Raw genomic sequence first — 144179 nt, 5'->3', positions numbered from 1 at the left:
AGCCCACAGATGATAATTTTGGAAGAAGCATTGGATATAGGCAATAGTTGTGGGCTACAAGTTTTGCAGCATTGGGTATCTGGATTATGTGTCCATTCCAGTTGGTTCAATTTGCTGCCCCTTGCTTGGATGGAAGTGGGCCAATGTAATCAATCTGCCACTAGGTAGCAGGCTGATCACTTTTGGGAATGGTGCCATATCAGGGACTGAGTGTGGGTCTCTGACACTGGGAGCTTGTGCATTTGCGGAGTGGCTGTAGCCAGTTCAGCCTTGGTAAGGGGAAGTCCATATTGCTGACTCCATACATAACCTGCTGAATAATATTCCATTATCACTTTTGGGAATGGTGCCATATCAGGGACTGAGTGTGGGTCTCTGACACTGGGAGCTTGTGCATTTGCAGAGTGGCTGTAGCCAGTTCAGCCTTGGTAAGGGGAAGTCCATATTGCTGACTCCATACATAACCTGCTGAATAATATTCCATTATATGGATATATCACTTTTTCTTTTTTTAATATATTTAAATATAAGATTACTTTTCTTTATTTTTTTTTAATGTTGCATATAAAAAAAATGAGGTCCCATATGTCCCCTGCCCCCTCATCCCCCTCCTCCCATAACAACAACCTCCTCCATCATCATGGGACATTCATTGCACTTGGTGAATACATCTCGAGCTCTTTTCATAAGTTGATGAGCTCATTTGGCAATGACAGGAGTGGCTGGGGAAAGAGGCTAACTGCTAAATACATAATGGATCAACTTACCCACTTGATTGTTAAAATCATCCTCTGCTTAAGTCACTTCTTGATAAGCATTCATGTGGGACATAATATTTTCATAGTTTTTGCCCACTTAGAAAGTTTTGTCCACATACCTCTTCCCAAGACCTCTCTGTCGCCAATTTTCAAATCATGTTCCTTCCAAGTCCCTAACCATCCAGCCAAACCATTAGCAATAGCCCATGAATCAGTGTACAAATGCACTTCTGGTCATTTCTCCTTCTAAGCAAAATGAACAACCAGGTGCACTGCTTAAAGTTCTGTTAAGTTTGCAAGGGTCCTGTTAAGTTTGAAGTTTTTAAAAATAAACAGTAAAGAAAATATGTAACCACAATTAGGTATTACTTCAAATCAATGAGATTTAAAATTAAAAATACAGATAAATATTAAAAGACTACCATGAAACTAAAACCCTAATGGAGTGCTAGTGGGAATATAAAATGGTAGAGTCACTTTGGAAAACAGCCTGGCAGCTTCTCAAATAGTGAAATATAGCTACTATTGACCCATCAATCTCATTCCACATATACACCTAAGAAAAATTAAAACAAATTATCCATGCAAAAACATATATATTAATGTTCAGAGCAACACTATACATATGCAAAAATAAGTAAACACCTGAAAAATCCATCAACTTATGAAAAGAAAAAGTGATATACCCATATAATGGAATATTATTCAGCAACACAAAAGAATGAAGTACTGATGTATTCCATTGTTTGAATGAACCTTAAAACATTTTCCTAACAGACTTCTAGGTAGATGGAGGGTGAGAGAGACCCAGGAAAATAGTTAGTATACAGGCAGCAATGGCCTGAAAAAAAGTCTTAGGATTTAGGGTGCCAGGGAAAGACTGGACACCACCTAGAAGAGAGAGGGGCAGTGGAAAAGAATCTCAACAGGAAAATTCTGTCAGTAAAACCTGCAGCAGTAGCTGCTGATGCCCATTCTCTCCACCCTCCAAGCAGTCAGTTTTGAATTATCTGGCCTCTGGCTGATGGCCGTGGACAGAAAAGGCTGCAGGGACCCACTTTCCCAGGAAATGGGAGAAAGAGGGACACAGCCGAAGGCAGATGCAGCATTTGGTCAACACACTTGGTCTGCTGTGTATCACAAGCCCTTCCATGCCAGGAAGGTATTGAAGAAATCTGATCCTCTCAATCAACCTCCAAACTGACCAGGACTGGTGAGAATGCAGAGGAGAGTGGAATTATGTCCTAAGTGGGAAAAGGGAGGGGGCTGCCAGAAAACACTGGAGAAAGTTCTATTTGCCAGACTCTGAATAGCCTAGAGGCAGAATTCTCTGTCACATTGTTGTATTTGGTGGTTCAGCAAACACATTTCCAACCAGGATTTGAAATGAGAGAGCTATGAAAGCCGCGACAACAGAGGCGGACAGGGAGGCAAGACACAACAGATAGACACCAAGAACAGACAGCCAGGGGAGGGGGGGAAATTAAATAAATAAATAAATCTTTTAAAAAAAACAAATAAGAGTTGAAAGATTATGACTAAAGAGATACAGGATATCAAGAAGACATTGGGAAAAAAAACAAAGAATTTGAAAACCTGAATGGAAAAACAATAGAACCTATAGAAAAGTAAGAAACTGTAGATGAGAAATAAAATATATTAGAGGCATACAAAAGCAGACTAACTGATAGCAGAAAGAATAGGTGATGCAGAAGTTGGAAGAGCTTAAATTGAAGAGAGAGAAGAGCAAAAGAGAAAAAATATGTAAAAAAAAATAGCAAGCATTCAGGGAGTTCAATGATAGACATGAAGAACAAGATACACGCCATGGGAGTTCCAAGAGAAGAGAGGGGAAAGGGAGCAGAAAAAGTATTTCAGAAAATAACGAATGAGGGAAACGGACTTTGGCCCAGTGGTTAGGGCGTCCGTCTACCATATGGGAGGTCCGCGGTTCAAGCCCCGGGCCTCCTTGACCCGACCCGTGTGGAGATGGCCCATGCGCAGTGCTGATGCACGCAAGGAGTGCCGTGCCACGCAAGGGTGTCCCCCGCGTGGGGGAGCCCCACGCGCAAGGAGTGCGCCTGTGAGGAAAGCCGCCCAGCGTGAAAAGAAAGAGCAGCCTGCCGAGGAATGGTGCTGCCCACACTTCCCGTGCCGCTGACGACAACAGAAGCGGACAAAGAAACAAGACGCAGCAAATAGACACAGAGAACAGACAACCAGGGGAGGGGGGGAAATTAAATAAATAAATAAATCTTTAAATAATAATAATAACAAATGAAAATTTCCCAATTTTCATGAAAGAAATTAATTTACAGGTATGTAGCAGTTTGATATTGATGAATTCTAAAAAGAAATATTGGATTCAGAGGTTTTACTTTTACTTGACTAAGTAATGATTAAGGCTTTGATTGGACCATGTCAGTAGGATACTGAGACCCCACCCCTTGGTGGGTGGGGACTCAGAAAAACCCCACCAGAGAGAAGGGAGGTTAGAATTTTGATATTGAAGTTTTGATGTTGGAATTTTGAGCTGGAGCCTGGGGAGGAAGCTCACAGAGGAGCAGAGCAGCTCAGTCCAGAGAGAATCAAGCCCTGGGAGAGAGACAGAGATAGTCATCTGATAGTCTACAGCTGGCTTTGTGGAGAAAGCAGAACTGCTGAGTCCAGAGAGATATGAACCCTGGGAAGAGGGGAACCCAGGAAGCCTGAACCTTGGCAGATGATGGAAATGATCTTGTTCCAACACATGGCAACAAACATGAGTGAGGGAAGTACTTATGCTTTATGGCCTGGTAACTGTAAGCTTCTACCCCAAATAAATATTCTTTATAAAACCAACCAATTTCTGGTATTGTGCATCAGCACCCCTTTGAATGACTAATATACAGGTAAGCACAGTATACCCCATTTATACTACTCAGAATGTTAAATGCCAATGATAAAGAGAATTTTCTCACAGCATCAAGGGAGAAGCAAACCATCACATACAAAGGATTGCCAGTTAGACTTATTGTGGATTTCTCATTAGAATCCATGCAGGTGAAAAGATAGTGACATGATATAATTAGGTAAATGAAAGAGAAAAGTTGCCAGCCAAGAAGTCTTTATCCATAAAAATTGTCCTTTAAGGAACAGAAAAGAAAAACAAAAGAGTAACACAGATGAAAATAAGATATGACATAAGAAAGTCAAGAATAAAATGGTTGAAGTAATTAAGGCATTTACAGTAAAATCACTGAATTAAACTTCCAAATCAAAAGATAGCCTTTGGCCCCAGAAATTCAAAACAGGCCTCATGATTGGCCCCCACCATTGGTGGGGTAACCAATAACAACTGGGGCCCATCCCCTTATCATTAGGAAAGGGGAGGAATAATAAACAGTTTAAAAGGTAACTACATGAGGCAGAGCTTGCTCTCTCTACCTAGCAAAGCCCACACCAAATCTTGGTGTGTATTTCTATCTTTCTCTCCCATTTCTCAGCAAGCTTTCTTCTTTCCCCCATTTCCCAAATTCTTTTTACTTCCCCCACCCCCCTACCCCCGCAGAAAATATAGACTGACAGAATGTGCTTTAAAAAAAAAAGCTATTCATGTGCTGTTCACAACAGACTCACTTTAAATACAGGGATAAAAATAAGATGAAAGTGAAAGGTTAGAAAAAGAAATTCCATGCAAACAGTAACAAAAACAAAATAAAACAAAAGCAGGAGTAGCTATACTAGTATCAGACAATATAGACTTTACATGCAAAAAAGTTACAAGAAACACAGAAGGTCATTATATACTAATAACAGGGACAATTGACCAGGAAGAAGTAAAGGTCAGAAATATCTATACACCTAAGCAGATCTATTAGTCCACCAAAGAGGTGCCAGTGCGAAATCTCAGAAAGGTTTCTGGCTTCTATAATCGGGATTTATTTGAGAATAAAAGCTTTCAGTTCAAAGGCCAAATTAAGTCATCAGCAGAGATGATTTTCACCAAAGTCAGCCGCTGTTGATTCTGGTGTGTTGCCAGATCATGAAGTAGGATGACTGCCAATCTCTGTGAAGTTCAGCCTCTCCCTCTGGGGCTTCCTTTCTCCCATTGGGTCACTCTGAGGCTTTGTGCTTGAGTTATCCTTTAGTCCTCTCTCTCCTGGCATAAGGCTTGTTTCTTTCCAGGCCTTCTGTATTTCTGTCTCTCCCTGATTGCAGCTGTAAGCTATTAGACAACATGGCTCTTGATAGTCAGGGCCACAGCTCTTACAGCCTTCTCCTTTCTGTCATGTGGCAGGATAAAATATGACAGGGCTCTATCTTCCTGGGATTTGTCTGAGTCAGGCCCAGCAAGGTGGTGGCGACTCAGCCTGATTCATGTCCACTGACTCAGTCAAATAAAAAGCTCTAGTCTTAACAGGTAATCTAATGAAAGACATACCAGTGAATTTAATGCAATCAAATATCTCTAAAGAATATAAATGCAAAATCCTCAGCAAATTATGTGCAAACCAAATCCAAAAGCACACTAGAGGAAATATATACATGATGAAGTGGGTTTCACCCCAGGTGTGCAAGGGTGGTTCAACACAAGAAAGGCAATTAGTGTAATAAACCATTTTAATAAATTGAAAAGAAAAATCATATGAACCTCTTGAATGATGCAGAAAAGGAATTTGACAAAAGACAGCATCCATTCTGCTAATGAAAGTGTTTCTGCTAAGATCAGAAACTAGAAAAGAATGCCCATTGTCACCATCGTTGTTCAACATTGTGGTAAAAGTTCTAGGTAGAGCAATTAGGCTACAAAATAAAAGACACCTATAGGAAGGGAAGAAATAAAACTTTCCAGATTTATTTGGAAGGGGCCTAGAATAGTAAAAAATTATAAATTTTTATAAAATTCTTATAAAAGAAAAACGAAGTTGAAATTCTCGCACTTCCAGGTTTTAAAGCATAGTACATAGCTACAGTTGTAAAGCGAACAAACCAAAAAAAACCCAACAAAAAAACCCAGCATAGTATTGGCATATAGATTACCAACAGAACTGAATCAAGAACTCAGAAATAAATCCTCACATCTACAGACAAATGACCTTTGACAAGACTGTAAAGTCCTCTCAGCTGGGTCAGAAGGATTTATTCAACAAATGGTGTTGGGAGAACTTTTCCCAAAGGAAAGAAATGGAACACTTATGTCACCTCATACAAAAATTAACTCAAATTGGATTAAGGACCTAAATATAAAAGCAACAACCATAAAACTCTCAGAAGGAAATGTAGGAAAACATCATCAAGATCTTGGGGTAGGTAGTAGTTTCATAAACCCTATACACACCAAAGCACAAGCAATAAAACAAGCAAAAAAAAATGACAAATGAGACCTCAAAATTAAACAGTTCTGCACTTCAATGGCCTTTGTCAAAAGTGTGAAAAGGCAGCCATTTCAATGGGAGAAAATATTTGGAAATCATATATCTAATAAGGGTCTAATATTCATGATATACAAAAAGATATTATAACTCAGCCATAAAAAGATAAACTGCCTGAATACAAAATGAGCAAAAACTAGAATAAGTATTTTTTCCATATAAAAAATACAAATGATGAAAAAACATGAAAAAATGTTCAACACCACTAATGATTAGGGAATTGCAAATCAAAACGTCGAGATTTCATCTCATACCTATTAATAAGTGCTGTAGAGGATATGAGAGAGATAGGAAAGCTTATTCCCTGTTGGTGGGAATGAAGAAAGTTACAGTCACTGTGGAGGACTCTTTGGCTGTTCCAAAGGAAGTTGAATATAGACTTCTCATGTGACTTGGCAATACCATTACTAGGTATATACCCAGAAGAACTGAGAGCAGTGACACGCATATATATCTGCACACTAATGTTCAAAGCAATGTTGTTCACAATTGCCAAAAGATTGAAATAACCTACGTGTTCACCAACCGATGAATTAATAAATAAATTGTAGAATGTATATACAATGGAATATTATGCAGCTATAAGAAATGAAGCAGTGAAGCATGAAAACATGGATGAACCTGGAGGACATTATGTTAAGTGAAAGACAAATAGTGAATGCACGATTATGACCTAAATAAATTGTGTAAACTCAGAGCTGATAACAAGAATCTAGGTTACCAGAAAGTAGAATGAAGTTAGAGAATGGAAAGTTGAGGGTTAATCTGAGTAGAATTGGTAAAAAATGTTGTTTGTAAATCTTTGGCAATGAGTGAAAATAGTGAAAGCATATCATAGTGTAGTGAGCAGAGCTATGATATGGGTATGATAGTGGTTGAAAGGCAAAGTCTAAGGTCATGTATATTTTTAGAAGGAAAGCTAAAAAATGTAACATGGATCTGAACAGTACAGTGAAACCTCATGTGAAATATACATGTGTAATATTTCTTTTCTTTGAAACTGAATAAATGTATGTTAATATTCTGAGGTGTTAGCATCAGGTAAAAATATAACCAAAGCAAAATAGGAACAGTAGTGAATAGTAATATATAAATAACCTTCCATTAAAGGTAAAAAAAAATCATACTAAGTAAAAGAAACTACACAAAAGGTACTACATATTGTTTGACTCCATCCATACAAAATATAAATACAAATAAATTAGAGAGATAAAAACAGAATAGCGTTATGTAAGGTGGGGAAAGTATAGAGATTGAGAAGCAATTATTAAGGAGCAGATCTTTTTTTTGCCTGTATTTTTCTTGTTGTTTATTATTATTGAAGAATAAAAATACATTAATAATGACTAAAGTAATATGTGCACAAATATATGATACCAAATACTACTGATGCTACATATTGGCTGAATTGTGTGCTTTATTAATATGTATCAATTAAATTAATTAAATTAAAAACCATTATCCTGATTTTTTTAAAGAAGAGGTTCATAAAAGACCACATATTGTATGACCACATTGGCATGAAATTTGTAGAATCAACACATCCATAGGAAGAAAGTTTACTGGTTGCCTTGCGCTCAGGAGTTTGGGTTGATGATGTTGTTTATTACTGAACTCTACAAATAGAATGAATTATACATTTTAAGTGGACTAACTGCATGGTACGTATAGTATACCACAATAAGGTTACCTTCTGCCCCACCCAAAAAGAGACATTAAAAATATCCCAGTAAGAATGGACTGGAGGAGAGTGTAAATTATAATGTAAACTACTACCCATGCCGTGCAGCAGTGCTCCCAAATGTATTCATCAAATGCAAGGAAGGTGCCACAATGATGAAAGAGGTTATTGATGTGGGAGGAGTGGGGGTGGGGTGGGTGGGGCATGTGGGAACCTCTTATATTTTTTAATATAACATTTTTTCTAATCTATGTAACTTTTAAAAAACGACAATAAAAACTATTTTTTTAAAATTCCAGTAAGTATTAAGATTCTGCACCAAACTTTAAAAGAAATGACATATGAGACAACTAGAAATTGAACATGGTTGTTTAATGATATTGAGGAATTATTCATTGTTGATGTGTGAATAGTATATTATGCATAATGTTTAAAGTCATTTTAGCAACACATATGGACACATTCATAAATAAAATTATATTGTGCATAGGATTTTCTTCCAAACACAGGAAAAGGAAGTGGATGGAGGTATAGCCTGAAAAAAAGACTGGCCATGACTGATCATGTTGAAACTGGATCACAGACAGAATGATGGGTCTCCATTGCACTTTTCCTATTTTTATACATTTACAATCTCCATAACTTAATTTTTTTTTTAATCCACTATTCTCCTCCATTCTTAAGGCAGGTTAGTTTAACAGTATAGATGAGATACTTTCAAATAATATAAAAGGAAAATTTTTTGAATGATAACAAAAACCAAGAAATGAATACTGATTGTAACTTATTCCTTTAACTTATTTCAGAGGATATTGACCGAAGCTTGACAATTCAATGACTGGAGGAAATGAAAACCAAATCCCCTTCCATTTGTAATTTTGTTTTTAAATAAGTTTGGTGGCAGAATTCTGATCATTTCTTGAAAAGGGATGTCAGGATTAGCAATCCTGATTCTGACTCACTTGATTAGAACTGTTGATGGATGGCAAATTTTCCTTCATTAGAAAGCATTGCATATGAAAAAATTATAGTATACTGCATTAAGTTATGATGTACCCATAAAGAGAGGGATTTATCTACAGTGCCTACAACAGTGCTGGTATAAAACACTCCCTAAGTATTTACTTTATTAATAAATGAATGAATAAATGAAAAAATGTATAAATAAATGAGTTCTAAATCATAACTGAAGGAAGGTAGGATATTTTATGCTGTTCACATAAAAACTGAGTGACTAAACATAAGATAAAATCACCCCTTAATATGATAGAATTTCAACTTTCTGGTTGTGGGATATTCTCAGGAGTGTGATAGTCTTAACTAGTCAGAAGCTGTAAAAATCAAGTCAAGAATAATCACAAATTATGGTATCCTCCTACTTGCTCTGCCCCAACCTTAAGACTGTCTACCTCTCCTTTTCAGCATATACAGCAAACAAAGGAGGATGGCTCTCCATTGGAAAACAAGAATTTAGCACGTCTCTCTTCTTCATTTCTCTTAATTTTCTTTCCTTACCATGTAGAATCTTGTTCAGTTGTAAAAATAAAACAAGTAAAGCAAAGCAGGAAGAGGTAAAACAGGTGCAAACATAAACCTGTCAGAATCACAGATATTAGGGCTGCATTTGAGTTTTTTGGTAAGGGCCAGGTAAGATAACAAAAAACTCCAAAACAAACAAAAAATCCTGGACTATGGAGGGAGAAATATGTATATCTGGAGCATTAAGTTTATTTAAAAGACTTCTTTTGAGATTTTCTGTATTGGCATAGAGATTACTCACCATTCTATTTAATATATGGAGGCAGCAAAATTGCCTAAACCCACGCAGCGACAACTATGTGCAGTTGCTGCTGTAAAGGAGTGTACTGGCAATATATTCCAGCAACTCTCCATTCATTAAGTGAGTCATGTGACTCAGACCCAAATAATTTCCTCTCCACACCTCCTAGAATCTGGAGACATACATTTCTTCATTGATGTTTAAGTATCTAGAGGCTGGGTGTAGAAAGAACAACTGATATTGTTATTACCTGCTCAGTGATGCTACCTGTTGACTAGCAGTTTGATAAGAATGTATGTCTCTATGCCTCTTGTGACTAAGTATACAAAAAAAATTTACCAAAATAATAAACACATAAAAAAGCAAGAATAGACCAGAAATACAAAGCAAAAGGTGACAAGTGTGAAATAAAATTTTCAGTTTTACTTCAACTGGTAAATTCCAATGTCTGTGATAGGTTATATGAAATGCTTTTACAAAACGTATTTTTAGCAAACTTAATAAGGAAGGCTGGTAACACAAGGTGGGAAGGTTTCAGACCAATGACGAAAAAAGAGATCCTGATTAAATGGGACATTTTGAAGGAAGTGGAAGAAAGACACATGAAGAGGAAGTTGTATTTTCTTTTACAGTTTGTTTGACTCACCTTGATGTCTCAGTGTGGATCTCATGAAAGAGACTGCATTTTATATGTAGTAAACACAAATTAGGCAACATTTTTATGTCATTATATATCTAAAAAAAAATTGTATACTTTTATTACATAAAAAATGTTTTCCTCATGTACTAATTTCCTGAGGAACACTGGGTAAGTTCCAATAAAGGGGAGATGGCATTCTGATTTAAATAAAAATATTCTCCTAAAAATAGCCAACAGGATAATTCTAGTTACCCATACACTCTTTCCTTCACAAAAAAGCATTTTCAAAGTTTGTCATGTCAATGTTTTAACTATGGTATTTATCAGAAACATGCATTCTTAGTTCCTTTTTTGTTATACTTCATGAAATAATTATAAAGAAGAAGTTCCACTATTATCTTCTGTTATAATAAGATGGAACAGATGTAAATGATAGGGTTTGGGCATTCACTGTCTGATGAAGATGGGCAATGTGGACAACCAGTACAAATAGTACATCTAAAAAAACCCAGATACTTAAAAACTCTCACTTGTTTCAGACTCACAGCAAGCATTTGAAAGTTGCATTATAAGGCAACACAGTAATGAAAAGTTCTTAATGCACAATTTAAACATAAGACACTGCAATATATATGTGGCATATTAATTGTGGCTACAATATTTCAGCTTCTATTTAAAAATAAAACAAAAAGCATAGTAATGTGCACACCTGAGAAAATGATCAAGTAATGGATTGAGTTGCATGACAAATACTGAAGAAAAACACTTCAGTCTTAAAATACATATGGTGGGGTGGAGACAAGATGGTCGCTGAGTAAACTTGCCTTTGTGGTCTGTCCCGGGAAGAGACGGCTGGGCGCGGCGGCAGGTTCTCCAAGGCGAGGCTTTTTCGGGATTTTTGCAGGGCAGAAGTGTCGGGACATCGATTGGGTGAAAAGGTAACAGAGAGGATTGGTCTAGTAGATATAATTTGGGTTCTATTGCCCGCAGGTGAGACCCGCGCACGGGCTCCTCCCTGTTGGGGGTGGGGGGAACCGTGGTCCAGCCCAGTGGCACCGCTTTTAGATGACTCTGAAGGGCTAAGGAGTTCGGGAGCTCTGGGTGAGCTGTTGACAGGTTGATTTGACAGATCGCCTTTGTGGATCGATTTTGGAAGATAGACGGTGTTTTGTTGTGAAGCGGGAGAAACTTTTGAGTATGAATATAAACAATAGGCTTCCGCCTGAAGCCCCACCCCCTAAAGCCCGGTAACCGTTCTCCAACCCAAATAGGCTGTAGGCAATAAAGAGAAGTAATTGGAAAATTGATCTAGGCTGCGGCAAGGCAGGGGGACACGTCTGGAAGCAGATTAGGGAATATTTTGCGAAGTTTGAGAATTCTGGTATTGGAATCTGTTTTCCGCGTCACTGGCCGGGCTTCGGATCTGTACAAGTAAAGTGGCTGCGGTGTGGAGGCACCCTCTAGTGGCAGTGGTTTGGAATCACAGGACGGGAGCTGTCCAAAAGCTCAAATGAAAGATAACTACTAATGAGCCCAGCAAAGTGAATTGCAGGGTTCAGTCACAATATAGAGTTTGCGGATCTGACTTCCCCCATAGGGTTGGCACCCAGCTGTGGGGATCCCTGAGGGCTGTGTTATACTGCGGGGCTCCCAGGCTTCCTGTTGACGAGATTGGAGGCTGCCAGGTCTGAATTCCCTAAATTCTGATGGCCCACACTACAGAGACTCACACCTCTTGAGTCCTCAATATCTCAGACTTTTCATCCCTGAATCCATCACGCACTGAGGTCCATCTGAGGTCCTTAAATGCCCTAGCCTTCAACGTTGGCGTTTTTTTCTTTATCGTTTCATTTTGTTTTGTTTTTATTTTCATTTTGACTTATTCTTTACTTTTTTCAATTTCCTGATTGCTAACACCGCATTATCCCCTAGTCGTTTCTCACAGCATATCCCCCAAAGTCTTTTTTTACTCAGTTTTTTTTTTTTTCTTTCCCCTACCTGTTCCCCACCCCTGGCCACACTCTTTTCCTTTCTTCCTCTCGTCCCTTCCACCCCCCCTTTTTCTTTTCTTTTTTTTTTTTCCCTTTTTATTATGTTGTCTCTCTCCCTCTTGTCCCTCATATTCTACTTAGTTTATTTTAACTCAATTATACAATAGGTGCGGCAGGAAACACCTCACATTCGCTGGGTTTTCTCATCCTTCACTGTCTCATTTCTGTGTGAACTGATTAGGCTACCTACACTATCCTCTTTCCCCTACATCTTGATATCCGCCACCATCTACTGGCTCTCCTAAATTCCACCTCCCACCTCCCTTTCTTTGATCCACAAAGGGTCTAAGTCTTAATTTCTAATACCTATGTTTTGTTTTCTGTCTGTTATCCACTCTTGAAACTATTACCTTTCTTTTCTCTTTCCCTCTCTCACGAAATCAATAGCTTTTTAGCTCATACCATATTCCTCCTATATTCAATCATCTACCTCATAATAGGTACTCTACCTACTGCTATAATTCTACACAATTTACATGAATCTAACCTCCATCCTCCCAGATCTCATATTCTTGCTTTGTTAACATATATCACCAATACTACTTTATACTATTCCCTTGCTTACACAATTGCCTTTCCCCAACACTAATACTTTCCTTTAAAGTGAACCTAACCAACAACAAGTAACTAGAATAAGAAGAAAAAAGTGACAAAGAGAAGATATAACACCTATGCAAAAATAACAGCTAATTAACCTCCAAGAGCAGACAAAGAAGCTAAGGAACTGATTAAATCCGTCAAAATAAAGAGATGACCAGAAAGCAACAAAAATCTACAAACCAAACCAGTAATCAGGAAAACATGGCTGAATCCAATCAACAAACCAATAATCACGAAGGGGAGCAAAACTTGGCACAAGCAATGAAAGATCTCAGAACATTTATCACCGACAAATTTGACGAAGTAATGAAAGAGGTTAACAACATGAAAACATCACTTGGAGGGGAAATTGCAGACATACGCAAAAACATAACAGATATGATGGGAATGAACACCACAGTTCAAGAAATCAAAAATACACTTGCAGCAAATATCAGCAGACTAGAAGAGACAGAGCAGAGAATTAGTGATGTGGAAGACAGTACATCAGAAATCAAACAGATAGTAGAAGGGGTCAATAAGAAGATAGAAAAAATCCAGTTAGGATTTAGGGACCTGAATGACAATGCAAAATGCTCAAACATACGTATTATAGGCATTCCAGAAGGTGAAGAGAAGGGAAAGGGGTCAGAAGGAGTGTTGCAGGAAATAATGGCTGAAAACTTCCCAAATCTACTGAAAGAGACAGATGTACATATCCAAGAAGCACAGCGCACTCCACTAGTCATAAACCCCAACAGGCCCACCCCAAGACATATACTTGTCAAATTATCCAATGCTCAAGACAAAGAGAAAATCCTAAAAGCAGCAAGAGAAAAGAAAACCATCACATACAAGGGAAGCTCAATTAGATTAAGTGCTGATTTCTCTTCTGAAACCATGGAGGCAAGAAGGCAGTGGTATGATATAGTCAAGGTACTAAAGGAAAAACATTTCCAACCAAGAATACTCTATCCAGCTAAACTAGCATTCAAACATGATGGAGAGTTCAAAATATTCACAGACAAACAGAAACTGAAAGAGTATATCAACAAGAAACCTCCCCTTCAAGAAATTCTAAAGGGAGTTCTGCAGGAAGAAAGGAAAAAACAGGAAAAGCAGAGTTGGAGGAGAGTATAAGACCAACAACAACAAAAAACACAAAAAATATATATATACAAACAAAATATGACAAACACAAATCCAATCAAAATATGGCTAACACAAATAAATCCTTGATAGTAATAACACTGAATGTCAACGGATTAAACTCACCTATCAAAAGATTCAGACTGGGACATTGGATAAGGAAATATGACCCATCCATATGCTGTCTACAAGAGACACATCTTAGACCCAGAGATGCATGGAGATTGAAAGTGAATGGCTGGAAAACAATCATACAAGCTAACAATAACCAAAAAAAGGCAGGAGTAGCTATATTAATATCAGACAAAATAGACTTTAAATGTGAAGCAATTGTGAGAGACAAAGAAGGATACTACATTTTAGTCAAAGGGAAAATCTGTCAAGAAGATCGAACAATCATAAATATCTATGCCCCTAACAAGGGTGCCTCTAAATACGTCAGGCAAACGCTGGAAACACTAAGTGAAAGAATAGATACATCTACAATTATAGTGGGGGATTTTAATACACCACTATCAACTCTGGACAGAACATCTCAAAAGAGAATCACCAAAGAAACAAAACATCTGAATAGTATATTAGAGGAGCTGGATCTAATAGATATATATAGATCGCTACACCCAAACACAGCAGGATATACATTTTTCTCAAGTGCACATGGATCATTCTCCAAGATAGATTATATGCTAGGCCACAAAGAAAGGCTGAACGAATTCAGAAAGATTGAAATCATACAAAACATTATCTCTGACCACAGTGGAGTCAAGCTGGAGATTTGCAAGGGACAGAAGCCCAGATTTCACACCAGGATTTGGAAATTAAACAGCACACTCTTAGAAAAACAGTGGGTCAAAGAGGAAATCTCAAAAGAAATCAATGACTACCTTGAAACAAATGATAATGATAACACAACATACCAAAATTTATGGGATGCAGCAAAAGCAGTACTGAGAGGGAAGTTTATAGCCATAAATTCATATATCAAAAAAGAAGAAAGAGCAAAAATTGAAGAACTAACTGCACATTTGAAGGAATTAGAAAAACAACAACAAAGTAACCCAACAGGAAGAAGAAGGAAGGAAATAACAAAGATAAGAGCAGAACTAAATGAAATAGAAAATAAGAAAGCACTTGAACCGATAAACAAGACCAAGAGCTGGTTTTTTGAGAAGATTAACAGAATTGACAAACCTTTAGCAACACTAACAAAGAAAAAAAGAGAGAAGATGCAAATACACAAAATAAGAAATGAGAAAGGCGATATCACCACTGACCCCACAGAAATAAAGACTATCATAAGAGGATATTTTGAAAAACTATATTCCAACAAAAATGACAATCTAGAGGAAATGGACAAATTCCTAGAAACACATAAGCAGCCCATATTGACGAAAGAAGAAATTGATGATCTTAACAAACCAATCACAAGCAGAGAGATAGAATCAGTTATTAAAAATCTCCCAACTAAGAAGAGCCCAGGGCCAGATGGCTTCACAGGTGAATTCTACAAAACATTCCGGAAAGAACTGACACCAATCCTGCTGAAACTATTCCAAAAAATTGAAACAGAAAGAACATTACCCAACTCCTTCTATGATGCCAACATTACCCTAGTACCAAAGCCAAACAAAGACATCACAAGAAAGGAAAATTACAGACCAATTTCTCTAATGAACCTAGACGCAAAAATACTTAACAAAATACTTGCTAATCGTATTCAACAACACATAAAACGTATTATACACCACGACCAAGTGGGATTCATCCCAGGTATGCAAGGATGGTTCAACATAAGAAAATCAATCAACGTAATACACCATATAAACAGATTGAAGGAAAAAAATCACATGATTATATCTATTGATGCAGAAAAAGCATTTGACAAAATACAGCACCCTTTCTTGATAAAAACACTCCAAAAGATTGGAATACAAGGAAATTTTTTGAACATGATAAAGAGTATATATGAAAAACCTAAAGCCAATATTGTTTACAATGGAGAAATCCTAGACTCCTTCCCTCTAAACTCAGGAACAAGACAAGGATGCCCACTGTCTCCGCTCCTATTTAACATTGTCTTAGAAGTACTTACTCGAGCACTGAGGCAAGAACCAGAAATAAAAGGCATTCAAATTGGAAAGGAAGAAGTCAAAATTTCATTATTTGTAGATGACATGATCCTATACATAGAAAACCCTGAGAGATCTACAATGAAGATTCTAGAACTCATAAATGAGTTTAGTAAAGTCGCAGGTTATAAGATCAATGCGCAAAAATCAGTAGCATTTCTGTACACCAATAAGGAGCAAGATCAGGAGGAAATCAAGAAACAAATACCATTCACAATAGTAAATAAAAAAATCAAATACTTAGGAATAAATTTAACTAAAGAGGTAAAGAACTTATACACCGAGAACTATACAAGATTGTTCAAGGAAATCAAAGAAGACTTGAATAAATGGAAGACTATTCCTTGTTCATGGATAGGAAGACTGAACATTATTAAGATGTCTATCCTACCAAAACTGATCTACACATTCAATGCAATCCCAATAAAAATCAACGCAACCTTCTTTAAGGAACTAGAAAAACTAACTATGAAATTTATTTGGAAAGGAAAGAGACCCCGAATAGCCAAAGACATACTGAAAAAGAAAAACGAAATTGGAGGAATCACACTACCTGACTTCAAAACATACTACAAAGCTATGGTGGTGAAAACAGCATGGTATTGGCATAAGGAGAGACACATAGACCAATGGAATCGAATTGAAAGCTCTGATATAGAACCTCACATATACAGCCACATAATATTCGATAAAGCCACCAAACCCTCTCAACTGGGAGAGAGTGGCCTATTCAACAAATGGTGTCTGGAGAACTGGATAGCCATATGTAGAAGAATGAAAGAGGATTACCATCTCACACCTTATACAAAGATCAACTCAAGATGGATCAAAGACCTAAATATAAGAGCCAAGACCATAAAAACCTTAGAAAGCAGTGTAGGGAAACATCTACAGGACCTTGTAATAGGAAATGGATTTATGAATATCTCACCAAAAGCACGAGCAGCAAAAGAACTAATAGATAAATGGGACTTCCTCATTTTAAAGCCTTCTGCACCTCTAAGGAGTTTGTCAAGAAAGTAAAAAGGGAGCCCACACAGTGGGAGAAAATATTTGGCAATCATATATCTGATAAGAAACTTATAACTTGCATATATAAAGAACTTCTATATCTTGAAAATAAAAAGATAAACAACCCATTTAAAAAATGGGAAAAAGACTTAAACAGACACTTCTCCGAAGAAGAAATACAAATGGCAAAAAAGCACATGAAAAAATGTTCCAAATCTCTAGCTATCAGGGAAATGCAAATCAAAACTACAATGAGATACCATCTTACACCCATAAGATTGGCAGCTATGAAAAAAACAGAAGAATACAAGTGCTGGAGAGGATGTGAAGGAAGGGGAACACTCATTCACTGCTGGTGGGAATGCAGAAGGATCCAACCATTCTGGAGGACAGTATGGCGGTTTCTCAAAAAACTAGCCATAGATTTGCCATATGACCCAGCAATACCACTGCTGGGTATATACCCAGCAGAACTGAAAACAAGGACACAAACCGATATATGTACACCAATGTTCATAGCAGCATTGTTCACTATTGCCAAAAGTTGGAATCAACCCAAATGCCCATCAACAGATGAGTGGATCAATAAAATGTGGTATATACACACAATGGAATACTACTCGGCTGTAAGAACAAACACACTACAAACACATGTGATAACATGGATGAATCTTGAGAACCTTATGTTGAGTGAAGCAACCCAGACATTGAAGGACAAATACTACATGACCTCAATGATATGAAATAAACAAGCTGCCCTAGATAGCAAGAGACTGAACGATAGGCTTACAGGAAATCGGAGGGTGGAGGAAGGATATGAGCCGATGTCTGCAGGGGTGGAATTTAAGACGAGATGGTGGTAAGTATGAACACAAAGAAGAGATAAAAGGGGGGCTACGGGTTGCCTTTTGTTGGGGCTTTGCGGGTTTGAGGGTGGCTGGGGAGGGACGGATAGGTAACATTGCCCAAAAGTGGGGGGAAGGAGGGGTAGCATACGAACACAGGAGAGGGTCAGGTGTTGGTGGAGAGTAAAATGCTGAGAAAATCATATCAAAATATAATAAAGAGGGTTACCTGTTTAGAATGCTCGGAGGGGAGGGTCTGATGCAGGAAGGGCTCCTGGGGAATGTCTAAATGTTCATTCTGCCAGAGTGGGTGACACCATGGGGTAGAAACCCAAGTAGTGAGAGTGGGGGTGGACCCACATCCTGGGGAGGACTAATGCCATCAAATAGAGGGAACTGTATCCCTCGAGAGAAAGGGTGGCTCCCGGGGCATTGGGGCAGTTGAGCAAGTTAGGCCCTGAACACTATTCCATCTATCTCTGGAAGTGGCTCCTCAGGAAACGGAGGTTGGCTGTCACTGTGGGCACCAAGGTGGAAGGGAAAATGGACGTTAAATGTGTGGAACCAAGGTAAATGGGGGGTAAGAGAGGAGTTTCTTGAGAGTACACAAGGATGGATATAAAACATGTAATATTACACCATAACATATAGGAGATGACAGACTGATAATGTAAACCATAATGTAAAACATGGGATAACTAAGAATGTAAAGAACTGTGTATCCTAAAGTATGCACCATAATGTAAGCACAGATGTCACCTTGTTAGAAAGCTAATGTCTCAGACTCTGTACATCACGTTAAGTAAATATGATGTGAATAGGGTGTAAAAGTATCGCTGTGGAAGGAAAAAGGTTTTGTGGTGGATGTATGGGAGTGCTGTATATTATATATATGCATTGCTGTGGTCTAGGACTCATGTGAAGATAAGCTGAATAATTAGGGGGAAAAAAAAAAAAGAAAAAGATAGGATGTAGAATTTTTTCAAGTCAACATTCTTTATCTAAGTTCTTTATCTACCTTTATCCAAGTTCTTTATCTAACCTTTAAACCCATCGCTATATGCCATTCCCTAGTAAGGGACCATGACATTATATTGGGCTTCAAATTTCGGGGAGTTCTGGATCACAGAGTGTTTCTTCAACAATGGCAATGGAGGGATACTGGTATGGGATGCCAATGACAGGTGATATATGGCTGACAGGGAGCTGTACAGAACATATGTCCAGGGTGCATGGTAATGTTTGGATATACTCATAGTGGCAACAATTAAAAACCACAGCAGGGGGGGTACTGGGTTCCTGGCCAGTGGTGCCCTGTCGTGGTCCCTAGGGGAGCAGCGACAGTCTCCCAGGTACAGCGGCGGGGACCGGGAGGGAGTGAGGGTTCAACAGTGAGCCCCTGATGCTAATGACTATGCTTGTGAGCTGATAAGCCTAAAATAAGAACAAGGCCTAGAGCAACATTGTGCCTGGGAATTTCCTCCTGTCAGCCTTCATGTTACTCAAATGTGGCCAGTCTCGAAGCCAAACTCACCATGTAAATGCAATGCCTTCCCCCCAGCGTGGGACATGACACCCGGGGATGAGCCTCCCTGGCACCGAGGGACCACTATCAACTACCAACTGATGATGCAACTGGAAAATGACCTTAAATGGAAGGTTCAATGCGGATCAGCAGAATATCCCTGTCTACATAAAATAACATGACTTTAAAATGCTGTTTGACCTAAAGTAAGGGGGAAATGGAAAGGAGAAATGAGTTTATATGGCTACGAGTTTCTAAAAAAGAGTCTGGAGGCTGGCAGAAGGATTGCCCTCATGCACAACTGAGCAGAGTCAGAGAGACAGATAAAGCAGATGCAACCCCCAGATATTGATTCCTTTGAGGGCTAAAGAGACCCATGGGAGTTATGGTCATGGCCGATGGGGTTAACTACCAGGTCAGATGGCCCCTCTTTGGAAATGGTGTTTATGTGTGATGAATCTGGACTCAGATGGGATCTTCCTTCATAAGACTTTCACGCTAATGTGCTGGAGGTGCAGTTAATGTTGGGGCTTAAGATATATTTAGGGGATTTGAATCTCTGGACTGACAATGTGATAGCCAGGTCCTGAGCCTCAACAGACTCCAGCACCTACAATCTGATTTATTGGACTTACCACACTCAGCTAAGATGGAGTTGAAGAAGGACAACCCCCACACCATGGAGCCTAGAGTGATTACAACTGAAAGTGGGAGGATTGCATCCAGCATCCATGTGGAATCTGAGCCTCCTCTTGACATAGAGGTGCAATGGACACAACCAATCCAATGTCCACATAGAAGAGGTGGCATTGGATTGGGAAAAGTGGACATGGTGGCTGATGGGTATGGGGAAAGGCAGGAAGAGATGAGAGGTGGAGGCGTCTTTGGGACATGGAGCTGCCCTGGATGGTGCTTCAGAGGCAATCACCGGACATTGTAAATCCTCACAGGGCCTACTGGATGGAATGGAGGAGAGTATGGGCCATGATGTGGACCATTGACTATGAGGTGCAGAGGTGCCCAAAGATGTACTTACCAAATCCAATGGATGTGTCATGATGATGGGAATGAGTGTTGCTGAGGGGGGGAAAGGCGGGGTGGGGGGGTGGGGTTGAATGGGACCTCACATATATATTTTTAATGTAATATTATTACAAAGTCAATAAAAAAAATAATATAAAAAATAAATAAATAAATTAAAAAAAATTAAAATACATATTAAAACCAGTATTTCCTCCCATAATACTGTAAATAGATTACAATACTGTGAATTTGCCTGAACTCATTTTGTCTCCCAGTCTTTAATTTTTTTTTTAAAAGGCATAAAAACTATACACTTTTAACATGATAGCTGATTTTCTGCAACAAAACTTGTTTTCAAAGATGTCAGTTTCACATTAAGGAAAAAACAGGCCCTGGCTGTTGTCATTTTTATAAAATATATATGTAGAGATATATGTTTTATTTTTAATAAAATATGCATATTAATATCTTTGCACAAACATTTCAAAAATAAATTAATTTCATGAAGGCAAAGCAGGCAGATAAATACTTCATGTACATAACACAGCACATCAAACATCCTCAGCTGGCAGAGAAGGTATGTTAATCCTTGGTCTTGTGAAAAAGGCCATCTTCTTCCTGGGATAGGAAAGGTAACGAAAATTGGCAGAAAAGTCTCATCTCAGTGATAGCTATTTTTATGTAAAAAGACAAAATACATCTATTTTTAAATAGATTCTCAAAATTTTAATATAAGTTTTGAAGTCCCATGAGGCCAAGGATTTGTTTATCTACAGAGTCTTGAACAGTATATAGTTACAATATATTAATAGTATGTATAACTAGCATATAATATTTATTCAATAAATATTTGTTTGATTGGTAAATGAAAGAATGAATGAAAAAAAATTTTAATGAATGAGTTGTAAATTATAACCAAGGGAAGTTAGTTACATATTTTATGATAGAGACATAAAAGAGTAAAGCTAAAAATGTCAGGATATAACTGTGCAATTTCCCTTAAATAAAAACAAAAGCAGGCAAAACTGATCTATGCGGTTAGGACTCAAGAGAACAGTTAATTTTGTACAAGGAATCTGGAATGCTGATGTTTTATTCTTGCAATGTTCAGTTTGTGACAATTCATCAAATTATATTTATGTAACATTTTCTATATGTTAATAAAAAAGCAAATGTTACACATGTGGATATATATGTAAGTTACTGCATTATTTATAATAGCAAACACCTGGAAAGAAGTAGCACATTATAAAATAAATTGTATTAACTAGATAAAATATTACAGACATGAAAAGACAGATTATGAAGAAAAGAGATATTTTAATTTTTGAAAAGCTAAATATAAAATTAAACACAGTGGCATGAAAAGATAAAGCATTGAAAAAGAGATCAGAGGAAAGTATAAAAATGCTTATTGTTTATGGTTATAGGTCACAGGTTATTCTTTTTTCCCCCCAACTTACCAAATTTTTAAAAAGATTTATTTTATCTTTCACAATAACAAATTTCTAGAACTGCACAAAACACCTACACTGACTCTAGAGGAGAGAGAAGACCTCAACAAACAAATCACAAGTGAAGAGATTGAAAGAGTCATCAAAAATCTCCCAAAGATAAAAAGCCAAGGACATAATGGCTTCACAAGTGAATTCTACCAGTCCATCAAAGATGAACTAATACCAATTTTGCTCAAGCACTTCCAAAAAATTGAGCAGAAAAAAGTGCTACCAAACTCAATCTATGAAGCCAATATCACCCTTCTACCCAAACTAGATAAAGATATTATTTTTTAAAAATTACAGGCCTATATCTCTAAGAAATATAGTTGCAAAATTCCTCAACAAAATATTTCCAAACTGAATCAAAAAATCACATTAACAGAATTATATACCATGATCAAATGAGTTTTATTCCAGGTTATGTACATGTGTTTCAACACAAGAAAATCAATTAGTGTAATAAATCACTATCCCAGGTATGTACATGTGTTTCAACACAAGAAAATCAATTAGTGTAATAAATCACATTGATAAAGTGAGGAAGAGAAAATCACATGATCCTCTCAATTGATGCAGGAAAGGCATTTGACAAAATACAGAAGCCTTTTTTTATAAAAACACTCCAAAATATAGGAATATAAAAGGAAGCTTCTCAATATATATGTTAAAGTGGATATATGAGAAATCTACAATTGGAATAATAAAAAGATAATAGTAAAAATATAAAAAATTTTAAAAAAATTTTTGACATTATGTCTTTTATCACTATAAGATCAGTTGTCTCATACACACAGTGATCATCAGTTAGCCCAGTGTCTTACCTTCTCCATCCTGTCCCCAAAGAAGTTCTAGGTCAGAGAAAAATGACATACAGTATAGGAAGTTCCCATATACCCAACATCCTCCCCCTTTTACCCTTTCCCCTAATAACAACATTTTACATCTGGAAGGTACTTTGTTACAATTAATGTGCAAATATTGAAACAAATCTACTAACCATAGTCAGTGATCCACATCATGGTTTACATTTTTGACAGTACACTTCTGTCTAAAATGTCTGGTCTGAAAATTGAAGAACTTTATCACTGATATGGAGGCAGTGGCCACTGAAGATAGGAGGGCAAGAAGAGGGAAATCAGGTGTGGTATGGGAGCATTTTTGGAACTTGGGAATTGTCCTGAATGGCACTGCAGTGATGGATGCAGGCCACTGTGTGCCTTGTCATAACTTGCAGGATTGTGTAGATATGGTGCTGACTGTAGCCCACACTTAGTGGCAATGCTCCAAAATATGTTCATCAATTGTGGCGGACGTGCTGCACGTGAAGGATACTGTTGGTGTAGGATGTGTGGGAGGGGTGGGGAGGTGGGCATTTGGGAATCTCCTGTATTTTTTATGTAATATTTATATAATCTAATTATCTTTTTTAGAAAAATTAAAAAGTGTATTTTTTAAAAAGCAAGTCAGGAAACTTTGGGAACATTGGAATTGTCCTGCACAGCACAATGCAGTGATGGATACAGGTCATACATTTTGTCAAAACCTATAAAATTGTGTGGTGCAGAGTGTCAATTATGGTGGAAACTATAGTCCGTTGTTAATAGCAATGCTTCAGTATGTATTCATCAATTGTAAGAAATGTAGCACACTAAAGAAGGATGTCATTGATGGGGGGAAGTGTGGGAGGGGGAGCGAAGGGGGTATCTGGGAATACCATATGCATTTTTTAATCAAATCAATTTTATTGATATATAATAATAAAGCATACAATTTTAAAAATCCAAAAACTATCCATGTGGAATCTGAGCCTCCTCTTGACATAGAGGTACAATGGACACAACCAATCCAATATCCACATAGAAGAGGTGGCATTGGATTGGGAAAAGTGGACATGGTGGCTGATGGGTATGGGGAGAGGCAGGAAGAGATGAGAGGTGGGGGCATCTTTGGGACATGGAGATGCCCTGGATGGTGCTTCAGGGGCAATCACCGGACATTGTAAATCCTCAAAGGGCCCACTGGATGGAATGGAGGAGAGTGTGGGCCATGATGTGGACTGTTGAACATGAGGTGCAGAGGTGCCCAGAGATGTACTTACCAAACGCAATGGATATGTCATGATGATGGGAACGAGTGTTGCTGGGGGGCTGGGGAGAGGTGGGGTGGGGGGGGTGGGGTTGAATGGGACATCATATATATATTTTTTTAATGTAATATTATTACAAAGTCAATAAAAAATAAAATAAAATAAATAAAATAAAAAATAAAAAAAAATTAAAAAAATCCAAAAACTTACAGCTACCATTTTACTCAATGGTGAAAGACAGAAGGTTTTCTGCAGAGATCAGAAACAAAACAAGGATGCCCACTGTCACCATTTTATTCGATATTGTGCTTGAAGTTCAAGTTAGGGCAAATAAGCTAGAAACAGTAATAACAGGCACTAAAATAGGAAAGGAAGAAGTAAACCTCCCTAATCATTGATAATAAGATCCTAACATCTAGAAAATCCTGAAAAATCCATAGTAAACTACTAGAATTATTAATAATAGACAAGTTCAGAAATGTGGTAGGATACAAGATTAATACACAAAAGTAAATAGTTTTTATAACCCACTGATGTGCAATCTGAGGAGAAAATCAGAAAAAAAAACCCATTTATAATAGACAGAAAACAACTAAATAATTAGGAATAAACTACACCAACTCCATAAAGCATCTGTATTAAAAAAATGACAAAACATTGCTAGAAGAAACCAAAGAAGACATAAATAAATGGGAGGGCATTCTGTGTTCAAGGGTTGGGAGACTAAATATCATTAACATTCTACCCAAACTGATTTACAGATTCAATGCAATGCCAATAAGAATCTCAAGACTTATTTTTTAAATTTTTTTAAACTTGATAGCTCACAAGGAATGTTACCCTGGAAAACACAAAAAAACAAAAAACATAAGATGTTCCCATATAACCCACTTCCCATCCCCTACCTCATCATTTTTGTAAATTGTATTTTTTTTAAGATAAATACATCACACAAAAAATTACATTAAAAAATATAAGACCCTTTTTTTGTAGAAATAGAAAAGCTAATAGTCAAATTTATTTAGCCAAAACTGTCTAAAACTGTCAAATAGCCAAAACTGTCTTAAAAAAGAAGAATGAAGTTGGAGGACTCTCACTTTAAAGCATATTACTTACCTACAGTGGTAAAAACAGATTGGTAGCAGCATAAAGACAGACAGATTGACCAATGAAACTGCAACAGGAACTAAGAAATAGACCCTCACATCAAGAGTCAAGTGAGTTTTCACAAGGCTGGTAAGCCCTCCCAGCTGTCCCAGAAGGCTTTTTAACAAATGGTGCTGGGAGAACTGAATAGCCATATCCAAAAGAAAGAAAGAAGACCCTTATCTCACACCTTATAAACAATTAGCTCAAACTGGATCAAAAAACCTAAATATAAAAGCTAAAACCACAAAACTCCTAAAAGAAAATGTAGTTAGGCAGTAGTTTCTTAAACGTTACACAGAAAGCAAAAGCAACAAAATAAAAACAGGTAGCCTTCAGAAAGAAAGTATCACCTCGATGATGACTTGATTTGGAATTTTTCCTGGTCTCAAACTATAATGAGCTAATCAAAAAAAAACCCAAAAAACAGAAAAATAGGTAAATGGGACTTCCTCAAAATCAAACAATTTTGCATCTCAGAGGACTTTGTCAAAAGGGTGAATAGGCAGCTGATTCTATGGGAGAAAATATTTGATAAGGGTTCAATAGCCATGATATATAAAGAGATTATCAAATCAACAATAAAAAGACAAATTACCCAAATAAAAAGGGTCAAAAACTTGAAAAGACAACTGTCCAAAGAAGAAATATTAATGGCAAAGAAACACAAGAAAAAATGTTCAACATCACTAGTGACTAGGGAAATGCAAATCAAAACTATAATGAGATATTATTTCACATCTATTAGCCTGGCCATTTATGTCGGAGAGGAAATGGAGAGATAGGAATACTTATTCATTGTTGGTGGGAATGCAGACTAGTACACCTGCTGTGTTCTGGAGGACTGTTTGGCAGTTCCTAAGGAATGTGGGTATAGACTTGCCATGGAACCCAACAATACTACTGCTAAGTATATACTGAAAGTACAGAGTAACACAAATAAGACTTTTGCACACTGTTGTTCATAGCAACATTATTCATGATTGCCAAAAGTTGGAAACAAACTGTAGTGTACATACATGATGGAATATTATGCAACTGTAAGAATACATGAAGTGATGAAGCAAATGACAACATGATGAACCTGGAGGATATTATGTTGAGTGAAGGAAGCCAGACATTAAAGGACAAACACTGTATGACTGCACTATATGAATTAAATATATTAGGTAAATTCATGGAAACGATAATTAGAACATAGGTCACCAGAAATTAGAATGAGGGTAGGGAATGGAAAGTTGATGGTAAAACTGTGCAAAATTGGTTAAAATATTCTTGTAAGTCTTTGGAAATGAATGGAAATGGTGAAATCAAATCATGGGTGTTAGTGACTTACAGAGCTGCTATATGGGTATTAGAGTAGTTGAAACAGAAAGCCTAAGGTCATATATATTTCTAGAAGGAAAGCTAAAAAAGGTAACAGGAACAAAGGTAGGGCAAGATGTCTTCAGTGTAAGTGTACCTACATCATCTCTCCTACAAAATAATGGCTGAGTAGGGACAAAATCCTGCCTGAGTGAGCTGTTTGGGGAACCCACAAAACAGGAGGCTTCTGGACATTGATCTGGAGAAAACGCGACAAAAAGAGTGATTGCTCAAGGTAAAACCATGGATTTCTGGTGCTTGTGGAATTGAGAGAAAACCAAGCTCCTCCCTTAGGGCAGGCAGCCATGGCATTCCCCAAACTTCACCAGCCATTTGCCAGCATTCCCCAAACTCCACATTTGCTGAACCCACAATACCTGACCCTGCATTCCCCAAGCCCCATGTTCCCTGAACCCATGATCCCTGAACCCCGCATTCCCTGAACCAATGACCCCAAACCCACAACCCCTGAACCTGCTGTAGCAGTGTGATATTTTTGATGAATTCCAGAAAGATACATTAGATTATGTTTGTAAACTGATATTCTCCTCTGGGCATATTAGATTATATTGGATTCAAAGCTTCACTTGATTAAGTAATCAGGTAGACCTTTTGTGCTAATAAGGCATTGATAAAAGGCATGGCACAGATAAAAGGCTTGGCAGAGGACAAAGTTGGAGGGCTGTTGATGGTGGAGTTTTGATGTTGATGGTTGATGCTGAAGCGGAGCTCAGAGAGACAGAGCTGTTTGCCTGATAGTCTACAGCTGAACTTGTGGAGAGAGACACACCCTAAAGAGCCTCATAGACTCAAATTCTATAGCCAACCTTGTGGAGAAACAGAGCAGCTGAGCCCAGAGGAACCCAGGAAGCCTGAACCCTGGCAGACATCGGCAGACATCTTGCTCCAACATGTGAAAATAGACTTTGGTGAGGGAAGTAACTTATGCTTTATGGCCTGGTCTCTGTAAGCTCCTACCCCAAATAAATACCCTTTATAAAGAGCCAACCAATTTGTAGTATTTTGCATCAGCACCCCTTTGGCTGACTAATACACTGCGTTCCCCAAACCTGCGATCCCCGAACCTGCAACCCACAATCCCAGAACTTGTGGTTCCTGAACCTAAGATTCTCAAAGCCATGTACCCCGAAATCCCTGAACCCCATGGTCCCTGAACCCAATCCTGATGTTCCCCAAACCCTACCAGTCTCAGACAATCTTCGAGAGTGGGAGAGTTCTGGTGAAGGAAACAGAGAGGGCTGACGAGTGCAGGTTCAATTGTCTAGACTCCCCTTTTTGAGCTTTGAGGAGCATACCAGCTGGCTTGAGCACAAACCAGGAAGAGGGAAGAGGCAAATCTGTGGAGGTAGGCTGGTTTACCTAAGTGCCCAGGAACACAGAAAATTGATTAGGAGACTGTGTAGTCAGACAAGTAACTAGTCCTGTGCAACACACCTAAGGGAGGGGTAGAGTAGGAAGTGCTAGGTAGGCTCTAAGAGCATATTTAGGATTCCCAGGAAGGTGTGGGTACTCTCTCTCAAAGAGACTGAGAGTCATTATTTTTGGTGTTGATTTGGTTCACCAGGGTCCCATTTGAGTCTCAAAAGGGAGCTTTCACACATGCTTCATGCTGCCCCGGGAAAGAAGGAAGCGAGGAAAGGAGAAAGTGGTAGGACAGATTCCTAATCAGATTGTTCAGTTGTAAAGAATCAATCCTACCCTGGGAAGGGGACTCTTCTTGTGGAAGGAGGGTTTGACTTAGTGGAGGAGTTTAAGCCTTAAATGTGCAAGGTCTCTGGTTCAGTTCTCAGCTCCTCATAGTGACCCAGTGGGATATAAGCTGATATTTTGAAACAGGGAAAGCAAAGACATTATCCTTGTATTAACTTCCCTTGAGTCTCTTATTTTTCCTAAATAAAAAAAAAAGATAGATTACTTTTTTACAAAATTTGGCTTGGTTCACTTACTAAAACCACTTCAAGGTCTGCAGCAAAAAAGCTGCAGGGAAACTGGTGAATACAGCAGCCTGACAAGCTCCACAGGAGCATGGGAGGGAAGTCTGATTTTTCTTATTGTATGGTTGACTCCTTGCTTGAGGGCTTCTCTGGTTGTGTTTTGTTGTTGTTGTTGTTGTTGTTCTCCTTGTGCTTCCTTCATCTTTATTCTCCCACCCCTTTTTTCTTCTTTTTTTCTATAGAGTTCTGCTGGCTTATTTCTTGTTTGCTGTGCTTTCTCATACTCAATTTCCTCTTTCCTCTGTACTAACTTTGGCTACCAACACTATCTCTTTACCTTCCTACATCTTTCTATATTCCACCTTCTGTTGTTGCTCTTACATTCCACCTCTCTTTATATATTTATTTTTTAAAGATTTATTTATTTATTTATTTCTCTCCCCTTCTCCCCTCACCCCGGTTGTCTGTTCCTTGTGTCCACCTGCTGCGTCTTCTTTGTCCGCTTCTGTTGCTGTCAGCAGCATGGGAACCTGTGTTTCCCTTTGTGTGTCATCTTGCTGTGTCAGCTCTCCTTGTGTGTGGCACCACTCCTGGGCAGGCTGCACACTCCCTCGCACTGGGCAGCTCTCCCTATGGAGCACAATCCCCACATGTGGGGCCTCCCTACACGGGGACACCCCTGTGTGGCAGGGCACTCCCTGTGTGCATCAGCACTGCACATGGGCCAGCTCCACATGGGCCAAAGAGGCCCGGGGTTTGAACCACGGACCTCCCATGTGGCAGACGGATGCCCCAACCACTGGGCCAAGTCCGCCACCCCACCTCTCTTTATACACCCCCCCCCCAATGTTTCTGGCTTTTGATTTCTGACACTTCTATTCCGTTTTCTATTTTTTATTAACTCCTCTTATTGTCCTTTCTTTTCTCTTTCTCTCCCTCCTCATCATGCTGGCCTTTTAATTCATACCATATTCTTCTCCATTTTCAGTTTCCCATCTCATTGTAGGTATTCCACTTTTTTATTCTTATAACTTTACACAGCTTACATAACTTTAATATTCATTCTCCTAGGTCTTATATGGTTCTTCTGCTAACATTTACTATCAATACTACTATTATACTTTTTCTTTTCTTACCTTTTTTGCTTTCCCTGGTCCTAATATTTTCCTTTCAAGGAAAATTAGACAACAACAAGGAAAAAGAATAAGAAGAACAAAGTGTCAAAGAGAAAACTTAACACACACACAAAAATAGCACCTAAATAAAACCCAGGGCTTGATGGAGATGATAATCAACTGAATAAACCCATCAAGATAAAATGATGACCAGACAACAAAAAAACTACAGACCATACAAATAGTCAGGAAGACATGGCCCAGTCACATGAACAAACTAAAAGTCAGGAAGAGGAGCAGAACATCAAACAACTAATCAATGCTTGGCAAACAAATATCATGGCCCAACTTACTGAAATGAAGAAAGAGATTACAGACATTAAGTAAACACTTGCAGAGCATATTGAAGAAATTGTAAACATACACAAAATGGTAAAAGACATGATGGTGATGAAAGGCATAATCAAGGAAATGAAAAATACACTCTCAGCAAATAACAGCAGACTTGAAGGGGCAGAGGAAAGAATTAGTGATGTGGAAGACAGTATATCTGAAATCAAAGAGACAGTAGGATTGATAGATAAAAATATGTAAAAATTCCAGCAGTGACTTAGAGATCTGAATGACAACATGAAATGGACAAACATATGCATTATAGCCATCCCAGAAGGAGGAGAGAAGGAAAAGGGGACAGAAGGGGTTTTGTAGGAAATAATGGCTGAAAACTTTCCAAATCAATTGAGGGAGATGGATGCATATGTCCTGGAAGTGCAATGTACCCCAAACAGCATAAATCCCAATAGGTCTACCCAAAGACATATACTTGTCATATTAGCCAAGGCTAAAGACAAAGAGAAAATACTGAAGGCAGCAAGAGAAAAGAGAACCATCATATACAAAGGAAGCTCAATAAGATTAAGTGTTGATTTCACATCTGAAATCTTGGAGGCAAGAAGGCAGTGGTATGACATAGTCAAGGGACTAAAAGAAAAAACATTTCCAGCCAAGAATACTCTACCCAACAAAGCTGGCATTCAAAACTGATGGAGAATTCAAAATATTCACAGATAAACAGAAACTAAGAAAGTATGCCAATGAGAAAACTGCCCTTCAAGAAATACTAACATGAGTTTTACAGGAGAAAAGAAAAAAACAGGAGAGATGGAGTTGGAGGAGAGTGTAAGAACAACTAAAAGACAGAAAGAGAAATAAAAACAATATATGACAAACCCAAATCCTAAGAAACTATGACTAATGTAAGTCCTTGAGAGTAACAACACTGAACATTAATAGATTAAACTCACTAGTCAAGAGATACAGATTGGTAGAATGGATAAAGAAATATGACCCATCTCTATGCTGTCTACAAGAAGCCCACCTTAGACCCAGGGATTCAAGGAGGTTGAAAGTCAATGGCTGGAAAACAATCTTACTACCAAACAATAACCAAAAAAGGGCAGGAATAGGTATGTTAGTATTGGACAAAATAGACTTTAAATACAAAACTATTGTGAGAGACAAAGATGAACACTAAATATTAGTAAAAGGGATAATCTTTCAAGAAGAAAGAACAATCATAAACATTTATGCTCCTATCCAGGACGGCTCAAAATATATGAGGCAGATACTGGAAAAACTAAAGGGAAGAATAAATGCCTCTACAGTTATAATGGGGGATTTTAATACAGCATTATCACTATTATAAGAACATCTCAACAGAGAATCAATAAAGAAACCAAGACTTTGGATAATATATTAGAGGATCTGGACCTAATAGACATATACAGAACACTACACCCAAATACAGCAGGATGTACATTCTTTTCAAGGGCATATGGATCATTCTCCAAGACAGTCCACATTTTAGGTCACAGAGAAAGTCTGATTGAATTCAGAAAGATTGAAATCATACAAAATAATTTCCTTGACTGCAGTGGAATGAAGCTCAAAATCTGCAAGGGCCAGAGAATCAGATTAGGCACAAGGATAATGAAGTTAAGGAAGACTCTTAGGCAAACAGTGGGTCAAGAAGGAAATCACAAAAGAAACGAGTGACTACCTTAAAACTAATGAAAATGACAACAAAACATGTCAAAACTTATGTGATGCAGCAAAAGCTGTACTGGGAGGGAAATTCATACCCATAAATTCATACATCAAAAAAGAAGAAAGCACTAAAATTGAAGACCTAAATGCACCCTTGAAGGAGTTAGTAAAAAAAAAACAAACTTATCCCAAAGGAAGAAGGAAGAAAGAAATAACAATGATCAGAGCAGAACTAAATGAAAAAGAATATAAGAAAACACTAGAAAAAATTAAAAAAAGAGCTGTTTATTTGAGATCAATAAAATTGACAAACCCTTAGTGAGATTAACAAAAGAAAAAAGAAAGAAGATGCAAAAATACACAAAATAAAAACAAGAAAGAGGGTATCACCACTGACCCTACAGAAATAAAGACTATCATCAGGGGATATTTTGAAAAACTATATGCCAACAAGAAGGACAACTTAGAGGAAATGGACATATTTCTAGAAACACACAGCAGCCTACATTGATGAAGAAGAAATTAATGATCTCAACAAACAAAGCACAAATAAAGAGATAGAATCCTTCACTAAAAACCTCCCAACTAAGAAGAGGCCTGGGCCAGAGAGTTTCACAGCTGAATCCTTACAAACATTCTGGAAAGAATTAACACCAATCTTCCTTAAAATCTTCCAAAAACTGAAATAGAAGGAATATTGCCTAACTCATTCTATGATGCCAATATTACCCTAATATCAAAGACAAAGACACCACAAGAAATGAAAATTACAGACCAATCTCTCTAATGAACCTATGTGCTAAAATCCACAACAAAATTTTTGCTAATAATATTCAACAATACATGAAATGAATTATACACCATGACCAAGTGCGTTTCATCCTTGTTATGCAAGGATGGTTCAACATAAGAAAATGAGTCTAATACATCATATAAACAGATTGAAGAAAAAAAAATCACCTGATCATATCTATAGGATGTAAAAAATGCATTTGACAAAAAACAGCACCCTTTCCTGATCAAAGCACTGCAAAAGATACAAAAGCTAAAATCTTTCCCTCTAAGATCAGAAACAAGACAAGGATGTGCACTATCACCCCTCGTATTTAACACTGTGTTAGAAGTTACTTGCTCAAGCACTGAGGCAAGAACCAGATATAAAAGGCATCCAAAATCAGCACCGTTTCTATACACCAATAATGAGCAACGTGAGAAGGAAATCAAGAAAAAAATACTCTTTATAATAGTAAATAAAAAAAGAAAATACCGAGAAATAAACTTAAGATGTAAATGAGTTATACACAGAAAACTATATAACACTGTTAAAAGAAATCAAAGAAGGCTTAAATAAAGGGAAGACTATTCCCTGTTCATGGATAGGAAGACTAAATGTCACTGAGATGACAAACCTACCCAAACTGATCTACAGATTCATGCAATCCCAATAAAAATCAACACAGCATTTTATAATGAACTAGGAAAACTAATGATGAAATTTTTTTTTAAAGGGAAAGAGGCCCCCAATATCCAAAGACATTGAAAAAGAAAAAGGACATCACAGGAATCATACCACCTGACTTTAAAGCATACTACAAAGCTATAGTGGTCAAAACAGCATGGTATTGGCACAAGGACAGACATACAGACCAATGGAACTGAATTGAGAGTTTACAGTCACCTGATATTCAACACAGCCACCAAGGCCACTCAGAAGGGAGAAAATGGCCTCTTCCACAAATGGTGCTTGGAGAATAGGATATCCATATCCAAAAGAAAGACAGGAATACCATCTCACACCTTATACAAAAATCAACTCAAGTTGGATCAAAGATCTAAATATAAGAGCCAAGACCATAAAGACTTTGGAAGACAATGTAGACAACAGCTCCTTTTAATAGGAAATGGCTTCATAAACTTCACATCCAAAGCATGAGCAGTGAAAGAAAAAGTAGATAAATGGGACCTACTCAAAAGTAAAGCCTTTTGCATCTCAAAGGAGTTTATCAAGAAAATGAAAAGACAGCCTACCCAGTGGGAGAAAATATTTGGTAACTATATATCTGATAGGAGATAAATACCCAGCACATATAAAGAAATCCTATATGTTGAAAATAAAAAGACAGCCCATTTTAAAAATGGGCAAGAGATTTGAACACATGAATCTCCAAAGAAGAAATCTATATGGCTTAAAAGAACAAGAAAAGATGCTCAACATTACTATTAGGGAAATGCAAATCAAAACAACAATGAGATACCTTCTTACACCCATAGACTAGTGGCTATTAAAAAAAAACAAACAGAGGACTACAAGTGTTGGAGGGATATGGGGGAAGGGGAACCCTCCATATCCTATTCACTATCCATATTCACTATTGCCAAAATTTGGAATCAACCCAAATGCCCAACAACAGATGAATGGAAAAACAAAATGTGGTATATACATACAATGAAATACTACTCAGCTGTAAGAAGGAATACAGTACTGACAAATGGGATAACAAGGATGAATCTTGAGGACTTTATGTTAAGTGAAGCAAGCCAGGCATTGAAGGACAATGACCTCTCTGATACGAATTAAGCAAATCAAGCTGTCTCAGAGAGCTGAAGACTGAAAGATAAGCTTACAGGAAATAGGAGGGAGATGAAGGTTATGAGCCAATGCCCACAAAGGCAATATCTATAATAAAGTGGAGGTAAGAAGTTGTGCAGTGAAGGGATAAGACAGGGATATAGGGATACTATTGGGTGGGGTTTAGCTGGCTTGAAGGGGGCTAGGGTTGGGAGGATAGGTCAGATGGTCCAAGGAAATGGGGGAATATTTGGAGGGAAACAGGTGAATTGGGAGATTGTCAGGTATGTGGTTCAAACTATAATGTTGAGATAACTCTTTAGAAAATATAAAAAGGAAGGATTACCTGTTTAAGATGTTTGAAGGGGGCATCTGGCATAAGATGCACCTGGGGCAGCCTTCTAGGGAGTGTGTGAGTACTCACTGTGTCATAGTGTATAATATCAGTGGGTAGAGATACATGCAATGAGCAGGAAGTACTGTACCCCCATCCTGAGGAGGTATGAAGTTCTCAAACAGAGGGAGGGTGTCTCTCAAGAGCATGGGTGGCTCCCAATGGGAGAAGACTGTCTAATGTGTCAAGTCCTCAGCCTTCTTGAAAGTGTCTATAAATCTAGTCCTTCAAGCAGTGAAGCTTGGTTGTGACTGTGGCACCAAGGGGAGGGAGAGAGAGGAAAAGAATAGTTGGAAAAGGGGTTAACTGGGGGGCAGTGAAAATGTTCTGCATAATCCTGCAATGATAGATACAGGCCATGTTAAATATCACCAAAAATTTATAAAGGTGTATAGTCTAAAATGTAAACCATAATGTAAACCATAATGTAACCCAAAAATTTATACAAGTGCACAATCTAAAATGTAAACCATAATGTAAACCATAATGGAACCATGGCTGGTAGCTGTAGCAGTTTGATTTTATTCATCCAAAGAAATCCAAAGAAATATTGGATTATGTTTGTAAACTGATCTCCTCTGAGCATATTAGATTATATTGGATTCAGAGGTTTATCTGATTAAGTAATCAGTAGGGCATTGAGTACCCGCCCCTTAGTGAGTAGGGACTCAAAGATAAAACACATGGCAAAGGACAGAGTTAAGGGTTTTTGATGTTGCGGTTTTGACGTTGGGATTTGATGCTGAAGCCTTAAGCTGGAGTCCTGGGAAGTAAGCCTACAGAGGAAAGAGAAGCAAGCCCCAAGAAGAGAGGAACCCAGGAAGCCTGAAACCTCACAGACATCAGCAGCCATCTTGCTCCAACATGGTAAAATAGATTTTGGTGAGGGAAGTAACATACCTTATGGCCTGGTATCTGTAAGCTCCTAACCCAAATAAATACCCTTTATAAAACCCAACAAATTTCTGGTATTTTGCATCAGCACCCTTTTGGCCAACTAATACAGTAGTTACATTTCAATATCTGTACATCAGTAGCAACAAATGTAACATTCACATGTGAAAAGATCATTGCTGGAGAATGGGGGAAAGGGTTTGATGTTGGGTATATGGGAGTTCTCTGTATTCTCTACATGACTTTACTGTAACTTAAAACTTTTTTGGGGAAACGGACTTTGGCCCAGTGGTTAGGGCGTCCGTCTACCACATGGGAGGCCCGCGGTTCAAGCCCCGGGCCTCCTTGACCCGTGTGGAGCTGGCCCATGCGCAGTGCTGATGCGCGCAAGGAGTGCCGCGCCATGCAGGGTGTCCAGGAGTGCACCCATAAGGAGAGCCGCCCAGCGCGAAGGAGGGAGCAGCCTGCCGAGGAATGGTGCCGCCCACACTTCCAGTGCCGCTGACGACAACAGAAGCGGACAAAGAAACAAGACGCAGCAAAAAGACACAGAAAACAGACAACCGGGGGAGGGGAGGGGAATTAAATAAATAAAAATAAATAAATCTTTAAAAAAAAAAAAAAACTTTTTTGAAGACATATAAAAATAAATTAATAAAAAAGATGTAGACACTGAGAAAGAAATGGAAGAGACTGCCTTGCCACTGTACAGACAAGGCAACACCTATTACAGCGATGAAAGACAAAACATCAAAAAATTTTTAAAACATTTTTCATTTTTTAAAATACCCCAATTTATTTTTTACTTTATATCAGTCTTTCTAAATTACTATAAATTTTATTTCTAATCTTTAAACCTATCATTACTATTTCATTTTCCCCTTAATTGACTTTGGCAATATATTTTACTTCATTTTTTAAGAAGTTATGGACCACAGAGGGGTTCAATTATTGCAGAGGAGGAGCATTGGTATGAGGTGACACTGATGGAGGATGCATGGGTGGAAGTACTCCAGGGCATGCTTACAGGGTGTACAGGTATGTATGTATGTTCACTGGGTACTGACATAGCAGGTAGAGTTTCACAGGACAACTAAGGGAGTGCTGAGTTCCCATTCTAGGAAACTCTGTCGCACTCCCCAAAGAAGCAACAACAATTCCCCAAGAGCAAGGGCGGCAAAGACCAATAAAGAAGGATGATCCAATGAGGGGCTATTGATACCATTGACTATGCTTATAAGCCTGTGTGCTTGAAATTTCAAGTAGGCCTAGAGCTGCAGGGTGCCTAAGAGTTACCTCCTGAGATCCTCCAGGTTGCTAAAGTGTGGCCACTCTTTAAGCCAAACTCAGGTAATAAATGTATTACCTTCCCCATAGGTTGGAACATGACTCCTGGGGATGAGCCTCCCTGGCACTGAGGAATTACTACCAAGCACAAGCTGGTGATGCAATTATAAAAAGACCTTGAATAAAAGGGGGAAATGGTAAAGACAAATAAGCTTATATGGCCAAGAGACTTCAAAATGAGTCTGGAGGACATCAGAGGGATTGCACTTATGCACATCTCAGCAGAATCTCAGAGAAACCCAAATTTGACACAAACCCAGGTAGCGGAGCTCTTGAGGGATATGGAGATACTCAGGTCCTATGGTTATGGCAGATGTGTCTGGAGCTCAGTGCCTTGCCATGGACCCTACTTTGGAATTTGTGCTCTTGAGTATGAGGGAGTTGGACTCAGATGTGACCTCTCTACACATGGTTCTTCTGTCACTTTTACTGAACCTGAGGTTGGCACTGGGGTTACTGTATGCTCAGGAGACTTGAATCTCTGGAATGTCTATGCACCAGTTGGTCCTTGCACCTCGGCAGAGTTGCAACACCTACACTCCATTTTGTTGGACTTACCCAGGTCAGCTAACAGGGAGGTGAGGATGATCAACCACCACATCAGGGAGTGAAGAGTCTACATCTGTAAGCAGAATTCCATCCATCAGCCATATGTGATCTAAGTCCCCAGTCAATTTAGAAGTGGAGTGGACATCACCATCCCATGGTCCTCAGGATGGAGGAATAAAATATGGATTATAGTGGACTTACTGGTATTCTGCTATAGAATATTGTGACTCTAGCAATGGAAGAAATTATATCATTGATGTGGAGACAGTGGCCATGGGAGTTGCTAAAGGCAGGGAGAGGGAAAAGGAGGTGTGATATTGGGGCATTTTTGGCATTGTCCTGAATGATATTGCAGGGACAGATGGAGGTTATTATATACCCTGCCATAACCCACTGACTGGACTTGGAGAGAGTGTAAACTACAACATAAAATATAACCCATGTTGTGTAGCAATGCTCCAAAATGTTCTCATTAAATGCAATGAATGTACCACACTAATGAAAGAATTTGTCTATGTGAGAAGAGTGAGGGGTGTGGGGAATGGAGTATATGGGAACCTCCTATATTTTTTAATTTAACATTTTGTACGATCTATGTATCTTTAAAAAAAAGATTAAAAACTAACATGGAATAGTATAACATAGTGAAACATCATGTGAAATATGAATATGGGTGATATTCCATTTATATAACTATTTTTTGAAAATATAAATAAACTAGAGAGATGGAAACATAATAGCAGCTATATATGGCAGGGGAGTCACAGAGAGATTGAGAAACGATTAGTTTTGTTTATTAGTATTATTATTGGAATAATGAATATGCTCTAAAAATGACTGAGGTGATAAATACACAGCTGTGCGATTGTACCAAATGCCATTGATTGTACACTTTGCTTTAATAATACATATCAATAAAATTGATTTGTTTAAAAAGAGTAATATTGTAATATTTTTTAGGAATAGCAAAGAAGATATACCAGTTTTAAAGCGGGGATATAAGGAATATGGGATTTTTTCTCTTGGAGTAAAGATAGCATTCTAAAATTGACTAAGGTGATGACAGCACAACTCTGTGATGAAAATGAGAGCCACTCAATATACAGTTAGAATAGACTGTACAAAGCATGAGATTGTAGAACTCAGGGAACCCAGTGGTGGAAGATGGACTGCAGTTAACAGAATAACTATCAGCATGTTTACTCATGAATTGTAACAAATATAAAATACCATGATAAGGTGTTAATAATTGGGTAGATTGGGGGAAAATATAACATGTAAAAGATGGGCTACAAATAGCAGTAATATTTTAACAAAACTGTTTCATAGTTTATAAATATATTTTATAACTGCAAGGTGTCAGTGTTGGGGTGATGTATGGGAACCTTGTTTTTTAAGTTCACATATTCTACTATACATTTATCGTTTATGTATGAATGTTTGCTCATGTGTGAATGATGTACTTCAATAAAGTTTAATTTATAAAATGGAAAAAAAACATAGATTTTAGCAAAAACTATTTAAATCTCCAGTTCAATATGAAAGAGAGTGAGAGCAAATTGTCTTCTTTAAGAGTGACCTATGTGTTTGCAAATATCTGGAGAAGTAGGCCTTCTTGCATGTGGCAGGCAATACCAAAATCTTTCTAAGTCCAATTTGTCTTCATTAAATGTATTAAAAACCTAAAATTCTGCATTTAGATTCTGGAATTTCAGTTTTAGTTTGCATCAGAAAGACACAACTATGGATATGCATAAATTGTCTCATTAAGGTTTAAACTGGAGAGGTTTAAATATATAGCAACAGGAAATTGATGAATTATAAGTCCAGAAAAAATTTAGCCAGTGTAAAAAATTGAAAAAAGAAATACTGATATGGAAAGATCTTCATGGAAGGAAGGAAGGAAAAGTTATACTACAAATCACCTGAGTGCTTTTTTGATTTAAAAAATTATACTCAAACACACAGTACAAATATGAGCTCACATACATACAGAAGCAGGGCATCAGAAACTTTCCTCCACAGTTGAATAGATATGCTGAATTACAAAAAGTCATTAAGATGAGAAAAGACCTCTGCACATGGACTTCAGACCAGTAGTTTCGATCCAATGGGAAACACACCCCTGGAGATTGGAGTTACCAAAACAAGATCATAAATCCATAAACATATTTTCATTTTCTGTGGACTTGAATATGCCCTCCATATACACATACTTTAAATACAAGTTTAGGTTGTAACTTATTTAAATTTATTTAAAAGCATTGCTGAATTCACAGCAGCTCATCTCATTTAGTTCTCAACCAGGGGTGATTCTTCTACCTCTCCCCAGAGGATATCTGGCAATGTTTGGTTTTTACAACTGGCATGGTTATTAACACAACATGGGTAAAGGATAGGAACACTGCCAAACATCCTACAATACACAGGATTCCCACTGCAAAGAACTGATCAGCCCAAAACGCTAATAGTGTTACTCTAAAGAAACACTTTCATTGTTGAATTATCCATTTTCTTATAATTCTAGGGCAGCAGACACTCTAAGTACAATTTCCACATGAAAATCCAGATGTTTACTTTACATCTGAAAGAATCCTCTTGGCCCAGTGGTTAGGGCATCCATCTACCACATGGGAGGTCCGTGGTTCCAACCCCAGGCCTGCCTGACCTGTGTGGAGCTGGCCCATGTGCAGTGCTGATGCGCGCAAGGAGTGCCCTGCTCCTGTGTAGGGGAGCCTCATGTGCAAGGAATATGCCCCGTAAGGAGAACCGCCCAGCAAGAAAGTGCAGCCTGCCCAGGAATGGCGCTGCACATGCAGAGAACCGACGCAGGAAGATGATGCAACAAAAAGAAACACAGATTCCCGTGCCGCTGACAACAACAGAAGCAGACAAAAGAACAAGTAGCAAAATGGACTCAGACAAAAGACAACTGGGGGGGGGGGGGAAGGGGGAGAGAAAAGGGAAGAGAAATAAATAAAAATAAATCTTAAAAAAAGAAAAAGAAAAAGAACTAGCAGGTTACAAACTAAAAGCAACACAACTCTGAATACAGGTTTGAGGTGGGGGGAAAAACTTGCTGATTAAAAGAAACGAAAACTATAGAATAGTCCCTATGTAGAAGAACACATTGATATTGAAATATTCTAAATTTCTAAAGTACATCCTATCCTCTGTCAAAGAATTTATGACACATATAAATGGTTGACAATCTATTAATTTATTGCATTTAAAATTAAAGATCATGAGAGACACTGTGGGAAGATGGCAAAGTAGGAATCAGTCCCTCCACCAAAACAACTACTGAATGGTCAAATTGTATCTGAATCAACTACTTTGAAACTTCATAGTCTAGACGAACTCTGTGCAGCATCCAGAGAGGAGCTAGACAAAGTAACTGGTAATATGTAATAAAGACTGATGAGTTCCACTCTTTCTGCAGTGGCTACCATCCCCTTTCCCCAGCCTCCTAGCTGGCAACAGTGGGAGCTAGAGATCCAGCGTGGGGTACAGCTTACTGACGGCAGTTTAGAATATAAAGAACTGGTCTTCCAAACTCCAGAGACATGTGGTTTGGGTCACTGATCTCTACCTTTGATCAGCTACTTCACATCACTGGGGAGCAGCCCTGAGTGTGGCCACTGGACCAGCCTTCATGGAGCCAAGGCAGCAAAGGAATCTTAAAGACAGTAACCTTATTCAAAATTACAGAAAAGAGATAAAGGGCTGTATTAACTGGGAAAGTGCTGAATCAAGAAAACATGGCATTGAAGCTCTTGTGCTCTTGCTGGCTCCTCTCCCACCCCTCTACAACCTAAGGGTAGAGCTAACTTGCATTCCCATGGTAGGGCCCTGGTCCTGTTCCAGAGGGAGCAGAGTGGTCCCTGGGTCAGACGGGGTGCATGAATCAGTGCCAATCTATCTAGTGGAAGTCTCAGAGACCAAGCCAGGGAACCTTTGTCTGGCCCGCCATCCAAAGTTTGTCCTAAGGGCAGAGACGCTACTTGCAGACATCTGGGACTGGGACAGTGTGAGAAGTAATTAGGTTGAAACAGCCTATGGAAAAGGACTATCAGCATTAAGTCCATCAAAGGAATATTCAGGAAATGAGGGGTTCTCTTCCAAAGAGAGAAGAGGAAGAATCACTCAAACTCCTGTGGACTGTAGACAGGAAATTACCAGGACCTCTAGGGAGGACAGGCCCAGGAGAAGAAGCAGGTTCCTGGGCTTGGGTTCCAGGCAGCCTCAGGTAAGTCAGATAGAATCCTGTATTTCCCTATTTACCTCAGGCTGATCTGGTGGATACCTTCAGAGGGCTAATTCTGAAGGAGACCAGCCAAAACAGAGCCAACGTCTAAGAGTAAAAGTTGTTTTTTGCCTTGGTTTGTTGTGATTAGCTCCTTGTATTCAAGAACATCTTTCTTACATCACTACCTGGATGCAAACTTATGGGACAGCTCATGGACCAAACCATATCCCTAAGACTTTAAAATATTAAAATGTACACTGTATAACAAAGATTACAAGACGAAAAAAGAAAAAGAAAATGACAGCCCATCCAAAAGAATAAGATAAAAATCCATCAAAGTAAAGAAAACCAGACTTTGAACTTACAGGGTAGAGACTTTAAAATAATGATCCTCAATATGCTCAAGTAGATAAAGGATAATAGGAAACTAATGATGAGCAATACTGGCATGTCTCCAGAGAAAAACTGGATTTGAGGAACCCAATAACTGAAATGAAAAATTCCCTAAATATTTAACAGGTTGCAGTGGGTAGAAGAAAGAGCCATTGAACTGAAAGATAAACCAACTGAAATGATTTAGGCTGAAGGATAGAAAGATTTAAAAAAATAAAAAGAACCAACAGAATCTAAAATTCTTATGGGACACTGAGAGGCCATAAACCAGAGAAACCATTCCTAAATAAGACAAACCACTCTCCTCTCTGTAAATACTTCATAAAATGCATGCACACCATTATAAGCATGACAGCTATGATGTTTAGCTATTAGTAAGCTATTGGTTTATTAAGCTTAGCTATTAGTAAACTAAACTAGTCTTACTATATATCAGTAACTTTAAGAGACATGTCTATGATCTTCCAAATCCTGACTTGGCTCTGTAACACCCTGTGTTGCACCAAGTACTTCTCTGAACATCCTGCATCCTGATTTGCTTCTCAGTGTGTAATAAACTGTTACTATTTTGCTATATGGAGTGACCTGCTTCATTTTTTGGTCATAAGTACCCTCAAACTTTGTGGGAAGTTATTGCATAGGTTAACAGCCAGACAGATACCATCAAGTGTACCAACATATACATTATGGGAGTACCAGAAAGAGAAGAATGAAATAATGGCAGAAAACTTTTCAAGATATGAATATGCACATTCAACAGGTATAAGGAATTCCAAACAAGATAAATTCTAAAAGAACCATCTGAGACACATAGTAATCAAATTGTCCAATGCAGATGAGGAGATTCTGGAAGCTTTGAGATAAAAGGATGAGTTATGTACATGGGTACCTCAGAATGATAAAATGACAATTTCTCATCAGAAACATGGAAGCAAGAAGGCAATGGTAAACATATCTAAAGAAAGTAACTGTCAACTAAGGATTTTACATCTGACAAAAATAAGGGTGAGATAAGACATTCCTAGATAAACAGATGCTCAGGGAATTTGTCATCACTAGACATACCATCCAAAAAATGCTAAAGTTAGTTCTTCAGACAGAAAGGGAAAAACATAAAAAAGGGGATCAAAAAGGCATGAAGAAATAAAAAACTCTGGTAAAGGTAACCATGTGGCTAATTATAAATGCCAGTAATACTGCATTGCATTATTGGTTATATAACTCCACCTCTTGCTTCACAAGCAAATGCATAAAAAGTATGATGAATTAATGGTTTCATATCTACAAAGTACAAAGGCATAATTTGTAACAAGTATAAAAAAAGGTGGAAGACAAATGGTCGTAGGAAAGGTGTATGTGTATGTTACCAAAGACACATTGGTAGTAAACATGATTATTATGGATTTAGAATGTTAAATCTTAACTATATGGTAACCACAAAATAAACATGGAAAATACATTTAGAAAGAAATGAGAAAAGTCTCAAAACTATAAAACACAAAAAGTCAAATAAATATGAAATAAGACATGAAAACAAAAACATAGGGTAAAAAAAGGTGAAAGGCTTACAAACACAAAATAGCAAAACTGTGAAAGAAAGTCTGCATTTTCAGAAGTTACTTTCAATGTAAAATGATTATATTTAAGTCCCCAGTCAAAAGGCAGAGTTTGGCAGAATGGAATAAAAAGTATTACCCAATTATATGCTGTTTGTAAAAGATGCACCTTAATTTCAATGACATAAAGGAGAAAGAAAGTGAAAGAATGGAAAAATATATATCATGCAAACAGTAACAGCTATATTAGTATCAAATAAAATAGACTTTAGGTAAAAAAAAAAAAAACCTATTGTAAGGGATAAAGGGGATTACTATATGCTAATAAAGTGGCCAGGTCAACAACAATTATAAAGATGTGTCTAACAGCAAAAACCCAAGATACATAAAGCAAATATTGATAGACTTGTAGGGAGAAACAGATGATTCTATATTCATAGTAGAAGATTTCAAAACACCAACTTCAATAGCATCTAGACAAAAGATCAATAAGGAAATAGAAGACTAAACCAGATGGAGCTATCGACATACACCCAGAAAGAAGAGAAAACACATTCTTCTCCAGTGCACATGGATCATACTCCAGAATAGATGATAAGTTAAATCACAAAGAGTCTCAAAACTCAAAAATACTGAAATTAGGAACTCCTGTGGAAGATGTTAGAGTAGGGAACAACAGGACATACACCTCCTCCAAAAACAGGTAGTATATAGGCAGAAACTCTGAAACAATTGTTCTGGGGTTCCAGAGACCAGGACAGCACTCTGAAGTATCCAAGAAAGAGTGGGACAGAGAGACTGAGAAGTTGCAGGAAAAAAAACTGTGAGCAAATCACTCCCACATCAGAGGCTAGTGTCCATTTACCATCCTCAAAGCTTGCCTCAGGCATCATCAGTGGTTGGCTGTGAAGGACAGAGAATGGCTTCTGAATGGAAAGTCTGAACTGCAGGGTTCTTGCTTTGATCATAGTTCTAGCCTACCTAGAAGAAGAAACCCTTTGTTTCAACACCACACAGTGGAGTCTGAAAAAATATACTCCTTCCTTTGGGTTCAGGAAAAAAAGTTTACTGACGAGTACCATATGCTGTGTAGGCAGGGAGAGAGCAGCTTCAGTTAGCTGAAAGAAAAAAATAATTTTTCAGATGATCCTGAAACTCTTCCAAGGACCCTTTGGAAACTTTTTGTGCTGACTTCAAGGGTCCCTGGGTCCTGCTTTATTAGTTAAAAACATGCAATTCTAAAGATCTAGAGTAAGTTCAACAAAGTGTTAAAAAGAGCCTTAACACAAAGAGAATCATCTGTAAAACCCTAGGTGAAAGAGAGAAACTGACTGTGACAGTTAATATATCAAGATATTCAGAGGTTAAGAAATCAGCAAAAAATTACAAGCTTTACTAAGAAACCAGAAAATACATTCCAATCAAAGGTACAAAGTAAAAAACTGGAAGAGGCACAGAATTTGAAAACACTAATCAAAGATGCTCAACCAAATCCTCTAATTCAATTCAAGAAGATAAAGAAAAATATGACTAAAGAGATAAAAGATCTTAAGAAGAAACATATTAGTATAAAGCAGAATTTGAAATAATGCCCCAAAAATCTGACTTTTGGGAACAAAAGGCACAAAAGATAAGATTAAAAATACACTAGAGGATACAACAGCTTCTTTGTATGTCCTCTTCAGAGACTTTACCATCAAATGAGGGAAGGGGCAACATAGTAAAGTGGTTAAAGGTGGTGTCAGATCAGACCCAGGCTCAAATCCCAAGATCTGAACAGGAAGAATAAAGGATCATAGAACTAGAAGAACAGACAGAAGAACAGTCAGAGAAAAGAATAGAAAAACAAATGAGCAGTATATCAGAGAATTCAGTGCTAGAACAAGCACACAAATATATGCACAATGGGTGTCCCAGAGAAAGAAGAGAAGGGAAAGGGGGCAGAAAGAATATTTGAGGAAATAATAGCCAAAAATATCCCAACTCTTATGAAAGACATTTTATACATATATCCACGAAGCACAAAATACTTCAAACAGAGAAAGCCCAAATAGACCTACACCAAAACACATATTAATCAGAATGTCAAACACCAAAGGTGAAGAGAGAATTATGAAATGAGCAAAAGAAAAGTGATTCATCACAAACAAGGAATGCTCAGTAAGACTAAATGCCAGTTTCTCATCAGGAATCAAAGTGAAAAGGCAGTGTTTTGACATATTTAAGATACTGAAAGAGAAAAAGTGCCAGTCATAAATTCTTTATCCAATGTGACAGTATGAATTTGGCAAATCACAAAAAGGGAAAGACTGTATTTGAACTAATCCATGCCTGTGGATGTGAGACCCTTTTGACTGTATTAACATCAGTGAGGTATAAATCACATTGAATCTCTGCCCTCTTGTTGGGTCTTATATAATTGGAGACACACAGAAAGACACACAAGAAAAGGGAGCTCTGCCATTTTTTATCATGCCTTGTGAGAGAGCCAACTTGAGGATCACTAGCAGCCAAAGTTTAGCATGAAGCCTCCAAGAGACTGGACCCATGCAGCAGTTCAAGGCTGAATAGACAACCCTGTTGTTTGGTTGCCACCTGCTGACCTCCGAGATATTGTAGATTGTGGAGGGGAAAGCAGGGATTGATTTGGCATGTGGCAGGACACCAGGATCAAGAGAAGCTGACTTTAGTGAGAAAATTCTCTGTTGATGCCTTGAGTTATACATTTCATGGCCTCAGAACTTTTGCCCCCAAAAAATCCCCATTGTAAAGCCAAACCATTTCTGGCATTTTGTATCAGTAGTCCTTTGGCAAAATAAGACATCCAGTGAAACTTTCCTTCAAAAATTAGGTTGACAAATTAAGGGGGAAATGGAAAGGACAAATGAGTTTATATGGCTATGAGTCTCTAAAAAAGAGTCTGGAGGTTGTCAGAAGGATTGCCCTTATGCACACCTGAGCAGAGTCTCAGAGACAGATAAAGTAGATACAACCCCAGGTATTGGTTCTTTTGAGGGATAAAGAGACCCACAGGTTCTATGGTCATGGCAGATGGGGTTCACCGCCATGTCAGTTGGCCCTTCTTTGGAGCTGGTGTTTCTGCATAATGGAGCTGGACTCAGATGGGATCTCTTTTCACAAGCCTTTCCTGCTACTTTACTGGAATTGTAGTTGGTGCTGGGGTGTAAGATATATCTAGGGGATTTGAATCTCTGGACTGACAATATGATAGCCAGGCCCTGACCTCAACAGACTTCAGCTCCTACACTCTGATTTATTGGACTTACTCCATTCAGCTAACATGGAGTTGAAGAATGTCAGCCACCACACCATGCAGCCTAGAGTGCCTACAACTGAAAGCAGGAGGATTGCATCCAATATCCATGTGGAATCTAAACCCCTCTTGACATAGATGTGGAATGAACACAACCAAGCCAAGGTCCACAGGATGGAGGAATACATTAAGGATCAGAGTGGACTTAATGATATCCTATTCATGAACTATTGTGGTTAATAATCGAGAAAATGTGGCATTGATGTGGAAAAAGTGGCCACGGTGGATGCTGGGTGTGGGGAAGGGGAGGAAGAAAAGAGATGTGGAGGCATTCTCGGGACTTGGAGTTGTCCTGGGTGGTGCTGCAGGGACAATTACTGGACATTGTAGATCCTCCCATGGCCCACTGGATGGAACGTGGGAGAGTGTGGTCTATGATGTGGACCATTGATCATGAGGTGCAGCGATGCTCAGAGATGTATTCACCAAAAGCAATGGATGTGTCATGATGATGGGGGAAAGTGTTGCTGTGGGGGGAGTGGTAGGGTGGGGGGAGGGGGTGAAGGGGACCTCATATTTTTTTAATGTAATATTTTTTAAAAATGAATTTTAAAAAACACATTATTAAGTCATTCGGTGGACAGCAATAAAAAATATCAAAATGTCAACAACAACAACAACAAAAGAAACAGGAAGCTATGGCCCAGTTAAAGAAAAAAGATAACCTCCAGATGACATAAAGGAATTGAGACAAACATAGATGTTCAAACAAATCTCCTTAATAAATTCAATGAGATGGCTAAAGAGGTTAAGGACATTAAGAAGACATTGGATAATAACAAAGAATTTGAAAGCATGCATAGAAAAATAGCAGATCCTATGGGAATGAAAGGTGCAATATGAAATTTTAAAAATCATTGCAGTCCTGTAATAGCAGATTTGAGGAGGCAGAAGAAAGGACTGGTGAGCTTGAAGAAATGGCCTCTGAAAGTGAACATACAAAAGAACAGATGAAGAAAAGCATGGAAAAAATTTGAACAAGGACTCAGGAAACTAAATGATAGCCAGAGATGTGCAAATATATGTATCATGGGTGTCCCAGAATAAGAAGGGAAAAGGAGCAGAAAGGATATTTAAAGAAATAATGTTAGAAAATTTCCCCTACTGAAGGACAGAGATACCCATGTCCAAGAAGCACAACGTACTCCCATCCAAAAAAATCCGAATAGACCAACTCTGAGACATATACTAATCAGAATGTCAAATGCCAAAGACAGAGAATTCTGAGAACAGCAAGAGAAAAGCAATACATAACATAAAAGGGATACCCAATAAGATTAAGTGCTGATTTCTCACAGAAACCACAAGGCAAGACGACAGTGGTCTGGTATATTTAAGACACAGAGAGAAAAACTTTCAGCCAAGAATCTTATATCCAGCAAGACTGTCTTTCAAAAATGAGGGCAAGATTAGAATATTCACAGATAAACAGAAACTGAGAGAATTTCTAAGCAAGAGACCAGAATTTCAGGAAATATTAAAGGGTGTGCTGGACCCTGAAGGGAAAAGACTGACTGGAGAAAGGGGCCTGGAAGAGAGTCTAAAAATGAAGAGTAGATAAATAAAAGTAACTAAAAGTGTTAAAAGAGTGGTGAAAATAAAATATGACAGATAAAACTCAAGTAGTCAGGAATAAACTTAACCAACGATGTAAAGCACTTGTATTCAGAAAACTGCAACCCAATTTTAAAAGCAATCAAAAAAGTCCTAAATAACTGGAAGAACATTTCATGCTCATGGATTGGAAGACTAAATATCATTAAGATGTCAATTCTACTTGAAATGATATACAAATTCAATGTAACCCTGATAAAAGTTTCACCAGCATTTAAAAAAAAATGAAAACAAAATTAGCAAATTTATTTGGAAGGGTAACGGGTACTGAATAGCCAGAAACATCATAAAAGGAAAAGCAAACCTTCATCTCTGGACTTTAAATCATACTACCACGCTATAATGGTAAAACAGCATGGTACTGGCATAAATACAGATACATAGACCAATGGAATCAAACTGATGGCTCAGAAACAGACCCTCACATGTATGGTCAAGTGTTTTTAACTAGCCTGTCAAACCCACACACTCAGGCAGAACAATCCATTCAGCAAAATGGTGCTGAAAGCACAGAATCTATAGCCAAAAGAAGAAAAGAGGACCTCTATCTCACACTTTATCCAAAAATTAACTCAAAATGGATCAAAAACCTAAAAATAAAAGCAAGAACCATAAAACTTCCAGAAGAAACTGTGGGAAAATATCTTTAAGACCTGGTGGTAGGTGGTAGATTCTTAATGGAGATAAGAGAAGGACTGAGATGGACTACTGATGTTTAATGTATGTAGAAGTTTTAATTAGCTTTACTGTAAAAGTGTGGAAATGTATAGAATGGATGGTAAAAATAGTAATAGCTTGTTCATAAATAGGGATGTGGCTGAAAATGGTAGTATAGAGATGTAAATGCCAATTGACAGAATGCTAGAGCATAATCTAGGGAAAGAATAGCACAGTAAACCAAGAAGTGGATGAGAATTGTGGTTGATGGTACTGACGCAAGAGTGTCCTTTGCAAGCTAGAGCAGATGTGTATCACTTCTGCAGGGTGTTGAGAACAGATGGGGAAAAAACAACTGGAATGACCTATGGACTGTGGTTAGCAGTAATAATATAATATACTTGCATCTGTGCCAAAGATGTGCTGTGTTGATAATGGGGAAGTATGGAAAATGTGAGCCAAATGTATACCATGGACATGGTAAACAATCAGATGATATTATCTTATCTGTAACAAATGTTCCACCACAGGGTGGTATGTTGTTAGAGTAGTGTTGCTTGGGAATTCTGCATATGTGCATGATTGCTTTATAAGTTTACAACTTCCATCATAAAATAAAATATTTTAAAAATAATAAGAAGATGTATGGGGGGGAACACACCAAATATAAGGTAAGGACTATAATTAGTAGCAAGATTTTGACAATATTCTTTTGTAATTTGTAAAAAATATCTCACAACAATGCAAGGTGTTGGTGGAGGGTTGATGTATGGGACCCCTGGATGATGTTATACATGTTTGCTTTGTAAGTTCACAACTTTAACTATACACTTAATTGTTTTTGCATGTTCATATATAAATGACATAAAGATAATAATAATAGAGAGGACTGGGGGAAAATACTTTGGTTAGTAGTAATATTTTGACAATGCTCTTTAATCATTAGTTAAAAAGGTTTAACAACAATGTAGGATGTTGGTGGTAGGGTGAGTTATGAGACTCCTATATGTTATATACATTTGTTTTGTAAGTTCACAACTATTACTATACACTTATTGTTTATATATGTTTGTGTGTGGGTAATATATTTCAATAAATTAATTTTTTTAAAAAGTCTAGGTACATAGTCTACAGGTCATTTGTAAATGAAGTTTTTTTTTTTTCCTTTCCACTGTCCCCCACCCCACCTCCAAAAAAGTCTACAATAAACAGGAGTAAGCCAAGTGGTTGAGTCCTACTTCATATGTATGAGTCCTTCATTCAATCCCCAGCACCTCCTTAAGAAAAAAAAGAGATGAAAAATTTTTTTAAAGATAAGATTACCAACTAATAAATGTATGAAGAGAAACAGAACTAGGAAGTCAAAATTATACTGCTACCACAACGATTGCACATGGAAACAAAAACTTCAGTTAAGGCTAAAACCACTGGGTGAAAGATTCTTGGGGAGCAAAATATATAGATGTATCTGGTAATTTTGATGAAATAATTAAAGTTCACAGCTTCACTGACAACATGTACCTCCTGATATACTATGCTTTGAAACAGCACCTATTTTTTACATCTACACAAAATTATTAACCCTGAGTTTACTTATTAGAAGCAATGAAGTCACATTCTGAAAACCAACTGACCTGGACTCTTCAAAAAATATTAATGGAAGATATCTCTCCCAAAAGGCTGGGCTCTGTTTAAAATTAAGAGTAAAATGAGAGATTAAAAGGATATTGTCAAGAAAAGGAGATACGTGATCACTGATTTGTTCCTAACAACAACAAAAAACACAAAAGAACATAAAAGCAAATAAAAAAATAAAACCTTGAAGTAAACATCCACACTTTCCTCTCACCCCTACACAAAAAGCATTCCTGGGTCAAGAGGGGAATTTCGTACCTGGATTGTATATTAAGATTATCAAATTTCTGAATAAGATAAGCATATTGTAGCTAAGGAGAAGAATGTGCTTGATCTTAAGAGAAGTGTGCTGTAAGACTTAGGAGGAATGTGCTATGGTCGGCCACTAACTCACAAATGGTTCAGCAGGGAAACAAAACAAGGATAAAGAAAAAAATATGTTGTGCATATACATACAGAAAGAATGATGCAAATGTGGCCAAATATTAGCAGCAGTGGTGGCGGGGAGAGGGAAACACCAAACTAGCCTCCCACAGCCCATCAGCCTGATTTGGGCTGATCACTTTTAAAAGTGTTAGACAGTAGAACAATGGCAAACACTGGCAGTTTAATCCAAAAGAATTATTCCTGGCATAATGATGTCCTTTAAACCTGAGTTAAAGGGAATCTTGGCAGCAACCCAGAACGAGGCTTTTACTTATCTCAACATTTGTTTTTCAGGGTTAGAGCATGAGGCATGAGGATAAAATGTTTTGAGGTGAATGGTTTGGGAAACAAAATTTCATTATAGCATTGATAACAGTGTTTAACCTCACTGTGTTCCATAAACATTTGCCATGTGAACTTGAGAGAGTTCTTCACTGAAGATGCAGCAATGAGGTGAACAAAGATGAGATGAACAAAGGGGGAAAAATGATATTTGTACCTATGAAAAAGGTTGTTTTTAACAGCACCAAGTAATGTAAATAATATAAATCTAAAACCATTAGGATCCATGAAAATGAATAAGCCTCATTTGTACTGAAGATTGGAATGGTTCATCATAAACTTGTATTTGAAGGAGCACAACATGACTTTATTTGTCCTCCTTTCCTTTTAATTTAAGTTAGCAAACATTTCAATAGTAGCTGCTGTGTCAACTTTAAGTATTTGGCATATATTAGCTACTCATTCATTTTTCTCAGTTCTTAGAAAAATGACACTTTAGCTATACTCCTTAATCCAAAAGCACTCTTCATTTATACCACAGCATACCTACAATGACTGTCATTTTGTTTGTAGGCATGCCACATTTTTCTACTTCTTTCTATATATATTCACTCTTTTTTTTTAAGCAGGTACCAGGAATTGAACTCTGAGCTACATCCACTCCTCCAGCTTCACTATCTTTTTGTGTATCTCATCCACTAGTGTCCTAAAATACTCCACAATGAAGGATTTGAGGATACTTATTCTCTCCTGCAAGGTCAATGCAAGCATTGTATCATAAAACTTCAGGAGTTTTCCTTTATATTTTCTACTTACCTTAAGAGATGGCGCATGAAGTTGCTCATGGTTGTAAGAATCTGCCTGGCCAGCAAACATGTGTCAATGGATGGATTCAATACCCAAACAGTTCTAGAGAAGAGGTACTGGTTTGGGTACAGTTGCTACATTCACTATCCACTGAATCAGGTTGCCAGGTCATAAAGGTGGGATTATTTAAAAAACCCAAAAGCATTAATTGAAAGGATTTAATCTCATAGCTGCATTCAGAGTATAGTAGCAGAGGGGTACCCAATAAGAACAATTCGCTTTTAATCATAGGACACAGTTGCTTTTCTCATAAAATAAAAAGGCTTTCAAAGCTTTCTAGGGAAGAGAGGTCCACAATGTTGTTGAATAAGATGGTACATTTTTTTAAAAATCACCATCCACCACCAAAACATCTTTCTTTACCAACCAATTTTGCTAAAACTGCCAGAATACTAGAAGATGCATCCCATTCCTTCCCCCAAGCCCTCCCAGCTTCCTGCCTCCCCACACACAGATGCCAGTCATGTCTTGTCTCTTCTTTTTATATATATATATATATTTTTATTGATTTTGTAAAAATATTACATTAAAAAAATATGAGGTCCCATTCAACCCCACCACCCCCACCGCACCCCTCCCCCCCCCCACCCCCCAGCAACACTCACTCCCATCATCATGACACATCCATTGCATTTAGTAAGTACATCTCTGGGTATCTCTGCACCTCATGGTCATTGGTCCACATCATGGCCCACACTCTCCCCCATTCCATCCAGTGAGCCCTGGGAGGATTTACAATGTCCGGTGATTGCCCCTGAAGCACCATCCAGGGCAACTCCAAGTCCCAAAGGCACCTCCACATCTCATCTCTTCCTGCCATTCCCCATACCCATCAGCCACCATGTCCACTTTTCCAACTCCAATGCCACCTTTTCTCTGTGGTCCTTGGATTGGTTGTGTCTGTTGCACCTCTATGTCAAGAGGAGGCTCAGATTCCACATGGTTACTGGATGCAATCCTCCTGCTTTCAGTTGTAGGCACTCTAGGCTCTATGGTGTGGTGGTTGTCCTTCTTCAACTCCATCTTAGCTGAGTGAGGTGAGTCCAATAAATCCGATTGTAGGAGCTGGAATCTGTTGAGGCTCAGGGCCTGGTTATCATATTGTCAGTAAAAAGATTCAATCCTCTAAATATATCTGAAACCCCAATACCAACTACAATTCCAGTAAAGTAGCATGATAGTCTTATGAAAAGAGATGCCCTCTGGGTCCAGTTTCATCATGCAGAAACACCAGCTCCAAAGAAGGGCCATCTGTCATGGCAATGAACCCTATCTGCCATGACCATAGAACCCGTGGGTCCCTTTAGCCCTCAAAGGAACCAATACCTGGGGATTGTATCTACTTTATCTGTCTCTTAGACTCTGCTCAGTTGTGCATAAGGGCAATCCTTCTGACAGCCTCGACTCCTTTTTTTTTAGAGACTCATAGCCATATAAACTCATTTCTCCTTTCTATTTCCCCCTTACATTATATCAAACAGCATTTTAAAGTCATATTATTCTATGTAGACAGGGATATTCTACTGATCCACATCAAACCTTCAATTCAAGGTCATTTTCCAGTTGCATTATCAGTTATTAGTTGATAGTGATCCCTTGGTGCCAGGGAGGCTCATCCCCGGGTGTCATGTCCCACGCTGGGGGGAAGGCATTGTGTTTAGATGCTGAGTTAGGCTTCGAGACTGGCCACATTTGCGTAACATGAAGGCTGTCAGGAGGAAATTCCCAGGCACAGTGCTTCTCTAGGCCTTGTTCTTATTTCAGGCATATAGGCTCACAAGCATAGTCATTAGTATCAGGGGCTCACTGTTGGACCCTCATTCCTTCTCGGTCCTTGCCGCTGCACTTGGGGGACTGCTGCTGCTCCTCTAGGAACCATGGCACAGCACCCCCGGCCAGGGACCCAGTACCCCCCCAGCTTTAGTTTTTAATTGTTGCCACTATGAGTATATCCAAACATTACCATGCACCCTGGACATATGCCCTGTATAGCTCCCTGTCAGCCATATATCCCCTGTCAATAGTATCCTATACCAGTATTCCTCTGCTGCCATTGTTGGGCCAATCTGGGATCCAGAACTTCCTGAATATTGAAGCCCCAATATAATGTCAGGATCTCTTACTAGCAAAATGGGATATAGCGATGGGTTTAAAGGTTAGATATAGAATACGTGTTGACTTGGAAAAATTCTACATCCTATCTTTTTCTTTTCCTTTTTTTTCCCCCTAATTATTGAACTTCTCTTCACAAGAGCCCTAGACCACAGCAATTCATGTATGCAATATACAGCACTCCCACACATCCACCACAAAACCTTTTCCCTTCCACAGCGATACTCTTACAACCTATTCACAACAAATTTACTTAAAGTGATGTACAGAGTCTGAGACAATAGCTTTTAAACCAGGTGACATCTGTGCTTACATTGTGGTGCATACTTTAGGACATGCGGTTTTCTAACATTTTTAGTTATCCTATGTTTTACATTATGGTTTACATTATCATTCTGTCGTCCCCTATATGTTTATGATGTAATATTACATATTTTATATCCATCCTTGTGTACTCTCATGAAACTCCTCTCTTACCCCACATTTACCTTGGTTTCACACATTTAACATCCATTTTCCCATCCCCTTGGTGCCCACAGTGACAGCCAACCTCCGTTTCCCGAGGAGCCACGTCCAGAGATACTTGCAACAGTGTTCAGGTCCTAAATTGCTCAGCTGCCCCAATGCCCTGGGAGCCACCCTTTCTCTCGAGAGATACAGTTCCCTCTATTTGATGGCATTAGTCCTCCCCAAGGATGTGGGTCCACCCCCACTCTCACTACTTGGGTCTCTACCCAATGGTATCACCCACTCTGGCAAAATGAGCATTCAGACATTCCCCAGGAGCCCGGCCCGCATCGGACCATCCCTTCCGAGCATCCTAAACAGGTAACCCTCTTAATTATATTTTGATATGATTTTCTCAGCATTTTACTATCAACCAACACCTGACACTCTCCTGTGTTTGTATGCTACCCCTCCCTCCCCCCACTTTTTGGGCAATATTACCCATCCGCCCATCCCCTGCCCCCCTCAAACCCACAAAGCCCTACCCAAAGGCAACCCCTTGCCCCCATTTTATCTCTTCTTTGTGTTCATACTTACCACCAGCTCATCATAAATTCCACCCCTGTAGACGTCGGCTCACATCCTTCCTCCACCCCCCGATTTCCTGTAAGCCTATCGTTCAGTCTCTAGGTCTCTGAGGCAGCTTGTTTATTTCATATCATTGAGGTCATGTAGTATTTACCTTCAATGCCTGGGTAGCTTCACTCAACATAAGGTTCTCAAGATTCATCCATGTTATCATGTGTGTTTGTAGTGTATTTGTTCTTACAGCCGCGTAGTATTCCATTGTGTGTATATACCACATTTTATTGATCCCCTCATTTGTTGATGGGCATTTGGGTTGATTCCAACTTTTGGCAATAGTGAACAATGCTGCTATGACCATTGGTGTACATATATCAGTTTGTGTCCTTGTTTTCAGTTCTGCTGCGTATATACCCAGCAGTGGTATTGCTGGATCATATGGCAAATCTATGGTTAGCTTTTTGAGAAACCGCCAAACTGTCCTCCAGAATGGTTGGATCCTTCTGCATTCCCACCAACAGTGGATGAGTGTTCCCCTTTCTTCACATCCTCTCCAGCATTTGTATTCTTCTGTTTTTTTCATAGCTGCCAATCTTATGGGAGTAAGATGGTATCTCATTGTAGTTTTGATTTGCATTTCCCTGATAGCTAGAGATTTGGAGCATTTTTTCATGTGCTTTTTAGCCATTTGTATTTCTTCTTTGGAGAAGTGTCTGTTTAAATCTTTTTCCCATTTTTTAAATGGGTTGTTTATCTTTTTATTTTCAAGATATATGAGTTCTTTATATATGCAAGTTATAAGTTTCTTATCAGATATATGGTTACCAAATATTTTCTCCCATTGTGTGGGCTCCCTTTTTACTTTCTTAACAAACTCCTTTGAGGTGCAGAAGGCTTTAATTTTGAGGAAGTCCCATTTATCTATTAGTTTGTTTGCTGCTCGTGCTTTTGGTGTGATATTCATGAAGCCATTTCCTATTACGAGGTCCTGCAGATGTTTCCCTACACTGCTTTCCAAGGTTTTTATGGTCTTGGCTCTTATATTTAGGTCTTTGATCCATCTTGAGTTGATCTTTGTATAAGGTGTGAGATGGTAATCCTCTTTCATTCTTCTACATATGCCTATCCAGTTCTCCAGGCACCATTTGTTGAATAGGCCACTCTCTCCCAGTTGAGAGGGTTTGGTGGCTTTATTGAATATTATATGGCTATATATGTGAGGTTCTATATCTGAACTTTCAGTTACATTCCATTGGTCTGTGTGTCTCTCCTTATGCCAATACCATGCTGTTTTCACTACTGTAGCTTTGTAGTATGTTTTGAAGTCAGGTAGTGTGATTCCTCCAATTTCGTCTTTCTTTTTCAGTATGTCTTTGGCTATTCGGTGTCTCTTTCCTTTCCAAATAAATTTCATAGTTAGTTTTTCTAGTTCCTTAAAGAAGGCTGTGTTGATTTTTATTGGGATTGCATTGAATGTGTAGATCAGTTTTGGTAGGATAGACGTCTTGATAATATTCAGTCTTCCTATCCATTAACAAGGAATATTCTTCCATTTATTTAGGTCTTCTTTAGTTTCCTTGAACAGTCTTGTATAGTTCTCAGTGTATAAGTTTTTTACCTCTTTAGTTAAATTTATTCCTAAGTATTTGATTTTTTTATTTACTATTGTGAATGGTATTTGTTTCTTGATTTCCTCCTGATCTTGCTCATTATTGGTGTATGGAAATGCTACTGATTTTTGCGCATTGATCTTATAACCTGCGACTTTACTAAACTCATTTATGAGTTCTAGAAGCTTTGTTGTAGATCTCTCAGGGTTTTCTATGTATAGGATCATGTCATCTGCAAATAATGAAATTTTGACTTCTTCCTTTCCAATTTGAATGCCTTTTATATCTGGTTCTTGCCTCAGTGCTTGAGCAAGTACTTCTAAGACAATGTTAAATAGGAGCAGAGACAATGGGCACCCTTGTCTTGTTCCTGAGTTTAGAGGGAAGGATTTTAGGATTTCTCCATTGTAAACAATGTTGGCTGTAGGTTTTTCGTATATACTCTTTATCATGTTCAAAAAATTTCCTTGTATTCCAATCTTTTGGAGTATTTTTATCAAGAAAGTGTGCTGTATTTTGTCAAATGCTTTTTCTGCATCTATAGATACAATCATGTGATTTTTTTCCTTCAATCTGTTTATATGGTGTATTACGTTGATTTATTTTCTTATGTTGAACCATCCTTGCATAGCTGGAATAAATCTCACTTGGTTGTGGTGTATAATTCGTTTAATGTGTACGATTAGCAAGTATTTTGTTAAGTATTTTTGCGTCTAGGTTCATTAGAGAAATTGGTCTGTAATTTTCCTTTTTTGTGGTGTCTTTGTTTGGCTTTGGTACTAGGGTAATGTTGGCATCATAGAAGGAGTTCGGCAATGTTCCATCTGTTTCGATTTTTTGGAATAGTTTCAGCAGGATTGGTGTTAGTTCTTTCTGGAATGTTTTGTAGAATTCACCTGTGACGCCGTCTGGCCCTGGGCTCTTCTTAGTTGAGAGATTTTTAATGACATTCTATCTCTCTGCTTGTGATTGGTTTGTTAAGATCATCAATTTCTTCTTTCATCAATATGGGTTGCTTATGTGTTTCTAGGAATTTGTCCATTTCCTCTAAATTGTCATTTTTGTTGGAATATAGTTTTTCAAAGTATCCTCTTATGATAGTCTTTATTTCTGTGGGGTCAGTGGTGATATCGCCTTTCTCATTTCTTATTTTGTGTATTTGCATCTTCTCTCTTTTTTTCTTTGTTAGTCTCACTAAAGGTTTGTCAATTTTGTTGATCTTCTCAAAAAACCAGCTCTTGGTCTTGTTTATCTTTTCAAGTGCTTTCTTATTTTCTATTTCATTTAGTTCTGCTCTTATCTTTGTTATTTCCTTCCTTTTTCTTCCTGTTGGGTCACTTTGTTGTTGTTTTTCTAATTCCTTCAAATGTGCAGTTAATTCTTCAATTTTTGCTCTTTCTTCTTTTTTGATATGTGAATTTATGGCTATAAATTTCCCTCTCAGTACTGCTTTTGCTGTATCCCATAAATTTTGGTATGTTGTGTTCTCATTAGCATTTGTTTCAAGGTAGTCATTGATTTCTTTTGAGATTTCCTCTTTGACCCACTGTTTTTCTAAGAGTGTGCTGTTTAATTTCCAAATCATGGTGTGAAACCTGGGTCTCTGTCCCTTGCAAATCTCCAGCTTGACTCCACTGTGGTCAGAGATATTGTTTTGTATTATTTCAATCTTTCTGAATTCATTCAGCCTTTCTTTGTGACCTAGCATATGGTCTATCTTGGAGAATGATCCATGTACACTTGAGAAGAATGTATATCCTGCTGTGTTTGGGTGTAATGATCTATATATGTCTATTAGTTCCAGCTCCTCTAATATACTGTTCAAATGTTTTGTTTCTTTAGTGATTCTCTTTTGAGATGTTCTGTCCAAGGTAGATAGTGGTGTATTAAAATCCCCCACTATGATTGTAGATGCATCTATTGTTTCACTTAGTTTTTCCAGCGTTTGTCTCACGTACTTAGAGGCACCCTTGTTAGGAGCATAAATATTTATGATTGTTCGATCTTCTTGACAGATTTTCCCTTTCACTAAAATGTAGTATCCTTCTTTGTCTCTCACAATTGTTTCATATTTAAAGTCTATTTTGTCTGATATTAATATAGCTACTCCTGCCTTTTTTTGGTTATTGTTTGCTTGTATGATTGTTTTCCAGCCATTCACTTTCAATCTCCATGCGTCTCTGGGTCTAAGATGTGTCTCTTTTAGACAGCATACAGATGGGTCATATTTCCTTATCCAATGTCCCAGTCTGAATCTTTTGATAAGTGAGTTTAATCCATTGACATTCAGTGTTATTACTTTCAAGGAATTATTTGTGTTAGCCATATTTTTATTGGATTTGTGTTTGTCATATTTTGTTTGTATTTTTTTTCCCCTTCTAGTTTGTCTTTTTTTGTTGCTCTTATACTTTCCTCCAACTCTGCCTGTCCTGTTTTTTCCTTTCTTCCTGCAGAACTCCCTTTAGAACTTCTTGAAGGGGAGGTTTCTTGTTGGTATACTCTTTCAGTGTCTGTTTATCTGCGAATATTTTGAACTCTCCATCATGTTTGAATGTTAGTTTAGCTGGATAGAGTATTCTTGGTTGGAAATTTTTTCCTTTAGTACCTTCACTATATCACACCACTGCCTCCTTGCCTCCATGCTTTCAGATGAGAAATCAGCACTTAATCTTATGGAGCTTCCCTTGTATGTGATGGTTTCCTTTTATCTTGCTGCTTTTAGGATTTTCTCTTTGTGTTGAGCATTGGATAATTTGACGAGTATGTGTCTTGGGGTGGGCCTGTTGGGGTTTATGACCAGTGGAGTGCACTGTGCTTTTTGGATATGTACGCCTGTCTCTTTCAGTAGATTTGGGAAGTTTTCAGCCATTATTTCCTGCAACACTCCTTCTGACCCCTTTCCCTTCTCTTCTCCTTCTGGAATACCTATAATACGTATATTTGAGCATTTTGCATTGTCATTCAGGTCCCTAAATCCTAGCTGGATTTTTTCTTTATCTTTTTATCGACCCCTTCTACTATCAGTTTGATTTCTGATGTACTGTCTTCCACATCACTAATTCTCTGCTCTGCCTCTTCTAGTCAGTTGATATTTGCTGCAAGTGTATTTTTGATTTCTTGAACTGTGGTGTTCATTCCCATCATGTCTGTTATGTTTTTGCGAATGTCTGCAATTTCCCCTCCCAGTGTTGTCTTCATGTTGTTAACCTCTTTCATTACTTCATCAAATTTGTTGGTGATAAATGTTCTGAGCTCTTTCATTGCTTGTGCAAAGTTCTGCTCCCCTTCCTGATTTTTAGTTTGTTGACTGGATTCAGCCATGTTTTCCTGATTACTGATTTGGTTTGTCGATTTTTGTTGCTTTCTGGTCATCCTTTATCTTGATGGGTTTAATCAGTTCCTTAGCTTCTTTGTCTAGTCTTGGAGATTAATTAGCTGTTATTTTTGCGTAAGTGTTATATCTTCTTTTTGTCACTTTGTTCTTCTTATTCTAATTTCTTGTTGCTGGTTAAGTTCACTTTAAAGGAAAGTATTAGTGATGGGGAAAGGCAATTGTGTAAGCCAGGAAAAAGTGTAGAGTAGTATTGGTGATATATGTTAACAAAGCAAGAATATGAGATCTGGGAGGATGGAGGTTAGATTCATGTAGATTGTGTAGAGTTATAGCAGTAGGTAGAGTACCTATTATGAGGTAGATGACTGAATATGGGAGGAATATGGTATGAGCTACAAAGCTATTTTTTTCCTGAGAGAGGGAAAAAGAAAAGAAAGGTAATAGTTTCAAGAGTGGATACCAGACAGAAAACAAAACAAAGGTATTAGAAATTAAGAGTTAGACACTTTGTAGATCAAAGAATGGGAGGTGGGGGGTGGAATATAGGAGAGACAGTAGATGATAGCGGATATCAAGATGCAGGGGAAGGGGGATAGTGTAGGTAGCCTAAATCAGTTCACACAGAAATGAGGCAGTGGAGGATGGGAAAACCCAGCAAATGTGAGGTGTTCCCTGTAGCACCTATTGTATACTTGAATTAAAATAAAATAAGTGGAAAATGAGGGACAAGAGGGAGAGAGGAAACCGAAAAAGAAAAACTAATAATAATAAAGAAAAAAAGAAAGATGAGAAGAAAGGAAGAAAGAAAAAGAGGGTGGGCAAACGGTGGGGTAGGGTAGGTGGGGTAAAAAAAACTTTGGGGGACATGCTAGGAGAAAAGACTAGGGGATAATGCAATATTAGCAATCAGGGCATCAAAAAGAGTAAAAAATAAGATAAAATGAAAATAAAAACAAAACAATATGGACCAATAAAGATAAAATGCAAACGTTAAGGTCCAGGGCACTCAAGGACCCCAGGTAGACCCCAGGGCATGATGGATTCAGGGGTGGAAAGTCTGAGACACTGAAGACTCAAGAGGTGTGAGTCTGGGGTGTGGACCACCAGAGTCCAGGGGACCCAGACCTGGCAACCTCAAATCTGGTCAACAGGAAGCTTAGGAGCCCAGCAGTGCAACACAGCCCTCAGGGATCCCCGTAGCTGGGTGCCAGCCCCCTGGGGGAAGCCAGATCCGCAAACTCTGTATTTAATGTCTGAACCCTGCAATTCACCTACTCCTCAGGGTTTCAGCCTTTGGACAGCTCCCACCCTGTGCTCCCACACAAGGGCTACTTGAGGGCACCTCTACACCACAGCCAGTTCAATGACCCAGATTCCAAGCCCCGCTGGGTGGGCTGGGCTTCAGCTGGGAATGCCGAAAACAGACTCCAAAACCGGAAGTCCCAAACTTCGCAAAATATTCCCCAATTGGCTTCCAGACGTGTCCCCCTCCCTCAGTGCACCCTGCAACAATCTCCCAATTGTGTCCCCTTATTGCCAAAAATCCAATTCCGTTGCAGATCAGCAGCCTGACCTGTGGGGATGGGGCTCCAGGCGGAAGTGCTACCACCCCTGTCCGCAACCAAAACGTCCCCCGTTTCACAACAAAACACCGTCTGTCTCCCCAAATCGATCTGCAAAGGAGTCCTGTCCCATCAACCCCTCACCAGCCCGCCCAGGATCCGCGAATTCCTCAGCACCGCAGAGCCTCCAAAAAAAGGCAAAAAAAAAAAAACCCTGGCCTCGGGGGCTCCCCGAGCTGCAGCAGCGCCCGATACCGGGCTCCGCCCACCCAAGGAGGGAACTTTCCACGCCCAGCTGGGACCTCCGTTTATATATTATAGACGTATCCTCTCTGTTACCTTCCCACCAAATCGACGTCCAGACACCTTCCAACCATCAAAAATCGCCGAAACAGCGCTGTCCCAAAGAGCCTTCAACACTGCCCAGCCACCCCCTGCAGAGACATTACCAGGCAAGTTCACTCAGCCACCATCTTCTCTTGTCTCTTCTTAAATCCATTTCTACAAGAAATCCAAAAAAGATTATTAATAAGAACAGATTATTAATAAGAAAGATTATTAATAAGAACAGAAAGCTTAGAAAATATGACCATCTGCATAGACAAATGTGGAAATAAATCAATGTGAAAGTGCCCACTAGCTAAGCTTAACAATGATCAGTATATTCATCCCTTTGATGATAGTCCATACCAAGTCAATGATTCACCAATAGAGTGCTTAAGGTAAAAGTTAGGAGGATCTTATTCTTAGGAGTATCATTCTTGGTGAAAGAGAGCTATTCAATATTGTCATTCTTTATGAGAAATTCCTGAATAGAAGGAAAAGATGAAAAGCAAATATTGAGAGTTGACAGAATTTGAGATACTGTCCTAATCCAGATCAGTTGAGAGATTCCTGACTTAAAAAATAAAGGTATCAGAGAATTAATTACCTAGCACATACTACAGATACTGGAAGAAAACAACATGCCACTAAAGTCTTAGTATCTCAGAGCACTGCCACTTCAGACTAACAATCTAGGACCCACCTCCACTTCTGACTCAACCCCAAGAAAACCTGCTTCATTTCACTGAGAATCATATCCATATATATTTTTAAAGAGCTTTCTGCTAAAAGGACACTTATACTCCTCACTTTTGATACAAGTATGCTAATAACAGGCTGGTATTTTTACTTCTTGGATTCAGCCTCAGTGTGGTCTTCTTTCTGCTCCATCTTAAGGATCTCCTCTTCAGTTTACTCCATCATTACTCTCTCCTCTACCAGCTCTTGTTCCACTGCTTGTAGTTGGGCTGTGGTTCTAGACAAAAGCACTGTCACTGCATCCTGAAGGAGAAGATACACATATTTGGGAACCAACTTAAATGAACAGGGTTATTGTGGCAAAGCAGCAAGGAGTTACTGCACAAAGAGAAGCATTCCACTCCAGAGAGCTGATAGTCTCCTCCCTTTATGTGAAAGAAATTGACTCCCAGGAAGCTGATGCGGCTCAGTGGTTGAACACCAGATTCCCATATATGAGGTACCTGGTTCAATCCCAAGCCCCAATAAAGCAAAAAGGAAGAAATTTGCTCTCTTATTTTACTAATTACTGTTAGTAAATAGCAAGTAATAAGGCATTGACTTGACCTTTATTTAAAGCATGAACTCATATTTTAAAATGGCCAACAATTAGTGACTGATATTCATGAACATATTAGCATTAAAAAATACATTATCTTAATGTCTTTGAGACATTGGAAAAGACTGGCTGGAATGAGATTCTGTCCCCTACAGAAGATTTGAACTACTAACAAGATCTGGCTGAAACATCTTTCTCACAGCTCAAGAAAACAGCTAAAGGACTGCAGTCTACAGGAAGAATACTCATACAAGAAAAGGTCATTGAAAAGCAGCAGGATCTTGGGCACCTAGACTGGCAATGCTCCCAATCCCTCACTGTGGGATCTGTATGGTTCTGGTCCATATTCACAGGGCAAATATGTGGTCCCATTCCAAATGGAGCAGAGTAACACTCATGCACATTCTGGGAGTATATATATCTGACCCAACTACCACCCAGTCTGGTAGTGGCCTAGAGACTTGCCTTTGGTGTAGAAGGTGACTCACTGAGCTCTCCTACAGAACGCTGAGGGACAGTAGCCAAGATATGCTGCCTGGGGCAAAGGATTGCTGGCTGTGGAACATATAGTACTGGGCCTGGAACCAGGAGAAAAGTGTTCCTAAGGAAGATTCCAGAACTGTATATACCAGAATTCTTAGGACAAGACAAGGCAGGACTGAAAAGATCAGGGAAACCCCTAGCCTTTGGCATAAAGCTATTTCCCAAACTCCTTGTATGGATAAGTCCTGAAGGAGAGTACTAGCACAAATAATCTGAAAAGACTGGGATAGGTGTTTCTGTTTTAACTTCTTTTTTAAAGCTAGCTCCTGGTATTCAAGGAAAGCACTAGCATAACACTAGCTAGATAACAAGTTTAAGGAACTCAGGGCCTGAAACAATAAATGAGTTATTTTAATAACTCATTAAATTATTAAAATGTCCAGATTTCAATAAAAGACTATGAAGAAATAGGAAGCAATGGTCCAAATAAAGGAAATCAAAGCATGAGAAAATATTAATGAGGAAGACCAGACCTGGTACACCAGACAAAGATTAAAAAAAAAAAAAATCCTAAATATGTTCAAAAGGCTAACGAAAAACAAGGACAAAGAACATAAAAGCAATCAGAGAAAGGATAGATGAATGCAAAAGTATATATAGAGAGATGGAAATTATGAAAAGAAACAAACAACTGAAGACACAGTAACAGGAATTATAAATTCCCTATAGGAGTTGAAAAGCATATAGGGGCTATCAATAGAAAGAATCAGAGAGCCTGAAGATAAGACAACTGAAATCATCCAGTCTAAGGAACAGGAATAAGAAAAGTGAACAAAGTCCAAGGAACCTGTAGGACAACATTAAGTGTGTCAATATATTCATTGTGGGAGTCAGAGAAGGAAAAAAAAAGCATGAAAGGGGCAGAGAGAATATTTGAAGAAATAATGACTGATATTATTTAAGAAATGGCATATGTAGCAATTTGATATAATACGAATTCCAAAACTAGATATTGGATTATGTTTGTAAACTGGTCTGCACCTGAGCATGATTAAGTTATGCTTAGGGCTTTGATTAGACCATGTCAGTAGGGTGTTGAGTACTTCCCCTCGGTGGGTGGGGATTCACGGATAAAAGGCATGACAAAGGACAGAGTGGAGCATTTTTAAATTTGGAGTTTTGATGTTGGAGTTTGATGCTGAAGCCTTAAGCTGGAGCCCAGGAAGACAGCACACAAAGGAAAGAGAAGCCAGCCCCAGGAAGAGAGGAACCCTGAGCCCAGGAAAAAGCAACCCTGAGAAGAAAGGAACCCTGAACCCAGAGAAAAGCAAGACCCTGGAAGGGAGGAACCCAGGAAGCCCGAATCTTTGCAGACATTGGCAGCCATCTTCCTCCAACACATGAAAATAGACTTTGGTGAGGGAAGTAACTTATGCTTTATGGCATGGGATCTGGTAAGCTCCTACCCCAAATAAATACCCTTAATAAAAACCAATCAATCTGGTATCCTACTTCAGCCCCCTTTGGCTGATTAATACAACATATATTTCTTACATGATGTTCAACAGACTCCAAACAGGATACACACAAATAGAATTACACTGTGGCATAGCTCTAACCAAACTATTAAATGACATAAAGAGAGAATTCTGGCAAAAGAAAAGTAATACATGACATACAAAAAAACCTCAAAAAGATTAACTGCTGTTTTTTTTTAAATCTAAACATGGAGGTAAGAAGACAATGGGAAGTCATTTGTAATGTGCTGAAAACAAATAAACAAACAAAACTGGTAAGAATTCTATGCCAGGTAAAACTGTTTTGCAAAAATGATGGAGATTAAGACACTCCTAGAAAAAGACTGAAGAAGTTCATCTTAAAGGGCCCTAGAAGAGATGCTGAAGAGGGTTGTGCAAGATGAAAGTACAGTACACTAGACAGTGGTTCAAAACAGTAAGAAGAAATAAAGTTCTTTTTTGAAAGTAATGATATAAGTAAAAACAAATATAAGTACCATAGTTATTTTTGGCTTATAAATCCACTTTTTATCTCCTATAGGAATGAAAATTTGGGTCAACCCCAAGAGTCAATGAACCATGGCAAGCTCAAGTGCTTGCTGAACCATGGAATGGGTAGTGTAACAAGGTAATGATGAACATGAACTTCATCCACAAGACCAGTTACAGAAACAAGGACTGTTATTGTGTTATGATTGTATATATACATGAAACAAATATCTTTATTTCCCTTTGCCCTTATCATATTATGTATGTTGTATAAGTTTCATGTCATAATATTTAAGGATGCCAAATTTAAAAGTGAATATTTCATAAGGACCTGCACCTTATTCTGGAGAGATTTAGTGTGTCGGAGACGTCAAATGTCAACTAGTTATTTGTATAGATTGCTGGAAAGGGTGGGATGGAATTAACCAGCAATCCATCCTGTAAGGTTCTTCTATAGAGCATACAGGGCCCTAGGGGTAGTAATCATTAACCTGCACACAAACTTACCCTCACTATTCTGAAACACCATAAAGCCTTTGTCTCCCCATAAAACATGGTTGCTGCCCGACCGTCCATCATTGTGACTTCTGAGTAATGAACAGTATGACTGTTGCTGGCCTCCCTGTGTGATTTTTTTGGAATATCAAAGTATTCAGTCAGCCTTCCTGGGCTTGACCCTCCTGTGTTACAATGTATTTAACAGTGAATATTGTTAGGCGAATGTGTATTTATTTGTATGTATGTATGCTAATGTTTTGGGTTTTCTTCTTGAGATACTGGGGGTTGGGGATTGAACCCAGGACCTCTTATGTGGGAAGCAGGTATTCAACCACTGAGTCACATCAGCTTCTCTGGGTTGGTTTTCTTTTTTTTCATTTGTTTAATTTGTTATTTCTTTGTTTTCAGGAGGCAACAGGAACCAAGCCTGGGACCTCCTATGTGGAAACCAGGCTCTCAACCAATTGAGCCACATCCACTCTCTGTCTGCTAATGTTTTCCTTTAGAGACTAAGTTTGGTTTAAAGTGATGTGTATGGCTGCCAATTGACAAGGAGTGGCCTGTGATCATTAGGCTCACGTGTCAACTCAGCTCGGTAATGGTGCCCAGTTGTCTAGTCAAGCAAGCACTGGGCTAAACGTAATATAAGGACATTTCATGGACTTTAATCATCAGTGAGATGATTGCATAGATGGCTGGTTACATCTACACTTAATTAAGGAGACTGCTGTCAGTAATGAGTGATATATCATCCATTCAGTTAAAGGCCTTAAAAAGGGGAAAGTGATTTCAGAGAGAATTTCTATCTCTAATTCAGATAGCCAATGTCTCCTGGGGAACTTGATGAAGACCTTCATCTGAGTCCCTGGTTTGCAGCCTGCCCAGTGGAATTTGGACATCCTCGTCACCACAGTCATGTGAGACAATTTTATTAAATCTCAAACTATCAACAATTATCTCCTACTATCTCCTACTATTTACAATTACAGTATGTTCTGTTTCCCTGACTAATACAGTATGTTCTGTACAGCCTGCCCAGTGGAATTTGGACATCCTCGTCACCACAGTCATGTGAGACAATTTTATTAAATCTCAAACTATCAACAATTATCTCCTACTATCTCCTACTATTTACAATTACAGTATGTTCTGTTTCCCTGACTAATACAGTATGTTCTGTTTCCCTGACTAATACAGGGAGTAAATGCAAAATGAATGCAGTATTTCTCTTCATGGATATGGACAAATTTTAGTAATGGGAAGGTGGTGAGAGCTCCCCAAATTGTAAATGAGATTAATCATTCACAATCATTGAATGGTATGTTTGAGAGTGGTTGAGATGGGAAAGTATGTTGTTTATGTACTCGCATTTTTAAAGAAAAGAATAAAAAAAGAGCAACTAAAAAGAAATGACAATTAAATCAATACATGATCCTGGATGGGATGTATCAAGGAAGGAGAAAAGGCTCAAAGGACATTATTGGTACACATGGAAAAAATGGAATACAGACTATAAGCTTTGATATCAGTGTTAAATTTCTTGAACGGACTGCATTAAAGGTGTTTACATAAATGAATATCCTTAGGAAATGTACATGGCAGTGTTCAAAGTTCAAGAGAATATTACATGCAACCTACACCAAGTGTTAAGAAAATGAATTGATAAAATAATAAAGCAAATATGGCAAAATGTAAAAACTGTGGATCTGGGTATTTGGGAGGTAAAGGTAAATTGGAGTATTCTGTATGAGGTTTATATATTTTAGTACCCAACCTGCGTGTTTCAAAGTATTTCAAAATAAAAAGTTAACAATTATCATGAAACTGCCATATATATTAATATGTTCTGTTTTGATTATTTCCTTTGAAAATACTTCATCTCCCTTACAAGCTATAACTTTAAGTCTGACTAAATGCATCTTAGAAATTATTTCCCCAAGTATGCGCTAGTCATAGTCTTTCAAGCAGCAGTATTACGCCCCTAAATTCAGAGTGCCATACCATCTTTTCAGAGACAGAGTGTGCAGGGGCATGTAAGAAACTCTCTTCTGCATGCTCACTCTCCCTCATCCTCTAAGGCATCAAGCTGGTGAAGATCTACACAGAATACCAGCACAACTGCATTTCACTGGAACTTTCATAGTTAGCCAAGTTAATTTGAGCAATGCCCTGCATGGGGGTTAAAAATAAGTCCAAATTGGTATTGAATCATTTCACCTTAAAATCTGAAATCTTTTAAAATACTGAGCTTACCTTTAGAAGTTATAAAAGACTTCGAATATTTAATCCTACTAAAAGAGTTGCCATAAAAGAAAAGCAGTTGTGGAGAAACATATACAGGTGGTTCTAGGGAGCTTATCACTGTTCAGAGCCTATCAGGAAAATCTCTTTGCTGAGAAGGGAATAGGAGCAAAGAATGTGGAGACAGAGATGCCACTTAAATAGGTGCTGATTATTACAGGAATTTTTGAAATAGGAGAGGGCAACCTGAACTGTATATATTCTCTAACTCTGTTGCTAAGGCAATATGACCAAGTTAAAAAATCTCAGTCTCAGAAAGAAACATTCTGGCTCCCAAACTGTGGCCTGAGTATTTAATAGCTGCGTGGTACTAAGGACAAACTAAATCTCGTGGTATCTTAGTTTTAGGGTTGCCAGATATTACCAGATATTAAATATCTATTTTAAATAATTTGTTGAAGTTTATGCCAAATACTGCATGTGATAACGCTTATACTAAAATATCCAGTTTGTTTGAAATTCAAATTTAATTTGGTGTCCTGTATTTATATTTACCAAAATCTGTCAAGCCTACTTATTATCTTCAACATGAAAAGTAAATTATTAAAAATATTTCATGTGGGTTTTGCAAACATTATATAAAATATTTAAAATGCAAATCATTTAGGTAAATATCCCTTTTTGTACTCGCAATAGCAGAGAGCATTTAATATTACTATTTTTAAACAACCCATTAAATGATACAGGAAAGAAGGTAAAGAGGAAAGAAAAGGAGAGGGAAAGAGAGGGGGAAAGAATGAGGGAATTAATTAGAAAGGGAGGGAGGGAGAAAGTGGGATAAACATGAAGAAAGAGAAGGAAAGGCAAAAAAGACAGGAAAAAAAAACAAAAAGAAATAAAGACAGGGAAACGGACTTTGGCCCAGTGGTTAGGGCGTCCGTCTACCATATGGGAGGTCCGCGGTTCAAACCCCGGGCCTCCTTGACCCGTGTGCAGCTGGCCCATGCGCAGTGCTGATGCGCGCAAGGAGTGCTGTGCCACGCAAGGGTGTCCCCCGCGTGGGGGAGCCCCACGCGCAAGGAGTGCGCCCGTGAGGAAAGCCGCCCAGCGTGAAAAGAAAGAGCAGCCTGCCCAGGAATGGCGCCGCCCACACTTCCCGTGCCGCTGACGACAACAGAAGCGGACAAAGAAACAAGACGCAGCAAATAGACACCAAGAACAGACAACCAGGGGAGGGGGGGAATTAAATAAATAAATAAATCTTTAAAAAAAAAAAAAAAAAAGAAATAAAGACAGAAACATGGAAAGAAAGAATGAAAAACAAGAAGGAAATCCAAGCAGAAAGGAAAAAAGAGATAACGACAAGAAAATAAAATGAAGTAAAAGACAAAAAGAAAGGAAGAACAGAGAGTAGAAACAAAGGAAAAAATGAAAGGAGGGAAAGAGGCAGAAATATACCAGTAATTGTTCTTGCAGTTGACGATTCATGGAACAAATGGGAAACTGAAAACTTTGATGTCATCATGCTTGAAGGGACAGGAATTCTGAAAACTTCATTAAATACCAGTGGGAGCTGGAATTCCAGAGCCTTAGAGCAGTAAGAGCTTGGCATGGTGGTAAATAGATGCGGATATGTCTGGAAACAGAGTGGGAAGAGCATTAAGTCCCGCTAACAACATGATCAAGACAATAAAACACATGAACTGTACACATATACACACATATATTTATTCCTGCGCAATTATGCCCAAGGGCAGAATTTCCCACTCTTTTGGAAAAAGACCTTTTCACGGTTAAAAGAAAGTCCAAAGAACTGACAGTGGCCCTGTAATTACGAAAAAAATCACCAAGACAAAGATGTTAAAATTAGTAATTAAGGCTTTAGACAAATTCTTTTTTTTTTTTTTTTAGATTTATTTATTTCTCTTCCCTTCCCCCCGCACCCCGTCTGTTCTCTGTGTCTATTTGCTGGGTCTTCTTTGTCTGCTTCTGTTGTTGTCAGCGGCACCGGGAATCTGTGTTTCTTTTTGTTGCATCATCTTGCTGTGTCAGCTTTCCATGTGTGCAGCGCCATTCCTGGGTAGGCTGCACTTTCTTTCGTGCTGGGCGGTTCTCCTTACGGGGAGAGGGGGCACTCCTTGTGCGCATCAGCACATGGGCCAGCTCCACATGGGTCAAGGAGGCCCGGAGTTTGAACCATGGACCTCCCATGTGGTAGACCGGATGCCCTAACCACTGGGCCAAGTCCACCGCCTAGACAAATTCTAACATTGTCTTTATGGGAAACCGCCTCCTGAACTACTGCTTCCCTGGTCTCTCCGCTCTGTCTTCACAGCCACACAGGCACCTGCCTCTCCTCTCCCCTCAGACTGGTGGCCCAACCAGGGTGACAACGGTGCTGGGGGCCCTGCCGTTTCTGCCCCACCCAGAAGTCGGCACACGAGGGGCTCGGACCCTGGAGAGAGCTGGGAGTGGAAAGCAGGGCTGCAGCGTGGCTGCCGCGAGGCCTTCAAGACACTAGTTTGTAAAGGAGGCTCAGGCAGCGGAGGCCCCACTGGGCCTGAACGGACAAGTTCAGGTCAGTGCGCCCCCTGGGGTAGCGCCCTCCTCTGGCACCACCCACTGAGAGCCACCGAGCTCAGGGCCAGCACTCCCATGGCAAGAGCAAAGGTACAGTGAGTAGCCCTTTGTCTTCTCCTCACAGCCATCCTGGGGGCCAGAAGGGACAAGTCGAGCCCGGGCGCTGCCAAAGATGAGCAGCTCATTAGACTCGGTGCAGCGCTTAACTAGCCTGGCTCTCTCGACTTCGTCTGCCTAAAATTATACGCTTGACTCCAGTACAAATTGACCAGCCTCAATATTGCAAATGCAAGTAAACTCAGATTCCCAAATTGTCTTTACATTCCCCAATTAGGTTAGTGAGCTATATTTTTGTAAACATAAAAACCTGAGGAAAGATATTATTAAATGCCTCCCATTTCTGAGAATTATCAAAGCCTCAGCCAATGCCTCAGCTTACATTTTGCAGGCTTCCTTCACAGTCAAGACCAGCGAAGTTCTTCAGTTGGAGAACGTACAGTAGGAGACATTCACTGCCACATGCCTAGAAAAAAGAACGCTAATTCACGAACCCCAAATTCCAAGTGGGACATAACCCTTAACTGTTGGTATTTTTGTCCCCAGGAGACAAGTGGTAATGCCTGGGGACATTTTTAATTGTCACAACTGGGGTGCAAATTCCTACTAAACATTCCAAAATGCACAGAACAAATCTCCTCAAAGAAGAATTATCAAGTGCAAATGTCAATAGTACTTAGGTTTATAAACTCTGGAGACTATAATAACAAGAGTGGGTAAAAGAAAACTGCTTGAATATTGACACCCTTTCCTGCCAATGTGAACATTACTGGTGAGAGCTTTTATAAAAACTAATAACTTACTCAGGGAATGTGGAAATTAGCTGCCTAAATATGGTGCAGTGAAAAGAATCAACTATTGGCAGAAAAGTGTGAAAATTTTCCCTAGAGAATCCAACTTCTTGAATTGCTTTTGATACCTACTGAGTTACAGCCTCCTAACCCCCAGCTCTATGAGGTGATGGTTAATAGCTTTTAATAACCTCAATGTTGAATAATAGCAATGTACTTGCTTTTTTGCCATGACTCTTTACTTGCCCCATTGACATCTCTCCAACTGAGACAAGTTGAAGAAGTACTGAAGATATCAAGGAAGTGGGAGAGGAGGTTCCCAGGATCCTCGTTTGCCCTGAATGTGGAGGTCACTAGGCTGACCCAAGTCTTCATGTTATCTTTGACACCAATAAGGAAGGGAGTCTCCCGTACTCACAAAAATCCCACATGGATTTGGGGATCTTCATTACTGCAAGAGTCCCCATACACAGACTCTTTAGCATCTTCTTTTCTAAATACAATTGGAAATTCATTCATATTTATTCCAAAAAGAAATGATAACTGGCCCCAGGATCCATGACATATCTTATTCAGTAATATTCCCACAAAACAGTTTTTTGTGTTTTTTTAAAGAAATTAACATGATTCCTTTCAAGACCATATGAGACACTCAGGGCATACTTCAAAAATTAACTTTAAAGAAAGCTCCTTTGTGAAATATTTTATATTTACAAATGCCCAAAGATGCAACTGACATCAAGATGTGAAATTAAAAAATAAAACAAAGTCTCAAAAGGTATTTGTCACTACAAAATGATTCTTAGAGCTAAGGAAGGAAGGGAAGGAGGGAGGAAATTACTTGCTAAGTAACGTTCTTTTTTTCCAGTTGTATTGGGCTAAGGCCTAAAACACAAAAGAGCCAGAGAGAAAGATAAACTTTCCGAATGCAAATCTCCAGTCACCTTATGGAATCCAAAATTTTATTTATTGGTTTCTAGGGCCCAAGGGGTCAAACATTTAATTAATCTAGAAAACTGGTCTGCTCCTGGATATGTGAACAAGTTTTAATATGTGTTAAATACTTAACAGTAACATGGCATAAATGTGTTTGGGGAGAAGGAAATACCAATTCAGTGGCTTCTGACCTTTTGCGTAGAGGTTCAAAGACCCTGCTATAACTGGTTAATGAACCATCTGACAGGCACATGGAGCCACAGTGTGCTCTCCTCTCCATTCTCTTTGCACCGTCTCCATGAAGAGTCACTGGTATAAATAAGGGACACAGGATTAGGAGAAGAAAACACAGGAGGCTGTGGTTGCCACACCAAGGAAGAACACTTGAAGTTAGAGGACAAAATAAATCACTAACTGTACAGCAGACATGCCACTATGTGTAAGAATATATTTCTTAAAAGACTGCAGTCCATCTTTTTTAATACTGCAAAAAAAAAAAAAAAGGAAGAAAGGGATATTCAGTTACTGCTTTAAAGACACTTGGAATCATAAATAAATTTTCACTTCTTTAATGAATACATAGAACCTACATAGATAACATGGAACCATTTGCATCACACTTTTTAAAAGACTGAAGCAAATATTCCAAAATGTGAACAGCCATTGGCTTTCTCTGGGTGGTAGATTACAGATATTTTACATTTTCATCTTTATGATATTTGGTTTTATATGTATTTTATGCAATAAAATATGCTCCTTTTACAATTAAAAAAATTAACAATCCAAATAAGTCTAATAAAATTTAGTGAACCTCAAGTTAGAGGACATAGTTGAATAGATTCATTCTTTGAAAGCATCTTCGCAAAGAGCTATAGGTCAAAGAAGAGGAGCTCAGATTCAAAATTCTCTCTAATTTCAATATGCTCCCAAACAGATAAGCCTCCCTGGCACTGCAGGATTATTACCAAATGCCAAATAGCGAAGCATCTGGAAAAAGACCTTGACCAAAAGGGGGAAATGGTAAATACAGATGAGTTTTTATGGATAAGAGATTTCAAAGTAAGTTGGCAGGTCGCTCCAGAGGTTAGGTTTGTACATGTCTCAGCAGGATCTCATTGACTGTCACAGTAAACAGTGCCTCCAATAGTGGGGCTCCTGATGACTCTAGAAATATCTAGACAGTATAAACAGGACAGATATCTCAGGAATTAGGCACCCTGCCAGAAGACATAATTTTGGAATTCATGCTTCCCATGTAACAAAATGAGACATGTAACAAAATGCTCTTCTGCCCCTTTTCTTTGAACCTATAATCAGCACTATACTTGATAAATATATGACCTGAGTCTTAAATCATTGGTCCCTCCATGTGCCAATTAAGGCCTCAATCTCAGCAGCGTTGCAACACATACACTCCAATTCATTGGACTCACCGAGGACAATTAACAATGAGATGATGATGAACAACCATCTCAAGGAACAGGGTCTGCATCTACAGGCAAGACAGTTCCATCTAACTGTCCCATGGGGTCTAAGCCCCCTCTCATTTAGAAGCCACTCTGCTATCACCATACCAAAATCCTCAAGATTGGGGAATGAGCAATGGATTAAAGTTAACTTATTATTATTCGACTATAGACTTATTTATTCTAGTAATGGAAGAACTCTTATCATTAACATAAAAGCAGTGGCTACCAGAGATTCTGAGGGATGAGAGAAGGAAAATAGGGTAAAATGGGGGCATTTTTGTGACATTGGAGTTGACACTGCAATGATGAACAGGGCCATTGTATATTTTGTCATACCCTACAAAATTGTGTGGGATGAAGTCTAAACTATAATGTAAACTGTAGTCCATGTTTAATAGCAATGCTTCACTATGGGATCATCAATTGTAAGAAATGCACCACACTAAATGAAAGATGTTGTTAATGTGGGAAAATGTGGGAGGGAAAGAGAATGGGGCCTATGGAAATCCTTTGTATTTTTTATGTAACATTTATATAATCTAAAGTTTTTTTAAAAATAAAAATATTAATTGAAAAAAATGCTACCCAGTAATATTTGGGCCAGATTTGCTCTCACATTTGTTTTCTTGGAGTTTCAATGTATTCCATGGTTTACTTTTACATTTCAAATCGACTTCAATAAAGATCCAAAGATAAGCATATATTGCTCTTTCTTATCTTTGTACTTTTCTTCAAGTAATTTAAGTTCCATAAATTGAAAATTTTGACATTTGTGTCCAACTAAATTTAGGAAGTAGTCAGTTCCAGCGATGAACATCTGCTTTCCAAGCAAATGATTGTGCATACGAATTAAAAACAGACATCATGTAAACAGTAGACAAAAGAAACAATTAGACATAGTGGTGGCTGTTTGGTTTTATAATCCCAATGACAGCATATGGATAAGCTTCTAAAGGTCTACAATGCCAAGCCTGGGAGAAAAGCCCATTGGTACCCCTTTTTCCCTTAGTTAGTCAGAAAATAGAGACAGTCTCCATTCAGGGATAGCCAGAGGCACTCATTGTCAAGTGTCCTATGGCTAGCTCTTCTCTTCAATCCAATTTTTTTAACAGGGCCCAGAAATACTTACCCAGAACCAACAAGTATGCTCCATTAATTTTCAGCAAGTTAAACTGATCAGTATTTTAACTCACAGTCCAGAAACCATCACAATTCATAGACACAGGTTTGAATTCCTTTATGGAAATAATACGAAAGAATCCTAAGCAGTTACAATCAACCCAACAATGCAACAAAATTTCTTTCTCTTCATTAAAATGAATAAGGGACAAAGGAAATTAAAGAATTAATCCTCAATGAGCCCAGACTTGAGTGAATTTACAGAGCAAACAGAAACAATAGTGAATTGAAAATAGTAAGTAAGTGCCTAAAAAAAAAAGGCACACTGAAAAACCATACTACATGTCCCAAATATTCATTCTTGTGTTGCAATGCAATGGGGGTGGGAATGGGCAGCATGCAAATGAAGCAAGGGTTATAAACAAAACAAAACAAAACAGCATGAAGTAAAAAACTAGAATTTAAGCCAATAATTTTAAACAAATAAATATAAGAAAAATATCAATAAGTAGATAAAACGTGGTGTTTACAGATTTAGATTAGAAAATTATTAATGAAGAGGCAAAAATTTATAGAGTATTTCAAAACCATATCCCATTTGACCTTTAAAATCCAGAGATGATAAAATGTACTACAAACATAAAAATATTAAAAATCGTAGTCATTATTCAACTTCCCCATCCTGCCTTCTTTTCCTTCAGATTGATTAAAAACATAATGGAAGAAATTACTCATTAGATCATGCCTTCCAAGGTTTAAATTTTGTTTTACTAAAATTTGATAGAAATTTGCTCAGAAACCTAACAGATACAAATTTGGAGAGAAACTATATGACCTCTAACCTTGTACAAAAATAATTAGAGGGAAAGAAGATGACATGATGAATACCAATATCCTAACCAATTTTACCAAGCAATCTTAACCTAAGGACCAGGCATTCCTGCATGTACAAAGGAAGACAATGTGTTCATGCCTGAAACTACTAATCCAATCAAGCCCTCTAACAGGACTCAACAGGACCCATTACCTGGTCAATTATTTCAAGTTGTAAAAAGACACAAGTCAATAGATAATGCAGGGAAACAGACTTGGCCCAGTGGTTAGGGCGTCCGTCTACCACATGGGAGGTCTGCGGTTCAAACTCTGGGCCTCCTTGACCTGTGTGGAGCTGGCCCATGCGCAGTGCTGATGCATGCAAGGACTGCTGCGCCACACAGGGGTGTCCCCCTGTAGGGGAGCCCCACGCACAACACCCCGTAAGGAGAGCCACCCAGCGCGAAAGAAAGTGTAGCCTGCCCAGGAATGGTGCCGCCCACACTTCCCGTGCTGATGACGACAATGGAAGCGGACAAAGAAACAAGACGCAGCAAATAGACACAGAGAACAGACAACTGGGGGAGGGGGGGAGTTAAATAAATAAATAAATAAATCTTTAACAAAAAAAAAAATAGATAATGCATGCAAGAATCCACCACTAGGTATAAGCATGAAAACAGTGCATAAGCTAATAACTCTGAGTCTAAGAAGTTTGAACCGTAATTATGTACTGTATATATATCTGCCAAAAAATGGGAAGGGAAAAACAATAAAATTAATGATCAGAAATTAAGTCAGTTCTTCTCCTCCCACTCTGATTTTCCCCTGGTTAAAAGGGGCCCTTGAAACTGCACTAATTTACTTCTATTCCGATTTTTTAAAGAAAAAATTACATAGGTTTAAAAAAAAAAGCCAGCTTTTCATATGTTGAGTCAGTATGTAAGTTCTTATTGTATATTTTCCTTTTTAATACCAGAAGTAAAAATGGACAAGTAACTGACAAATAATCTATCTGGGAATTTGAAAAGTGGCCTTGCAAACACAGAGAAAAAGACTAAAATAGCAGAGAGGCCAGAAAGCCATGGTGTTGCCTAAAAATACAACAGTTTTCTGGTTAAACATCCAAGTGATAACAGAGACTGCTGTTCTATATGTAAATCACATAAATCAAAACGTGGGATGGGACCAAAAGGTTCATCTTGTACATGGATGGGGAAACCAAGCTTTGACCAAAAAGTTCATCTTGTACATGGATGGGAAAACCAAGCTTTGACCAATCAGGAGATGCACTTCAGAATATCAGCTAGCTGGGCTATAACTGCATGGAGTAGAATCCCTATCTGCAAACCATTAGTCAGAAGCTGCCCCTCTCTCACAACCCTCACAACCCCTAGTTGTGAAAAATAAAAATGCCTCCAGATATTAGCAAATGTTCCCAGGGACTGGGAGAAAGGGGTTTAGGGGTCACTATCATCATTAGTTGAGTGCTCATATGCTATCAAAATTGCACAGCATTTGTGTTATGGAAATATTTTCACTGTGCAAGTAAAATTTAGGCTGTAGTTAAAGACAGAGAAACTTGGTTTTTGATCTTCTCTGACACCTATGGAAGAAAAAAAGCCAGATAGGTTGACTCAAAAAAGCACATGGGAGCAAGGTAAAGTATGTGGGAAACAAAGGCATGTTGTTTCCATGGAAGCAAGTTACTTCCTTGACCACTGAGTCAATCTATCTCCAGTGTAGGCATCACAGTTAAGACCACAGATTTGTTAGAATTGTTTGCTTTGGTTCAAAAGCGTTGTTATTGGTTTTGATGAATGTTAAGCAGTGGAGGCAAGTAATGAAGCATTGCGGAGAGCATATCAGAAAGAATATACCTGTATCAGTTTGGGCTTTAGGAGAGCATATTGCTGCTGCATTAGATCCTTTGCAGTCTGAGGAAGAAGAAGAGATTGTTCTTTTCTCAAGGGAGGAAACGGCTATGAATGATACAGGTAAAGACAGGAACTTGGAGGAGGATCAGGAAGAAGAGGAGTTATTTAAAGTTAAAGACACAAATCCGTTCTTGACTAAATCCATGTCGGAACTAAATATTTCTAAGGCAAACATATATCCTAATTTGACTCATGAGGTTCCTTCTGCACCTCCAGAACCTGGAAAAGTTCCTAGTGGACTTTTCTCTACGGACATGCCTTATGTTCGTAGCAGCTTTAAGCCAAATCCTGTGCCTGTTACTCCATTAATGAGGTGTCTTTTATCGGGATCTAGTCAAGGTGAGCCTCTGGCTATGCAAGCTGTAACAGCTTTTCCTGTAACTATTCAACAAATTCCTCCTGATGCTCAACACCCACAAGGGGGAATTTATGCTCATCATGAGCCTCTTTCTTTTAAAGTATTAAAGGACATCAAACAGGCATGTACTCAATATGGCACTCAGAGTCATTATACTATTGGATTGGTGGAAGAACTTGCAAATACCTACAGGTTCATACCTTGGGATTGGGACATGCTGACTAAAACAGTATTGAGTGCTGCTGAGTTCTTACAATTTAAGACTTGGTGGACAGATGAAGCTGCTATGAGAGAACGACGAAATAGGGCTCAAGATCCACCTGTTAATATTACTGCTGAACAATTGCTAGGCTCTGGAGCTTGGACAGGTATTGAGAGGCAGCTTCATTATGATTATCAGGCTGTTAATCCAGTGAGGCAGTCATGCTTGGCTGCATGGAGAAGGATTACAGCTCCAGGAAAGCCTACGCAGTCTTTTGCTAAAGTGATTCAAGGTGTTAATGAACCTTATGTGGAATTTATTGCCAGACTGACTGATATGCTTACTAAGACTATTGAAATTCCTGAAGCTAGAGAGTTAATCCTGCTAACGCTCGCTTTTGATCAAGCTAACAGTGAGTGTAAGAAAGCTATCCGGCCTATTAAGGCCGCAGGTGGGTCTGTCCTTGATTATATAAAAGCTTGTCAGGACATTGGTTCAACAACCCACCAGATGGCAGTGTTAGCTTCAGCTATGAGAGGAGGAAATAACCCAAAAAAGAAAGGGAATTGTTTTAAGTGTGGAAAAATTGGACATTTTCAAAAGAATTGTTGGTCCTATGTCAATCAAGCAGGTAGAGGACCTCGTACTCCATCAAAAATTTGTCCAGTGTGCCATAAAGGATATCATTGGGCTAATGAATGTAGATCAAAAATAGACTGGAAAGGCACACCTATAAAATCGGGAAACCGCCTTGCAGGCCTAGCTCAGGGCCCTCAGACAAAAAATATGAGCCTGGCCGACCAATTTCCTGTCAGCAACGGTCAGTATCATTCATCCCAGTCTCAGAGCTAAGAGCGGCTACTCAAGGTAGTGCTGCTGTTGATCTTCCATCTACTGAGACTAAATTGATAACTTCAGAGGGAGGCATTCAAACAATTTCTACAGGAGTAAAAGGGCCTTTACCTAATAATACAGTAGGCATTGTAGTTGGAAGAAGTAGTTTAACTATGCAGGGATTGTTGGTGCAAGTAGGAATTATAGATAGTGATTTTACAGAGGAAATAAAAATAATGGTTCAAGCTGTTAATTCTATTCAAATACAAAAAGGACAACGAATTGCTCAATTATTATTGCTTCCTTATAATAAACCAGCTACTCTTCCTTTTAAAAGGAAGGGGGATTCGGATCAACTGGAAAAAATATGTATTGGCAAACTTTTGTAAGTGATGGTAGACCTGAAACTACAATTAAAATTAATGGAAAACTGTTCTTTGGCTTAATAGATACAGTGGCAGCTGTATCTATTAGAGCTAAACATTATTGGCCTCAATCCTGGACTTTGCAGAAAGTACCTACAGTTTTTACTGGAGTTGGTACAATGACTGATGTCTATCAAAGCACTAATATTTTTGATGTCTTAGGCCCTGATGGACAAAAATCTACTTTACAACCTTATGTGGCTGATGTGGAAATTAATTTGTGGGGCCGTGATTTGTTAAGTCAATGGGGTGCTTTCATTCATATTCCTACCTTATTGGAGCAGGCTAAAACATTATATATGGATATGAAATATAATACTAGAAGTAAAGGGGATAGGAGGGGAATTGGATTTCCTTCCAGTTCATCAGATCCTGAACGAGCAAATTTATCTTAGGGGCCATTGAAAGAAAGGGCAGTCCCATACCAATTACTTGGCTTACTGAAGCACCAGTATGGATAGATCAATGGCCCCTAACAGTAGAAAAATTAAATGCCCTACATAGTTTAAAGAACAGTTGGAGCAAAAGCATATAGAACCTTCTAATAGTCCTTGGAACTCTCCGGTATTTGTTATTAAAAAGAAATCTGGAAAATGGAGACTCCTGACGGATTTAAGAGTTATAAATAAGGCCATGAGTCCTATGGGAGCACTACAACTGGGAGTTCCACAACCATCTATGATTCCAAAAGATTGGTCTCTTATTATATTTGATTTGAAAGATTGTTTTTTCACTATTCCTTTACATCCTGCTGATAAGGTAAAGTTTGCTTTCTCTGTGCCTTCATTTAATAATCAGGCACCTATGCAAAGATATCAGTGGTGTGTTTTACCTCAGGGTATGACGAATAGTCGAACCATGTGTCAATTATTTGTACACCAACCTCTTCAAAAGTTATGTGATCAATTTCCTGAAGCGATGATTATCCATTATATGGATGATATATTATTCGCTCATGCTTCTGATGAAAAATTACAGCAATTATTTGTTATGGCAGAAAAAATTTTACCAGAATATGGGTTACAAATAGCTCTGGAAAAAATTCAGAAAGAAGCTCCATTCTCTTAATTAGACATGAAATTGGCTAAAGGGTGTATTACACCTCAAAATGTGCAAATTTGTAGAGATAAATTAAACACTCTTAATGATTTTCAAAAACTTTTAGGAGATATTAATTGGATTAGGCCTATGTTTGGAATTCCTAATTAAACATTAACTCATTTATTCCAAACTCTGCAGGGGGATTCAGACCTTACTAGTGCACGTTCTTTATCTGCGGAAGCAGAACGAGAATTAAATTTAATAGAGGAAAGAATTTCACAAGGACAGTAAACAAATTTACCCTGGAAAAATTGTAGATTTAAATATATTTTCCACTGTGCAATCTCCCCTAGCTTTACTGTGGCAGGAGGGAGTTTTGGAGTGGATTTTTCTACCTAATAATAAACAAAAGAGATTACAAACTTATCTACAAAAAATCATTAATATATTGGCAAAGGGACATGTGCGCTTAATGCAACTTAAAGGGTCTGATCCTGATCGCATTATTTGTGAATTATCACAGGAAGAAATTCATCATTTATATTTAACCAGCCCTCAATGGCAGATAGCTATCAGTAACTTTCAAGGTGTTATTGATAATCATTTTCCTACTTCAAAATTACTTACTTTCTTACGAAAAACGACTTGGATATTACCTAAGACTATAAAATCTCTACCTTTAGAAAATGCATGTATGGTGTTTACTGATGGCAGTAGTAAGGGAAAGCAGCATTTGTTACCAAAGGAAAAGAACAGGCTTGGCAGACTCCATTCACGTCTGCTCAGCGTACTGAACTTGCTGCCATCATTAAGGTGTTAAGAATATTTAAGGAACCTTTGAATATTGTCTCTGATTCTGAATATGTATGCCTTACTGTCAAGCATATTGAAATGGCTCATATCTTTGTTACTGATGAATTATCTCAACTTTTTGCTGATTTGCAACATCTCATTAGATTAAGACAGCATCCTATTTACATTACACATATACGTTCTCATACCTCTTTGCCTGGTCCTATGACAGCAAGTAATGCTCAAGCTGATTTATTAATGGGGTGTTTACAAAGTGCTCGTGATTACCATGCTTTAACTCACATTAATGCTAAAGGCCTGTGAAATAAATATCAAAAGTTAGCAAGACTACAAGCACAGGAAATTATTCATACTTGTCCGACCTGTGGACCACTAACAGCAGTGCCTTTTCAGGCTGGAACTAATCCCAGAGGCCTGACTCCTAATCAATTATGGCAGATGGGTGTTACTCACAGTCCATCCTTTGGTAAACTACAATATGTTCATGTTTGTATTGACATTTATTCTCATTTCATGTGGGCTACTGCTCAAAGTGAGGAATGGTTTCATCATGTTCGTTCACATCTCTGGTCTGCTTTTGCTGTGATGGGATGCCCTCTAAAAAATTAAAACTGATAATGGATCCTCTTACATTAGTAAATCCTTTGCTTCCTTTTGTAGGAAATATGCTATTGAACATGTTACTAGCATTCCCCATAATCCTACAGGTCAAGCTATTGTTGAAAGATGCCATCATACTCTCAAGACTATGCTTTTAAAACAAAAAGGGGGAGATGATGGTATGATATCACCTAAAGATCAATTGGATAAAGCTTTATTTACCTTAAATTTTCTTAATGTTTATGATTCTATGACACTGGCTGAATGTCATTTTGGACATTCTCAACATCCACAGAAATTGCAGAATCTGAGAATCAACCAGTATTTTGGAAAGATGTTTTAAGTAATGAATGGAAAAAAGGCAGAGTTAAAGTATGGGGGTGAGGTTATGCCCTTATCATTTCAGAAAATGGAGACGAAATCTGGCTTCTGGCAAAAAGGATTAAACCTAGGATTGAAGAAGTGGAGTCTTCTACACATATGGATCCTACTGATAGTAAGTGAAACCAGCAATGGTAATGGTAATTACACATATTGGACTTATATCCTTAATCCCCCATTACTTCGAGTGTTAACCTGGAAAGATCCTTCTTTTCCTGTTTATTTGAATAAAACTCATATATTTCCTGGACCTGTAGATGATAGGTTACCACTTAAGTCACGAGAAGAAGGACAAAGGATTTATAATCTTCTTCTTCCATTTGATTTCCGACCTCTTTGCATTGGCAATCGCCCACCATGTATGGCTGTGAAAAATAGAACTATGATCAATTTTAGCCATAATACTACTAAATCTTTTGTAACTTTATTCCCATCCTTCAATACAAAGAATATAAGTATACAAGTTATAGTTGTCCTACGAGGAATGCTGGTGATATGCAAAGATGGTATGAATGCTATATGGAAAGAGGATCTGCCATTTTTAATGATTCCTATGGAATAGTTTGGGAAAGTGCCCCTATGGGGAATCCCAACTAATATAAGGGCAGATTTATCTGGTATGGTTTAAACAGCAAAGGACAACAAGTTAGTAATGTACGATATCTTATCCATGAATCTTTGTTTCTTGATGAAAAAATAATTTTTACTAAAAATAATAGTGATTGGAAAAATATAGGGAAATGGGTTCCTTTTCCATGGTGCAATAGCACTGGAGTCCATGATCAAAAACAAATATGGAAAGTCTTCTTAGGAGTGGCATCTACTTCTGAATGGAAAGGTAATAAAAGTATGGATGGACAATATTTACATTTAGATCAATTTCATCATTTTCAATCATGTGTCAGAGATCCATATGTGTTTGTGGTAGGGAAGGCTACTATAATGCTTTGTTCTATAAGGATGGCGCTTTGTATACTTGCCTGTCTGAGAATATTTTACAAAATGGATATATTATCACCATGGCTCGCCGAAGACGAGGAGTGTAGATCCCGGGGAAAATGAATCAGATGTGGCAGTCATCTCCTGAGAGTCATCTTCTTTTCCACCTGGATCAAGGACTGTTGAAATGATCTAACAGATTTTTGGGACTTCTCATAGCTGGCATTCTTGGCCTCATTGGTGTCATCTCTGCTGCTGCCACTGCTGCTGTTGCATTGCATGAGACGGTGCAAACACAGCAATACGTGTGTGACTGGCACAAGAATGCAAGTGAATTATGGCATAGTCAAGAGCATATTGATGAAGGTCTTCATGACAGAGTTAGTGATTTGGAATCTGCTGTTTTACACTTAGGAGATGAAGTTTATAATTTGAATTTGTTAAGAGGATTGAAATGTGATTGGAATGAAAGTAATTTTTGTATTACTCCTTTGGATTATAACAGTTCTATGTTTCAATGGAATAAGATCAGAAACCATTTGTTAGGACACAAGGGAAATATGTCATTAGAAATTGAAGAATTGCAGAAAAAGATTTTAGAAATGTCTCATAATCAGATATACGTAGATAATGATAAGGACATCTTTAATGATTTGATTTCACATTTAAATAAGTTTAATCCTGTTGATTGGTGGAAGTCTCAGCATTTCTTATCTGCCTTAGGAATAGGGATATGTGTATTAATCCTGTTGCTCATGGTTGTCGCTTGCCTGGGTAAAGGTGTTTGCCAGAGATTGCACCGTGTGGACACAACGGGACAGGCTAATAACTTAGTACTTGCTAAAACACTACAATAGTACCCCGAAGTCAGTGAGCTTGGCTGGTAGTCAGTGACGGGTAAGACCCCCTGGGGGGCAACCTAAGACAGGCACCGTTACCCTGACTAAAACAAAAAGGGGGAAATGTGGGAAACAAAGGCATGTTGTTTCCATGGAAGCAAGTTACTACCTTGGCCACTGAGTCAAACTGTCCCTTGTGATTATCGGTGCGGATCACAATCATGGCTGGGGAAGTACACCTACAGATGGAGCAATAACATGTAGAACAGAACGACCTGAGTAACAAGATTTATGAGTATAGTTACTGATTTTTATAATAGTAGTTCCAGTAAAGTTTGTTGGTGTTCATCAATCACTAGTTAATATAGAATGAGGTAAAGGTAATAGGTAAATTGATTTTGTGCTGAATGTCACGTATGTTAGGGGTATATATACTAGCCCCTCGACTCAACAAAGTTGTCTGATGAGCTTGTGAAATCAATGCTCTCAGATCCCCTGAACCCAATCTCTCTTTGTCTTTCATTCCCGATACCCTCAGGTCACCGACTCCAACAAAAGTAGGCAGATATCTTTCTTTGTTCAAAAGTCAAAAGCTTGACTGTTCAGTAAAACAGTTTGATTTACCAAGGGCTATATGCTTCCTTGGAAAAATTATCAGGCCATGGTACAAAAAAGAAGTGGAATTTTACAAAGTTGTGGCTCTGATAACTAGGAGGATAAAGGATGAAGATGAAGTCAAAGCGACAAGGAGGTAGAAATGCCCGCTCTGCTACCACCAGAAGCCAGCCCAGCGCTTGCGTTCAGTGGGCACACAGAGCAGGCTCATGTGGCCCACGCCCTGCGGAGCTGATCAGGGCCCTCTTTCTCAGTCTCTGAGCGTGGACTGCTAGGCGGCTCTCAAGCTCGTTTGCAGTAAAATCCAGCACTTTCTGCAAACAGGTCAAATCCGTGGGGAAGCCTACTTTGCCAATTCCAGTGACCTCTCCATGACACACACTCGGCAAACTTACTACTGCAAAAGTGCTGCAAAAGTCTCAGAGAAACGACTCGGACGGGGCAGGCCCACACGCTGCCACGTCCTCCCAAGATTCCTAAACTCAGAGCTCACTCTTAAGGGAAAAGCCTCCTCCTCCCCGCCTTGTAAACCTTCCTCCACAGGGCGGAAAAGCCACCGCCGCGCCAGCACTTACTTGCGCCCAGGGGAGTGGCAGCCAGCTGGGGTCCTCGCTCGGGCGGTCCTTCCCCGTCGCCAGGGGACTCGTGCAGCTGAAGGGATGCCATGCCCTGCCCCTCTTCGTCCCCCAGTGCAGGAGCCTGGGCCCGCAATCGGTCCAGGGCACCCAGGCCTGGCACCTCAAGCCCGTCCGCCACCTGGGCCAGAGGAGAGTCCCGCGAGGCGGGCAGGAAGGGCGTGTCCAGCGGCGAGCTCGGAGGGGACAGGGAGGACAGCGAGGAGCGGGAGGACAGGGAGGCCAGGGACTGCGGGGTATCCAGGGACCGCCGCGGCTTGCCGAAGCCCGCGTGGCCCGGCGAATCTGAGAGGGTGGCCTCGCGCCCCAGGGCGTCGAACGGCAGCAGGTCGAAGCGCAAGGGCTGGCCGCCCTCGGCCTCGGGCTTCTCGTACTGGGGAAGGCCATAGATGTCGGTGAAGCTGACTGAGCTCAAGGAGCCCCTGCTGGAGGCCAGCGAGCCCCGGCTGGAGGCCAGCGAGCCCCGGCTGCTGCCCGAGGAGACCGTCAGGGTGCTGGCGGACAGGCTGGAAGGAGAGGGTGCCGCCACCTGAGGAGAGTGGCCTGGGCCCAGGGCCGCACACCGCCGCCCTCCACCACAGAGCAGAGGGGCGAGAGGCGTCAGCGCCCTGGCCTTCACTGACCTTCCCTTGCTTCTTTTTCATGTTTTAAAGACACCCAAAAGCGTGCACCCTTACAAGGACCAGAAAGTGATAGACATATCAAAATTCATTCACCTTACCTGGCTAATTTCATTATCTTTAATAACACCTTTCTTGAACTTTCCAGGTAGCTGCTTTTTAATTCTACCTGATATATTAGGTAGAAGTAAAAACATGTATCAAAATATTAAGTTATATCCTGTTTTTGAGCTTGTTTTGTACTCTCACTTTTTAAAAAATCTTATTTTCTACCTCCTGTTTCTATTGATATATTTTAGGTTTCCTAAATTGGAAAGCATGTAGCTGATTCCAAACACAGGGGCTTTTAAAGTTTTTATCTTCACATAATATATGTAGAATAGTGAAACTCTTTCTCTTATGCTAACCTGATCTTAAATTAGTAACTCTGTGTTTCACTAATTTCTTCTGTAATTACCATTTACTATTACACTACCTGCAATTTTTCTTTCAAATCTTCATGTATACTTTATTAGTCTCACTCTAGAGTGAAATATGACAAAATATGTTTTAAAAGTCAGTAAAACATTCTTATAATTTGAACTTAAACATCCAAATAACCTCTCACATTAAAACTAGAGAAGGGAAGCTAAATTAGCTCAATGAATACGGTGTCCGCCCACCGTATGGAAGATCTGTGGTTCAAACCTTGGGCCTCCTTGACCCACATGGAGCCTGCCCATGCACAGTGCTGATGCGCACAAGGAGTGCCCTGCCACGCAGGGGTGTCCCCCACATAGGGGAGCCCCATGCGCAAGGAGTGCGCCCTGTAAGGAGAGCCACACAGTGCATAAGAAAGTGCGGCCTGTCCAGTAACGGCACCGCACACACGGAGAGCTGATGAAACAAGATGACACAACAAAAAGAGACACAGATTTCGGGTGCCTCTGATAAGGATAGAAGTGGACACAGAAGAACACACAGTGAATGGACACAGAGAACAGACCACTGGTAGGGGCAAGGGGGAAAAATAAATAAAAAATCTTAAAAAAAATAAATAAAACTAAAGAACAACATTGGTGGAACATAAAATGCTACAAATGCAGTGGAAAACAAGTTGCCTGTTTCTCATAAATTTAATTAAGGTATGACAGAGCAATTCCAACCTTAAGTATATAAACACTCAAAAAATTGAAAGCAGGAATTCAAACAAATACTTCTATACCAATGTTCTTAAAGTTATTATTCACAAAGCCAAAAGATATCATTAACAGAGGAATTTATGGATAGACATACTGTGAAGTATTGTTCTGACATTAAAAGGAGTAAGTTCCAATACATACTAAAATATGAAGAAGATACCTTGAAATCATGTTGGGTGATAAAAGCCAGAAACAAATTAGCAAATACTGTGGGATCTCATTAAATGAAATACGTGGAATATGCAAATCCATAGAGACAGAAAGTATATTATGGTACACAAAGACCACCAGAAGAAATGGTGGGATGAGAAATTTCTGCTAAATGGGTGCAGAGTTTCTGTTTATGGTGATGAAAACATTTTTTATAATACATGGTAATGATAGCAAAACACTGTGAATATAACTGGTTTGTGTATTTGAAAGGGTTTAAATGGCAAATTTTTAGATGTGTATATGTTACTAAAATTAAAAAGTAAAGCTAGGAGGAACTTTGTGAATCATCTAATGTAGGGAAATTCCCCTTTAAAAAAAAAAATTGGACCTGAGAAAAATGAAACTTGCATAAACCCTTTTTGTTGGCTAGTAAGAAATGGATAGTACTCCTGGATCTTAACAGGATACAGACAGGTAACTAAATAACTTAAGAAGGAAAACACAGAATGAGTTCTTTGCAAATGACTTTCTTAGTAGGCAGCCTCTCCTATTAAGTACAGAATGCACTGATAACACATTTCTAACCAACAAAATACATCAAAGTTGATGGAATGTCACTTGCAGGATTGGGTTACAAAAGCACCATCACGTCAGTCACAGGGACTCTCTATATTGCTCATTTTCTCCTTTTTCTCTCTTCCTGCCATCCTCAGCTGCCACTTCTTGAAAACACTTGGGCAATCTATAAAGAACTGAGAAATCAACCAACTAACAAACCCAAAACCTTGAAAATATATCATCTAAGCCCCCACAAGGGACGGATCTTAAATTAGTGACTCTCAGTGTTCCATTAATTTACTCTATAAATATCATTTAGTATTACAATACCTGCAATTTTCCTTAAAATCTTCATGTATACTTTATTAGTAACACTCAGAGTAATATATGACACAATTCAGTAAAATATCCTAATAATTTGAACTTAAACTATTGGCTGCCAAAGCCAACAGCTTGAGAAATCTTGTACCAGGATACTCAGATAAGCCATCCCCACATCTCTGATCCACTTATACAACGAGGTAACAAATGTGTGCTGCCTTAAGATGCTAAACTTTGATGTATTTTATTATTCAGAAATACATAGGTAATACAGCTTTCGACTACTTTTAAATGGTTCAGTAGAAAGAAACTTAAGGTCCACTATGATTAAACTATTAATATCTAAAATTCACTGCCTTATTTACTTTGACTATTCTTGGCAGTTTTTAATCAATTCCATTTTCTTTAAAGAAAAATATAAGGCTTATTATAAATAAATCCATTGTCTTAGTTTCCCCAGCTGCTTAAAGCAGATATCATGAATGGGTTGACTTAAACAATGGTATTAACTTACAGTTTGAGGCCAGTAAAATGTCCAAATCAAGGTATCATCTTTCAGAATTCTAGCTGCTAGCAATCCTTGGCTTCTCTGCCACATGAGAAGGCACATGGTGGCAACTGCTAACCTTTCCCTTCTTTTTCATTGCTTTCAACTTGCTTCTCTGGCTTCCTCTCCCTCTTTCTTTCCTTCTCTCTATTCATTCCATTTATAAAGAACTCCAGTTATAAGACTAAAACCCATCCTGAATGAAGTGGGTCACACCTTAATTGTAGTAGCCTCATCAAAATTTCTCCTTAAAATGGGTTTATATGCAAAGGAATGGATGTAATGTTTTTCTGGGGTACATACAAACATCCATCACATTGTATTATGCTTATAAAAGAAGAAAATACTGATGCCCTAGGCTGGTATCATAACACATTAATTACATAGAAAATGAAAAAAAGAATATCTTCATCATTCAAAGTTCAGTTTAACGAGTGACTTGTGGTAAACAGAAAAAGTAAAGGATATTAAAGAACTGAATAAAAACAAAAGTCAACCTTTCCCCACTCTTAATTTCAAACATGTAAATTATTGTTACTGTTGCAATATATACACTGGTTTGTTAAGAGTTCACTTAAATTACTTGATAGGAAGAGCCTAAAGCAGAAAAAAGCAAGTTTTTGGTGCATGATTTTCAGTTATATTCTAGACACAGAAATGATTAAAATCAAGGAAAGCAGAGCGTAAGTGCTCATATACCACCTGACTGAACCTTTTCATGTTACTTTTGACATCTGAGTCTCCTATTTTCTAATTGGTGTCTGGGATAAAAATAATAGGTCCATTGTTGCCAAAAGATGGAAACAATCCAGGTGTCTGTCAACTGATGACTGGATAAACAAAATGTGGTTTATGAATATGATGTACTATTATTTAACTGTAACAACAAATGAAGTCATGATGCACATGACAGCATGGATGTACCTTGAGGACATTATGTTGAGTGAAAAAGTCAAACACAAAAGTGATACCATGTTAGTGATACCACATTCGTATTAGTATTACTAGTATGACCCAAATATAATGAGCAAAGTCATGGAGTTAAAAACTAAAAATTGGTCACCAGATATATAGAATACGAATGTACAGCAGTGGCTTATTTTGTGCAGAATTGGTATTAAGGTTGATTGTAAAAGTATGGAATTAGATAGAGGTGATGGTGGCACATTACAGTGAATGTTATTAGCAGAACCAATACAGGAGTGTGTATGATAGTGGTTGAAAGAGAAATTTTATTGCTGTGTATTTCACAGAATGAAAGCCACCCGATGAAACACAGGATTATATAGCATAGTGAACCCTGTCAGAGACAGTATGGTTAATAGTACAAATATAAGAATATTCTTCCATGAATCAGAGCGAGTAGATGTTAATATTACAAGATGTTAATAGCAAGTAGTATCCAAGTTAAAATGCACGTAAATCAAGCCATGGACTGTAGTGAATAGTAATTTGCTATGAGTTATTTCATCTAATGGTCATCAATTAGATTTAAAAAAGGGGAGGGGGGAGGGAGAGAGAATTGTCTTAACTAACAGGAACCAGACACAAAGAACTGCATACCTGTGACTCCATTTATATAAATTGCAAACATAAATACATTTGAGAGACAAAATTAGACTAGCAGATATGTGTGTAAGATGTATAGAAGGACTGAGAAATAACTACAGGGCAGGGAATTTTTCTTTTTACAGTAATGAAAATGTTCTAATATAGATTGTGTTGATGAATGGACAACTCTGTAATTACACCCAAATCCACTGAATGTACACTTCAGTTTTTTTTTCTCAATTTATTCATTTTTTAAAAGATATTACATTCAAAATTATGAGGTCCCCATTCACCCCCACCGGTCCCACCCCCCCCTACCCCCCCCCACAGTAACACTCTCCCCCATCATCATGACACATCCATTACGTCTGGTGAGCACATCTCCAGGCATCGCTGCACCCCATGTCCCGTGTTCCACACCATAGCCCACACTCTCCCACGTTCCATCCAGTGGGCCATGGGAGGACATACAACATCCAGCAATTGTCCCTGGAGCATCACCCAGGACAACTCCAAGTTCCAAGAATGCCTCCATATCTCATCTCTTCCTCCCATTCCCTGCCCCCAGTAGCCACCATAGCCACTTTTTCCACACCAATGCCACATTTTCTCGATTATTAACCACAATAGTTCATGAATAGGATATCATTAAGTCCACTCTGATCCTTAATGTATTCCTCCTTCCTGTGGACCTTGGCTTGGTTGTGTCCATTCCACATCTATGTCAAGAGGGGGTTTAGATTCCACATGGATATTGGATGCAATCCTCCTGCTTTCAGTTGTAAGCACTCTAGGCTGCATGGTGTGGTGGTTGACATTCTTCAACTCCATGTTAGCTGAGTGGGGTAAGTCCAGTAAATCAGAGTGTAGGAGCTGTAGTCTGTTGAGGCCTGGCTATCATATTGTCAGTCCAGAGATTCAAATCCCCTAGATATATCTTAAGCCCCAGCACCAAATACAATTCCAGTAAAATAGCATGAAAGGCTTGTGAAAAGAGATCCTATCTGAGTGCAGCTCCATCACGCAGAAACACCAGCTCCAAAGAAAGGCCAACTGGCATGGCAGTGAACCCCATCTGCCATGACCATAGAAACTGTGGGTCTCTTTAGCCCTCAAAAGAACCAATAGCTGGGGTTGTATCTACTTTATCTGTCTCTGAGACTCTGCTCAGGTGTGCATAAGGGCAATCCTTCTGACAACCTCCAGACTCTTTTTTAGAGACTCATAGCCATATGAACTCATTTGTCTTTTCCATTTCCCCCCTACTTTAGGTCAAACAGCATTTTTAACTCCTGTTATTATAGGTAGACAGGGATATTCTGCTGGTCCGCGTTGAACCTTTAATTTAAGGTCATTTTCTACTTATGTCATCAGCTGGTATTTGGTAATGATCCCTCGGTGCCAGGAAGGCTCATCCCTGGGTGTCATGTCCCACGCTGGGGGGAAGGCATTGCATTTACATGCTGAGTTTAGCTTCGAGACTGGCCACATTTGAGTAACATGGAGGCTGTCAGGAGGGAACTCTTAGGCACAGTGCTGCTCTAGGCCTTGTTCTTATTTCAGGTGTATAGGCTCAAAAGTATAGTCATTAGTATCAGGGGCTCACTGTTGGACCCTCATTCCCTCCTGGTCCTTACCGTTGCACCTGGGGGACTGCCGCTGCTTCCCTAGGGACCATGACAGAGCCCCCCCCCCGACCAGGACCCCAGTACCCCCCCAGCTGTTGTTTTTAATTGTTTCCACTATGAGTATATCCAAACATTTCCATGCACCCCAGACACATGCCCTCTATAACTCCCTGTCAACCATATGTCCCCTGTCAATAACATCCCATACCAGTATTCCTCCGCTGCCATTGTTGAACCACTCTGTGATCCAAAACTTCCTGAAAAGTGAAGCCCAATATAATGTCAGGTTCCCTTACTAGTAAAATGGAATATAGCGATGAGTTTAAAGGTTAGATATAGAATACATATTGATTTGGAAAAATTCTGCATCCTATCTTTTTCTTTTCTTTTTTCCTAATTATTGAGCTTCTCTTCACAAGAGTCTTAGATCACAGTAATTCATATATACAATATATAGTACTCCCACATATCCATTATAAAACCTTTTCCCTTCCACAGCGATAATCTTTTAACTTATTCATATCATATTTACTGAAACTGATGTACAGATATTGAGACAATAGCTTTCAAACAAGGTAACATTTGTGTTTACATTGTGGCTTTTACTTTAGGCTATACAGTTTTCTAAATTTTTTAGTTATCCTATGTTTTACATTATGGTTTACATTATTAGTCTGTTGTCCCCTATATGTTTTTGGTGTAATATTACATGTTTTATATCCATCCTTGTGTACTCTTGTGAAATACTTCTTTTACCTTCACATTTACATTGGTTCCATCTATTCAATATCTATTTTCCCCTCCCCTTGGGTCTCACAGTGACAGTCAATCTTCATTCCTTGACGAGCCATGTTCAGAGATACTTGCAACAGTGTTGAGGGCTTGACTTGCTCAACTGCCCTAATGCCCTGGGAGCCACCATTTCTCTTGAGAAGTACAGTTCCCTCTATTTGATGGCATCATTCCTCCTCAGGATATGGGTCTACCTTCACTCTCATTATATGGGTCTCTACCCAACGGTATAAACCACTCTGGCAAAATGAGCATTCAGATATTCCCTAGGAGTCTGTCCTGCATCAGATTATCGCCTTTGAGTATCTTAAACAGGTAAATTTCCTATTATATTTTGAAAAGGTTTTCTCAGCATTTTACTCTCAACCACACCTGACAATCTCCGATGTTTGTGTGTTGCCCCTCCCTCCCCCCAATTTTTTGGGCAATATTACCCATCCACCCATCCCTAGCCCCCCTCAAACCCGCAGCCACACCCAAAGGTAACCCTATGCCCCCATTTTATCTCTTCTTTGTGTTCATACTTACCGCCCGCTTATCATAGATTTCACCCATGTAGATGTCAGCTTACATCCTTCCTCTACCCCCCGATTTCCTGTAAGCCTATCTTCCAGTCTCTAGCTCTCTGAGGCAGCTTGCTTATTTCATATCATTGAGGTCATGCAGCATTTGTCCTTCAATGCCTGGGTTGCTTCACTCAACATAAGGTTCTCAAGATTCATCCATGTTATCACGTGTGTTTGTAGTGTATTTGTTCTTAAAGCCGAGTAGTATTCCATTGTATGTATATACCACATTTTATTGATCCACTCATCTGTTGATGGGCATTTGGGTTGATTCCAACTTTTGGCGATAGTGAACAATGCTGCTATGAACATTGGTATGCATATATCGGTTTGTGTCCTTGTTTTCAGTTCTGCTGGGTATATACCCAGCAGTGGTATTGCTGGGTCATATGGCAAATCTATGGTTAGTTTTTTGAGAAACCACCAAACTGTTCTTCAGAATGGTTGGATTCTTCTGCATTCCACCAGCATTTGTATTCTTCTGTTTTTTTCATAGCTGCCAATCTTATGGGAGTAAGATGGTATCTCATTGTAGTTTTGATTTGCATTTCCCTGATAGCTAGAGATTTGGAGCATTTTTTCATGTGCTTTTTAGCCACTTGTATTTTTCTTTGGAGAAGTGTCTGTTTAAATCTTTTCCCATTTTTTAAATGGGTTGTTTAACTTTTTTATTTTCAAGGTATAGGAGTTCTTTATATATGCAAGTTATAAGTCTCTTATCAGATATATGGTTGCCAAATATTTTCTCCCATTGTGTAGATTCCCTTTTTACTTTCTTGACAATCTCCTTTGAGGTGCAGAAGGCTTTAATTTTGAGGAAGTCCCATTTATCTATTTGGTTTTTTTTGGGGGTTTTTTTTGCTGCTCGTGCTTTTGGTGTGATGTTCATGAATCCATTTCCTATTACAAGGTCTTGTAGATGTTTCCCTACACTGCTTTCCAAGGTCTTTATGGTCTTGGCTCTTATATTTAGGTCTTTGATCCATCTTGAGTTGATCTTTGTATAAGGTGTGAGATGGTAAATCTCTCTCATTCTTCTACATATGGATATCCAGTTCTCCAGGCACCATTTGTTGAATAGGCCATTCTCTCCCAGTTGAGAGGGTTTGGTGGCTTTATTGAATATTATATTGCTATATATATGAGGTTCTATATCAGAACTTTCAATTCGATTCCATTGGCCTGTGTGTCTCTCCTTATGCCAATACCATGCTGTTTTCACTACTGTAGCTTTGTAGTACGTTTTGAAGTCAGGTAGTGTGATTCCTCCAATTTTGTTTTTCTTTTTCAATATGTCTTTGGCTATTCGGAGCCTCTTTCCTTTCCAAATAAATTTCATAGTTAGTTTTTCTAGTTCCTTAAAGAAGGCTGTGTTGATTTTTATTGGGTTTGCATTGAATGTGTAGCTGAGTTTTGGTAGGATAGACATCTTACTAATATTTAGTCTTGCTATCCATGAACAGGGAATATTCTTCCATTTATTTAGGTCTTCTTTGATTTCCTTGAACAGTCTTGTATAGTTCTTGGTGTATAAGGTTTTTACATCTTCAGTTAAATTTATTCCTAAATACTTGATTTTTTTATTTACTATTGTGAATGGTATTTGTTTCTTTTTTTTTTTTAAGATTTATTTTTATTTATTTAATTCCCCTCCCCTCCCCCGGTTGTCTGTTTTCTGTGTCTTTTTGCTGCGTCTTGTTTCTTGTTTCTTTGTCCGCTTCCGTTGTCGTCAGCGGCACGGGAAGTGTGGGCGGCGCCATTCCTGGGCAGGCTGCTCCCTCCTTCGCGCTGGGCGGCTCTCCTTATGGGTGCACTCTTTGCGCGTGGGGCTCCCCTACGCGGGGGACACCCTGCGTAGCGCGGCACTCCTTTGCGCGCATCAGCACTGCGCATGGGCCAGCTCCACATGGGTCAAGGAGGCCTGGGGCTTGAACCGCGGGCCTCCCATGTGGTAGACGGACGCCCTAACCACTGGGGCAAAGTCCGTTTCCCTGGTATTTGTTTCTTGATTTCCTCCTGAGCTTGCTCATTATTGGAGTACAGAAATGCTACTGATTTTTGCGCATTGATCTTATAACCTGCGACTTTACTAAACTCATTGATGTGTTCTAGAAGCTTTGTTGGAGACCTCTCAGGGTTTTCTGTGTATAGGATCATGTCATCTGCAAATAATGAAATTTTGACTTCTTCTTTCCAATTTGAATGTCTTTTATATCTGGTTCTTGCCTCAGTGCTTGAGCAAGTACTTCTAAGACAATGTTAAATAGAAGGGGAGAGAGTGGCCATCCTTGTCTTGTTCCTGATTTAGAGGGAAGGATTTTAGGATTTCTCCATTGTAAACAATGTTGGCTTTAGGTTTTTCATATATACTTTTTATCATGTTCAAAAAATTTCCTTGTATTCCGATCTTTTGGAGTGTTTTTATCAAGAAAGGGTGCTGTATTTTGTTAAATGCTTTTTCTGCATCTATAGATATAATCATGTGATTTTTTCCCCTCAATCTGTTTATATGGTGTATTACATTGATTGATTTTCTTATGTTGAACCATCCTTGCATACCTGGAATAAATCCCACTTGGTCGTGGTGTATAATTCATTTAATGTGTTGTTGAATACGATTAGCAAGTATTTTGTTAAGTATTTTTGCGTCTAGGTTCATTAGAGAAATTGGTCTGTAATTTTCCTTTCTTGTGGTGTCTTTGTTTGGCTTTGGTACTAGGGTAATGTTGGCATCATAGAATGAGTTAGGCAAAGTTCCTTCTGTTTCGATTTTTTGGAAGAGTTTCAGCAGGATTGGTGTTAGTTCTTTCCAGAATGTTTTGTAGAATTCACCTGTGAAGTCATCTGACCCTGGGCTCTTCTTAGTTGGGAGGTTTTTAATGATGAATTCTATCTCTTTACTTGGGATTGGTTTGTTGAGATCATCAATTTCTTCTTTCATCAATTTAGGCTGCTTATGTGTTTCTAGGAATTTGTCCATTTCCTCTAAATTGTCATTTTTGTTGGAATATAGTTTTTCAAAGTATCCTCTTATGATAGTCTTTATTTCTGTGGGGTCAGTGGTGATATCGCCTTTCTCATTTCTTATTTTGTGTATTTGCATCTTCTCTCTTTTTTTCTTTGTTAGTCTCACTAAAGGTTTGTCAATTTTATTGATCTCAAAGAACCAGCTCTTGGTCTTGTTTACCTTTTCAAGCACTTTCTTATTTTCTATTTCATTTAGTTCTGCTCTTATCTTTGTTATTTCCTTCCTTCTTCTTTCTGTGGGGTTGCTTTGTTGTTTTTTTTCTAATTCCTCCAAATGTGTGGTTAGTTCTTCAATTTTTGCTCTTTCTTCTTTTTGGATGTATGAATTTTTGGCTATAAATTTCCCTCTCAGTACTGCTTTTGCTGCATCCCATAAATTTTGGTATGTTATGTTATCATTATCATTTGTTTCAAGGTAGTCATTGATTTCTTTTGAGATTTCCTATTTGACCCACTGTTTTTCTAAGAGTGTGCTGTTTAATTTCCAAATCTTGGTGTGAAATCTGGGCCTCTGGCACTTGCAGATTTCCAGCTTCACTCCATTATGGTCAGAGATATTATTTTGTATAATTTCGATCTTTCTGAATTCATTAAGCCTTTCTTTGTGGCCTAGCATATGGTCTGTCTTGGAGAATGATCCAAGTGCACTTGAGAAAAATGTATATCCTGCTGTATTCGGGTGTAATGATCTGTATATGTCTATTAGATCCAGCTCCTCTAATATACTGTTCACATATTTTGTTTCTTTAGTGATTCTCTTTTGAGATGTTCTGTCCAGAGTTGATAGTCGTATATTAAAATCTCCCACTATAATTGTAGATGCATCTATTCTTTCACTTAGTTTTTCCAGCATTTGCCTCCCATATTTAGAGCACCCTTGTTAGGAGCTTAAAAAGTTATGATTATGATTGTTCGTTCCTCTTGACAGATTGTCCCTTTCACTAATATGTAGTATCCTTCTTTGTCTCGCACAATTGTTTCACATTTAAAGTCTATTTTGTCTGATAGTAATAAAGCTAATCCTGCCTTTTTTTGGTTATTGTTTGCTTGTAAGATTGTTTTCCAACCATTCACTTTCAGCCTCCATGAGTCTCTGGGTCTAAGATGTGTCTCTTGTAGACAGCATATAGATGAGTCATATTTCCTTATCCAATGTCCCAGTCTGAATCTTTTGATAGGTAAGTTTAATCTGTTGACATTCAGTGTTATTACTTTCAAGGAATTATTTATGTTACCCATATTTTGATTGGAGTTGCGTTTGTCATATTTTGTTTGTTTGTTTTTTCTTCTCTTTTTGTCTTTTTTATTGCTCTTACACTCTCCTCCAACTCTGCCTGTCCTGTTTTTTCCTTTCTTCCTGCAGAACTCCCTTTAGAATTTCTTGAAGGAGATGTTTCTTGTTGGCATTCTCTCAGTTTCTGTTTAACTGTGAATATTTTGAACTCTCCATCATTTTTGAATGCTAGTTTAGCTGGATAGAGTATTCCTGGTTGGAATTTTTTTTTCTTTTAGTACCTTGACTATATCATACCAGTGCCTTCTTGCCTCCATGGTTTCAGATGAGAAATCAGCACTTAATCTTATGGAGCTTCCATTGTTTGTGATGGTTTTCTTTTCTCTTGCTGCTTTTAGAATTTTCTCTTTGTCTTGAGCGTTGGATAATTTGACAAGTATATGTCTTGGGGTGGGCCTGTTGGGATTTATGACAATTGGGGTGCACTGTGCTTCTTGGATAAGTACATCTGTCTCTTTCAGTAGATTTGGGAAGTTTTCAGCCATTATTTCCTGCAACACTCCTTCTGATGCCTTTCCCTTCTCTTCTCCTTCTGGGATGCCTATAATACATATGTTTGAGCATTTTGCATTGTCATTCAGGTCCCTAAGTCCTAGCTGGGTTTTTTCTATATTTTTATCGATCAATTTTACTATCAGTTTGATTTCCGATGCACTGTCTTCCACATCACTAATTCTCTGCTCTGCCTCTTCTAGTCTGCTGATATTTGCTGCAAGTGTATTTCTGATTTCTTGAACTGTGGTGTTCATTCCCATCATATCTGATATCTTTTTGCATATGTCTGCAATTTCCCCTCCAAGTGTTGTCTTCATGTTGTTAACCTCTTCCTTTACTTCATTAAATTTGTTGGTGATATATGTTTTGAGATCTTTAATTACTTGTGCGAAGTTCTGCTCCCCTTCCTGGTTTTTAGTTTGTCATTCAATTCAGCCATGTTTTCCTGATTGCTGGTTTGGTTTGTAGATTTTTATTGCTGTCTGGTCATCATTTTATCTTGATGGGTTTAATCAGTTCCTTAGCTTCTTTGTCTAGTCTTGGGGATTAATTAGCTGTTGTTTTTGCGTAGTGTTATATCTTCTGTCACTTTGTTCTTCTTATTCTAATTTCTTATTGCTGGTTGAGTTCACTTTAAAGGGAAGTATTAGGGTCAGGGAAAGGCAATTGTGTAAGCAAGGAAAAAGTGTAAAGTAGTATTGGTGATAAATGTTAACAGAGCAACAATATGAGATCTGGGAAGATGGATATTAGATTCATGTAAGTTGTATAGAGTTATAGCAGTAGGTAGAGTATCTGTAATGAGGTAGTCGACTGACTATGGGAGGAATATGGTGTGAATTAAAAAGCTAGTGTATTCGTGAGAGAGGGAAAGAGAAAAGAAATGCAGTAGTTTCAAGAGTGGATAAAAGACAGAAAACAGAAAAAAGGTATGAGAAATTAAGAGTTAGACACTTTGGGGATCAAAGAAAGGGTGGTGGAATATAGGAGAGACAGTAGATGATGGAAGATATCAAGATGTAGGGGAAAGGGGATAGTGTAGGTAGCCAAAATCAATTCACACAGAAATGAGGCAACGAAGGATGAGGAAACCCAGCAAATGTGAGGTGTTCCCTGCAGCACCTATTGTATAATTAAGATAAAATAAAATAAGAAGAAAATGAGGGACAATTGAGGAAAAAAAAAAGAGAGAGAAGAAAGAAAGAAAGAAAGGGGGGATGTGTAAAGGGAGGGGAACAAGTAAGGAAATGAAAAAAAGATATAGAACAACCACAAAGCAACAACAAACCCCCCCTCCCCCATATAACTGAAAAAAAAAAAGACTTTGGGGGATACACTGGAGAAAAGACTAGGAGATAATGCAATGTTAGCAATCAGGACAATAAAAAATAAAAAAATAAAATAAAAATCAAAACAAAACAAAACAAAAAAGAAAAAACACAAACGTTGAGGGCTAGGATATTCAAGGTCCTCAGATGGACCTCAGGGCATGGTGGATTCAGGGATGGGAAGTCTTTGATATTGAACACTCAAGAGGTGTGAGTCTCTGGGGTGTGGACCACCAGGGTTTAGGGGACTCAGACCTGGCAACCTCATATCCGGTTAACAGGGAGCCTGGGAGCACCACAGCACAACACAGCCTTCAGGGATCCCTGCAGCTGGGTGCCAGCCCTATGGGGGAGGTCACATCCGCAAATTCCGACCTATGTGTCTGAACCCCGCAATTCACCCTCTCACTCGGGTCTCTTCTGTGGCTGTATCACCAATTCAACTTCAGGACACCTCCCACCCTGTAAGCCCCCAGAACGGCCACCTGGGGGCACCTCTACACTGCAGCCAATTTAATGACGCAGATCAGTAGCCAGGCCTGGGGGTGGGGCTCCAGCCGGAAGTGCCCATAACAGAGTCCAAAACTGAAATTCCCATGCTTCGCAAAATATTCCCCTAATCGGCTTCCAGACATCTCCCACCCTGCCAGTCCCTGAAACAGTCTCCTGGTGATGTCTCTTTATTGTGAACAATTTAAGGCTGCTGCAGATCGGCAGCCAACCTTGGGGGGCGGGGCTCTAGCCGGAAGCACTATCATTTGTGTCCACAATCAAAAATTCCCCGCCTCACAATAAAACTCCCATCTGTCTCCCCAAATCGGTCTGCAAAGGCCTACTGCCCTGTTAGCCCCCCAATAGCCCACTCAGAGCTTATGAATTCCCCAGTACCACAGAGCCTCCAGGAATCGCTGCCGCGCACCAATGCCGTGGCTCCGCCCACCCCAGGAGGGAGCCTCCCACGCGCACCTCCCACCTCCATGTAATAGAGCCTCAATTTTATCTTATACACGATTTTTCTCTGTTACCTTCCCACCAAATCAACGTCCAGACACCTCCTGCCCTGCAAAACCCCAAAACAGCCCTGTGCCGAAGAATTTCCAATGCTGCCCAGCCACCTCTTTGCAGGAGAGACCACCAGGTATGCTCACTCAGCCACCATCTTCAGTCTCCAGCCACTTGAATGTACACTTTGGATGGATAATATGTATATGATTATTTCTCAATAGAATCTGCTAAAAAATATTTACAAAACCCTTAACACTATGCTTTACAATATGGATACTGAAAATGTGATTACAAAGCATCCAAACCTTACTTATTTTTAAAATATTTGTATCCTTTAAAAAAATACAACAAGGCACAAATAAGTACATGCAGATGGTATGTATGTGTGTGTGTGTGTGTGTATATATATCATTGCATGAATTAGATTTTAAACCTTTTTAGCTAAGTATGACTTTCAACTTGTTATTCTGAATTCAACATCAGTTCTCTTTATATTCCCTGTTTCATATATTAGAAGGTTATCTTTAAAAAAAAAAACCTGTCTATTTTCACTTTGCATCTAAACACCTCAGTTATGAAAATAATAAAGTCCATAAAGAGAACTTCAATTGTCCCCCATCCATTAATTATAACATTATGCAATAATTCTGTATATCTACATTCTATTGACAATCTACATTCTTTCTATTCTTCCATCCACCCATCTAGCCATCTATTTTCTAAACATTTGAGAACAGGTTGTATTCATTATTCATCATGAATGCACAGCACTATCATATACATTTTCCAAGAACAAGAATATTCACTTTTGTACCCACCTTAACAAGAATTTAATGTTACTATAAAGCTTACAGTCTACCTTACAATATTTTCAGATGTTCCAATAACATTCTTCTAGGCCTTTGCCCTCCATTATTAGACACAGTCCATAATCATGTATTGCATTTAATTATCATCAACTCTTTAGTTGCTCTCTTTCTTTTAAATCGTGCAAATCTATATACAATATAAAGTATGCCATCTCAACCTTTCCCACAAATACCACTGAGATTAATCACACTCACAGTTCACAATCTACCCTCACCAACATCCATTTCTAGAATGTCCCAAACTAAATGGAAACCTTATATTCATTATGCCTTTACTCTTCATCTGCCCCCTCCCTGAAAACTACTCGAATTTCTATATTGAAGCTTCTGCACATTTTCACTTTTTGAGCTTTTATGTCCTATTTATTTCACTCAATAGGATGTCTTCAGGGTTCATCCATGTAAAGTGGCATGTATCAGAACTTCATTTCTCCTTTTGGAGGGGCAGGCCCATTACTCCAAGCTTGTACAGGAAAGGCACCGAGAGCCTACACCAGGAAGTGGGAGGGTTAAGTGTGTGTGAGAGAGAGAGGGAGACAGAGAGAACTCTGCCTTTCCTTGATCTATTCCCCTTTTCAATCATCGCCCACTTTAGAATAGGAGACAGAACCCTCCTAAAGAAGAAGGGATTTCCCATCCACCCTGTCCTTCCTAAACTTGACAAGAAAATATACAAGGCAGTAAGGAGGTTTTCTGAGGAATACTCAGGAATACTAAGGAATTCTGCGGTATAGGACTAGTATTCATTAGAATACTCTTTGGAGTCAGGTCCTGACCGGGAACTGTGTTGCTGGCCATTTGGGCATGGCCAGCCCACTCACCTCTCAGCACCCTGAGCATACATGGCTCAGGATTACTGGATCCCCTTCTCCAGGTACTGTTTCTCCTTCAGCTGAGCCATGTCTTCCTCTGACCTTCTCTGGTGAATGGTAGGTTGCAGCTCTTGGAGCAAAGTTTCCTTCTCCTTAATGACCTGCAGCCAGTCCCTGTCAGCCATAGTCATTCCTGGCCAGGACTCACTGTCCAGCTGGGCCAGCTGCTTCTGGATACTTAATACTCTGAAAGAAAGGGGCACAGAAAAATGAATGTACTCCATCAATAATCTGAACACATTCCCATTCCACTGCACAAATTCTATAAATCTATTTGCAAAATAAATATTGGAAGTAGTAGGAAGTAAAAACAATATGTAAATCCTTTGCATAATCTCCTTTGGACCAGGACCATTTGAGATGGTAATAACTACACCATGCTGTCAAAAATGGTAGCAGTCTTCAAACTATTGAATACTGTCAAAAAAAGATAGCAGTCTTCAAACTATGCAATACTGGGTTATTTCAGACTTACGGTTTCTGATGTGATACTGTCTGACAGAAATATGAAGCTAACTTATTCTTCCCTACCTCTACTCTTTTTTTCTTTCTCTTTCTTTTTTTAATTGTATTTTGTTGAAGATACATAGATGACAAAAAATGTAACATTAAAAAATATAAGAGATTCCCATATATCCCACACCCCACCCCATTCCTCCCACATCAACAACCTCTTTCATCATTGTGGCACATTCACTGCATTTGGTCAATACATTTTGGAGGACTGCTGCACCACATGGATTATAGTTTACCTTGTAGTTTACTCTCTACACGTGTCCATTCAGTGGGTTATGGCAGAATATATAATGTCTAGCATCTGTCACTGCAATATAATTTAGGACAACTCCAAGTCCTGAAAGTGCCCCCACATCACATCTCTTCTTCCCTCTCCAGGCCTCAGCAACTACTGTGGCCACTGTCTCCACATCAGTGATACAATTTCTTCAATTGTTAGAGACAGTCACAACAGTTCTATAGTAGAATACCACTAAGTCCACTCTAATTCATATTTAATTCCTTCCTCCTGTGTACCCTAAGATAGTGATGTCTACTCTACTTTTATATTAAGAGGGGGCTTAGATCCCATATGGTTGATGGATGCGATTCTCCTGCTTAGAATTGTAAACTCTCTCAATTCCTGGTGTGGTTTTTGGCCATCTTCACCTTCCTGTTAGCTGACCTAAGTAAGTCCAACAAACCAGAGAGTAGGAGCTGCAACTCTGCTGGGGCTCAGGACTCAGCTGGCACATGGCCAGTCCAGAAATTAAAGTCTCCTGAGTATACATCAACTCCAGTGTAAACCACAGGTTCAGTAAAAGTGACAGAAGAGGCATGTGTAGAGAAGTAACATCTGAGTCCAATTCCACCATACTCAAGAATGCAAATTACTGCTTCTCTTAAAAGCACTTTCTCTCAATGATCTTAGTCAAATGACTACCAAATTGCATACTTGTCCTTTAAGGGATTTTTCCATCATGTGGTTGTAGGCTCAGTGTATATATATTTTTGTTTCATTTTCTATTGTGGCAAAAGATACACAATCCAAAAATTTCCCATTTTAACTATCTTCTTGTATAATCAAATATGTTCACAATATTGTCTACCATTCATTATCAAAACATTTTATCATCCCAAATGGAAATTCTATATCCACTAAGGAGTAATAGCCCATTCTTCTCTATTTCCCTTGCCCCTGGTAATCTCCTTTCTGTCTCTATGAAACTTAAATTCTCTCCTGCAGGTCATGAAAATAGATACAAAGAGGGAGATTGAAGTAAGGACAGTTTGGTGTAAATATCCAAAGAACAAAATCCAAAGACTTAAGACAAAGAAAGCTATGAGAACAGATAAGCAGGAGACACTCAGGCTTGTATCCTCTAGAACAGCCTCACTGGGAAGTTTGTCATAAATAAAATTCTCAATCCCCTCCCTCAACCTACACAACCAGAAACTCTTAGAGTGGGACCCAATAATCTAGGTATTTCTGAGGTCTGCTTAAGTTTGGGAACTTCTTCAGTCAGGCAAAGAGGACTCCCCTCCAGTGGCAGGGATCCTCATGAGCCTCAGAACTCTTATGGGTTGACATTAAGGATCTAAAAGGTGATCATCTCACTAAAACTAAATGGCAAATGTAAGTGAGACATGCTTAGGGCAAAAGTCACTAATCAAGGCTGGCATCTTGCCAAGAGGGTCCAGATCATCCAAATCCTTCCCAATGCTGTGTTTCATGCAGAAACTACCAATAAACTGAAGTCAGTACACATGAAAACCTGCTGGTCAGCTCTGTGGTAAATCATGCTCCACATGAGTGAGACATGAGCACCAGTAGAACTAGCTGTAGAATAGCTCAAGATACCTTTCCAGGTACATAAGGAATCTGAAAATTCAGCTGAAATGAAAAGGATATACAGAAGTAAATTTTATATATTGTACTCAAGTCCAATTCCCAAAGAAGATAAAGAACTAGCTTCACATCAGAAACTTTATTTAGACAAGTTTCTTTCTATCTGTAGCTAACTTCTGGAATGTGTTGAAAAATAGGTTTACCAAAGACACTCAATGACAGTGGCAGCTGAACAGGGTTCTCCTATTTCTGACTAGTTAAGAGAATTTATTATAGTCAAATAACTAAATCCAAAAGAAAAAATATTCCAGGCAAACCCAAAAATAAGTCAGTGACAAATCAGACATTATCTCCAATGAAATTTTCAAAACCTCTACTCTAAATCAAGACAGACAAAAGTGAGAAATAACTATCAAAGACCTCAAAAATAAGCAGAAAGCAGGGTGCCTAAGAGTTACCTCCTGAGAGCCTCCGTGTTGCTCAAATGTGGCCAGTCTTGAAGTCAAACTCAGCATGTAAATGCATTACATTCCCCCCAGCATGAGAAATGACTCCCGGGGATAAGCCTCCCTGGTGCCGAGGGATTACTGCCAAGTACCAGCTGATGATGTAACTAGAAAATGACCTTGAATAAAAGGGTCAACTCAGACCAGCAGAATATGTCAGTCTACATATAATACCAGGAGTTAAAAATGCTTTTGCCCTAAATCAAGGGGGAAATGGAAAGGACAAATGAGTTTATATGGCTATGAGTCTCCAAAAAGAGTGGGGAGATTATCAGAGGGGTTGCCCTTATGCACACCGAGCACAGTCCCAGAGACAGATAAAGTAGATACAACCTCAGGCTTTGGTTTTTCTGAGGGCTACAGAGACCCACAGGTTCTATGGTCATGGCAGATGGAGTTCAGTGCCATATCAGTTGGCCCTACTTTAGAGTTTGTGTTTCTGTGTGATGGAGCTGGACTCAGATGTATCTTTGTTCACAAGCCTCTCCTGTTATTTTGACCAGATCTGTAGTTGGCACTGGGTTTAAGATATATTTAGGGGATCTGAATCTTTGGACTGACCATATGATAGCCAGGCCCTGAGCCTCAACAGACTTCAGCTCCTACACTCTGGTTTATTGGACTTACCCGACTCAGCTAACATGGAGGTGAAGAAGGTCAACCACCACACCAGAGAGCCAAGAGTGCCTACAACTGAAAGCAGGAGAATTGCATCCAGCATCCATATGGAATCTAAGCCCCCTCTTGATAGAGATGTGGAGTGGACACAGCCATTCTAGGGTCCACATGATAGAGGAATAGAGAATGGATTAGAGTGGACTTACTCATATTCTATTCATGAACTATTGTGATTAGTAATCAAAGAAAATGTGGCACTGGTTTGGAGCAAGTGGCCATGGAGGCTGCTGGGGTTAGGGAGTGGGAGGAAGAGATGTGATGTGTGTGTGGGGGGAGGGGGTTGGGACTTGAAGTTGTCCTAGGTGGTGCTGCGGGGACAGTTACCAGACATTGTATGTCCTCCCATGGCCCACTGGGTGGACTGTGGGAGAGTGTGGGCTATGGTGTGGACCATTGACCATGAGGTGCAGCGGTACTCAGAGATACATTCACCAAATGCAATGAATGTCTCATGATGATGGAGGAGGTTGTTGTTATGGTATGGGGGGAGGAGTGGAGGGAGGGGGAGGGAGTTATATGGGGACTCATATTTTTGTAACATTAAAAAAATAAAGACAAAAAAAAAAGAAAAAAATAAGCAGAAAATTCATTGTGTCATCTTATTAATTTCAATTTACCTAATCCACAGCAAAGTCCCCCTTAGTCTTCTTAAAGTTGGTCATATAATTTTATAATTTATACTACTTGATTATTGTACATATACAACAGAAAGACATCTTAAAAAGGCTTTCTCTTCCATTTTCTCAAGACATCTCAATTGGTGAGATGTCTTACAAGTAAGAAAGTAAAGATTCTGCTTGAATCTGCCAAATCTAGATTAGGTATGGTTCTACCAGTATTCAACCTTCTGAGATTGGCAGTGATCCTTTCCTGGATAATTACAAAATTTCCAAGGAAATCTCAAATAATATCCATTATCAGGAAAAAAAGAATGAGGATTAAAATGAATTGTAGGAGAAAGTGAAATGTGCCACAGGCAAATTTCAAAAGATCTACTCACTGCTATATAAAAGAAAACAGTGAAACAGTCAAAATGAATTTGTACTGTAACTTGCCATAATTTGCAAGAGAAATATGAAAGAGAAATTGAGAGACATAACCTCTCAAGCAGAAAGAAACTCTGGATAATGTTAACCTCACATCACCATTTAGACAAGTTGTTTGGACTGTGCTGAACAACTGCAAACATTTTTATTTGCCTAATTGTACATTTATGATAAAATTTCACAACTATTTTTAAGTGTATAATTCAGTGGTATTCATTACATCCTCCCTGTTATGCTACCATTACCATCCATAGTGAAAATTTTTCTATTACTCAAAACAAAATTCTACACCCATTATGTACTTCTGGGAAGATGGCAGACTAGAAAGACATGGGACTCTCTTCTCGCCCAGAAAAGGAGATCAGGGATAGGAAGAAAAAGCCTGGAAAAGAATCTTCTAGGGTTTAGGACACCAGGGGAAGGCTAGACACAGCCCTGAAAAAAATGTAAAAGGGAAAGAATCATGACAGCAAAATTTTGAGGTAAAAGCTGCAGCTGTTACTACTCGCTTCCCCCTGACACTACACACTTTTGAATACTCAAGACTTGGGGCTGGCAACTACAAACAAGTGAGGCCCCAGAGATCCACCTCCCCTGGGAAAAGGGAGAGAAGGGTCACGGCATAAGGCTGGCTCAGATTTTGATCCATAAATCTGGTCTGCATAATCTCAGGAGATCTTTCAGTCCTGGTGAGGCCATGCCATTGTTTGCCTTGGAGCCAGCAAAGGGCTAAGAGATCTGACCCTCCCAATCTCCTTCTCTACTAACCAGGACTGGTTCTTAAGGACACAGAAGGGAGTGGAATTATTTCCTACCCAGGAAAGAGAAGAGGCGGTTGCAAAGGCTGGAGAACTGCCTTTGAGAAAGTTTAAATCACTATGTTCTTAGCATCCAGACAAGATCCTCTATCACATTCATCCGCAGTGAACACACTCACTAGGCTGTCAAAAGACTGCCATCTGCTGGCAAAGGAAGTGCATGAGAGGAAATTAAGAGAGACTTATTCCAGTTTTTATAGCCTCCCTTCCCAAGCTCCAAGAAAGAGGATCTGCAAGCTGGGCCCCAAGCCCAGTTTTAAACTACTAATGGGAACAATCCTAAAGACCTACTAAATTCCTAGAAAAGAGAGAAAAATTGAGCATCTGAGCAAACCCAACATCCCAATCAGATGCCTAGACATCAGCAAAAAATTATAAGCCATACTAAGAAAATAAGACATGGCCTAAGAAAAGGTGTCAAAACCCAAAAAGAGATGATTTGGGAAAACGAATTAAAAAGATTGCACATAAATTTCCAAAACTAAATAAGTTGAGAGATAATATGGCTAAAAGATAAAGGACATAAAGAAGGCACTGAGCAAGCACAAATAATAATTTGAAAACCTGAATAGAAAATTATCAAAACTCATGGGAATGAAAGACATAAAAGGGGAGATAAAAAAAATTAGAGGCATAAAACAACAGATAGAAAAATAGATAGAAGAATAGATGGAATGATGGAAGGCAGAATAAGAGATACCAAAGACAGAACAACTGAAATTGAAGAAAGAAAAGAACAGAGAGAGAAATGAATGGAAAAACATGAGCAGGAGGTCAGGTAGTTGAATGATACATGAAACAGAGTAACATATATTATGTGTCATGGGACTTCAAGAAGGAGACAAGAAGGGAAATGGGGCAGAAACAGTATTTGAGGAAATAATAGCTGAAAATTTCCCAAACTAATGAAAGAAATGAATGTATATATCCAAGAAGCTCAGTGTACCCCAGTCAGAATAAATGTGAATAGACCTCAGCACACATACTACTCAGAATAACAAACAACAAAGATAAATAGAAATTTCTGAGAGCAGCAAGGTAGAAGCAAATCATCACATACAAGGGATGCAAAGTAAGACTTAATGTGGATTTCTCATCAGAAACCATGCACACACGGAGAGCTGACACAGCTAGATGACACAACAAAAAAGACATAGATTCCCAGCACTGCTGACAAGAATCCAAGCAGACACAGAAGAACACACAGAGAAAGGACACAGAGAGCAGACAACCAGGGTAAGGGTGGGCAGGGAAGGGGAGAGAAATTAAAAAAAAAAAAAGAATTGCCATTATTAAAAAGATGGAGAATTACAAGTGTTAGAGAGGATGTGGAGAAATAGGAATACTTATTCACTGTTGTTAGGAATATAGCATGGTACAGTCACTGTGGACAATTGTTTGGTAGTTCCTAAAGAAGTTGAATATAGATTTGCCACGTGATACTGCAATACTGCTACTAGATATATCCCAGAACTGAGAGCAGTGACACAAAAAGAAATCTGTACAGCTAATGTTCACAGCAGCATTATTCATGATAGGCAAAAGTTGGACACAACCCAAATGTCCATCAATCAATGAATGGATAAAAAAAAACTGTGGTGTATTCACATGAAAGAATAAGAAGAAATGAAACTGTAAAGCATATGACAACATGGATGAACTTGGAGGACATTATGATGAGTAAAGCAAGCCAGATGCAAAAGGACAAATACTATGACTGTGCTATTATGAACTAAAGAGAATGTGTAACATATTGTGGGATTCTATTAATATAAAATGTAAATATAAATCCATTTATAAAGATGAAATTAGATTAATGGTTAGGTAGGGCTGCAGAAGGCATGCTAAGTGGTATGGAGTTTTCCTTTTTGGAGTAATGAAATGGCTCTAAAATTTTTTGTGGTGATAAATGCACAAACGTGTGACTATATTAAAAGCCATTGATTAAACACTCTGGATAGATCATATGGTATGTGAATGTATCTCAATAAAACTGCTGAAGAAAGAAGAGAAAGAAGGAAAGCAAGAAAGCAAGAAAGCAAGCAAGCAAGAAAGAAAGAACCAGAAATAGCAGTTATGTACAGAAGGGGAAACTCAGAGAGACTGAGAGGGAAATAACTTTTTTGTTTATTTGTTTGTCTGTTTTTGGTTTGTTTGGTTTTTTGTTGTTGTTTTTGTTGTTAGTATTATTATTGAAATAATCAAATTGTTCCAATAATTACTGAAATGATGACTGCCCAGCTGTGAATATACCAAATACCGTTAATTATACACTTTGAATGAATTGTATGCTTTAGTATTATGTACCAGTAAAATTGATTTGCTTTTAAAAAATCTATATTCCCATTTCCTCCTTTCAAGCCCTTGGTAACCTCTAATCTACTCTTGGTTTCTATGACTGTTGATTCTAGATATTTCATACAAGTGCAATCAGACAATATTTATCCTTTCTTATCTGGCTTATTTCACTCAACATCTTTTCATGGTTCACACATTTTTTAGTATGTATCAGAACTTCATTCCTTCTAACAGATGAATAATATTTCATTGTATGTTGTTCCTCATTTTGTTACCCATTCATCCATTGATGGGCCCTTGAATTCTTTTTATCTTTTAGCTGTTGAAAATAATATTGCAGTAAAAGTTGGTGTATAAATATCTGTTCAAGTATCTGCATTCACTTCTTCTGAGTATACAATTACTTCTATAGTTAGCTTTTCAAAGAACTACCAAACTGTTTTCTATAATGGCTGCACTTTATATTCCCACCAACAATTTACAAGGATTCCAATATTTCTGCTTCCTGGTCAGTACTTGTTTTTCCCATGAAGTGGTACCTCATTGTATTTTGATTTGTTTTTCCTAATGCTGGATATTTTTTCATGTACTTATAGCCCATTTCCATATTTTCTTTGGAAAAATATCAATTCTTGCCCTTTGCCCATTTTTAAATTAGATTGTTTGTTCTTTTTAGAAGTTATTTATATATTCTGGATGTTAAACCTTTATCCAATATGCAATTTTTAAGGTTATCTTCCATTCTGTAGGTATCAACAATTGCCTTTAAGTCTTTAAAATGTGTGCCTCCATGCCCTTTAAAGTGACAAAATGGAAGGGAATACTCAATCAAACATTCAGGGTTCATATTTATTGTATGATTTACAAATTCTAATAATTCATTTGGTCTATGTTGAAAGACGTAAAATATTAATCATTTTCCCCCACTATTTTTGCCAAACACCTTTTCTGTTACAAAACAGACACCATTAAACTATGATTATAATCTGTATTTATGCAAAAAAAAAAAAATCTTGGATTCTCACAGCTCACATGGAAATCTTAAATATAATTTACATTTTTATAAAAATGCTTTTAATATTAAAAAGTTTTGAGTACTTTTTTCAATATGATGAGTAATTCTGCTACTTGAATCTGTACTTAAAATACAAAGTCTGTTTTATAAATTTTCAGATTCCTAAAATATTACTGCTTTCTGAAACAGTCATCAGAACTCTTAGAAATCCACCTTTTCTTCTGATGCTGACAAGATAGGCCAGATCCATGTACAACATCCCAAAATGTGGCTTTGGTTAAGTGCTTTGTGCCTTCAGAGTTCAATAACAGCTATAGATTTGGTACATCTTATGTTTTCTCTCCTTAATTTTTTGTTTCTTTTTAAAATATTCATTTAAATGCAGAGAAAATTTCAAGAAAATCTCAGCTAATGTCCAGAAGTCCAATGGATCAACACAGTAACCTAATCTGACTAAACTAAATGCCCATTCCTTTCATCTCTTCATTGTATATTAGAGAAGTCTGAATTTAGAATATTTAATATATGGCTTAAGAAAAGTCTGCTAACATACCAACATTCCACCCTATCCCCAACTCCAGTTCCTCTATATATTCTCCATTTTGAATGTACAGAACTTCGAAAAACAACTTCTTTCAATGAAAGGCAGAAAATCTACAGACTTCTTTATCTTGACCTGAATGAGTAAGCCATATCTGTGGTGGCAAGGATCCTTTGCTGTCTCATAGTGTGCCCCAAATTTTCAGGTAAAAAGTCACTTGAGAAAGGAAGAAAACAGCTAAAATACTGACAAATTCAACTGAATTATAACACTACCCTGTTTCCTGACAACAGTAATGGCTGGCTTCCCCCTCCCACTAGTTATTTGTGCAGATTGCTGGGAAGGGTGGGCTTAAACTAGCTGGCAATCCAGTCCTCTCAGGTGGAACAACCAACTTAAGAGAGGAGACAAGAAGTCTCACTTGTATTTGCACACATAGGTAATAAACAAGTTTACTATTAACTGTAGTAGCTCTTATTTTATGCCACAAAAATGTGCTGTTCCCCACTTGCACACACATATCCCTCTACATAAACCTGTAGCCCCCAAAAGACAGTGCAGAGCTTTCCCTGGCTAGCCAATAACACGTTACATGTGAGTAATCATGAGTGATAAAGGTATGAACGATGCTGGGCTCCCATGTGGTTTCTCTGGAATATTGAATTCTTTGGTCAGCCTTCCAGGGCTTGACCTTCCTGTGTTACAAGCTGAACAGCAGGACTAACACTCACAACAAAATCTATGGCACAAAGAAACAGAATGAACTATATGTTCTATCTTACTGGACTGACAGAGTTTCTATGAAAATAATCATATATTGTGTACAGTTTTTGGACAAGTGCCCTTGGATTAAAAATATTACTCAAAGGATTGATTCAAAGAGAAATGTTCCTCCAAACATGGCTTTAAACAATTTAGAAGAAATAGTTTGAAATTAATCCTGTCAGAGGTCAACAATTCCAGAGAGTTGTTCCTGAAGGAAAGGAAGAAACAATCCAATTTTATCCATTTCACATAACTCATGGTTGAAAATATAATATTAATCACCACAATAATGGAATTTGGTCATAGATGTCTCTAGAAATTATACCACCACTTGGAATTGAGTTCCACTCCCACAAACTTCCTTTAAATCCAAATACATATGAATCCCCTCATTGTCCAGAACTCTGTCTTTCCCACCTCTTATAAGCAATCTCAAATCTAGACACACATGGTAAGACTTCTGAAGCAGAAATGGATCAACTTCCCAGGTAAGAAGTGTCAATGCAAAGAGGCTTTGGAGAGGGGAGAGAAGCTAAATTCAGCTAAACTTGGCAAGGTGAAAAGCTTTCAGAAATTTGAGCTCAGAAATTGATGTCCAAAGATGATGTGGCAGGATGAAAAGACTGAGCACTGAATTATGGCCACAAAATAACAGAAGGCCACCAGCTAAAGAAAAGGTCACAGGCTGTTTACAATCCTCATAGAAAAAGACTGGGAAGGAGACATTATTCTCTGTTTACCCTATTATTAAAAGCAATACAATTCTTTCAGATGTTTTAGTGGGAAAATAGATAGATACAGGATGCTTTCCTGCTCACAGGTATATCATGGAGGGGTCCCAGTGCAATGAAATGAGTCCATGACAGAGCCTCAATGCCACTATGCCTGGATTGTTTTCATCATGGCCCATGCTGTGAAATGGTTAACAGAAGGTCTAGATTTACTTTTGCCATAGGACTGTTTATGGCCCGCATTCCAAGTCTAATCAAGTTCTAATCAGCGTTCCAAATTCTAAACAAGTGTTTCACCTTAGAGACAGTTAAAAAGAAAACTCAGGAGAAGCAATTTTAATCAAATCCCTGACCTGAGCTGAGTAAGGCTATGTTCCTGAGCCCTGAGGACATTATCCCTTCCCAATTTCCAACCTATCTATTCACAAGGAGTGAAAAGTTAGCTCTTTCTAACAGCGATACAAGTGTATAATGTCCGACATTTGGCCAGGTGCTGTTACTTAGAAATTTGGCGTTCATTTCATCTGTCCAGCCTTACCTATAAAAAACAACTTGCAAAGCCTAGAAGTAGAATAGAATTACTCTAAGGGATTGGAGAGGTGCATTACTACCACCTCAGGGAAGAAGAATCCAAAGGGCCTTCTGGAGTTATTTGACGGGTTTATAAATGATGACATGGGAAAGGAAGATCAAATGGTTAGGACTCTACCCACAAGGATGCCTCAAGGATATTTTCAAGCAGCTTAAAGTCCATTGTAAGCATCAAATTCTGAAAATAAATATGCATTCCAATATCCAATCTGATATATAAGAAGCTTAGAAATCATGAAGAGAAAAAAGCTGAACAAATTGAAAAATAACTCTTTCCTGACCCATAGAAGAATTGAAGTCAACAGGAGAGCAACACCATAAAAGATACATACATACACACAACTTCTCTGGAAAAGAAGTCTAAGAACAGAAACTCTTCATCAGAACCAGTAGTGGTAGGTATGTTTATTATATTGGCAAACAGCTGGAGATTCAATGTGAACTTTCTGGAGAATTAAAGTCTTTGGGGTCCACTTTGAATGAGAGACATCCCAAGATTTCCTGAGCTTGGCTCCAAGAGCCCTACCAGGTTCTCATGCTAAAAGATGAAGAAAATCCTGCTTTAAGCTGTGGGAGCTAAAAAGTGATTATTTGGAAATACTATTTCTTCTCAACAAAAGACTGCCTTCAGGGAAACTATTTTACCAGAGGCCATTGAACTTGGGTTTTATCAGAACCTAAAAGATGTGACAGGAGGAAAATACCAGCCCTCTGTAGCTTTCCTATCTCATCTAAGATTTAACAAAACAAAACAATCAAAACAAACAAGCTGAAAAGCAGTTATGAAGGTCTTTGTCCAGGGGCACAGTTTCTCTAATGGCTAAGGTCAACTATAAAGATTACAGAATGGTTCCATTTCCCTCACACTTTTCCATAATGTCAATAGGATTACTGTACAATAATAGGATTTTAACAGAAAAAAAAACTTCAAAACTCAGACACAACCTGAGGACATAAAAACAGGGATCGCAGAGGAAATTTTAGCCTATGACATGGTTACAGCAAACATTAAACACAGCTCAACTATGAGCCAGATAAATGTAAAACCTTTTAGTGAGGTTCATTTACCTAAGTCCATTTTACCCAAGTATTTCATGTCCAGCTTCCAACCAAAAGTTACAAAACATACTAAAAAGGTAAAAACACAGTATAAAGACAAAAAGGAAGCAACAGAACCAGATTCAGATAAGGCAGAACTGTTGGAATTATCAGACCAAGAATTTAAAGTAGCTATGATTAATAGGTTAAAAATACAAATGCAAAAAATTGGCAAAATATAAGAGCACAAGGTCAATGTAAGTGGAGTGATAAAAACTCTAAGACATAATTTAAAGGAAATATTAGAAACAAAAATACTGTGACAGAAATTAAAAATGCCTTTGATGGAATTATCAACAAACTGAATGTTGTGAGAAATGAAATAAGTGATCATGAAGATAAGTCGATAGAAACTGTCAAACAGAAATGCAAATAGAAAAAAAGATGAAAATATTGAAACAGAAAATCCAAAACCTGTGAGATAGTTTTAAAAAGGACTAACAAATATTCAATGGGAATGGGACTACTGGAAAGAGAAGAAAAACAGAAAGAGAAAAAATATTTGAAGTAATAATGGTTGAGGATTTCTCAATACTAGTAAACAGACACCAAACCACCAAACAATTCAGAGAATACCAAGCAGGATAAATTTTTTAGAAATTAAAAAAAATTTTTAATTCACCTAGGCATACTATATTCAAATGACAGAAAATTAGAAAATATTGGGAGGAAAATCCAGGAAAAAAAAAGCCATTTAACTATAGAGGTTTATAAGTACTACAACAAATTTCTCCTCAGAAATCAGGCAAGAAAAAAGAGAGCATACCAATATGCACATTATAGGAGGAGAGAAAAGAGGGAAGGAAGAAATGGAGGGATGGAGGGATGGAGGGAACAAAGTAAAGGAAAGATAGAAAAAGAGAGGGAGGGAGGAAGGGAAGGAAGAAGGAAGGGAAAGAAGGAAGGAAGGGAGGGAGGGAGGGAGGGAGGGAAGGAGGGAGGGAGGGAGAAAGGCAGAAGAAATCATCAAAAAAATGACAGTTTCCCAAATTTAGCAAAAGATGTTAACATGCATATCCAAAAAGCTCAGAGAACACAAAACATGATAAACATGAAGAAAAATATATCCCATAATACATTGGTTACATTATTGAATGCAAATGACAAGTAGAGAGTTCTGAAAGCTGAAAGAGAAAAGCAGCACGTTAGGTACAAAGGGGTCCCAATTAGACTGAATGCCAGTTTCTCAAAAGAAACTACCAAAGCAAGAAGGGAGTGGGATGACATACTTAAAAGTGCTGAAGAAAAATAACTGCCAACCAAGAGTTTTATATCCAGAAAAACTCTATTTCAAAAATGAGAAGAGGACATTCTCATATAAAGAAACACTGAGTGAAGTCATCACCACTAAATCAGTACTACAGGCAATGCTAAAAGGAGTTCTCCAGTATGAAAACAAAGGGCACTATACATGGGTCAAAGCAGCATAAAGCAATAAAGACCTGTGGTAAAGATAACCATTTGGGTAATTATAAATGCCAGTATTATTGTATTGTATGTTACATAGCTCCACTTCTTCCTACAGGTGCAAAAATGTAAATTCATAAAAAGTAAGTACAAATCTAGGTTTTTTAACATACTATGTAAAGAGCTATAAGTGGTGTCAAATACAAAATAAAATGGTAGGGGAGGAGAGGGTTATGGGAAAACTATAAGTACATGGAAAAACTATGAGTATATGTTATTGAAGTTAGGTTTGTATCAAACCAAATATACTTTTTATATATTGAGGGTATTAACCACATAGAAACTAATAAAAAACATATCTAGATAGAAGTGAGAAGGTACTCAATATAGTACAGCAAATAAAGCAAATAATTGTAAATAAAAGTAGGTTTTAAAGAAAATGAGGGTATAAGACTTATCCTCATAAAGGTATAAGACTTACAAAGACTAAATAACAAAATGGCAGAAGAAAGATCTGTATTATCATAGTCACCTTATATCTAAATGGCTTAAACTCTCCAATCAAATTGCAGAGATTAGCAGAATTGATAAAAAAGAGTGACTGAAGTATTTGCTCTGGAAAAGACTCACCATAAAGTCAAAGATGTAAGTAGGTTGAGGTTGAAAGGACGGAAAAAATATACCATACAAGTATTGATCAAAAATCAATACTAATATTGAATAAAACTAATATTGAGACTTTAAGTCTCAAAGAGTTACAAGGGAAAAAGATATTAGTTATATATTATAAAAGGAACAATTCAACACAAAGATTTAACAATTATAAAAATATTACACCAACAACAGAGCCCCAAAAGCAAATACTGATAGGTTTGAAGAGAGAAACTGACAGTTCTACATTAATAGAAGACTTTAACACAATGCTACCAATAATTAAAGAACATCTAGATCAATAAGGAAGTACAAGACTTGAATAATACACTACATCATCTAGGCATAAGAGACATATATAAAACAAGCCTCACCACAAAAAGAGAATACATATACTACTCAAGTGCACATAGATCATGTTCCTGGATAGAGCAGGTGTTGGGTCAGGTGTTGGGTCATAAAATAAGTCTCAATAAATTCAGAAATATTGAAATCATACAGTATCTATTTCTAAACACAATGGAATGAAGCCACAACTCATAGGAGAAAGGGAAAATTCACTAATATGTGAAAATTAAACAACATACTATTAAACAACCAAAAGGCTAAAGAGGAAATCAGAAGCAAAATTAAGGTAATATAATGAAAATGAAAATACAACATACAAAACTTATGAATGCAGGGAAGGCAGTGCTGAAAGGGAAATTTATAGTTCTACATGCTTATGTTAAAAAATAGAACTTCAAATCACAGACCTAACCTCAAAACTGCAAAAAAAAAAAAAAAAAAAGAAAAACCCCAACCAACTAAACTTAAAGTGAACACAATGTAGATAACAACAAAGATTAGACTGGAGGTAAATAAAATGAAAACAGGGAAACAGACTTGGCCCAGTGGTTAGGGCGTCTGCCTATCACATGGGAGGTCTACAGTTCAAACCCCGGGCCTCCTTGACCCGTGTGCAGCTGGCCCATGCACAGTGCGGATGCGCACAAGGAGTGCCATGCCACGCAGGGGTGTCCCCTGCATAGGGGAGCCCCACGCGCAAGGAGTGCGCCCATAAGGAGAGCCTCCCAGCGCGAAAGAAAGTGCAGCCTGCCCAAGAATGGCGCGCCGCCCACACTTCCCGTGCCACTGACGACAACAGAAGCAGACAAAGAAACAAGACGCAGCAAACAGACACAGGGAACAGACAACCGGGGGAGGGGGGGAATTAAAAATAAATAAAATAAATCTTTAAAAAATAAAATAAAATAAAATGAAAACAAACAAAAAATGTATAGAGGGAATAAACACAGCCAAAAAAAAAAAAAAAGGTTATTTGAAAAGATCAACAAAACAGACAAAGAGAAAAGGAAAGAAGATATAAAGATATAAATACCAAAAATCAGAAATGGGAAGAGGGGCATTACCAAAGGCTCCTCTAAAATAATATACTAGATAACAGTTTTAGTCTGTGAAGCAACCAAAAGCAATATATCAGAAATGTGTTGGCTTTTACAATTGTAATTTATTATTTTACAACTGCACAGTTACAAAGCTGAGGAAAATGCCCAATCAAAGGTATCATCAGTTGATGCTTTCTTCCTAAAGACGACTGGCTGTCAGTGATCTTGGACTACTATGTCACTTAGCAAAGCACACGGCAGCATTTGCAGGTCTCTCTTCTCTCTTCCAGGTTTCACTGAGTTTCACTGCTTTCATCTTCTGGCTTCCATGATTTTCTCTCTCTCACTCTCTCTCTTCCTATGTTTTACAAAAGAATTTCACTGTTTTACAAAGAACTCAAGTAAGAGGACTTAGAAGCACCCTAAGCAGCATGTTACTGAAGTAACCTAATAAAAAAGCACTCCTTACAAGACGTTTACACTACAGGAATGGATAATCTTTAAGAATATCATTTTCTGGTGCCTAATTTCAAACTATCACAATAAATTAGATGAAGTACACAAATTTTTATAAGCACATAAACTACCAATAAAGACTCAAGAAGAAATAGAAACTATCAAGCAAACCAGTGACCAGTAAAGAGATTAGATTAATAATCAAAAATCTGAAAGAAAAAAAAAGGATTAGATGAGACAGTTTCACAGCTGAATTCTACCAAACATTTTAAGAAGACAACTCCAATTCTGAGCAAACTTTCCAAAAATATTGAAGATGAGGGAACATTACCTAACTTATTGTGTGAAAAATTTACACTCATACCAAAGGCAAACAAATATACCACAAGAATAAAAAACTACAGACCAATAATTATTATGAATATAGGTGCAAAAATCCTCAACAAAACACTACCACTTTGAATCCAAAAGGATATTAAAAGAATGATACATCATGTTCAAGACAGATTTATCCCTGGTAAGAAAGAGTGTTTCAATGTAAGAAAATCAATTCACGGAAAAAAGCACCTTAGCGGAAAGAAGGAAAAAAAAAACAGTAACACATGATCAAATGATGCACAAAGGCATCTGAGAAAATACACCACCCTTTCCAGATAAAATCAGAAGAGTAGGAATAGAAAGAAACATCCTCAATGTGATAAAAGGCACTAATGAAAATCCCACAGCTAACATCTTATTTAATGATGAAAACTGAAAGCACTCCTTCTAAAATCAGGAACTAGACAAGGATGCCTTCTGTCACCAAGGTAATGCAACAATGGACAGGAAATTTTTTCCAAAGTAATTAGGCAAGAAAAAGAAATAAAAATCATCCAATTTGGAGATGATACAATTCTAGGTATAGAAAATTCTCAAAAAGCCAGAAAAAGGCCCTGTGAGCTAATGAAATTAACAAAGAGGTGTGGTACAAGATGCACACCCAAAATTCCGCAGTGTTTAAATACAAGCAATGAATAGTTGGATGAATAAATTTTAAAATTCCATTCATAATCACAAGGAAACAAATATGGGGAATAAATCTAACAAATATGTAAAGGACTTGTATACATAAAACTACAAAACATTGTTAATATAAATTTTAAAAGATGTAAATAAGTGGAAGGATATTCCATGTTCATGGATAGAAAGACCAAGCATTAAGATACTAGTACTACACAAAACAATTTATTTATTTTTCTCTCCCCTTACCCCCCACCCCCACCCCAGTTGTCTGTTCTCTGTATCTATTTGCTTCACCTTCTTCTTTGTCCGCTTCTGTTGTTGTCAGTGGCATGGGAACCTGTGTTTCTTTTTTGTTGCATCATCATGCTGTGTCAGCTCTCCGTGTGTGTGGCACCATTCTTGGGCAGGCTGCACTTTCTTTCACACTGGGCAGCTCTCCTTACAGGGCGCACTCCTTGTGCATGGGCTCCCCTATGCGGGGGACACCCCTGCGTGGCACGGCACTCCTTGCACGCATCAGCACTGCATGGGCCAGCTCCACACGGGTCACGGGGGCCTGGGGCTTGAGCCGCCGACCTCTCGTGTGGTAGGCAGATGCCCTATCCATTGGGCCAAGTCCACTTCCCCACAAAGCAATTTAGAGAGTAAATGTAATCCCAGTTAAAATTCCAACAACCTTCTTGCAGAAATGGAAAAGTAAATCATCAAATTGATATGGAAGGGTAAGGGGACTGGAATAACTAAAGCCATCTTGAAAAAAGAAGAAAGAACTTGGAGGACTCAAATTTATCAATCTTAAACTTGCTGGAAACACATAGTTATCAAAATAGCATGATACTGGCACAATGACAGATATATAAACTAAGAGAAATGAATTTAGAGATCAGAGATCAGCCCCCACATTTATGGCCAATTTATTTTTGACAAGGTGACAAACCATGTAATCTGGAAAAAATAGACTTAATAAATGGTGCTTGAAAATCTGAGTCTCCATTTGGGGGGAAAAAAATAGGAGAAAGATGCCTACTTAATACCATATTAAAAACTAAACTGATAAAGTATCAAAGACCTAAATATAAGAGATAGAAGTATCTAACTCCTAGAAGATAACATTGGGAAGCATCTTTAGAAGCTTGTAGTAGGCAATGGCTTCTTAGACATTACAACCAAAGTAAAATCAACAAAACAAAAAATAGATAAATGAAGCCTTATCCAAATTAAATACTGTTGTTTCTCAAAGGACTTTATCATGAAAGAAAAAAGACAACCTAACCAATGGGAGAAAATATTTGGATACCACATATTTCATAAAGGATTAATATTCAGTATATGTAAAACAATCCTTCAACTTAACAACAAAAATACAAACCAATCAATTAAAGAAACTGGACAAAAAACTTGAATAGGTATCTCTCTAAAGAAAATATACAAATAGCTACAAAGCACATGAAAAGGTTCTCACATAATTAGCCACTACGTAAGTACAAACCAAACCAAAATGAGATACCATTTCATAGCCATTAGAAAGGCTGCTGGGAAAACAAAACAAAACAAAGCTTCTGAGGGCTACATAGACCCACAGGTTCTATGATCTTGGCAGATGGCTCTGGAGTTCAGTGCCATGTCAGTTGGCCCTACTTTGGAGTTTGTGAGTGTGATGGATTTGGACTCAGATATGACCTTTCCACACATGCCCCTTCTGTCACTTTTACTGGACCTGTGGTTGGTGCTGTGTTTGGTGTATACTCAGGAGACTTGAATCTCTGGACAGTCCATGTGACAGCCAGGCCTTGAGCCTCAGCAGACTTGCAACTCCTACCATCTGGTTTACTGGACTTACCCCAGCCAGCTAACAGGGAGGTGAAGAAAGTCAACCACCACACCAGGAGCCAAGAGTGCCTACAACTGCAAGTAGGAGAATTGCACCCACCAACCATGTGGAATATAAGCCTCCTCTCAATATAGAGAAGGAGTGGACATCACCATCCCAGGGTCCACATGATAGAGGAATAGAGTATGGATTAGAGTGAATTTATTGACATTCTACTATGGAACTATTGTGATTAGTAATGGAAAAAATTATAACATGGATGTGGAGAAAGTGTCTATGGTAGCTGCTGAGGGTAGGGAGAGGGAAGAAGAGATATGATGTGGGGGCATTCTCAGGACTTGGAGCTGTTCTGGGTGGTATTGCAGGGACAGAGCCTGGACAATGTATGTCCTGACATGGCCCACTGGGTGGACTGGGAGACAGTGTAAACTACAATGTAAACCACTATCCATGTGGTGCAGCAGTGCTACATAATGTATTCACCAAATGCAATGAATGTCCCATGATGATGAAAGAGGTTTCTGATGTCAGAGGAGTGGGATGAGTGGGTGGGGAGTATATGGGGACTTTATATATATAATATATAATTGAAGAATATCATTCATACATGAACACACAAAAACAATAAGTGTATAGTAAAGATTGGGAACTTACAAAATAAACATATATAACATCACAAAGGGGTCTCATACATCACCCCTCCACCAACTCTTTGCATTGGTGTGAAGCATTTGTTACAAACTACACAAGAGTATTATAAAAATATCACTACCAATTTATTCCTTATCTTATAGTTGATACATTTTTCTCCCAAACCATACTATTTTTTAATGTATGTTGGTTTCAGATATTGTGAACTTGCAAAACAATCATACAGATGGACATTTTTTTAAGAATAGAGAAATAAAATTTAAAAATTTTAAATTTAAAAAATTTTTAAAAAGCAAACAAATGAACAAACAAGATTAGAGAAAAACAGCACTTGCTTTTCTTTTTCTTTTTTTTTTCAAAAGAAAATAGCTAAAGAACAGGCAAGCTCTGAAAAAAATGTTCCAGAGCCCTCTGGCCTCTGGCTGACAGCTACAGACAGAGAGGTTACAGGGGTACACTTCTGCAAGTAAGGGAAAGAGAGAGACTCAGACTAACTTTGATTTAGCTTTTGGCTAACAAATTTGTCCTGCTGTGTCTTGTGAGCCCTTCTGGACAGTGTAGTACTTCACCACTGTCTGTCTCCAAAGCTGGCAGGGTCTAACAAGATATGATCTCCTCAAACACCCACACTTCTGACTTGGACTGGATATTGAGGACATGGAAGGAGTTGAATTTTTCCTTCCCAAGAAAGGGGAGGGGGCTGATGGCAAATGTTGTTGGGCAGCTTCTGAGAAAATTTTACTTCCCAGGTTTTAAATAGCCCTGAGGCAGGTACCTGAGGCAGGTAATTCCTACAAGGATATGAGCTGAGAGGTGTGCTGAGAAATGCCATCAATTGTCAGATCAAGGAAATGCATACCAGGAAACTAAAAATAAATTTGAAAATGGTCTTTCAAGCCTTTACAAATTCCACCCCACACATATGCTCCACCCACAAGGCTGTGTGGACACATTACTGGGTCCATGATCCAGATTTGAGCAAATAAACATCGACAATCATTAAGAACTAAAACAAGTTGGATCAAAGAATAGGGGAGTGATTGTGGCTCAAGTGATAAGGCCTCTGCCTACAAATGGGAGGACCCAGGTTTGATCCCTGGAGCCTCCTGTGGAAAGCCAGTGTCCACATGGTGAGCTGAGTGCACATGTGGTGAGCCAAGTGCCCATGTTGTGAGCCTAGTGCCCAGGTGGGTGCCCAGATGGTGAGCCAAGTGTCCACATGGTAAGCTGAGTGCCCATGTGAGTACTCATGTGCTGAACCAAGTACCTGCTTCGTGAGCTAAGTGCACACCTGGTGAGTTGAGTACCCGTAAGTGCCTGCATGGCAAGCCAAGTACCCACATGAGTGCTCACATGGTAAACCAGTGCCTGTGTGGTGAGCCAAGTGCACATGCAGTGAGCCAGTGCCCACACAAGTGAGTCACACAGAAAAATGATGATTCAACAGAAGAGAAGGGGAGTTGAAGTGAAGCACAGCAGAGACCAGGAACTGAGGAATTGACAGGGAACCTCTCTCCACATCAAAGATTCCCAGGATTGATTCCTGGTGAATTGAATCCTAGAGGAGAAAAATGAGAAGAGAAGACAAAAAGACAAACAGATACAGAAGATCACACAGCAAATGGACACAGACAGCAAAAACAGCAGAGTGGGGGAAGGGAAGAAAAAAGAATCAAAGAACAGCATTAACACACACCCTACCACCACTAAAATCATATATGAGAGAGAAATTGAGTGTCAAAGTAAACTCACCATCATAATCAAATGCCTAGATATCACCAAAAACTTACAAGTCACAATAATAAAAAGAATGATATAACTCTAGTAAGGAAATATAACAAAATCCCAGATGAGACACAGGATTTGAGACAACAAACCAATGGGGTTAATACAAATTTCCTAAATCAAATGAATGACTTGAAAAAAAACAATATGACTAAAGAGATAAAGGGCATCAAGAGAACACTTCGGGACCAAAAGGAAGAATTTGAAAACCTGAATTAAAAAATAACAGATCTTATTGAATGTAAGTCATGACAGGTGAAATCCAAAACACTTTGGAGTCATAAAACAGCAGACTCAAATGATAGAATAAAGAATAAGTGATGCAGAAGACATACAGTTGAAATTGAAGAGAGAAAAGACGATAAAAAATTGAACAGGAGCTCAGGGAGTTGAATAACATGAAGCACAACAATATCAATGTCATGGAGTTCCAAAAGGAGATTTGAGAAAAGGGGCAGAAAAGAATATGTGAGGAAATATTGCCTGAATATTTCCCAACTCTCTTAAAAGAAATGAACATAGATATCCAAGAAGTGCAGTGTAAACCAATCAGAAAAATTACTAATAGATCCACACCAAAACACATATTACTCAGATTGTCAAATGCCAAAGGTGAAAAGAAACTTCTGAGAGAAGCAAGGGAGAGGCAACCATAACATACAAGGGATGCTCAGTGAGACTTAGTGTGGATTTCTGTCAGAAACTATGGAGGTAAGAATAGTGATAATGATACTGAAAAAAAACATTGCTAGCTGAGAATTCCTTACTCAATAAATTGTCCTTCAAATATGAAAGCTTTGCAAAGAGCACTGAAAGGAACCTTACAGCCCAAAAGGAATAGATGAGAGAGAGAGTTGAAGGAGAATTTAGAAAGGAAGAGTAGCAGAAATGATAAAAGAGTAAAAAGATAAAACATAAAAGAAAATGAATAAAATGGTGAAAGTAAATAATGCATTTACAGTAATATTATTGAATGTGAATGGATTAAACAATACAATTAAATGATAGGTTGTGTATATCTCACCCTGTAGACACCACACCCATGTCTGGGGTTGTGCATTGTTTTTCTTCTCTTGTTTCTTAATAAACTCTATTTCCTTGCCTACCCAAGGGTATGTCCTTAAATTCCTTTATGCAAATAACCAAGAACCTAGAAGTACAGAACTAAGAGCATTCTGCCAACATATATGGCAAGCAATGTCAGGAAAAAAAGAGGTAAGTAACACTCCCTGGCCCTACAAGGACTGTCTGCTCATGCCTAGGAACTCATAAAGCAGACATGGCATTCACCTGTTACAGATTGGATAATTATGAAAAAATCAGTACATTCCAGAACAAGGTTTTAGTCATGTTGGGATTTCATCTACTTCCAACCATGGTGCCAGACCCATCTTCCCTAAATCTCAATAGAATAGCCAGAGAGATTCACACCCCATAAGGTAGGGGCTACTTGCCCTAACCAAAGGATCCAGGTATAGAAGAATGACCATCTCCCCTCACCTCCCCCTTAATAATAAGGTTGTAAACTCTCTGGTGGGGAAGGTGAGGCAAGTTACTGTACGGAAAGAGAAGACAAGTTATAGCTGGGGCCTGGCACAGAACGTGCTGTAAGACACCACCCAGAAACCCCATGAAGGAAGGGTGCTCCAGAAAGGCCCTGCCAAGATCCTGGGCATGAGATTCTATTTGAAACTCTTTCCAGATTCAAGGGGAAGTTCCAAATAACTCCAAACAGGTCCCCCTATTTGTCCATGAAAACCCTGAACAAAAAGCCTTCTCTTTGATCCCCAGAGAGTTAATAGGTGGGGGATCATAAAGCATCCAATCAGAACAGCAAAATGCCCAATATAGGGACAGGGGAAGAAAAAAGATCTTAAGGCCTGTGATGGTTAGGCTATTTGTCAACTCATCCAGGTAACTGTACCCAGTTGTTTGGTCAAGCAAGCACTGTGCTAACTGTAATGCAAGGGCATTTATGGACTTTAGTCACCATTGACTTTACTGCAGGGGTAAATCATACATAGCTGGTAGCTGGTTATAATTACATCAATCAGGGAGACTGCCATCAGCAGTGAGTGATGCTTTATGTAATCAGTTGAACCCCTTAAATGGAGAAATGAGTCCAGTATTGAGAGAAAATTTCCCAACTTGTCCTTGGACAGCCAAAATCTCCCAGAACTTGTCAAGAATCTCCACTGGACTTTCATTGGAGCTCCTGGCTGCAGCCTGCTTGTGGAACCAGGATATATGCATCCCCATGGCTTTGTGAGACTCTGATAAATCTCTTACTATTGACAGATATCCCTTGTTGATTCTGTTTCCCTAGAGAACCCTGACTAATACTGCTTGGTATTGAGAGTGGTTCTTGAGGAACAGAGTCTTAAACATGGGATGTCTGAGGTGGTTATGGGAGTTTTGCAATTGTCTTTCTACTCTAATTGGACTCAAGGATACTGATGACTCCCTTTCCAATAATGAAAAGGCTGCTAACAGTTCATGGCATGAGTTGGCAATCGAGATCCACAAAGTAGCATCACTAGATTCCCTTACCTCCATGCTTGTAAGAAGCAAGGATCTGGGCGAGAATGTTTTCAACACTTTAACAGACTTTTGTGGAGTCAAACAGTATAAAGATGTTGGATGGCTCCTCCTAGATATTCTGGATACTGTTACCAAAGAAAGAGATGAGTTAAAGGATTCAATTTTGAAACTTAAACACTGAATGGATGACACTAAAAGTTCTAATTGTGCTCTGAAGAAAAACTTATGTCCTTTAGCCACAGGCTCAAAATATCTGAGAACCAAATTCAGACTCTCATTGTATGAGTAGCAGAGTTACAAAGGAAACTAAAATCTCAGCTCTGGAAGGTTTCTGCAGTTAAAGTGAAGGCATTGATTGGAAAAGTGTGGAATCCAGAGAATTGGGATGGTGACATATGGGATGATGATGATATTGATGGAGACATTGGAACCATGAATTCTGCTGAGACTTTACCAGCTAAGCCTGCCATGGATTTCCCTGTCCCAGCCACACCATGTCAACCTGGTATCATCCATCCTACAGCCTGCCCCAGGGAGTCTGAAACTACTTCCAGCCCTGAGGTGAGTATCAGCCAAACTGAAGGCTGCCCTGCCTAGCCTCTGGCCTGCCCCAGGGAGTTTGGGCCTCTTCCCAGACCTTAGGCATGGACCAACCAAACTCCAGCATGCACTGCCAAGCCTCCAATCTGCCCAGAGGAAACTGCTTTCCAATCCCTGCCTGAAGAGATTAATCCTGTCTCACCAGAAGAAAATGCAAGAGATGCCCTGAGGTTAGTAGCTTGCAAGGCATTTCTTCTCTTTACCCACCCCCACCACCTCTCTTGTCTTTGAGACCTATGACTACACTAAAATCACAACAAGGCCCAAATGGGAAATACAAAGTGTGACCCATGAGGAACTAAGTATACTCAGAAAGAACTACATGAGTTTTCCAACTTATATAGAGAGTAATCAGGGGAATATGTGTGGGAATGAATACTAATGGTGGAAGGAATATAAAGTTGGATAAGGCTGAACTTATTGATATGGGCCCACTAAGCAGAAATTCTGGATTTAATGCTGTAGCTTGAGGGTTAAAAAGCGCTTTAACAGTTTGTTTGGATGGCTGATTGAAACATGGGCCAAAAGCTGCCTAGCATGTCTGAGGTTGAGATGCCTGATTTGCCCTGGTGCACAGTAGAAGAGGGAATTCAAAGGCTTAGGGACATTACAATGCTAAAATGTATTTACCATTTGAGAGCTGCCCACCAACCCCAGGAATGTCCAGAGGACAAATCTTTAACCAGAACTGTAAGGAATAAATTTGTAAGACTAAATCCATCTTCCTGAAGAGTTCTGTGGTTGCTCTTCTCTGTAATCCAGATATTACTGTAGGGAGGGCTGTGGCTGAATTAGAATCCTTAAACATTATGAGAATGATTGCATGTCATCTGGTAAAAGTCAAGTATTGGCAGTTAATTGCCAAAGTCAAGGTGGGCATGGCTACTGCAGTGAAAGACAGATTAAAGAAAGCACTCAAAATAGTATGAGTTTTGTAGAGTTATGGCATTGGCTAATACATCATGGAGTACCTAGCAGTGAAATAGATAGGTAGTCTACTAAATTTCTTCAGGATATATATATGAACAGAATAGTTCTGGGTCAAGTGAATGAAACCCTAACTCAGTTTACAGATGCAGAGAATCATGGCCCCTTAATCAATTCCCAGCCATGAGTCAGTTTACAGACCTAGAGCCCCTGGAATGAGGAGGAGGCCAGGTTTCCTTGGGGAAAGATCCTGTTAAACTGCCAAAACGTAGACTCTTAATCTTCCTCCCACCTTTCCCAAGGAGATCTATGGCCTTTTACCAGAGTAACTGCTCAATGGGGAAAAGGAAATGATCATTTATTTTGGAGATTATCAGACACTGACTCAGAAGTGACATTAATTCCAGGAGACCCAAAACATCACTGTGGTCCACCAGTCAGAGTAGGGGCTTATCGAGGTCAGTTGATTAATGGAGTTTTAGTTCAGGTCCATCTAACAGTTGATTCAGTGTGTCCCTGGACCCATTCTGTGGTTATTTCCCCAGTTTCAGAATGAATACTTGGAATAGACATACTCAGTAACTGGCAGAATCCCCACATTGGATCCCTGACTTGTGGAATGAGGGTTATTATGGTTGGAGAGGCCAAGTGGAAGACACTAGAACTGCCCCTACCTAGAAAAATAATAAACCAAAAGCAATACCAGATTCCTGGATGGATTGCAGAAATTAATGCCACAATCACAGATTTGAAGGATCCAGTGGTGGTGATTCCCACCACATCCCCATTCAACTCTCCTATTTGGCCTGTATAGAAAACAGATGGATCTTGGAGGATGACAGTAGATTATAGTAAACTTAACCAGGTGGTAGCTCCATTTACAGCTGCTGCCCCAGATGTGGTATCATTGCAAATCAACACATCCCCTCTATGCTGGTATGCCCCTGTTGATTTGGCAAATACTTTTTTCTCAATTGCTATTAGTAAGAACCACCAGAAACAGTTTGATTTCAGCTGGCAAGGCCAGCAATATACCTTCACTGTCCTGCCTCAGGGGTATATTAACTCTCCAACTCTATGTCATAATATTTTCCGCAGGGATCTTGATCTCTCCTTCCCACAAGACATCAAACTGGTCCATTATATTGATGATATCACATTGATAGGACTTAGTGAGAAAGAAGTAGCAAAGACACTAGACTTATTTATAAGGCATTTGTGTGAGAGAGGATGGGAGATAAATCCAACTAAATTCCAAGGTCCTTCCACCTCAGTGAAATTTCTAGGTGTTCAGTGGTGTGTGGCATGTCAAGCATTCCTTCTAAACCAAAGGATAAATTGTTGCATCTGGCTCCTCCTATGAATGAAAAAGAAGCACAATGCTTAGTTGGTCTCTTTGGATTTTGGAGACAACACACTCCTCATTTGGGTGTGCCACTCAGGCCCATTTACTGGGTGACCAAAAAAGCTGCTACTTTCAATTGGGGACTGGAAGAAGAGACTCTGCATCAGGTCCAGGCTACTGAGCAAGCTGCTCTGCCAACTGGGCCAAATTATCCACCAGACCCAATGATGATGGAAGTTCTTGTGGCAAATAGAGAGGCTATCTGGAGCCTTTGGCAGGCCCCTATAGAAGAACAGAACACAGACTCTTAGGATTTTGGAGCAAAGCCCTGCCATACTCTGCAGATAACTACTCCCCTTTTGAGAAACAGATTTTGGCCTGCTACTGGGCCTTAGTAGAGATTGAATGCTTAACCAAGGGTCATCAATATACCATGAGACATGAGTTGCCTATCATGAGCTGGGTATTGTGTGACCCACCAAACCATAAAGTTGGGCATGCACAGCAGCACTCCATAATAAAGTGGGAAGTGGTATATATGAGATAGAGCTCGAGAGGGTCCTGAAGGCAAGAGTAAGTTACATGAGGAAGTAGCCCAAATGCTCATGGTCACCATCCCTGCCATGTTACCTTCTCTTTACCAGTCCACAGCTTTGGCCTCTTGGGGAGTCCCTTATAATCAGTTTACTGAGAAAGAGACTGGGCCTGGTTTAAAGATGGTTCTGCATGACAGGTAGGTACCATCTGAAAGAGGTATCTGCAGCACTGCAGCTCCTTTCTGGGACATCCCTGAAGGACAGTGGTGAGGGAAATCCTCCCTGTGGGCAGAACTTTGAGCAGTGCACCCGGTTGTTCATTTTGCTTGGAAGACTAAATGGCCAGAGGTGCATTTGTACACTGATTCATGGGCTGTTGCCAATGGTTTGGCTGGATGGTCAGGGACTAGGAAGGAACATGTGTGGAAAATTGATGACAAGAAGTCTGGATTGACCTTTTTGACTGGGCAAAAAAACAAGAAATTTTTATACCCCACATGAATGCTCATCAGAGGGTAACTTCAACAGAGGAAGATTTTGATAATAAAGTGGATAAGATGACCTGCTGTGTGGCTAATGCTCAGTCTTTTTCCCCAGCCACTCCTGTCATTGCCCAGTGTGCTCATGAACAAAGTGGCCATGAAGGTAGTGATGGAGGTTATGCATGGCCTCAGCAAAACAGACTTCCTGTTACCAAGGCTGTCACTGTTACTGCCACTGCTGAGTGCCCAATCTACCAGCAGCAGAGACTCACACTCAGCTCACTATATGGCACAATTCCTTGAGGTGACCAACCTGCTACCTGGTGGTAGGTTAACTATATTGGATCACTTGCACCATGGAAGGGGCAGCAGTTTGTCTTAACTAGAATAGACACATACTCTGAATATGGGTTTGCATTTCCTACATGCAAAGCTTTTTCCAAAACTACCATCTGTGGACTTACCAAATGTCTTATCTACCACCATGGCATTCCACACAGCATTGCTTCTGATCAAGGAGCCAATTTCACAGCAAATGATGTGCAGGAATGTGCACATGTTCATGAATTCACTGGTCTTACCATGTTCCCCATCGCCCTGATAGGACGATGGAATGGCCTTTTGAAGACTCAATTACACATGAACTTGGTGGCAATACCTTGCAGGCAATGTTCTCCAGGAGGCTCTGTATGTTTTTAATTGGCATCCACTCTATGGTGCTATTCTCCCATATTCAAGATCCATGAGTCGAGGATTCAAGGGATGGAATGGGAATGGCAGCACTCACTATTACCCCTAGTGACCCACTAGGAAAATTTTTGCTTCCTGTCCCTGCAACCTCAAACTCTATTTGCTCTTCAGGTTTTAGGCCCAAAAGGAGGAGTGCTGTCACCAGGGAACACAACGATGATTCCATTGCAATGAATATTAAAACAGCCACCTGGCCACTTTGGACTCATCTTACCTCTGAATCAACAGTCAAAGAAGGGAATTACTGTACTGGCTGGGGTGATTGATCCTGACTATCAAGGATAAGTAAGACTGCATCTACATAATGGGGGTAAAGAAGAGTTTGCCTGAAATATAGGAGGGCATCTGCAGGAAATCTCCTAGTACTGTCATGTCCTATGATTAAAGTCAATAGAAAACTGCAACAACCCAATCCAAGCAGGACTAACAGTGATCCAGAATCTTCAGGAATGAAAGTTTGGTTCACCCTATCAGGCAAAGAACCAAGGTCAGCTGAAGTGCTTGCTGAGGGCAGTGGAAACATGGAATGGGTAGTGGAAGATGGTAATGATAAATACAAACTCTGACCACATGACCAGTTACAGAAATGAGGATTATAATGGTCATGAATCATTCTTCCTTGTTTCATTATGATGATAGTATATGTACACAAAACGAATTTATCTTCTTCCCCAAATTTTCCCCTTATTATATAACAGATTGTACCCATTTCATGTCATAATATTTGAGGATGTCAAGTTTGAGATTGAATATGGAATTAATGTGTTTCCAGTTGTACACAGGAGAGTTGAACATTGCTAGGTGGAAATATATATATATGCATGTCTGTTGTTGTTTTACTTAGAGACTGTATGGTTTAAGGTAATATGTACAGTTGCCAAGCTGACAAGGGGTGGACTGTGATGATTAGCTATTGTATCAACTCAGCCATGTAATTGTGCCCAGTTTTTGGTCAAGCAAGCACTGGGCTAACTGTAATACAAGGGCATTTATGGGCTTCAGTCACCATTGATTTTATTGCGGTGGTAAATTATACATAGCTGGTTATAACCACACCAATCAGGGAGATTGTCATCTGAAGTGAGTGATGCTCAACCGAATCGGTTGAATCCCTTAAAAGGGGAAGTGATTTCAGCATTGAGAGAGAATCTCCTATCTTGTCCTTGGACAGCTAACATCTCCCAGAACACAATAAGAATCTTCACTGGACTTTCATTGGAGCTCCTCGTTGCAGCCTGCCTGTGGAACCTTATTGGAAACTGAGGCACAGTGGCCTCATAAGGAGAGATGTTCTGTCTCCATGCTAGTGCTGTCTCCATGGCGACACTTACAACCTAAGGAATGTGGTAATTAAGAGTTCCTGGCAAATGGGATGAAGCTGTTAAAGGCTGAAAGAAAAGATGAGCACATACTTTTTGTAGTGAATATAACTTTGTACCTTGAGACAAGATTTTTTTAAATTCCTTAGACTATGGGTAATGCTGCTTGATGTTCCTGCTTATGGCATGTAGGTTACGTGTTCCTAATTATTGCACGTAGGCTATGTATTCCTGCTTCTTGTCACATACACTGGGGTATATAGAGAGCCCCTTGTAAACAATAAAGTTGCCTGAGGAGTTATTACTCGCAGACCCCCTGATCCCAGCTCTCTCCCTAGTTCTTGCTCTTTGTTTCCTTCCCCCTCTTCTCTTTCTTTCATTCCCGATACCCTTCGGGTTGAAATCTCCAACAGAACCTGGACTTGTGCATCCCCATGCTTTGTTAGAGACTCTAATAAATCTCTTCCTATTGACAGATATCCCTTGTTGATTCTGTTTCCCTAGAGAACCCTGACTAATACAAGGTCTAACCTGGGGTCTCACATGCATTGTCTCACCCTCCAGCATGCCTGCACCCAAGACTGGAATTGTGTACTGTTGTTTTTTGTTTGTTTGTTTGTTTCTTAATAAACTCTTTAGTCCCTTAAGGGGAAAATGTAAGTAGGCTGACAAAATAGAGGAACAAATATGAGCCATCTATATTTTGTCCACAATAGATTCATCTTATAACCAGGGATAGAAATTGGCTGAAAGTGAAAGTTGGAAAAAGATATTCCTTGCAAACAGTAATGATAAAAGAGTAAGGGTAGCCATACTGATACAGATCCAATGGACTTTAAATCAAAGAGAGTTATAAGAGATGAAGAAAGACATTACATATTAATAAAAGGGACAACTCAACAGAATTACAGGATTATTGTTACAGAATATACATATATAAGGCAAACTGACAAAACTGAAGGGAAAGCCAGAAATCTCTATAATAATATTTGGAGACTTCAACAAAGACTCACATTCTTAGATAGAACAACTATACAGAAGATCTACAAGGAAACAGAGAACTTGAACAATATGAAAGAAGGTAGCTCTAATAGACTTATACAGAACATTGCACCCCAAATCAGCAGGTTATGCATTCTTCTCAGGTGCTTATGATCTTTCTCCAGGATAAATTCCATGTTTGTTCACTGAGAAGATCTCAATTAAAAATTTTTTAAAATTACACAGGTAACTTCTCAGATCATAATGGGATGAAGCTGGAAAGGAGAAAATCTGCAAATGCACTGAGACTAAATAGCACACTCATAAACAATTAGTGGGTCAAACAAGAAATTGCAAGTGAAATCAGTAATATATTGAGACAAATGAAAACAAGAACACAACAAAATCAATGGGATACAGCAAAGGCAGTCTTGAGAGGGAAATGCATAGTCTTAAATGCCTATGTTAAAAAAGAAAAAAGAACTAAAATCAAACATAACTGAACAACTGGAAAAACTAGAAAAAGAATAGCAAACCAACCCCAAAGCAAGCAGAAGGAAAGAAATAATAATGGTTAAAGGAGAAATAAATGAAATTGAGAAAAAAATCTAGAGAAAGTGGATAAAAACAAAAGTTGCTTCTTTGAGAAAATCAATGAAATTTACAAATCTTTAGCTAGACAAAAAAGGAGAAGATGCAAATAAATGAATCAGGTATGAAAGGGGGGGATGTTAATCCAACAAATTAGACAGCACAGTTGAAATGGCTAAATTGACAAGCAAAATACAATGACTCTATAAGAAATATAGGAACTCAACAAACCAATCACATTTAAAGAGACTGACTCAGTCATCAAAAATCTGCCAACAAAGAAAAGCCTAGGACCTGAAGGGTTCATAGGTGAATTCTACAAAGCATTTTGAGAAGAATTAATACAAATCCTGTTTAAACTCTTCCAAAAAATTAAAGAGGAGAGAAAATTGCTCAACACATTTTATGAAGTCTACCTTACCCTAATACCAAAGCCAGTTAAACATTCTATAAGAAAAGAAAATTGCTCTTTAATGAACATAGATGCAAAAATTCCCAAGAAAATAGTTGCAAATAGAATCCAACAACATATCAAAAGACATACATTGTAACCAAGTGGGATGTAATTATGCAAGGATGGTTCAACACAAGAAAATCAATTAATGTAATAAACTTTATATAAAAATTGAAGGAAAAAAAGAACCCATATGGTCATCTTTATCAATGCCAAAAAGGTATTTGAAAAAATCCAGCATCCTTTTTTGATAAAAAACACTTAGAAAAATAGGAATAGAAGGAAAATTCCTCAATATGATAAAGGGAATATACGAAAAACCCACAGTCAACATCATATTCAACAGGAAGAACCTGAAAGCTTTCCCTCAAAGATTGGGATCAAGGCAAAGATACCCACTAACACCAGGGTTGTTCAATTTTGTACTAGAAGTACTAGCTAGTGCAATTAGACAAGAAGAAATAATAACAGGCATCCAAACAGAAAAAAAGGAAGTAAAACTCTCACTGTTTGTGGATGATATGGTTCTATATTTAGAAAATTTTGAAATGTCTATGACAAAGCTACTTGAGTCCAACAAAGTGACAGGATACAAGATCAACATGCAAACATCAGTAATGCTTCTGTACACTTGTATTGAACAGTCTGAGGGAGAAATTGGGGAGGGGAGGGAAATCCAATTACAACAGAAACAAAAAGTCTCAAACACCCAGAATCAAATTAACCAAAGATTTATATAATCTGTATTCAGAAAACTGCAAAGCACAGCTAAAAGAAATCAAAGATGATATAAAGAAATGGAAAGACATACTGCTTTCATGACTGGAAGATAAAATATGAACATCTCAATCTTAACCAAACTGATTGATAGATTCAATACAATACCAACCAAAATTTCAACAGCCTACTTTATAGAAATCAAAAAGGCAATTACCAAATTTATTTGGAAGTGAAAGGGGACTCCAAGCCAAAAACATCCTAAAAAGAGCAAGAGCAGACAAATCTCACTACCTAACCCTAAAACTTGTGAGAAAGATACAGTGAAGAGCATGGTAATGGCATAGTGACAGACAAATTGAATAATGGAATAGAATTGAGAGACCAGAAATAGACTCACACTTCCAAGGTTAACTGATTTTTGACAGACTTATGAAGTCACATTACTGGGATAAAACAGTCTCTTTAACAAATAGAGCTGGGGGCATTGGATATCCATAACCAAAAGAATGAAAGAAAACCCCCATCTCCCTCCCTATACAAGAATCATTTCAAAATGGATCAAAGACCTAAACATAAAAGCCAGGACCATAAAACTACTAGAAGAAAATGTAGAGAAATATCTTCATGATCTTGTGGTAGGTGTTTTTTTAAACCTTAAACCCAAAACACAAGCAACAAAAGAAAAAGAGATAAATGGGACTTACTCAAAATTAAACAATTTTGAACCTCATAGGACTTTGTAAAAAGGGTGAAATGAGGGAAGCAGACATAACCCAATGGATAGGGCTACATGGGAGACCTACTACATGGGAGGTCTGTGGTTCAATACCTGGGCCTCCTTGACCCATGTGGAGCTGGCCTATGCGCAGTGCTGATGCACACAAGGAATGCCATCCATGCAGAGGTGTCCCCCATGTATGGGAGCCCCATGCACAAGGAGTGTGCCCTGTAAGGAGAGCCACCCAGCACAAAAGAAAGTGCAGCCTGCCCAGGAATGGCACCACACACATGGAGTGTTGACATAACAAGATGGTGCAACAAAAAGAAACAAAGATCCCCGATGCCATTGATAAGGATAGAAGCGGTCACAGAAGAACATGCAGCAAATGGACACAGAGAGCAGACAACCTGGGGGGTGGAGGAAGGGGAGAGAGAAAAAATAAAAACTCTTTTAAAAAATGGGTGAAATGATAGCCTACTCAATGAGAGAAAATATTTGGAAATTACATAGTCATAAGGGTTTGATCTCCATGATAAATAAGGTGATGGTACAATTCAAAAATAAAAGACCCAATTTTAAAACGAGCAAAAATTTGAAAAGACATTGGTCCAAAGAAGAAACACAAATGCCCAAAAAAACACATGAAAAATAATTTTAACATCTCTAATGATTTGGAAAATGTAAATCAAAGTTACAATGAGATATCACTTCCCACTATTAAAATGCTCACTATGTAAAGGATAGAGAAATACAACTATTGCAGAGGATGTGGAGAGATGGGATAGTTTATTCACTGTTAATGGGAATGTAGAATGGTACAGCCACTGTGGAGGACAGTTTGGCAGTTCCTAAGGAAGTGGAACACAAATTTGCCCTGTGACCTAAAGCAGTGACATGAACAGACCCCTGCTCCCCAATGTTTATAGGTCAATATTCACATTTGCCAGAAGATAGAAACAACCCAGGTGTCCACAAAACAATGAAGAGATAAACAAATTGTAGTGTATACATAAGATGGAATATTATGCAGGTGTAAGAAGAAATGAAGTTGTGAAGCATATGACAAAATGGACATTCTAGACAAAAGATAGTACATAATGTTTTACTCCATCTATGCAAAATATAGATGCAAATATATTAGAGACATGGAAAGAGAATAGCATCTATGTACAGCAAGGGAAAGATAGAGAGAGAGGGAGAGGTAATTATTAAGGGATAGAGTTTTTGTTTGCCTGTTTTTTATTTATTATTAATGGAGTAATGAAACTGCTCTAATAATGACTGAAGTAGTAAATGCAGAACTATGTAAACCTGGAGGACATTACATTGAGTGAAGCAAACCAGACACAAAAGAACAAATATTGTATGGTTGTGCTATTATGAACTAAATATACTGTGAACTCATGTAGTTAATAACTAGAATAGGTCACCAGAAAAGAGATGAAGTAAGTAAATGGAAAGCACAAAAAATTGAAAGTTGGTACTTGAAGAGATATTTTAACTCCAATGCTCACAGTGGCATTAATCACAATTACCAAACCATGGGAGCAACCCAAGTGTCAATCAATCTGATCAAATGGATAAATAAAATGTGGTACAGACATACAGTGGAATATTATTTAGCAGTAAAAAGGAATGAAGTCCTGATACATGTGAGAACACAGATAACCTACAAAATATCATGCGAGTGAAATAAGGGAGATACATAAGAACAAATATTGCATGATCTCACTGATTTGAAACAATTAGAATGTAGAAATTCATAAAGTCAGAATCTAAATACAGGCTACCAGTGGACAGGGTCAGGAGAGGAAAAAGGAAGTTAAGGCATAAAATGTACAGTGTTCCAATTTGGAATGAGAAAAATGCTTTGATAATGGATGGTGGTGATAGTAGCACAATATTGTGAAGGTAATTAACTTTACTGAACTGAAATGGAATTTGAAATTAAAAACACAAATGATTAAAAGGGGAAATATTAATGTATATATTTTGTAGCAATAAAAAAATTTTTAATCCACAGAACTATACCACACAAATAGTGAACCCTTATTTAAACTATGTACAAGTATTAAAATGTGTGTATTTAATAGTACAAGTATTAAAATGTGATATTATTATACTTTATCAATTTCACATGTTAATGGTAAGGTTATTTTAGGGTCAACTTAAAGACAGAGATTTGTGAATTAAAAAAAATAAGAGTCAATTAGATATTGCCTAGAAGAAACTCATTTTAAATACAAAGACACAAGCAGACTAAAAATAAATGAATGGAGAAACATACCATGCAAACATTCATTCATTATCTTCTTTTTTTCTTTCTTTCTTCAGAAAAAACAGACTTCTGAGCAAAGAAAATTATTAATGGTAAAGGGGTCAGTTCTCCAAGAAGATAAAAAAATCTTTAATGTGTATATACCTAACAATGCAATGTGAAAATTTATGAGTTAAAATGACAGAGCTGCAAGGGAAAATACACAAATCTACTCTTACGGTTGGATACTACAACAATCCTCTGTTAGCAATTCACAGAATTGCAATAGGCAGAAAATCGGTAAAGATATAAAGTTGAACTGAACAATGCCATCAATCAAATGGATTTAATGACATTTATAAAGTCCCTAATTCAATAACATCAGAATACATGTGGGGGAAGCAGACTTGGCCCAATGGATAGGGCATCTGCCTACCAGATGGGAGGTCTGCAGTTCAAACCCCAGGCCTCCCTGACCCATGTGGAACTGGCCCATGGGCAGTGCTGATGCGCACAAGGAGTGCCGTGCCACACTGAAGTGTCCCCCATGTAGGGGAGCCCCATGCACAAGGAGTGCACCCCGTAAGGAGAGCCGCCCAATGCAAAAGAAAGTGTAGCCTGCCCAAGAATGGCACTGCACACATGCAGAGCTGACACATCAAGATGATGCAACAAAAAGAGGTCCATGGTTCAAACCCCGGGCCTCCTTGACCTGTGTGGAGTTCACCCATGTGCAGTGCTGATGCACACAAGGAGTGCCATGCCATGCAGGAGTGTCCCCCACATAGGGAGCCCCACGCACAAGGAGTGCACCCCATAAGGAGAGCCGCCCAGTGTGAAATAAAGAGCAGCTGCCTAAGAATGGCGCCACACACACGGAGAGCTGATGCAACAAGATGACGCAACAAAAAGAAACACAGATTCCCATGCTACTGACAACAACAGAAGTGGACAAAGAAGAAGACTCAGCAAATAGAGAACAGACAGCTAGGGTGGGGGGGACAGGAGAGAAATAAATAAATAAATCTTTAAAAAAAAAGAAACACAGATTCCTGGTGCCACTGATAAGGATAGAAGCGGTCACAGAAGAACACTCAGCGAATGGACACAGAGAGCAGACAACTGGGGTGAGGGATGGGGGAAGGGAAGAAAAATTAATTAATTAATTAATCTTTAAAAAAATAATACATGTTATTTTCAAGTTCACATAGAACATTCATGAAGATAGATAATATAAGAGCCATAAAACACACTTACAGAATTAAAAAAACAAAAATTCTCTCATGCAACAATGGAATCAAACAAAAAATTAGTAACAGAAAGAAATACTTGGACATAAAAATGACACTTCTAAATAATCATGGTGTCCAAGAAACCTCAGGAGAAATTTTAAAAATATTTTAAACTAAAAGAAAATTGAAACACAATATAAAATTTGTAGGATGCAGCAAAAGCAGTGTTTAGAAGGAAATGTTTATCACTGAATACATAAATTAGAGATCATGTGTGAATCCTCACAAAAGACTCTGCCTAATCCCTCTATCAATCCAAATGTTGCATAAGGTCTATCCAAACCTTATTGTGGATTTCTCTTATGGTAGGCCATGCTACTGGGTAGATCCCTAGCCCCATCATGAGCTCTTATCTCAGATAAAGCAACACTGTTTAAGCCATAGGATATACTATTCTCAGAAAAACTACAGAACTACCTGACCTCCTTCTATAAATCCACTGCCAGACATCCTCTGACCTTTATCAGACTTATCTCAGTAATTCTGCAGTTTTCCATTTCCCTTCCCTCTTGTGCCCATTAAAATGTCTCTGTACCGCAGTGCTCTTGAGAAAGGAGACCTGCTGGCTTCTCCTTTCTGCTGCCATGGCAGTATGAATAAGGACTGTCCTGCCACTTTAACGACCGTGTAGCAATTTCTTTGACAAAAGAAATAACTAAAATAAAAACCTAAGCCCCTACATTAAGAAACTAGTTGAGTAAATTAAATACAATGTAAGCAGAAGAAAATAAATAAGTCAATGATATTGAAAACAGGGAAATAATAGAGAAAATCAACAAAACCAAGAGGGGTTCTTTGAAAAGATCAATAAAATTGAAAATTCTAGCCAGCATTACCAAGCAAAGTAGAGAAGACATATTTTATTAATATTGGAAATGAAAAAGTGAACATATTATTCTTTAATGAAATGATAATAAGGGAATATTAGAAATAACTCTATGCCTATAAAATTGGTAAATTAGATGAAGTTCCTTAAAAAACACAATCTACTAAAATACACTACACAAAGAGATATAGTTCATGTGAACAGGCTTATACATATTCTAAAAGTTGAATCAATTAATGACCTTCCAAAATTAAATGTACCACAACCAGATACTTCACTGATGAGTTCTATCAAATAATTAAAGCAAAAATGATACCAACTGTCTCAATCTCTGCCAGAAAACAAATCTGAAGGGAACATTCCTAATTACTTTATGACACCACTATTACCCCTAATACCAAAACCAGACAAAGACATTACAAGAAAGGAAGTTTGCAAACAAAAATCTCTCATGAACATGAAAGTTCTCTAACAAAATATTAGTAAATTGATTCCAACAATATATAAAAGGAATTATGCATCACAAATAAGTGGGGTTAATTCCAGGTATATACAAGTCTGGTTCAACAACTGAAAATCAGTGAATGTAATAACCTAGGAACAAGTTAAAGAAGAAAAAGCATATGGTCACATCTGTAGATATAGAAAAAACAACTGTAAAATCCAGCACCCATTCATGATTTTAAAAACTCTCAGCATGGAACAGAGGGGTATTCCTTTAACATTATAAAAGACCTATAAAACACCTATAGCCAATATCATACTCTACTGAAATATTAGATGCCTTTGCTCTAAGACTGCAAATAAAAAGGATGCCCCCCTCACCACTCCCATTCAACATTGAACTAGAAGTCCTGCTAACCAAATAAGAAAAAAAAAATTAGATATATAGATTAGGAAGGAATAAATAAAACTTTGCTTACAGATGATATAATTGTCTATGTAGAAATTCCAAAGGAATAAACCAAAATCTCCTGGAACTGATAAGCCTATAATTATAACAAGACTGCAGGACACAAAATTAATACATGAAAGTAAATTGCTTTCCTATCTCCAGCAATTTACAATTAGAATTTAAAATAGAAAATGTGGAGAAACACCAGAGGTTAAAATGTTTCCATGACGGGCTGGAGATTAGAGCGTTTCCATGACACAAATGTGTAAGGACCTTAGAACATCAGGTCCTCTCAAGATGGAAAACTGTCCTAAACAACCCACAACCCTTTGCAGAAAGAAACATTGGAGCCTTGCATGGCATAGGAAAGACGTGATTACTCTGGCAAAAGGGTACCAAAAGAATACAAAGGTAACTATTCTCCTGTCTCTGAAATATTCAATAAATACAGTGTGGAAACTCATTATATAATAGGAGCTGCAGGAAGTGCTTCACATTTACTGTGTTTCCTCATGCTTCATTTCCTCTTTTCTGTGTGTATTGATTTTGAACACCTACACTATCCCCTTTCCCCTACATCTTTCTATCCTCCATCATCCACTGTCTCTCTTACATTCCACCTCCCTTTCTCTTGCCCCCAAATTGTCTGACTTTTAATTTCTAATACCTTTGTTCTGTTTTCTGTCTTTTATCCACTCTTGATATTATTGTCTTTCTTTTCTCTGTCCCTCTCTCATATAAACACTGGCTTTTTAATTCATACTATAATCCTCCCCATATTCAATTGACTGTCTCATTATAGGTACTCTACTTACTGCTATAACTTCTACACAACTTACATGAGTCTAATATCCATTCTCCTAGATCTCACATTGTTGTTCTGTTAACATTTATTACCAATACTACTTTATACATTTTCTTTTCTTACTCATTTTGCTTTCCATGGCCCTAATATTTTCCTTCAAAGAGAACTTAGACAGCAACAAGAAATTAGAGGAAGAAGAACAAACTGACAAAGAGAAGACATAACACCTATGCAAGAACAACAACTAATTAATCTCCACACTAGACAATGAAGCTAAGGAACTGATTAAACCCATCAAGATAAAATGATGACCAGACAGCAACAAAAAACTACAAACCAAACCAATAACCAGAAAAACATGGCTGAATCCAGGGAACAAACTGAAAACCAGGAAGGAGAGTAGAACATCAGACAAGTAATTAAAATCTCAAAACATAGAGACTTTAGGGGGCGGAAGCAAGATGGTCGCTGAGTGAACTTGCCTTGCGATTTCTCCTGGGAAGAAATGGCTGGGCACGGCTGGAGGTTCTCTGAGGTGGGGCTTTTTTGGGATTTTTGCAAGGCAGGAAGTGTCTGGACATCGATTTGGTGGAAAGGTAACGGAGAGGATCGGTCTATAAGATATAATTTGGGTTCTATTGCCCGGAGGTGAGACCCGCACACGGGTTCCTCCCTCTTGGGGGTGGGTAGAGCCGCAGTGCCGCACAGCAGCTCAGCTTTTTGGTGGCTCTGCGGTGCTGGGGCATTCGCAAGTCCTGGGCGGGCTGTTGGCAGGTTTACGTGACGGGTCACCTTTGCGGATTGATTTGGGGAGATAGACGGTGTTTTGTTGTAAAGCGGGGGAAAATTTTTGATGGCAGACACAAATAATAACGCTTCCGCCTGAAGCCCCGCCCCCACACCCCAGCTGCAGATCTACAACCGAATTAGGCTGTAGGCAATAAAGGGACGTAATTGAGAAGTTGTCTCAGGGTGCGGCGAGGGAGGGGGACACGTCTGAAGCCGATTAGGGAATATTTTGCGAAGCTTGGGAATTCCGGTTTTGGAATCTGTTTTCGGCGTCATGGGCCAGGCTTCAGATCTGTGCCAGTAAAGTGGCTGCGGTGTAAAGGCACCCTCAAGTGGCAGTGTTCTGGAAGCACAGGGCGGGAGCTGTCCAAAAGCTGAAGTGACGATATACCCACATTAACTAAGTAAACTATACCCACATTAACTAAGTAAGTGAATTGCAGGGTTCAGACATAATATAGAGTTTGCGGATCTGACTTCCCCCATAGGGCTG

General features: G+C 38.6%; 1 pseudogene; it reads right to left on the bottom strand.

Moving 5' to 3' along the window:
* Positions 1-63383: 63383 nt before the first annotated feature.
* Positions 63384-143962, bottom strand: LOC131277251 (protein WWC3-like; annotated as a pseudogene).
* Between the last annotated feature and the right edge of the window lie 217 nt (positions 143963-144179).

This window comes from Dasypus novemcinctus, chromosome X, assembly GCF_030445035.2.
Source record: "Dasypus novemcinctus isolate mDasNov1 chromosome X, mDasNov1.1.hap2, whole genome shotgun sequence".
NCBI lineage: Eukaryota > Metazoa > Chordata > Mammalia > Cingulata > Dasypodidae > Dasypus > Dasypus novemcinctus.
The sequence above is the reverse complement of the archived record's forward strand: the minus strand, read 5'-3'. Positions and strand labels throughout refer to the sequence as shown.